The sequence below is a fragment of the Phymastichus coffea genome, unplaced genomic scaffold (genome assembly GCF_024137745.1).
Source record: "Phymastichus coffea isolate CEN01 unplaced genomic scaffold, Cenicafe_Pcof_1.1 PCOF00219, whole genome shotgun sequence".
NCBI lineage: Eukaryota > Metazoa > Arthropoda > Insecta > Hymenoptera > Eulophidae > Phymastichus > Phymastichus coffea.
In genome coordinates this window covers 700-114,742 of record NW_026707030.1, presented here as the reverse complement: position 1 = coordinate 114,742, position 114,043 = coordinate 700, and the positions used below count along the sequence as shown (strand labels likewise).

Genomic DNA, 114,043 nt, shown 5'->3' with positions numbered 1-114,043 from the left:
TCGGCTTTTTAGGTTCCTTTTTTCGGTTTTTATCTCGCGGTCTCTTTCATGCTATTTACTCAGGAATTTTTAAATAATTTACGTACACTTTGTTTCTCGGTATTGATGGATTACGGGTGGTTGATCATTCAGTTTAACATCAATTAATTAAAACTTTTTCGCATACTTCTCAAAATTGTTCCTGGAATCAATTTGGAGTATATTTTTAATTGAAATGTTACATTAAATTGCTTGCCTTGTCCTTTGCATATAAAAGTTTATTCATTTTTATTTGAAAACCTATTGCGCTTGAAATTACATCCCTGTCTACAACACACTTGACACATCGAATATTTTTGGGTTTTATATTTTTACGTGAAAGACTGGCAAAGTAGAAAAAACATCATGAAAATATGAGTGAAATAAAAAACAAAGTTATACATCAGAGTTTAATAAAAAAATAAAAGAGTTAATTTGAAAATTGAAATCGTCAAATATTTCTATTTTATTCAAGTTCAGACATAAACCGCTTCACTTATCTACGTTACACCCTTATACATCATTTCTATATTTACTTGAAAAATATTTTTTAGTGCGATTTCACGACACACGCTATCAACATTTTTCTGTCATCGTGTACTATTCCGCTATATGAAATGTCGCCAACGCATATAAATATTATTAAAATGAAAAAGAAAAGAAATAGCCGACAAATAAAATAGACAGAGATTGCTATAGACACCACAGCACACAACATGATTCTTGACATGACATCATGCTCAATTAAAAGCACAACAATTTTTATTGAGCGCGATTTTCCGCAGAAAATTCTGAGTCTACGTAAGCGTCGCAAGAATACGGCTATCATTGAGAGATATCGCGATGCAAAATTGCCGCGCTATTCTCGCGGTTTTCAATTACTTGTCACGCATATGATGATCGTTAGCGGCTAGATTTTACGTATACGTGTATTGTTTACAACTAGTTTCGTCGATCATTTTATCGTGTTTGTATGTGTGTATGCGTATCTCCAAAAAATATATTGCATTGACAAGATCAAAGATCTAATAAATTGATGCGTATATGTATCTTCTTTATTTTTAGCGCAACGCAAACTAGCGATTGCATTTTTATAGGAGTAATACGCACTTTGGCAGTGCACTATCGAGATTATTGTTTATTCATAGCTAACAAGTGAAAATGATAGTCAAAGTGACGAAATCTTGAACAGAATATAATTTGTCTAATATCAGAAATAATAAACAAGACTCAGTCTATAGTCCGCAAACTTGTAATGCAATATGCGTATAATTGCTGGCAGTGTTGAAATCTTCATTTTTTTCGGAAGTTGATCGTGTAATTCATGAAAAAATGGCATGATACGATAAGGCTTCTCTATAAGTCATTACAGTAGAATATACTAAGCGATGAAATCATTTGGTTATACATGATTTCATTTCTCCGACTCACTTAAATCTGATGAAACAGTATTACTCCATTGAAAATTAACTTTCAATTGAATATAGTTCTGTTATTATTATTCAGAAAATTCTTGACTCTATATAATAAAAAAAGATCTGTTACAATAAAACTGTCCTAATTTTGCATTATCAAAGCGCGTAATATCCAGACACAAATTGAGATGATGGGAATCTCAATTTTTTGTAACAATCACTACTATAGTTTGATAAGCTGGCACCGTAAGTTATATCGCGAATATAATGACGTTACAAGATTAAAACTAAACGAATTAATCAGTATATAGCCGTTTCTAATTTGACCAAATTTTTAGGATATATATAGATATATAACGTTAGACTTAATACATTTTAGTATTGTCCCGCTTCTGGACCTTTTTCTAAGTTTCCAATAAATATTATTGACGCTTCGATTTAAAATCCATGATACAGAGAAGTGGCAAGAGATATTAAGAAGATTTTATTTTCCTTTCAATATAAGGTATATACATACGTAGAGATATTTGCCAATTAGTCTGATTTCAGCCATTATTTGAGAAAATGTTCCAACATGCAGCCTTAATTATAATTTCTTTTAATAAAATTTTGGTTTAGAAAAATAATAAATAATAAGCTAAATCTACTCAGCGTGGGCAAGTTTCAAGTTGAATTTTCTGAAAAATAATTTTTATGAAATTTATTATGAATCCGTACGATTTTGTTTCAAAATTGACATCATTCAGTAACTATACACAGACACATATGGATTCACATAGTCATGTCTATACTGTTTTGAAATATCGACAAAATACGATACTGATGAATTCTTTATTTTTTTGCTTTTAAAACTTAGATTTTTTAAATTAGAAAGGCTTCTTCCAAATTGTATTAATCAATATTATATAGAACATTGAATTTCAATACTCGTCACAAAAAAATTATCTGCTCTTCTCTGATTGGATTAGTACAGTAATATGCGGCTTCAAATCGCTGACGCGTCGTCAGCTGGGTCGAGTCTGTAATCAAGTTAAGATGTTGCCGTTGCCACGCGTATTATTTTCGAAACTCTACTGCATCTTCATTTTCGTCGTCCTAGCAGCAAGATGCAAGGCAGATGACATCCTTGGCTGTGGCGGCTTCATAAAAAGCCATGCCGATATTGACTTCAGTCAAATTACCGTGAAATTGTAAGCTCCAATTTATCCTAACCTCACTTGCATTAATGAGTTTTATGGATTGAATTTGATTGATTCTTTAATTTGTGAGTCATTAACGATCTCATTTAATAATGTTTAAAATTTTAATGATATTTTCTAAGACTAAATATTTTAATGTTATTTGAATAGTTTGAAAAGTAATGTTTACTCTGCACAGCAAACAAACAAGTACCATTTCATTTGACAATGGTTCCTAAGTTAAAGATTTTTCTTGTTAACAAATATAAATTTTTTTCAGATTAACTAAGAGTGGAAGTGTAAAAGATCACACTGAGTGCGCTCCAAACACAGGCTACTATTTTTTACCTGTGTATGACAAAGGAGAATATATCCTCAAACTAGAGCCACCAAGAGGTTGGAGTTTCGAGCCGAATGAAGTTGCTCTCAATATCGATGGTTCAAGCACAGATTCATGCAGTCAAGGAAAAGATATCAATTTTATATTCAAAGGATTTGGTATTACTGGCAAAGTTGTTTCTTCATCATCTAAAGCTTCAACTGGAGTCAAAGGAATATCCGTTTTACTTTATGATCAAAGTAACAAGACACGCCTTGGATCAACTGTCACTTCTGAAGGTGGCTCATTTTCATTCACTCCTGTTCAGCCTGGAAAATACATCCTTGTAACTAGTCATCCAACGTAAGATATTTTCTTTTAAGAATAAGTGTTAATGATTGGAGTGAATTACAATTTTTTTTCTTATTCTACAGATGGGTAATGGAAAAGCATTCAACTATTGTTACTGTTCGAGAAGGTAATACTGAACTGAAGGATGGAGAGCTCAGTGTGTTTGGTTTTGATGTCAATGGGCTTGTTACTACTACTGATAAAGAGCCAGTGGCAAATGTTACTTTGCTTTTGTATACTGTGAGTACAAAGAATTTCAACTTTATAGAGGCCAATGAATCTGCATTATTAAATCTGCATTATTTAATAATTTTTTTATTTATAATTTATAGGCTAACAATGGTAGAGCAAGAGGTTGCTCTCCACACCCAGTGGAAGGATTTGGTTTCAAAGCATTTGACCACATAGCAAAACCAATATGTTTTGTTATAACTGATAATAATGGAAGATTCTATTTCCCAGCACTATCTCCAGGAGAGTACATTGTTTATCCATTCTATGCTAGTTTAAAAACAACTTTTGAAGTCAGCCCTTCAGAATTGAAATTTACAGTTGGTCACAACAGTTTAATTCTGCAAGAATTTAAAGTAACTGGATTTACTATTAGTGGAAAAGTTATGGCATCTGTAGATCCTCCAATTCCTCTTGTAAAAGCTAAAGTATTTTTATCAAAAAACTTGATCGGTGTTACTGATGACAAAGGAACTTTCAAAACTAATGTTGAAACTAAACAGTATGTGCTGTATGCAGAAGCCAGTGAGTATTATAAAAAATACTTTCAAGTCATAGTAATTAATTTTAATGATTTTGCAAATTCATAATATTTTTATTTGTTTAGACGATGTAAAATTTGAGGAGAAAACTGTAAAAGTTTCTCCAAGTAATCCTGAATTACCAGTTTTGATGCCATCAGCCTACAAAATTTTTGGCAAAGTTTCATCATCAACCAAAGCAAGCTTAAAAAATCGAAAAGTTTTAATAAAAAATATATCTAGCAATGAAAATCTAGAAGTTGAAATAAATGCTAATACTGGAGAATGGGCTATATACTTAAAACCAGCTAAATATCAATTAAATGTGATTGTTAGTGATGAAGAGAAGGCAAAAGGCTTACAGTAAGTATTTTGATTCCTATATGATTCTATTTAATACTGGGATATTTATGAGAAAATTATTGATTTTAGATTCTTTCCACTCCAAAAAATCGTTGACGTTACTTACACGCCATTGAAGGATATTAACTTTTTACAGCTTAAAGCGACTTTAAAAGGTAACATTGTTTGTTTACCAGACAAAGATTCCAAGGGAGAATGCAGTCAAACTCAAGTAACTTTGAAAATGATTGATGGCGCTGTTGAAACTAAAACTGTTAAAACTAAAGGTAATTAATTTTTTTATTTAATTTAGCATTACAGAACATATTTATTTATTATTATTTCACAGATGGCGAATATACATTCGAAGACGTATTACCTGGGCAATACGAAGTCATCGTGGATACTGACATTTTTTGTTGGGATAGCTCAAGTTATCAAATAGTGATTGCATCTGAAAAACCACCCAATGTGCCAGCATTCAAACAGACAGGATTTTCCGTTACCTTTATTTCATCTCATGACACCATAGTCGAGTATTCATTACCTAATCAACCAAAAAAGAAATTATCGTTCCAACTTCATAAAGAAAGCACCAGACATTGCATTGCGATGTCGGGTAAATACGAATTCTATCCAAAAGGTTGCCATAAGTATTCCAAATCTTCATTTGCATGGAATACTCATGAAAGAACTCCTATCATTCTATCTTCAACTGAACATCTACAAAATGGTTACATTCTGAGTCCTGTAGCTGTAAATGATTTAACTGTTAGAATTCAAGGAGTTAGCGAAGGAAAATCACCTTTAGTGTAAGTATTTAGATTTTGATAAAGTTGATAAATAGTATTGTTGAAGTTCAGATTTTTATGTTTAAATTGATTGTTGCAGTCATAAAAACCTTAAAAATGTTAAAGACGGAGACAAACATAAATATGCATTTACATTTTATACCGTCACTGGGGAATCTTATACTATTTTTCCAACATCGGAAACATTATTGTTCAATCCATCTTCTCTAAAAGTTGTTGGACCAGATGACTGTAAAGATAACACTGCTGTTTTTCAGGCAGAACAAGGAAAAGTAAAATTTTTTATTTTTAATATATAGGCGATTCTTAATTATTTTATTGGGTCTAGAGACACTTATATAATTCTTCTAAATAATGAATATGTTTGTAACGTTTATTTTTTTAAATTGTAGGTTATCAGTGGTTCTATTAGTCCACCACTGGAAGGTATTACGGTGAAAATTTTTGGTTTGGACAAAGAGGATCCAATTCACACTCTAGTCACACAAAAGGATGGATTATTCAAAGTTGGACCTCTTGATGGGCGCATTGAATACAGGTTCGGCTATAACTTTTCAATAAATATATTTTAATGGACAAAATTTCTCTAAAACTCATTACAAATTAAATTTACAGTATTACCGCTGTGAAGGAAGGTTTTGTTCTGACGCAAGACACTAATGCAAAAGATTATAAGTTCCTTGCTCGAAAACTCGCTGAGATCAATGTCGAAGTCGTCGACACTGATGGATCTACTCTACAAGTATATATAATTATTATATAACTCAAATAACCAATCTAAAAAAATCTCTTCAACGAATAATTTTTCTAGGGAGTACTGTTATCACTTTCTGGCGGTGGTGGAGGACCAAACAGCTACCGCAAGAACATTATGACTGGTGAAGATGGCAAATTGACCTTCAATTCATTATCACCAAGCGAATACTACCTTCGACCAACGATGAAGGAATACCGTTTTGAGCCAGCCTCGAAAATGATCCGCGTGGAAGAAGGCAAAAGTGTCTCTGTTAAACTGGTTGGCAGACGAGTAGCTTTCAGCGCTTATGGCGTAGTCACTTGTTTAAACGGTGAACCTGAAAGTGGTCTGATGGTGGAAGCTAAGGGTCAGGGGGAATGTGCTCATTTACAGGAAGAAACTATTACTAAGGAAGATGGAACTTGGCGTATCCGAGGTCTAGAGCCTCAGGTAAAATTTGATAGAACATATGTTTAAGATATTTTTTTATTTCATTTTCCGTAGATTTATTTTATATCGTATATTCTCCGTCGTTAATCACTATATGACATTACTTGAAGAATATTTAATAATATAACCTTCATGTGATTCTTAAAGTTGTAATCTAATATAGTTTTAACTACAGTACTTACATTACATTATCGATATTTACGTAAATCTAAGAGCACGTTTTAAAGAGAAAACATATGATAAATCGTTATTATACTTAAAAAAATTTACAAACTTCATTTATTACGACAAAATAGTTAACCTATTATTTATTTTTAAATAATGTTTCAGTGCATGTACGCTATCAAACTGAAGCTGGATGAAAATGACCCAAACAGTCGTACATTACGGGCAATCCCCAGCTCCGTGGCGATTCAAGTTACGCAAGACGTTTTCGACATTAAACTAATGGCATTGCAACCAGTATCTCGCACTGACGTATCTGTCAAAGTGATTTCCAGCCAACCAGAGAACTATCGGACATTGAAAGTAATTAATTACGATTTCTAATTAAAATAAACAATAGAATAAGAAATCATTAGAATTTACATTTTTATGTACAGGTTAAACTTTGTCGAGAAGATTCACCGGACTCGCCAATTCATATAGCAAAAATCGACAGCCAGATCAACACAAAAATGAACAACGCCGGTTTCATCCTTCATTTCCCATCCCTTCAAGCCGACGGCAAGAAATATTTCATCCAGTTTGAAACGTCTCTATCTCGATCGACTCATGAGTACAAAATAACTCCTATATACTTCGAAGCAAATTCATCATTCAAGTATATCGAACTTCGTTTCGAGGCAGATCGCAAACACGAACATGGTGATGCTGGTCAAATCACTTTCGTACCTCTCCCATTTATTCTCCTCGTTATCTTTGCTTTCTTCAAACGCGAGTCACTATCAAGTTGGCTGAATACAACTATGGAGAGATGGTCGAGAAGATCATCAGGAAGTAGAAATTCCCAAGCAGCTGCACAAAATTTGATGGCGGTAACTGATCCTAGAGTCGACGATATAATCGTTGAACAAATAAAAAATATCAACAGCAAGAACGTTAAGAAGCTCAAGCCAAGGAAAGCATAGTGGTATGAGTTTTAGTGAGAGTAGATTAACTATACACAAGTGAATTTAAGGTGTTTAAGTAATATGAATCATATGGGATAGAGAACTATTTTGACGATGATTGGTATGCATATAATGTACTTTTGTTAAGTGTTTATACTTTTGGATGGATATATAATATTATGAGCAGTATACAGTAGCTTTTACATGATTTCTTTTCTATAAGAGCTTTTCTAAAATAACAAATATAATACTTATTTGACGAGATAATAAATGTCGTAAGGTTATTAATGATGACTACTTATTTTTTTTGTTAGTATACCGTGAAAGTCTGAGCAATCTTACCCTGAAAGACTGCAGGATATATATGACATATAACTGAAAGCGTTGTGATATAAATATTACATTTATACGTAGAATCGCTTTTATTAATTAAATTCGTGAATCGACGATTCGCGAAAAGTGACTATTGTAATATTCATAGAAATCAATCGCATTAAAGCTAAAATAAATAAAAATAAGTAATAAATAAATTGAAGCTAAACAAGTTGGCTTATGAAAGTCACTTGTTAGATTTCTTATAATTATAAATTTTATATGTGTTCAATCTATTTTACACGGTATGCACGTAAATGTGTAGACTTAAAATTAATTTCTAAAGTAACAATAATTTATAAAATATAATAGTATATTACAATTGTTGCTGTAAATAAAATGTAAAAATAAACTATCTCGTATTTCAAATTATTTATTCCCATTATCACTCATAATTAGAAAAATGAAATTATTTCTAGTCAGTTAATTTTCACGTCTTAAAGCTTATTTTTATAATTTTGAAATGGAAAATAAAATTCCCCAAAATCGCATCGTTTATTTATTCAGCTGACCATAACGCTCAGAGCATTATCACTACGAACGTTCGAGAAGTGGGGAGAGTTATTTATACATCCTTTATGATGGAGCCGGGGATTCCACAGTGCTTAACTAGATTTCGTTAGACGCAACTAACCTTAAGCATAACAAGTCGACTTGAACTAAATTTTTGTAATAAAATATATATTGGATAACATGTATCGTTTAAAGATAATTGTTGCGTTTGCGTTGTGGCTGACTGCTACGTGCAGTGGGAAAAATATCGTACTGATCATTACTGACGATCAAGATTCAGTGCTGAATGGAATGGTTATCTTTTGTTTATTTTTAAATGTTTTCATCGATCAGGAACTAATTAATTTTGATTTAGGAACCAATGCAGTTTACCCGAAAACTAATTGCAAACGAAGGTGTAGAGTTTAAGAAAGCCGTGAGTATAATTTAAATGTTTTCATCTGTTCGTTTTGGAATCCGGAAATATGTATATTTAAGAGGGAAATAGCTTATGCGCCCATATATATTATTCATTGATTTATAAAATTTTTTGAATAATTAACATGAAAGTAACCGAGGATTAGGGTACGATACGTTTCTCTTAACAATGAACGTTATTTTTTATCTCATAAATAATGTTCTATTGGCATATCTAATGTCCATATTCAAATAACGCACGAGAGTGTTAACTTGCGCTTCGTGTCTATTAATAATAGTTAAGAAAATGTTGTTTACAATGTTTCGCGTATTGTTGAAAGTCATTAATTCACGAATGATAAATTAATCTGCTTGATAATTATAATTATAGTTCGCTGCAGTGCCAATCTGCTGTCCAAATCGTGCATCAATCCTAACAGGCCGATATCAACACAACCATAGAACTTTCAACAATTCGATAGCAGGTGGTTGCAACAGCGATGAGTGGAGAAACATTCACGAGAAAAATACTTTTGCAGCAGTACTAAAACAACAAATGAGATACAATACATTCTACGCCGGAAAATACTTGAATGAGGTATGTTATCAATCGACATTATCATTACTTCTTGTAATCAAAATAAAATATTTTCTATAGTACGGTGAGAAAAGTACTGGTGGTGTAGCTCACATTCCACCAGGATGGGACAAGTGGTACGGATTAGTTGGTAATTCGAAATATTATAATTATACATTGTCAAACAATGGTCGCGAAGAGTGGCATGGAACACGTCAATCTGACTACTTGACGGATGTCATCGTCAGTATATATCATAAAAGCAATTTGTGTTCCCTCAACATTTCAATTTTTATTTCTATTGTTGTTTATCTTTTTTTAGTGGATGTATGCCAGCCAGTTCTTGAAAGGACAGAAAGCCGACAAACCTTTCTTGATGGTTTTGGCACCACCAGCACCGCACGAACCTTTCACCGCTCCGACTCGATATGTTGACAAGTACAAGGGCAAGATAAAAGTACCAAGGAATCCAAATTTTAATACTGATAACCCAAGAGTTCGTAACGACAGAAATTTATCTTTCGCTAAATAATCTTCGCAGATTTATCCATGTGTTTGCATTTATAGGACAAACACTGGCTCGTCAGAATGGGTATGTCACCTTTACCCGTGGATGTCACAACGCGTTTGGATGACATTTATAGAAAGCGATGGGAATCACTTTTGGCTGTCGATGAAATGGTTAACAATGTTTATACCACCTTGGCTGCGCAAAATTTGCTTAACGATACTTACATAATTTATACTTCAGATAATGGATTTCATATAGGTCAGTGTCAAGTCGAGTCAAAAGTTATTTAACTTTGGTTTCTGAAGTCAGTGAAAAAGTCATTGTTAAAAAATCATTGATTATTGTTACTTTTTATCAAAGAATAGTTTCATTTGTTTGCATTTGAATCCCCAGGTCAGTTTAGCATGCCATACGATAAAAGGCAGCCATACGAAACAGACATCCGAGTACCACTGATGATGCGTGGACCAGGTATCGTTCGTGGGACAGAAGTCAAGTCAGCGGTGAGCAGCGTTGATTTATTTGCTACTATTCTCGAAATCGCTGGAGTAGAACGTCCTTCTGACGGCGTGTCATTGCTGAATTACGAAGTATTGGATAGGACTGTATTAGTCGAGTATCATGGTGAGAAGTCTCATGGGAAATCAAATTCCGGATGTCCTACTGATGCTGATCTTAATCTTGCGGTAATCATGCATTTGATACTTCTTAAAGGAAACGAAATTCTATGTGGTTGTTTTATTTATAGTTGTGTCACAAAGATTTTGCCTGCAAGTGTCAAGACGCAGCCAACAATACTTATACTTGCGTGAGACGAGTTGCTGAACATTACAACAACGTTTTTTGTCTTTTTTACGACGACGAGGTTTGCGTTCATTTGCGATGTAATAATAATTTTTAAAAGTATATTTTATTCGTATAAATCTTTGCAGCACTTCGTTGAATACTATGATATGATAAATGATCAGTTTCAATTGACAAATTTAGGACCTCGAATGAACAGTGGACAACGTTACAGATTCAGAAAACGAGTGAAGAAAATGTCTATTTGCAAAGATGCAACCTGTATATTGACGAATCCTCCTTATAAAGCGCATGCGCATTGACATGATTTTAATCCCAATAAAGACTTAAAAAATGTGATCTTGTCACTTGTCAATTTTTTATGCATTATATAGAATTTTTTTAATACATGTATCGAATCTCAGGTAAAAATAAAAACATCAATATTTACAAAATGGCAGTAAAACCAAATGATTCCTTCAATTACAAGTAAAATTACCTCTCGAAACATAAATTCAATTGCAAATACGTAATATTTGCGATTTATATGTAGGCCTTTAATTAATAATAATGCAATATCTCAATAAAGGCGCATGACAAACTCCGTATTAAAATCCATATTGCCGTCATAAACATCAAACACTCATCTCCCCATGCGGATATGAAATTTGTCAGCGTAAAAGCAAAAACATGAAAATATTCGGATTCGCAAAACCTTTCTCGCGTTTTACAAAGCAGCAAATGAAACGTAAAGCAAGCAGCTGCCATTGTAAATAAATTGGAATAGTTCATCGAAACAAAATAGAAGCACACAGGAAACATTAGAAAATAAACACGGTGATAAAAGTTGACGTGCGCGTGCGGGGTATGGTTTTATCGAGCGAAAAAGCAGATCCGCTCGCGGGATATAAGAATAATGCTCTCGAAAACGAATTATAGGGCACATTATTCGAGGAGCGCTCATATAGCCGCAGTTCTCTCTCTCTCTCTCTCTCTCTCTCTCTCTCTCTCTCTCTCTCTCTCTCTCTCTCTCTCTCTATCGCTGTTTTCTTGGCAAATATTTTTATTCAGATCCCCGGCTGTGGCATTTGAATACATCTGAATAGCGGAGGAGGGGAGAAAATGAAGTTCGACTGCGATGCGCTCTTGTACATGAAATCGATGAGGGTCGAGTATAATAATCGATCGCTTGTAAATATATAATATTTAATACGAGTCAGCGAAACGGTTGATTTTTTCTCTATTAAACGTGTTCTTGCCATGGGATTTCAAGTTCTTTATTTAGGATTTTTAAATTTAATTGAGTTTTAATCACTTACTCCACTTTATAGTACGGATGTTTCAAGAATTACGTGACCTTATAAACATAACTTTGTTCAGAATGATGAGCAAGTTCATTTGATCTGTTTCTTTGTTCTTTTTAATGAGAAGAGGTCCATGTACACTCTATTGGACTAAAATAAATGTTCGATGTTTCGTTTTCTTCAGTAAAGAATGCTTTACCGCAGTATCAAGAATGTTTACCAAAAAATCTTTTCAAACTGGAATAAACTACAAAGCGTCGGATAATAAAGATATTCTCGACTGACTTTTTATGATTTTATCTCGGTTTAAGATGAGTTTGTGGTAAAAAAATTACTACCAAAGGGAATAAGCACACATACGATTATTTTGCGCATTAAGTGCTGAATGCATGTGTAAAATAATAATGTAATACGTAAACAACAACAACCCAATACCTATCCGATAGAACGAACTTATGTTTTACTCAATACAATAAATGCGATTGATTTTATTTTATTCCGTACGCTATATCTATAATCTGTTTCATCCTTAACAGCAAATGATATATGATACAACCTTTTAACGCAAAATATAATCATGCGTAAGATTCTAAAAAGAAGAAATACCGTCATCATCATCATCATCATCATCTTGTATGTAACGTCAACAAACCGAAAGTAGAACATTAAGCCCGGAAGAGCTTGAAGAATGGTTGGCCCCAGTGTAGAACTCTGCATCTGCGCAAACGATTAAACGGATCCTCGAGAGTTGTTCAGGCGCCGAGTTGTACAAACAGACTCTCTCTCTCTCTCTCTCTCTCTCTCACGGCAACTTGGTCCGGGAAAAAAGAATCGGCTACCGTGTAAAGAGCTTGTCTCGCGAGTTAAGGTCTCAGCAGCACACGCCTGTGCGTACGTGTTTGTACGCCATCAGACTATATTGTACATGCTTCTTATAGTTTGTTGACAAATTTTACGCTTGGCGGGCATAAGGCCCATAGATCCACATATTGCCGGATTGGGACGTTCTTTGTGGGATAGATGAAGAGAACACCAGTAATATTGTTTTATGGTTGGACAGTCGATTGCATTGTCTTATTATGGTTTCGATGTAAGATTTACAGTACAAGTATCAATTATTTGATACTTTTCCTTTAGTAACGAACTTCTTTTACTCCACAAGTGGATTCTCTATACTTGCACTTTTTTCATATACTTCATGTTTTTGTTGAAATAATAAATAAATAAATAAAAACAGTAAAATCGATAGAACCATCATAGCAGAAAAAAGATTCACATCCAAATAAATTTTATTTTATTAATCTATGCAGCTAAAAACATTGAAAAACTGCAACACGTTCAAAGAAACACGACGCTTTATATACAAATACCAAGAAGCAACTACCCACGCTGCCCACATCTACATCCCTAATACGGATATAGCTTGCGGTGAAAGCAACTGGCTACTTTCACACTAAGTAAAAAACACCTTTATCTGCATTTAGCCTTACGCGCGCACGGCCGAGATCACTCGTACAAGGCAAAAGAGAATAAGCCACAATGAGAAACAAATCGAGCAAAAACGCGCGGAGGGCCACACCGCGTACGGCAAGTCGAGTTGCCGCCGCGCGGACAGCAATCGTTATTGCCGCTCGATCGATCCCCGCGCGCTCGGTCGATTGTCAAGGGATTAACAAGTTTTTTTTCTTCTTTTTCTTCTTCGTTTTTTTTTTTTTTTTTTTTTTTTTCTCTCTTCTTGTCGAAAAAATTCACTCGAGCGCGTGATCGTCCTTAGGTACGCTGGTCTTTCTTGGGAACTCACGGACACTTATTTTTGTTGGGAAATCAGGCGCGGTTTTTCGGAGGAGACATGCAAAAATAAAGAGGGGCTTTGAGGATCTCACGCTCGATCGAGGCAATTATTCGGTTTTCATTTAGCTTTTTTCGCGATTCCGCTCTCGGGGGCTCCCTTATTCTTCTGCCGCAAACAGGTTGAACATACGCGCGCATTGTGTTCAGATGGCATTATTTGCATCTCGCGTTCTTTTTTTTCTCCCCTTGTGGCGAACGAAAATAAAGAGATCCGTTTCTTGGATATTGCCAATTAGGTTGCTTTGTTGCGGGAAAGTGTGGCCTCTGGTAAGACTTGTGGATGAACGTAAATGCACGAGAGAGATGTAGCTTCCGTTGATGTTTTTATAGCATATTTTTCTTGGATGAACTAGTTATCGTAGCCTGTGTAAATATATATCGGTACGCTGCTGTGCGAATCCAACGCCATATCGAACTTGAAAGTTATAGCGATGGAAATTTTCCTCGTGCTAATTTAGATATACGTCTATTATGTAGAGTGGTACAGCGTCAAGTCGTTCCGAGCATTATATGACAATCGCCAAACAGCTTCGCGTCACGCTCGAAAAAACAAAAGTCATCCGGCGTGAAAGTGATCGACTCCAATTAGAGTATCCGCCACGCAGCCGAGAAAAGTTTGCGTAGAATTCCAATATGAAACGGTGAATTTTGCAGGAGATACGCGCCATCTTCAAAGCTGCGAAATCCGTTGGGCGATCATCTCCCCCAGGCGAGCCAGCGCGACAGAGAAAACTCCTCCTACGAGCAAGGTAAAGGGAGGTGTCACTGCCTAGGCTACGACTCGCAATTTCTTATCCCCACTCCCCTCTTATTTCTTTGTCTCTTGTATAAGCGCGAATTCCCTGCGATTTAACGGCGAACGTTCTCGCGACGAGGAACAGTTCTTTTTGATTGAAACTCTCTTTTGACGGGAAAGAGTCCGAAGGCAATTAACGACGTCAAAGGAGGTGTAACGAGGCGAGTTTCAACGAGCGTGCTTAACTTGCGTGCCAAACGATTTTTAGATTTTATCCGATGTTACGGAATGACTGATTATTTGCACTTGATCGTTGTATTATCCATTGAGCTCTGACTGCGAAAGGTGATTTCGAAGGTACGCGCCAACGCGCGAAGAAAGTCCCGATGACGAGTCGTTCGAGGTTCTTCCTCACCGCGCGTCCACCCTCGAAGCTCGCGCGCTGCCTCGAGAACTCCCCATTGTTCGCCGGGCTTGTGCAAACGAGAGCGAGAGCGAGAGAAAAGCCGGGGAAAAGCGTGCGCGCACACACTAGACGGGCATTTAGGCACAATGCCAAACTATAATAGCTATGGGAACATGGCAGCGAGGAGTGACGGACACGCGAACGCTAATTTCTCGTATTACAAGACTTAAACACGACGAGCGGCGAACCGGGGGCCTAAAACAATATTGGCGCGACGGGAAAAATTTTTCGGACCGCTGTTGTATCGAGCCCGTGTATCCACGAATTTATATTTATTTTGAGCGCGCGAAATGTGGGGCGGCTCTATGTATAATGTTTGCCTAGCTTGGCGTGTAAAGATTGCTGTTTTGTTGTGGGATGAGATCGGTTCCTTGTTCTTGGTGAGTACGTGTCTGCTCAACTGTATACTTTCGGCATAATACGTAAATGGAAAGAAATATCTTGCAAACAGTTCGGTTTACACCGAAAAATAAGAATTAGAAAAGTCATGGATAAGACTGTAGTAACCCTTGGATCCCTTTTCGAGAAAAATCTTGCGTCGTATTATTCTTCAAAATCAGCTGTGAACGGTGAAAAAGCAAATCGGAATGACGACAGCGAAATTTCACCGTGGCGCGCGTAAGAGGGCGAGAAAAGGAAAAAAAGGAGCGGCGCGAGGGGGATTGGGGGGGGGGGGGGGATGATACGTCAGAGGGCTGCCGAAAAGCTCTCGGTAATATATTGTTGACCCAGTTAATAGCCTGGTGTTTGATTTGACTACTGTTGTTCCGCTGCTGCGGTCTGCTCTCGTCTGGTTCGCATATAATAGCGCGCGTAACTCGAGATATTTCTTGCCGCCGTGCCGGGCTTTGTGTCGTTCAATATCACTTTCTAATGCGTCCCAATGATTAATCAACGAGTTGAGTTACTTTGACTACGTGTTCGCTGGACATTTTCAATACTGAATGCGCGAAGCAAAAGACAACAATGTATCTGGACATTTCATCGATTCACTTTCTCTATCTATAATATCTGGTTCCTCGATCCAGATGATTGTTTAAGACAGTTGATATATCGAGTAAAGATATTTATGATAACAGTGTAGCACCAATGGCATAAGTTTTTTCAGTTAGATCACGTACAATAGTGGTGGCTACGATTGTTGTCCAAATAGGCAGTCTTTGCCACGTCATATTAAATATTAGTTACGACCTTTATTTCATTTCTCGTTCGCTTGCGATATCTATTTTCAGGAGCCAAGCGTTCGCAAGCTTGCAATTAGTTCTAGTCGATATAATAAGCCAATAGGATCTTGTCAATATGCTAAAAACGGCATTGAGGGTCAACCATTATTGAAAGTCAACAATTATTCGGCACAATTTTCACGTTTCACTGACTGATGCCTTCTCAACCTTCTCTGGAAACGAATTTCAAACGGCATTTTTTTGACTCTTAATTTTATCTGAAATTTATTTCCCGAGAAGGCTGAAAAGGCATCGAGAGAAACGCTGAAATAATGCCGAATAGTCGTTGGCTGTTTCACGAAGGGCTGACCATCGGCAACGTTTTCCATTACCTTACGATAGTATTCTATATTTTTTCACAATACTTTAGTACATCATTATTTTTATACGTATAATTAACTGAGCCAAAACAAAAAACGAGAGAAAAGTGGAAAGCAAGTCTTAACAAAAAGTACTATAGCAGTTGAAAGGGAAAGAAAGAAAACAAACGAAATGAGGAAAACGTAAGCACAAAGCTTTGCACGAGTGTGTCGCTTGCATTATAATTCAGTAGACTTCAAATACAGGCGCGGTGGTGGTATAATTTGCTTGCTTGGCACTGCTTTTTACATAGCAGTGGCAGCCACGGCGTTATATAGCGTCGCAGGGTGGGCTTTTCATTAAGAGGACGCAATTATAATGCGCCAAGGACCGCCAGGTTAATTAATTATTTCAGCGACAAATGCCAGCTCGTCGAGAGCACGGCACCAGCGTCGCGCTCAAACAACGGATCTGCCTCTCTTTCTCTGCTGACTCTCCCTCTCTCTCTCTCTCTGCTCATGGCTGGCGTTGCGCAACTATTGCGAAAGGGATGCGTGCGAAACGCTAAGCTTGGCGATTATAGCGGGAGGTAATTATCGGTGTATGGCACGCGGTATGCTTAGATTTTCGAGAAAAAAGAAATGAAAGAGCGAGGCGTTTTATGTGGGTCGTTTGCTGCCTAGCTTCTTTCTTGTTTTGTCCGCGACTGCGTAATGAGCGCGGAACGGAGGAGAGTGGCGAGTCGACGAATGAAATGGAGCTGCGTGTTTTAAGGATAAACTTTGTCATTTGAAAGACGATGGATTTTGGAGATTGTAATCCGGACCGATAATCGCCTCTTTTTCGTCTTTTTCAACTTTGAGAAACAAACTAGAACTCATTCGATACGTAAACGTTCGACTTCTCATTGTATCATCATTCTGTTATTCTTATCGTGAAAAATCCCTTAAATACGATAATCATGAAAATGCGGTTGACCACTTAGCATTGAAAAACAAACCCTCGGCAATTTATCGCTAAACTTGTTATTAGAAGCTCCGCGTTCATCTTGATTCCTCGCTGTCGTGCGCATCTCTAATCCTACACCAGCACTTTGTTTTTGAAAAAGCCCAGCGCAGATATACTTTAACGCGCATTACGAGCGCGCATCATACGGCAAAGCGAATCCTCTTAAAATATTTTCCTTTTCCGCGGTCTAGTGAGAGGTAGTGGGGGAAAAAAGGTGCATACATACGCGACTACTATTTTCATGCAAAACAGAATTAAAACGCCGAACCATTGGCAGATATTATTCCAACGAGCGTCCCGATTGCTAGGCACGCTTCACCCTCTCTGCGACGAAGTTGTGTCGTACATACACGCGGATCCCGTACACGCTGCGATGTATTAATTCGATGGAAATATATCTCTTTTTTTTTTTCCTTTATTTTGTCTGCAAATGTTGTTGCACGGATTCCGGAGGGGCAAATTCGAGTACTAATGTTGAGATTTTCGAACTCGAGAAGGGTGCAGCAGTGCTTGCTTTTTAAGCGTGACTTTTTTATTCCGAGGCTGGATGACGCCGAACGGACACTTGGCCGTCCCGTCCAGTGTCCCTCGGAAAATCGCGTGAAATTGCACGTCGAGAAGCAAATAATTAAACGAACAAATACAAGCAGTCCGAATATACGACACGCTCGGCCAAAATGAATCTTCCCACGCGTAGCGTCGGCGAAACTCCGCGCGCGTATAAGCATCGCATCTCAATTACCCACCGCGTAATCGCGAGCGACAGATAGAATTGTAGGATAAGGACGCGAGAATACGGCAGGGAAGCCGCGTTAAAACAACACGCCGTCCCCCTTTCTCCCCCAGGCTGGCGCTGCGCACGTCTCCCTCATGCGAAACAGAAAAAAAAAAAGACGAGTTCATCCACCCCGATTGCGCGGCCGAAATCTAAACACGTGTAAACTAATTAACCCAAGCACAACAGCGCGTCGTTCGCGACGAGGCATTTTAATGCAATGTGGTGTTTTGTCGGTTAATGGGACGACGAGTCGCGTACAAGTGCCTGACGTGCACCCAGACTTGCGCGCGATCCGCTTGGGGACGGAGATAGTTTTTCGTGGATCATCGTTGATTGCCCGATTACATACAAATATCTTCCTATTCTTGGCTACGTCATTGTTTAACTTACTCGAGTGACCGACAGACGCTGTCGTTGTTTTTTCTCTTTCGTATTGCAAACTTCCGGTCTCGCTTTCATAAATGCGATAGACTGCTTTTATCTTGGTGACTTAGTGTGCATGACGTAAAATTTCAGCACGTAGTTTTTCTGCATTTACAATATTTTCTAATCGTGCTACGAAAATCAGTCAATCAGTTACAAGAAATCGCAGAACATCTCAGTTCGAGCTTTCTCATCGATGCAAAAGTATTTCGCTTGGTATGTACAGTATGAATCGTGAAGGCGCGTCAAGTACGTAATATCGCCATCGTAAAATCAAATCGCCAATCCCGCAAAACGTCACCCTCCGCAGGGCGGCAGACAACGGAAAGCCAAAATGATAACCTGCGATCCGAATGGCAATAACACTCGCCTCGTCGCGCGAGGAAAGAGAGAAGCAAGAGCGCGCGTCACTTGGCGATCCCCGTCGGAAGATAATAAAAGCGATGCCGCGGCATAATAAGTCAAGGGCGCCTCCTCGAACATGGTCGCGCTAGAAGGGAGAGGCGCGCGCCAGATAATTGGCCTGTCAGCGACATACGCACGGACACATTATTCACGTGTCGTTGGGTAATCATTTCATGCGATAATGCTCGCCTTGTCAAAAGGCCAATTGAATAATTGACGCCGCGCGTCCGCGTCCACAGGCGTTCAAATGTAAAATCGTCGTCGGCGAAAGGATTTCTTTCTTTCTTTTTCTTTTTTTTTTCTTTTTTATTTCCGTTGCGATTGGCCCAATTCGAATGATTTTTGCGCGATCCATTGTGCATTAGCTTATTTATGCGTTGGAAAAGCCGAAAGAGGCTTTCATTGCGATATATGGGCAAATCGATTTTGAAGAATTTTTCTCAACGGCAAAAACGAAAATGCAAAATGTTTTTTATATACGAGGTAAATTGTCGAATGAACTCTAGAAGTTTTGGAAACACTAAAATTATGAATAACACGAACGCACATTATTTTTTAACGTATCTGCTTGGACCGTCAGATAGATTACTTTGTATCTCAAATAAAATTTCAATATAATCTGATTCATTGATCACGACGACGCCTCGTTACGAAGTCCAGCTGGAGATGCTGTGTCTATTTACACAGACTAACGTTTGATTTTATTGGATTTTACACCACAGCATTACATCGCGGGTCCGCGTACTTCCGACACTTCTCAGAAAGTCGGGCTTTATTGTTCTGACTTTGGCATAGTATTCGCAGGTTCACGAGCAAAGATTCCACGTTTCTGCTTATCATCAGCAATTCCATCATTTCCAAAAAGCGCGCGCGCAACATCCATCTCCGACTTATTGTAGCGACTTGTCTGCTTCGCCGTTAAATTGTAATTAGAGTCTCGGGGAGAGAGCGAGAGGCACTCTACTAAGCGAGAGGGAGAGAGAGAGAGAGAGCAAGCTTTTCGGAAATCATCCATCTGCGCGCTCGCCATCTCGCAACGCTTCACTTTGAAAACTACGGGCGCAAAACCAATCCTCTACCTCGACATTTGCACGCGCACGGGCAGAGGTCGTTACTTTAATTAGGCACGGCAGCGTGACCTCGGGCGGCGATTTACGGAAGCGTATACGCGCAGCAGAGCAGCTCACGCTCTCCCTTTGCGCGCGCCTGAGCGCAGATCAAACGCTGCGCACCACGACAACGACAACAACACCTGTCAGGTTAAAATATAATCGAGAAAATCAAAGGGGCGAGAGATTTCGCGCGACTAAAAGCCTCTCTTGTATTAAAAAAAGAGAGAGAGAGAGAGAGAGAGAGAGAGAGCGAGAGTGAGTAATCACACGGAGAGTGCGACGACGACGCGTCTTTAACCAATTCTCCGCTAGAGTAATTAATTGTATAATAGCATTGAGACGACGAGATTTTTTTTACCGAGCAGAGAGCTGCCCCGATCGCTTGGATATTCTTTCTCGATAAGGGTGGATTATTCCTTGAGGAACGTCATTTTCGCGAACGGAACGTCCCGTCAATTTTTTTTCTTTATTCTCTGGTATACGCAAACCCGCAAAGGTGTTTCAGATTTTTCTACTCGTAATCGTCGTTCGCTGCCAATCCTTTGCGAATACGAGGATTCGCAACGAAAACATTCGGGTGCGTAACTGGTTGAACATCGAGTATAACCAAACAAAGTTAAATGTTGAATATCTTCGACGTCGCTGTATATCGACGCGGAAAAAGCTTCGAAGAGAGGCGACAAAAGAAATATTCAGATTTAGTTCCACTCGAGTCGGGGTGCTGTGCGAGCATATCGTTGCATTACGCAAAGTGACAGCCTGAGCATCGGCTATGTATATATAGGGTGTTACCAGGCGCCAACGAAGCCACTGCGTCGCTCGCGCTTTGATTAAAAGACTACTCTTTTTTTTTCGTTCAAATGCTTCTCTCTCTCTCTCTCTCTCCGCGAGCTGATGTTATCAGTTGCGTTGGAAATGAAAAAATCGATGGGTGTTAATGTTGATGCAAGTTTTTTTCTTCTTTCTATCGACAGATTATTTTGATCGTTAATAAATTTCGAATGAGACTTTCAGCGCTGTACGAGCCAAGCAATTTTCATACACAATTCATCGATAGCTGGCCGTGTTTGGCAACCAAAAATCATTAAGTGGAACAAAGATACTTAAAAGAAACTTTTATCGAATTTTCTTTATATATTAGCGTTTCGTATTAGAATAAGTTAATACATCGCACTGAGATTAACGTGAAATGTTACTCATTGCTGAATCATTCAAACACACCGCACTTATAAAAATCGGAAAAACACGAAGAAATGCTGCCCAACCTCAAACATAACCACCCCCTCCCAAAAAAAAAGTCATATTCTTAGTCTTCTCAGCGCGCAAACAACAAGCCTTTATCTCGCAGTAATATTCCGTAGAAGCGATATACATCACGGTCGACAAAAAATGAAGAGGAGAAAAAGAAGAAGAATCCTCGCTCGCAGCTCGCACTAGGAAAGAGGAGAGAGAGAGAGAGGCGCTTGCACATCCCTACCACTCTTTAAACAAGGGGCGCGAATCAAACGATTGGTCGGCGCGGTACAACGGAGGCGTGTCGTGTTTATATCTTTCCTCCCTCCTCTTTCCGCGGCACGATTCCAACCCCCTCTGCGCAGTCAGCGCTACTGCTTGCGGCACAACGCTCGACTCGGAGAATCTCCCTGAATTTTTATAATCGCGCTATTATTATTTACGCCTCGACGTCGACTAGCCTGTCGCGCGGGCGGATGTAATTAGGCGGCACGCGGCCCGTCGATGAATCGACCTCTCGAGTGCGCGCGATCCCACCGTGGAGCGACCATTATCCCCTCGCGTACACTTGATACGAGGCTCGCCCTCTCCTCTCTATCGCGCTCGCTCGCCGCGACGCCGGGAGGCGAACGGGCGCGTTTTAGCGATGGATAATCGCCTCGCACATTAATGCCGCGCTCATGCGCTATTCACTCCTACTTTGATGATATTATACTTATATCGCCTCGGCGAATTTTCGCCGACGCTTCCAGATCGAAATTATTGCGCGCGCGCGCGTTGCTGCGATCGCGAACGCCAATTTTATATTTATCGGGTGCGCGGGCTCGGCCACACAAAAATAAAGCGCGCGATTTTTTATTCTTTCTTTCTGTTTTTTTTTTTTTTTTTTCTCGAACGTTCAAGTGGTGGACTCACCGAATGCACGCATTCTACCGAGTGTAATCTACCCGAAAAACGGTCTGACATATCGCTCAGCGTTCTCGTGATACCTCTTTTTGCCGAAGGAAGCGCTGACATCGATCGAGACAAAAACGCTGTTATTCGTGATTTCTTTTTACGCGATTTTGTTGAAAGTTAATAAAAGAACAAAGAATCTACATTGAAATTCAAATTTTACGAGTCGAAATACGTCGAGACCTATAATTTGGTCCTGTCTTCTGCTCGAAATAGAGCTTTCTAAATTAAAATTTCGCCTCAGCGTGTGTGAATTTCACAGTTTCACTCGGGACTTGTTTATGCGATACCACAATTTTCAAAGCTCTGCCGATATTGCCAATAAGAAATCTGACGTTTTCGAAAAGTCGTCCCGAATCGAAGGATTCGTTTTCTTTTTCCGTGGAACTGCTTGTCTAACAGGTGTACATTATACAAGTGCAGCGATGTAATCTCCAGCGTCGTAAATCACGGACTCGAAAAGCTGCGCAGGTCGAATGGTTTGTTTTAAGGCCTGCGCCGTGTCGTAAAAAGCGAAAAGCTGTGAATGGATGAGCACACACGGGTCGCCGCGAGTTTATCGCACCGTGGGTCCTTTGATATCGGCCGCGAGCGGCGCACAATGGGCAAACATGCGTATACGCGTGTTTGCTCGAGGGATGAATTTAGGAAAAGATCGGTCGGGATTAATATTGTACCGGGCGGATGATGGGAAGAAAGCGCTTTGACGATGATGTAGATGAGTATATATTGTTTGAGAATTGTTTGAGCTAAAGATTGCGGCTTTTAAAAGTTCTCCAAAACTTTTATTGCGCAAGGTTTCGCTCGAGTTGTTACTTCCCCAGCCGGCCTGCGCGATAAAAACGAGCCTGGCGCTTTCGAAGGGATTGTCAGATAATAATTTTACAACTCGCAAGATAGCGGCATCCGTGCCCGGCAGCTGGCGCACCGCTCGTCACTTTTCTCCCTTTTCCGAGAGTCACAAGGACAACACACCGTTCCAATTGATTTCCATTTTAGCGAGAGCTCGCCCGTAACACTTCGTCGAATACCTTTCGATACCTTTCGATATCTTTCGCGACGCGTCACGGCGAGCGCGCAGCGATGAAAATTGCGCGCAAAGTCAGAGGGCAAAGAGAGAACGGGAGCGTGAAAGTGAAGATCGGCCATCTTTAGGCGAGCACAAAAGGCGTGTAATGCGAGAACACCTTATATCTCCCCCGCGCGTAAGGTACTCGACGACGTGCGGCTGACGGCTCAATTATCCTCTCGGGTCACGAGAGGCTGCACGTTATATAGTGTTTAGTATGGCGCTGAGCAAAGTGGAGAGAGTGGCGGATGCGAGTAAATAGGGTTAAATGGGAAATTAGAGGTTGACGTCGGTATGAGCTTCGAGGTATAATGAAGGATTGAAGCAATTTTCGTGATAAAAAAAAATAGAAACACTTCGCCTTACTTACGAAGGTATCGGAAAAAAGAAAAAGAAGAACAAACTATTCTAGTGATCGTTGTAAGTTTCCGTAAACTGGTGACGTAATATACTCGCTCGGTTTATTGACGCTCGAATTTTCGAGTTTCGCTACGCTAGCGCGACGAATAAAATAGTCGAGCGTATACGTGCGACAGTTTCAAATTTTATTTCTCCGTGAACAAATGGAAAATTGAATTGCAACATGCACACCGCTCTCTGTATAACTTTTGAAAACTCGATTGCACACCACCTGCGCATAGTTGAGGCGCGCATTTCGGCAGTCGGTCATTAATGCCAAACTGTGGCGGCAAAGTCCGTTGTCTATTGTTTCGACACCTTATAGAGAGCTTATCCCCCTGAGCCCGAGAGACCAACGCTCCGCCGCGTACGCCATGATTCGACCTACGTACAAACTTGCCGGCAACTTAGCGCCGCCGCCGTGCAGCTTATTCGGCGCTTGTTTGAGTTTTAGCGGCTTTGTAGCCATCGGCCCAATATCTATTTCCAAGTTTCAGATCTTGATACGTATGGCAAGTTTGACGCGATTGTAAATTAATCGAGCGTTGTTATGCACGTTAAAGCAAAATTGGATTTTATTGAACGACTCTGGGCGTAAAAAGAAATGTAAAAATAATGTGGCTGCTGGTGACAATTTTAAAGGATATAAAGAGAAATTAATGATTTGCTTTAAAAAGGTATTCTCATTTTTTCGATATCAGTCATCTCGCCAACGTTGAACGGTGGTTCGTCGTCTTTCACCATCCAAACGTCACCTCCGTTTCCTTTTTCCAGAATTTCAATTGTAGCCGCTGCCACGTTGCTTGGACTGCAATTAAACCGTCACTCATCATTTTTCTATTCATGCGCTTCGCACTACATAAAAACATTCTAAACCCACTCTTGAAGCTTTTGCTTTACGTGATTGTCCACCATTTCAAATGGTATAAAATCGTATACTAGAAGGTCGCGATCACCAGTCGTTGTCATGTCCGTATGCGTCAAACCTGGACAGATACACATGATGCGCATTCCGATCGTCTTGTTATGCTCCTAAAAATCATCACACTTTAATGACATATTAATTTATCATCGTTTATTGTTTTGCTTTGAGAATACCTTCATCGATCTAACAAACGAGACTACGGCGTGTTTGGTTGCATTGTAAACTGGGATTAGAGGTATATTTATCAGTCCGTATATGGAGCCCACGTTAATCACAGTACCACCTTTGTGACCCTTGTGCGTTGCCATACGATCGACCGCAGCCATTGTGCACTTTACAACTGCTGTCTAAAAATTAATTAAATGATTTGATTTGTACGTTAACTATATATTTAAAAACTTACAAAATTGATATTGATCATCATTTCCGGCTTCTTTTCAGCGCAAATACCAGCATTATTAATAAGAATGTCAACGTACGATTTCATCTTTGAAATCTCTTCGTATCGAGCTATAAATAAAAATTACTATACCATAAAATTTTTCCCGAACATTATATTATTTCTTTACGAAATACTTACAAATAAATTCTTTTATGTTGGCAACATCACACGTATAATATCCAAACTTATCAGAGTTGAATTCTTGCTCCAATTTCGTCATGCCGTCGATAACAACTTTACTGTCGAATTTGTGCAAATCGAAAATTGCCACGTACTGAATGAATACGAACTGTAATAAGTACCCAATAAATTTTTTTTTTCTTTTTTTGTAGAACACTCACCGCAGCTCCTTTACGCAACAAATGTTGAACGGTCACAAAACCAATCCCTCTAATCCCACCCGTCACGATAGCAACCTTTTGGTGAACGTACATTGTTAGTCTGATTGCATTCGCCTCAGAACTGACTATGAGAAAATAACACGATCGGCTGAGTTTCGACGAGATAAACGCATCCTTATCATCAAGCAATGTTTTTCTGTCGATCAAGGGTTTCAGTGATAAAAACCGAAAGGAGCGGTCAGCGAGCGATGACCTCGCGCATGTGATTTTCACGATCGATGTATCTATACGCGAAAGGTATACGTGGAAGGAATGGAAAAAAACGATTTTTTTTTATTTTATCGAATTGCTATTTATTTACTGAGGATTTATATAACTAGTAAAAATGGAATACGCATTTTTTTCTACGTCAACGTCTTCCCCAACAGCCTACGGTAGTTCGTCTTTATATAAATATACACTTTCCGATCTAAAATGAAAAAAGAGATCAGTGTTTTTCTCAAGAAATATTTTATAAACGAATCAATTCGCAACCTCTGTTGATAATAATCCAACATATTATTGAGGAAAGACTCGTCAACGAAATCGAACAATTTCTTGCGCCATTCCTCGTCGGTGCTTTTTATAATACGGGTACTAGTGTCATACAAGCGCGTTTCGCGTGCTCATCTCTCGTTCGTATTAATATTGAATTTTATGGAATTTCATGCTTGAATCAAATAAAAATTATTATGAAATACATCGCACATTTAAAACAATTCTATGCTTTAACATGCTTAACATCAGTAAAAATTAATTGACGAATAAAGATCCAGTTACGTTGATATTTACAAATTTAATTATAATTTCAAACCTAATAACGTAGCAAATCTTTAGATGTTAGCTACTTAGCTATAGATAATGGGCAGTGTATCAAGCTCATTTTTCCTTTCTTTCTGAAGAAATCGTACTGTCAGATGTAGCTGACAATTTAATTTTCTTTACTTTTTAATATATTTATCTGCGATTTAAAACTTTTTTTAGGATATCATTATATCAAGAGATGTTTTCTCTTTTCTTTATTTTGACAAAAATAATGGAAACTGGAACTCTGTTTCGGGTTTCGGCTCTTTTGAAGTACTTTTCGCAAACTCTATTTCTACATTTTTTTATAGTATTACATTATATTATATAGGGTGGAAATAGGTGACTGGCAGGTAATCACTTTTTTATATAGGAATTCGTGTTTGTACGTCCTGGACATAAACAAACAATTCGGATGCCAAAGGTTTGATTATGTTTCTTGACTGAGCTTATGATCACGACTGCATGCTCCATAGCACTGTCAAGCGATATTGGTGCTGGGATGTTAATGAAGCCCAGATTTGAGCCGATATTGATTATCACACCACCTATATGTTTATTCAGACGTTGTATGGTTGATATTGTATTGCCGACTATGGTTAACTGAAATTTTAGGAAGCATGCTTTATGATGGTCAATTGACAAAGAAATAATAAATATTTACAAAATTTAGGACTATTGTAGAGTCGATATCCTTATTATTAATCATGGCAGCGTTGTTAATTGGAATATCAACGTTATTTGTCTTTTTAATTACTGGTTATGTCTGGTGCGTCTTACGCGCTTATTTTTTCTGCCTTTTTTCGCATTCATTTTAATGCACTAAAACATAGATCAATACTTTTATTGATGAAATTGAGAATTCAAAAATTCAATAGGCATTAAATATTCTTGTGATTTGATATGAGATATATAGCTAACGATATTCTTTGTTGGTAAATACATACATGTTAATACTCAATCGTGATTTAAAACCGTTACCAATGCAGTTTTAAGTTTGTATCATCCGCAGTTCTGTGGTGGACAAACATGAAAAAGTTTTAAAGACACGATAAATAATATAATATAAATTCGAAATTTATCATAATTTTCTATAATCATATTTTTCACGATATAAAAACTTTGGTAAGACGTTCACAGTTGTAATTAGAGCATTTTTTTTAATTTTCCAATATTTTAGTAGCTGGACAAAGTCGTAATCACTGTACAATACTTTATCATAATACTCTATCAATTTATATCTTTTACTACCTACTTTGTTAATTCGAAGCTAAAATTTCGCATAGAATAATATTTAATGAATTTCTCTATCGAGGTGTCAGTCGGTTTTTATTTTCAAGTTAGTCTGAATAAATCAATCGGTTCATATTATTGATATTATTATTTTCATGTCAACTATATTGATACGCTTTTCGAAAGTTTAATCATCTACAAAAATCTACAGTCATTTTTCATGAGCGTACATAAAACATATATACTATTACGTAACAATGATCACGTGACTATATTTGGGCCAATCAGATCATGAATAAACAGGCTTTACTTTGTTAGATTCTCTTTTTATAAAGAGAATTTACAGAGGATATTCGTATAGCAGCCTTCATACATATTTTTAAATTCTGTAAGGGTTTCCACTTGTATTTATTTTTCGTCAATTCTCGTTTAAATTTATTCAAATGTTTCAAGACAACGTGACTATCGAGCATAGCTATTAATCTATAATACCGACAAACTGACAGGAAAACTTGCGTTAAATAAAAATTCCGATAAATAAAATGAATCGATAGGTCCTCAGAAATATTAATTCACTTTGACTCGATACTTGAGCACAACAGTTGTTGTTATTGTTGTGCTTTCTCTTACGCAAATCAGTGAAGCGCGAAAAAAAAAAAACACGATAACGAGTATTTGATATCAAGAATCAGGCGAATTTTCTACGAAGGTCTTTGAAGTCAAGAAACAATTTATGCGTGAGAAATCGAACAAGAAGAAAAATTGATTTTTATTTCAGCGACATTACAAAATCAATTACGAAGAGATCCGCATCTTTTCCAGATCCGTCTCCATCGCCACTGGATAAGCAGGCTGATCGTTTTGCGCCAGCCAGACATCCCCTTCTTTACCTTTCTTTATGATTTCCACGATCGCCTTTGCCACATTGTCTGGCCTGCAAGCAATTGAAATTCAACTTAAGAGTTATTAAAAAAAAAAAGAATAAAACACTCAAATCCGAACAGAAATACATACGACTGCAAGTAGACGTCCAATGCTTCCTGGATCGTGTCCGAGTAAACGAAGTCAAACATGTCTCTCCGAAATATATCATACCCGATCAAACCTGTCTTGGTCATACCCGGGCAGATACATACGATTCGCACGCCGAGAGTTTCATTGTGTTCCTGAAAATATGTATTTATAATTGGTTTTGCCGTTGTCATTTGATTTGACGTTCTCGAAAATTGTACCTTCATTGATCTGACGAACGAAACAACGGCATGCTTGGTGGCGTTATAAACCGGGGCCAATGGTTTATCGACTAATCCCAAGAAAGAGGCTATGTTCACGATTACACCACCTTTGTGGCCTTTACTTTTGCGCATACGTTCGACAGCCATCATCGTGCCGTGAACTACTGCTCTCTGTAATCCATAGCGGTGGTAGTCGTTGACGTAGTGGAACAGTATTCTCGAGGAAATGAAATACTTACAAAGTTCACGTCGATCGACAAATCAATGTCTTTGTCGTTGACAACAGCTGCATTGTTCACGAGAATGTCGACGTATTTTTCTGCTTCAATACCTTGTCGTAAACGGCTTGAACATCCAACACAGCGTTAAAATGCATTTTCGACACTCCGTGCGCAAAGTGCGTCTTTCTCGCACGCTCGGCAGAAAACGTGCGTTGAAAATCGCACTTTCCACACGTCGTATCAAAAAATACGGTACGGCACATGTTCGGGAAAGAGTTTCTCGTCTCGTGTACCCTTCCACCCTCGCTTCGCTCGGGCGTAAAAGCCACACGAGACAAGAATCTACTTTCCCGCACTTGTATCGTAATGTACTATTACTTTATAATTGGTTCAATCGCACCATTTACCTTGAAATTCTTTGGTATTCGTTACATTGCAATTGTAGTACTCGAATTTGTCCTTCTTGAATTCAGTCTCCAATTTCTTTAAGCCTTCAACGACCCGTTGATTCCCAATTTCAAATATATCGAGCATGGCAACGAACTAAAAATCGTACAACTTCTAGGGAAATGTGATAGGGCTGGCGCACGTTTGTTCGATGGAAACGTACCTCGGCTCCATTTCTCAACAGATGCTGTACGGTAGAAAAACCAATACCACCAAGGCCGCCAGTGACAATTGCAACTTTACCCGTGGTCTCCATGTTGAAGTGAAGCGCGCCGAAAACTGCTGCGTGCAACTCGTGCGAGATTCCGCTGGGATGTGGCGAAGGAAAGTGGCGCGGACGGCGACCGCTCGGTACACATATTCACAATTAATCGAGGTTGTGCACGCGATAAGCCAATATCGGCAAAAGTTTCGAAAGCGACGGGGCCCGGTGCAACACGCGCAAAGCCATTTTATCTCGGATACAAAAATAGCAGAAAATAGCAGCCGCGTTCTCCCAAGTATCTCTCGCTTGTCAATTAATTACGCTGAAAATGTACGCATCAAGTATTCGGCAGTAATGTAACTCTTAAGAAACATCCCGAGCAAGACAGGAGAGCCGCTCCCGTAACGAGGGAAGAAAGAAAAGCAAAGTCTGAGCAGAGAGAAGATATCGATCGGTAATAATTAGCTGCTCGATTAAGTTGGAGGAGCAGATGAACGGAGCGCGACCTGTCGAGTTAAAAAACTCCTCTGCAGTCTCGCCAGCTCTCGTCGGCGGTGCTAATCAATTCGCCGACGGCGAATGCTCTTTTTGATAATACGCTCAGTTATTAATCGCGCGGATTTTTTATTTTCTTTTTATTAATTTGCGATCGTTCGTTATCGGACGTGGCTCGGCGAACGAGAAGCATCTCTCGGCCGAAAGTCCGAAGCGGTAATTTCCTGCCGCTAAGCGCACGGCGGGGGAACAGTTGACAAGCCAATAAGTGTTAGCTGCACCTTCCGAAGCTTCAAATCCGCGTAAAAGTCCGAGTTGAAGGCGCAATATGCCGTCAAGAGGCGCGTGGCAACCCTTTCTTTCTTCGCTCTCTCCGCGGGGAGGCGTATCCGGGATTAAAGCGTAAAATATTGTTCAAACTCGCCCCGTAGCGTTGTGACGGGATAGCCGAAGGGCCCTTTGCGCTTTCACTTAGCATAACAAATATCGTCTTCGACGCCGGACGTGGATTTCGAATAAGTATCGGGCAACGGATGATGGGTTGATTGTTGAACGGGTAGCAGTTTCGAGCAACCATTTCCCTTTTGAAGCTATTCCGGAAAAAGAAACATTTGAGGCTTATTACATCCGTTTCAACTTGACTGAGATTTCAGACTGGGCCCGTTCAAACTTTCTTTAGTCTCGCTGGCGGAAGTTGCAGAATGACTGAGAGTCATCGATCGAGCACTTGACGTATCATTTATAAACGATGATAAAAAACGGATTGCTTCTCTTATGTTCTTTTCGTATACCGTACATCGAAAAACAATCATAATTTGCGCGAAAAAAAATCTTGAAAATTCTATTGGCACATCGTAATGCAAACCTCGTAAAACGCGCTCGGCACAGCCGTAGCGCCGTTATGCGCGTTACATGCACTATAGTATTTCGCCAAGCAAATATTCGAGCCTCCCTGCGATTTTTTCTATATCTCGTTCCACGTGCAGTAGCATCGGAAGTGAAAGAGAGAGACAGAGGTAGAACAAAGGTAGGCGTGTACGCGCGCGCACCTACAAGTGTATAAGCGGAGACGCGCGTTGCGAAAAAAGGGGGTGTGTGCGCGCGTGTCTGACGGAGGGAGAGGGGGGAGTGGAAAAGAGAGCGATGTATGAAAAGCGTTTGTAGCTCCACTGGAAAATAAAAACCCTTTGAATCCCACTCACTCACTCTCTTTTCCAGGCGTGCGCGCGTTTTTGTTCATTTCACGCGCAAATGATTTCGACCTATGCTTCGCCGGAAGGCGCCAAAGCATAGACAAAGAAAATTCAATTCAAATTCAAGAGAGGAGAGAAAAAAAAAGCGCCTAGAGTCTCTCTTTCCCTCGCGCGCGCGTCTGCAATTTCGCGCAAGAGCTGCAACCCCCCCCCCCGCCCCGGTTTTTTTGGCTTTTTTCGAAGCGTGTGCGCGAATGCGCATTTTTCTGGAATGTTATATACAAGTATAAAGCGCGCCTAGCGCGAAAATTACACTTTTTCAATTGTTTCCGTAGACTCGCGCGCGCGCGGGCATAAAAATATTTGATACTTTTGAAATTGAAACGAAACTTGGAAGCTCCAGCATTAATCCCGGAGGGTTTGCGCATTTTAATATTTACGTTTTATGAAAATATATCGCTATTAGCGCCCCGTCGGTGATAGCAAAATCCGATGTGTTTGTTGTTTTTCTCCTATTTCGCTTCGCTTGGAGAAGGATGCCACGGTAATACTGAAAAAGAATGAAATTGTACCGCGTAGGAACGCATTGTCGGTACATTTGCGAAGTATGGAATGGTCGAATGGTGAAAGTAACGTACGTGCGAGCGAGGGTGGTATCCTTCTTTTCAATCAATTTGTTGGGAATCCGCATGGGATCGACGTGATTCTCTTCCCTTTCTGAGAATGCATATTTCTGTCCTGCAAAATGCGTTGCAATATTACATACGCGTTCCGTATGCTCGGAATCCTTAGAACATTTAGTGTCATCTTTCAATTTCTCTACGAGAGAGCGAGCGAACAGTGGTTCCATTCGACTGATATTGCGTAATCGGTTTGTGCTCGTGTGTTATTACGTAATGCACTCTGTAACGTATGTGTATCTATATGTTTATGACATTTCAATAACGCCATACATCATGGCCGTGGAAAAGGACGTGATATGTCGTAAGAACTACACGCGCAGGAATCCTCCTCATATAAAAATGTGATGGATGCCGTGTTGAAGCCTTTTATTCGTGATCTAATTGGCTGACATATTGACACGTGATACGCTATTGTCCGGCGGCAAATAAACATGTAGATGTGGTTTCGACTTGGCAATTTAACAATAAAAATTCAATTTATCATAATTGATACGGATAATTTTGAAGATAATCAAAGTAAAAAAAGTAGATTACAGCGTTTAGTGTTTTTACACTCATTTTATGAAACTAGCAGCAAATAAATCATTTTGTAAAAATAAAAGGTTAAAATTTTGATAAATATTTTCTATTAATAATTGATAATCTGGTTTTTAAACGTAAAAGATTGGAATAAAGATTGTAATGTAGCAATCTTTATTCAAAAAGTTAATAAAAGTTTAATAATTAGCCATTATTACTTATTCCAGTTTTCGATATGATATATCATAAATTTGACAACGTGTCTCATCACTAATACACATTTTTCCGCTGTGATACGTGATTTGTAAAAATATTGAAAAGTCCACCTTCCACAAAAATAATTTATGTTAAATACATTAATTAACCCATTAACGCTCACAGGACGGTTTTTCGAGACCTGAGTTTGAACTATTCTCATGTCATGAATTCTCGTGGAAAAAATTCAGGAACCATTGTTTCTTATGTTTTCGAGTGTCCTCTTTCCAATGATGCTGGTTAAAATTGTCGCTGAAAAACTTTTACGGTCCAAAAATCAAAAATAAATAAAAAAAACATGATTTTCTGATTTAATTTTTTTTTTAAATCGACTTTTCGTTCCCTAAGCATTTTTTTTAATGCCTAAAACCCTTATAGATCGCGGCCCGAGGTTTTAACTACAAGTTACTATGGTTCTCCGGATATGAAAATTTTTCGTATAAACAAAATGGCGGCCGAAGTGAAAATATTTATCTAAAACTTTACAAATTTTTTTCTCGAATACTATAGATTTTCATGAAAATTTTTAAAGAACAAAAATGTCTTAGCATTAGTTATAAAATACTCTCAAATTTTTTCAGAATCATCCGAGAAAATTTTGGGATTTCGGAAAAGTCTCTGAATTGAAAATTTAAAAATTATGTCGGAAAATTTTGAAATAATTTGAGAGCGTTCTTTGTTTGTTTTTAAGACATTTCTATTCTCAGAAAAATGTTCCTAAAGAGTATACTTTTCGAGAAAAAAAATGTTAAAGTTTGCTAAACAAATATTTTGTTTACCAAAAACCATGCACTTTACGAAAGTTTTTCTGAGAATAGAAATGTCTTAAAAACAAACAAAGAACGCTCTCAAATTATTTCAAAATTTTCCGACATAATTTTTAAATTTTCAATTCAGAGACTTTTCCGAAATCCCAAAATTTTCTCGGATGATTCTGAAAAAATTTGAGAGTATTTTATAACTAATTCTAAGACATTTTTGTTCTTTAAAAATTTTCATGAAAATCTATAGTATTCGAGAAAAAAATTTGTAAAGTTTTAGATAAATATTTTCACTTCGGCCGCCATTTTGTTTATACGAAAAATTTTCATATCCGGAGAACCATAGTAACTTGTAGTTAAAACCTCGAGGCCGCGATCTATAAGGGTTTTAGGCATTAAAAAAAATGCTTAGGGAACGAAAAGTCGATTTAAAAAAAAAATTAAATCAGAAAATCATGTTTTTTTTATTTATTTTTGATTTTTGGACCGTAAAAGTTTTTCAGCGACAATTTTAACCAGCATCATTGGAAAGAGGACACTCGAAAACATAAGAAACAATGGTTCCTGAATTTTTTCCACGAGAATTCATGACATGAGAATAGTTCAAACTCAGGTCTCGAAAAACCGTCCTGTGAGCGTTAATGGGTTAATATAACAATAAGAAATGAAAAAAAAAAGATAAGAACGCGCAAAGTGCATCTGATCCTATATATTTTTATTTTCCTATATGAAAAAGTGATGCTGAGTGAAGTAATTTTATTCGTTATTTGATTGACTGAATGTAGTCATCTGGATTACAGTTATGAGTAAATTGTTAATAACAATAGATCGAGGTGTTTTACATTTATTAATACAAATAAGAATAATAAATTGTAGGCATTAAAAAATTAATAACTCCTACATTCTCTCAATGGCTTAACCTTAAAAAATATGACAAAGTGATCTTAATGCACTCCCAATTACATTTATTCATCGGATAATCAAATTTATTATCTGAACTGTAAAGTTTAGCTTCGAATCCATATCATCAACAATGAATAGAATTGCAAATAGATATTCCATATGAAATTATGTGAATTAATTTCAGTGCATTCGGCACCGTTAATTTAATTTTTTTTTTAATTAGAATTTAATTTATAAATGTGAATAAATTCTCGAAATAGTTTCGGATGAACAATTGAAAAAACAGTTGAAAAACAGTTACATTAAAATAATATATCTGTTGATATGGAGAGATCCTACATAAAGATTGATATCATGAATTAATCTGTTAAAAAATAAATTTAAATTAAATTGTTTGGCGCAGCTGACGGTTCTATCCTAACTCTTTTTCGTATCCTTCTTTCCTTCGTTATATATTTCTTAAAAATTATGAGTCACCAAAATCAGCGTTGTGATTGTTTGATGCTATAAAAGAGCGCGAAATTGTGAATTTTCGTATATTTTGAAATATTTTTGTTATATATTTAGATATATAACAAATATTATTATATATTTCAAGAGTAAATTCAATTTATGAATAATTAACATGGATAATAATCTACAAGAATTAAAATATGCTGTTAATAATTTGTTCATCGTTTGAAACCCTGTGATACTGAAATCAATATTATCGTATAAAAATTTGCTAGAAAGTGAAAAAAAAATAAAATAGAGGAGAATACAGTTTTATCTTTTGTACATTATAAGTTAAAACGTATGAGAGCAACGGAAACTGATCATTAAAAATTAATCCCGTTAAGTTTGAAGAATATTACTCGGTGTTTTCGTTGACGCAACTAGAAGCTATGTTTTAGTATAAAGTCAAATATTCCAAGAGACTTACGATTTTGAAAAGTAGGTGGCCACAATGGATTATGGGGTTTGCACTATTTAATTGCAAGACGGAGTATTGATAAACACAGAATATATCCAAGTTTATTTATGATATTTTGTTGAGCTTTTTGCATAAAATATGGTTGTTCAGTTATTCGCGGTTGCACATTAAAAATATTCTTATTACTTAAATATCTTAAATTAATCTGAAGATTATTCGATGCATGTTCCTAGTTGCATAGGTTTTCATTCGAAACTCCGGAAGAAATTACAAGTGCAATAATTTTTTTCATCACGTCATACTTACCGATAATCAACATAGAGAGACATTACGATTGAAAATGTACATATTCAATATGATTAGATTCTCAATGCATACAAAAATTGAACGTCTAAGCCGTCATTTTAAAAAATTTGGCGATTCGCATTGTCTATAACCGCCACGTGTCTTATAAGCATAGCGAGTGAAATAATTTTTTGCAGGCGAATCAACGTGCTAATCAAAAAGCAGCGCGAAACTGATGCGTTTGCGTCGGAACAATATCCAAGCAACATATCAACGCACGGTGCGCTCTCAAATCCTAGCAATGCACAAGCACAAAGCCGCAGCGACGAACGAGAGCTGCGGCAAGCAAATCGAAGCCGGAGAATAGAAATCGAAAAGCGATGGGGTCGCTATGGTAGTGGTAGTAGGAGGGTCTCCGTTATATAGCCGCGGGTTATATCCCCGGAATCAGCTGCCAGATTATTCTATTACCGCGTATCAACATGGGGCCTGTTTGGTCTGAAAACACACGCCAACTCACTCACATTGTTTCAACGCTCAGATAAAGAATTTAACGTTCGGGATAATTAAAAGGCTGCCGCGAACGCGCAAGTCAAGTGTTGTTCTTGCTACTGCGCGAGTACGCAAAAATCTACCACGCCGTCGTAGCCTGAGTGAGCAAAAGTTTGCTCTGTTGGAAAGACCGAGAGGCTTCAAGTGCCGGCCACACGATCACAAAGTATTTATTTTGAGAACGTGAAAGGATGAATTATTAATTTCGTCAGTTTCTGTCTTTAATAGTTTAGATTGAGTTGTGGCTTAAAAAATTTTTGTTTCTAGTAAATGTTTATTGGATGGTATAAAAAGTATGAAAATATTTTTTATTACTGAATGAACATAGAATTCTCATTTCTATATGATTTCTGAAATATCATAAGGTTAATTGTTAAATGGTATACCATTTATTTCAAAGGTCAAAATTAAAATAATATATTCAAATAATTTAATACAAATGGTCATATCTATAATTCTCGTCATCGTACACGATTGTCTAAGCGTTTTATACCTGCACTGAAGAAAAATGAATAGATTTAAAAAATAGACGATAAAGTTAAATTGAATAATATTATGCACTCGCATGCCTGATATTATTAACGAATAGAATCCAGTCTTTAGAATTTTTTTCGATCAGATTAAAGGCAGTAAAATAAATTTATAACGTTATTTTTTAAACTAATATTTCGTATGCGTTGATCAATGATATGGTAAAGATTGATCGAGAGATAAATGATGATATGTCGAAAACAATAAACAGAAGTCGATTTATAATGTTTACATGGGTACCATATTGATCCGTTTATTTGTATATTCGATTCTTCTTAATTTTCATGCTACACCTATCAACGATCGCTGCCTATATGCAACTTTGTCGGTTTAAATGTAAAGATCTAAACAAGCATATTTTTTATATTGAACAGAGTGATAAAAAATCATTCAAAATATATTTGGCAATATGTCTATATATATGGCATACATGTATTAATTTGTTGTTAATTTGATTATCAATCAATGCGTATATTATCGAGGCACGGATTAAAGTTCATTAATTTATATAAATAACAATAGCAATTTTAAAAGTAACCCCTATATAAATCCCCCTGTAACGAAAAAAAGATCTTTCAAATAATCCTCCTATATAAAAAAAGAGGATGGACTGGAAAGTGTCACATTTTATTCGTGATGTAATTAGCTGAAAGGTGGTCACGTGTGATAAATCGTGAAGTTCAAATATATGAAATAGAAATGTTTTGTAAATAAACTAACTTTCCAATTGCAAACTGTAACTGACTAACGACGTAAATATATATATTAACATTAAGCCAAATATCAAGTAATTATTTAAATAATTATTTTGTACGAAAATGATAAATTAATTTGGATTTTTTAACTCGAAAATCTTAGCAAACAATCAATTTTAAGTAGGTTTATTCATTTCTTCTTAACCGTAAAAGGATAACTAAAGTTTGCTGTATATAATATTAAGTTATGAATAAGATTACACATCAATAAATATCTTAGGAAGTAATATTATTTATTTAATATTAAAAGTTAATAGCTGTAAAATTTTTAAATTGTGTAATCGTATATGTATTTCATCGTGTATTGGAGTATTTAAGTTCACTAAACTGTTGGTTTATAAACAGCCTGTAAGTTGACATGAAAAAATGAAAAAGACGTGTCTAGTAATATTAATATTAAAGCAAAATGATAAAAGGTGTACAACCAACTGAGAAAAAAAATTAAAAGCATTGAACAATGAACAAGTCATTAACCTGGCGTTGGCAAACATCGTTATATAGTTAAAATGAAAAGTAAATAAAAAGCGTGGTGAGCGCGCAGGTGACATATCGGGTCATCACATGAAATCATCGTTTTCCCTGCTCAGCCATATCTCCGTAGTAACAATAACAATGCTCGCCGCGTGACGAGGCAAAGCGGTAATTAAAAGAAAATTAATTGAATCGGGCTGCGCGGGCGCGCGAAGCAGAGTGAGAGCTCGTGTATTACAGCCCGAGGCGACGTCGGTTTTCTGCGTTGCCGCGCGCGCACAGCATGTAATACAACGATACACACGCGGTATGTTTACATTGCATACGCGAGAGCTGGCGCTTCGCGATTATTCATCGCGCGCTGTCGGATCTACCCGAAACCATAATATTTCAATCGGACAACCGATCAAAATCAAACTAATTAGATATGCGCTATGATTTCGAATTTCCACCGCCGCGAAATAATTTAAAGTTTTGCGCGCGCAAAACTATAAATTTCATTCTTTTTCGCTTTCATTCGAATAAACGACGATGATCAATGCTCAAATTAAAATTATGAAAATGAAGAAGAAGATCCAAATGCGAGCGGCCAGTTGGCAAATTACATGCAAAATGCAAACAAACGAAAATTAATTAAAACGCCAGAATGCGACGTATACAAGTCAACCAAATTGGCACAAAAAAGCGGAGTAATAATAATGAACGGCTTTTAATTAGTGTGTAGCTCTGACTTACGTCGCATTTTTCCAGAAACTCTGTTGCGCATTATACGCTGATGTAATTTGCATCGGCTTTTTTTGTTCTTTCATTCGCAACCGAACGAGTTACGCGCAAAAATGAGCGAACGCACGTTCAATCGCTCACTCTGGGCAAGCATTTGATTAAAGTTTTAAAATCTTTGTCCAAGGCACTTTCATTCGCTCCCTGTTCTTCTCGCTAAGCGATTCCAAACTTCACTTTTATTTTTATACGTCTTCGGTGCTCTGCACGTGCAAAAAATAGTAAAAAGGGAACTGCGTAATTTATCGCGACCCTCGCCAAATCCAATAATGACGCTGAAAGAAAACGTCGCGCGGACTAGCTTAAGGTTTCTGCAACGTAATTTTATAAACACTTTGGTGCTTCACTACGTACTCGGCTTCTGCGTGGAAAATAATTAGAAAATCACGCGGCGCAGGGAGCACCACCCCTACATCGAGAGAGAGAGAGAGAGAGAGAGAGAGAGAGAGAGAGAGAGAGAGAGAGAGAGAGAGAGAGAGAGAGAGAGAGAGAGAGAGAGAGAGAGAGAAAGAGCCCTTTTATGTTGCACAGCTTTAGTACAGAGAGTTTTAAACTTGAACGGTTTCACCAGAGACTGAGCTGATTTTTGTTTTTCTATTGTTAGCCGCGTAATTAGATTTCCCTGAGCACGGCTAAAGTTATTTATTTTGAGTTTTCTATTGCTACGGTTGTTCTTACCTTCGTTTTTTTTTCTTTTTTGCTTTCTCGTGATAACTAACCTCAACCTCCTTTCTCGAAATCGACAGTTAACCTTTCAGTAAATTGTAAACAAACAAAATTTTCAGTTTGGCAAATAACTCAAAATTAAAACTTTTCGAATTCGACCATTCAAAACATTCATCAAAATGAGCGGATCAGTAAAGTTGGCCAAATCAGTAACATTAAAATCCAAAAAATCGAAAAACAGTTGCGAGAAAACAAAATCTATCAAAGGCCTCAAACCAGACTGCCTAAGAGCAACGAAATCTGTTAAATCGGAGAAACTTATCGGTGTAACCGACATCGACGGTGAGAATGAAACGTGCGCGGTGCCCAAAATAACTCGTCCGTACAGGCCAAAATGGAATAAATGTGCGAATCAATCACAATGGGATTGCAAAAACGATTCTCTATGGCGGTCATACATGAAAACGTAATCTACAATGAACGAAGCAAGTACTATTTCGATGCTTATGCATTGTAATTCAACAGATTAACAGCCGACGCGAGTAAGCGTATCGCAGAACAGAGAGAAGCCAAATGCTTGTATCCCGATAGAAAGCGCAAGCAATTTGACGTTCCGTGCTTGCCATGCCCCCCCAAGTTATCGTTTCGTTACGAGCTGAATGCTCTGAACCAAGGAAGACGAATTATCGATGTTTTAGGACCAACTACCGCTGGTGTTTGGGATTCCTTACGTGATCCACGATCGGTTAGACAAGCAGCCGATTGAATATTCAATTTCTATTAGTCAGGCGATTGAATTTGATATTTCAATTCACAGTGCATTGATTCTTCAAGTGTCGCAAGCAGTGAATTCGACTGGCCACGACTCTACCCGTGCACAACTCGGGATATAGTTAAAGAACGAAAGATCCTCGCTAGAAGAGTGAAAATGAGGATGTTGGGCGCGTCGCCGTGCGAAGTCGACGAAATCGATTCACCAGGTTACAGATCCATCGCGAAAACCACTCGATCGACGAATAATCCGTCGGCTCGGTTTGTTTTTTCAGAATCAAGCGAGGACGAAATGCAACGAGAACTGGCACATCAAAAGGAGCTCGGCCTCGCTCGTATTCCATTCACCTATCGCAAAGACGACGATCCCCAGCTCGTCGATCGTGACATTGGCGATACGCCAGGTCTCGTCTACGGCGACTACGTGATTTTTCAATTAACCTCGCAAAAATGTGGCGACAGGACTTACGCCAACGTCTGCTTGAGAGGAACGACGGGCATGCATCTGGCTGAGTTGGGACGTGCTCGAGAGAAAACTTGGAAATTTTGCGTGTTCCAAGCTCTTGTCGCTTTACTCGCGAAGACTCAGCTTAGGTACAAATGCGACTCTACTTTTTTAGAGACAACGCTTTGACTTTCTCTTCTGTTGCTCAGGTATAAATACGTGTGGAGTGCTAATGTCGATTACATCTACAATCAGGCTTGGATGATTTTTCTGCACGTCGGCTATTTGACTCTGAGAGACACTCAGCGATTCGACGATGTGCTAGTTTACAATTACAAATATAGCGTGGAGCTGCAACTCGTGCACGAATTGAAAAAAGTGCGCATTGTGCAAGACGTAACTTTCGACTACTTTGAGAAAACGATGAAGAAAAAACGACAGTTGCGGAGGAAAGAGATGACGTTGACGAAAAGTAATTTCAGCACGGAAAAAACGCGCGACGAGTATGGTGCTACCGTGCACAGGGAAACTAGGAGGATTGAAAAGTGGTTTGATAATTTGGATGACGTATACTCGAATTGTATATTCAGGTAAAGATTTGTTAATCATTCGTGAACTTTTACTTCACGAAGATCAAATTATTCGTCAATGACAGAACGTCAAGATTCACACTGGCATTCTGGAAAGACGGTAGCTTCTGGTATCTTTACAACCCCTACCGTTGCGACGAATTTGGCTTCTGGAATGACGACGGTTTCGCATGTTTCGTGAAATTCTGCTCGCGCGACTCGCTCAAACGTCATCTAGTTATTCTAACGCTCCGAGCTTACGCATACGAATGCGAGGTGCAAAATACAGACGATTATTACTCGGAAAGTGTGACGACAAAGTCGTACGCGAGCTCAATGGGCAAGAGAAAGAGATTCACCTTACAGATTTATCAGTTGATCTATCATTCGTGTCACATTCATAATGTGAAGTTATTGTTGCGCGAACCTCGGAAACCAAAGCCACAGCTCATTGAGAAGAAGCAGAGCGAATTGTGTACCTTCGATCCACTAGAAGAGGTGAATCCTTGCGATGAGCCAAAGGACGATATAAGTGATGTAAGTTTTTTTTATCATTGCAAAAAAAACATACGCGTTTTTGGGCTTACGATAAATTGTCATTTTCAGATGGAAAAGTTTGAATGGCTAGAAGATGAGATCATCTGGGCGAGATACCCAACACCAGCGAAGCCACGCTGCGGTCCGGGAGCCGATAAGCTACCGAAATGGCATAATTACGAGATAGTCTCATCGAAGAGGCTTTACATTCTTTGGGGCACGAAGCATATCTTACAAAAGACTTTCCCCGAAGAGAATAGAGGCAAGCAAGCAGCTACTTGTTACGCTGTTTGCGCAGGCATGTGTTTGATTAACGCACCCGAGTTCTGGGACGCAGAGACGCTGGATGACATTGTTATTTGCGGCGACAAGTGAGTTTTTGGCGATAGATGATTGAGAAAGCGCGTTCGATGAAACCGTTGATTGCAGGTTTTACAGCGAGCGGTATGGAAAGTTGAAAGAAGTATGCGTTAAGATTATCAAAGGCAATCTACCGGTAGACGACTGGGACGAGCGACCGACTGATAAATTCCGAATCGGCAACATGACGTTTGACTTAGAAGCTAAATCGGCTATTCACGGCCGACTATACTTTAAGAGCAACCGGTGCCTCTGGCAGACTCTTCAGCGATTCTTCCAGAACAATACTTTTGGCGTACTCACGTGCGAAAGTGCTCAATTGGCAGTTTTCAAACACTACGGTGTTTATTTCATGCTGGACGTTGCGTCCTATGGTCCACCAATTTTCGAAAGAGGCGCGGCTATGGCGTACTTGATACGAGCTACTTGTTTCGTCGATTTCATGAAAAATTTAGTGCTGGTGATTGGCGCACCCGAGTGTTGCAAATTCACTTTGAGACCAATGGAGATCGTCGATACTGTGGATTTGAGTGACGTTGATGAGTGCGGCAGGATTAGGTGGGAAAAGTGCGAGGAAAAACCAGTTGAGCTTTTCAAGCCGATTTGTCCGACAGGTAACGATAAGAAAGGCAAGAAAACGGGCACTAAATTGGCGGGTGGCACGAAGACTTTTGATCAGACTGCTTGCGTGGAAAGAAGTTCCAAATCTACGTGCTCGGAAATAGTTTGATAAAGTTTATGCAATTTTGTAAAATTATAATTAATAAAAAAAAAAATTGGAAATGTGAACGTATCGATGTGATACATACAAAGTACTGTTGTTAGAGTAGTGAAATAAAAAACAGAAGATTTGTTGTCATACGTGCGAATATTAGCTGTTTGTTTCAATATCCAGTTATCGATTAATGATCTGAAGATACTCAAAGAAGTGCGTATCGTGTAATAGAATTGTGATTTTGAGTGAATCATCGTGCGATGAATTTTTCTAACTTGATCATAACGATGAAACGCTCATAGTTATTTTGACACTTTGCTCAGTGGCTCAATGAAATCATTAAACTCAAGATCGTGGCAATAAAAAATTTTTTTTGTCATTATTCGCACTCATCTCTAACCGTGAGCGTAAAAGGGCCACGATCAATTTCGCAGAGTAATATTGTATTTCTCAAAATAATCTACATTAAGCCGCCGAAGGTCGTGGGAGCGTCGCTACTTGTGAGTATCTAATTTTCAATATAGAACAGCTGCAAAACGTGAACAAGTCCGCAGCCTAACTATGAAAACCAAAAGAAAAAAAAAGAAAAAATATCCAATTCACAGCACAAGCCACTCGAGCCGTCGCACCTTCCTTCCGAAAGACGAAGCACGCGCGCGGCAGTGTGCAAGTCCATTCGAGAATATAAGCCGATTACAATCTGGAAGAACAACCAGCCGCGTAGAATGGAGCCAATTGAAAGAAGAACGAAAGAGAAAAGACGAAAGATAAAAGGAAGAAGAAGAGCGTCCGCGGAAGCATTGTCCCGATCATTAGCCGTCTTCGCAATCTACGTCACGATCTGTTCTTGGCTGAGAAAATTAGTAGATAGATGCTACCCCACTTGCCCGAGAAAGCCTCACCTCATTGAATCACAATGACTTCTGGCGGCAAACATAATCCACTTTATGCCACAGCAGCAATGTACTCCCTGCGGGCCTTTATTACAGACTTAGGCGCCCCAATCCTTTTGGCGAACTTCAGCCACTTCGCGGCCGCCACCGCCAGCGCCGCGAGGGACTTGACTATACACGACACTCGCCACGATGAATGGACTAGTTTCTCGAGTTGTGCTGCTGTGTGGGTTAAATGACAAGGCGCTTTTCAAGCTGATTTGACCCTTTTTCCGACAGGCTCAACGAAGCCAGTTAGTTGAAAAGTCTTTATGGTTCAAGGAATTTCTTCGCCAAGAATAGGTTATTTTTATTTCTTATTATAACCAATTTTTCTTCCCTTTCACCCGCGAGTGTTTGCATGAGAAGTTTCGAACGAAAGTAAAGTTTGGTATTGATTGACACAATGCAAAACTTTTATTCGAAAGACATTTAGTTACTATTTAAACCAAACCAAATAAATAAAATGCAGATAGTTAATATGTACGATTCATTTCAGTTTTATTACGTGCACAAATTTCTTTGAAAACATATCGAATATAAAAAGAAGCTCCCTATTTTCCTTTTGTAGTACGTACGTGTCTGTTGAATGACTTTCCATCGGTGGGAACGGAATGATAAAAAACAATAGTGAAAAATTCGCTGTCACTGGTAATTTGTTAATACTTCGTTCTATGACTTATAGCTCGCTATTATACACACTCAGCGCACAACCGTATTTACAAAACATCGCATTTATTTACATAGTTTCATTCTCTCACTCTCTCTCTCTCTCTCTCTCTCTCTCTAACTTACTAAACTTGTGTTATATATTTACACACTCAAAAATTCGATCGAGAGAATTGCACATAGATTAAAAATCGATTGGAAACTCGCCACATTGTAGTCAATTCTCGACGTGATACAAAAAAAGGATCCGCTTATATTTTTCTTTTTATTTTTTTTCTTTTTTGGTAGCACACATATCGCACGTGTATTTTTTTCTTTCTTCGTTTTCATTTGGCAATCGAAACGGAAAAAACGTAAGTTTCGAGCGCAATTGAGAACGCGTGTGCGCTATGCATGTAGGAAAACGTTTTCTTTTTTTTTTCTTTGTCGTGGAAATGACTGATTGTCGAATGTGTAATAGATTTTTTCTCTTTGATGTCAATGGTTCCTAAAAACACTTTGCTATAATAATTTTTCTCTAACTAGAAACAAGAGATCGCGATAAAAATCGATATATAACTTATGATTCGCAGTCCAAAATTCATTATATACAATTATATCAATTTCATCTCTCTGAACGCAGATTCTTTTTATTCAGTCTGGATGCTTGCCACTTATTTTCAGAGAGCTATAGTTTTGGCATTAAAAAAAAGTAAGATTGCTCTCTCGAAAGACAAAGCTTGTGTATTATATGTATATACGTCGCTGGGGAGCCCGAATGTTTTTTTTTTAACTTCAGGGTAGTAACGTGCCATAGCGTAGTACGGATCGAAAGAAAAAGGAATAATAATATAAATCACCGGAAGTTTAAATCTCTCATGATTTAGTATAATCAACAACCCCGAAAACAGGAAACGAATAACGCGGGGACACTGCGGTGAAGGGACAATGGATGAATGGAGTAGCATTGTTCGCAGACGACTACGCCACCTCGAGGTCCGAGCTATCGGTATCTTGTTCATTGTGCTGCTGTCGGCTGGTTACCAAATGACCCGCCGACACTCGTAGCGAATTGACACTAACGGGATCCGGGGTCGCCGAGCTATTGGCACGCGTACGCTGCTCCATTTGGAGTTTGCGCAGCCTCTCCTGCTCTTCGCGCTTCTGCTTGCGCCATTTTGCTCGTCTGTTCTTGAACCACACCTGCAGCAGATAACATAAATACCAAATTTTATACAAAACTTCCACGCTTACTCGTTGTTTCTCCGAGCATTTCTCATTTCAGTCGACGATTTTAACCATTTTTCATGGATTTTCGTATAATACTTCAGCGGGTAAGTTCGAAGAAAGGGAAATTCTGAATTCGAACGAGTATATTAGACTTTCCTACGTATGCTGTCAACGTTTCGTTGACATTTAAAGAAAGTGTGCATGCGATTCAGAAACATCCAAGTGCGCTTAATCTAATTTTCTTATCGACAGTTATTAAAATCATGCATAAATGCTAGAGGGATTTTTATGAGATTTCGCTTCGCGCAACCAGCTAAGGAGATAAAAGCTTGTTCGTTATTTACTTCATCATAGCTGCTATCGAGATCTTGCATTAAAATCTTGATAAAACAAATAAGATTTAAGAGATTCTAATTTTTTTGGTGCGAGTAATTTTTCGATCGCAGTAGCAGCTGATATTTTACAAGCAATGTTGAAACTGTAATTAAATAGTTACGAATAATGGAATTAGACGAACAATCGTCTCCCGCGAGAATTTATTGATCGTGATCCTCGGACATTCGCTCAATATTTGCGCAAATGTAAACACAAGCTGCACAAGCCTTCAGTATACAAAAAAAAAATACGAGGCACAGCGTAACTCATCAAAATCACAAAGCAGTCGTAATATCTGCTGCGTATCGCGGAGTGTCATCGTCAGCGAGCTTTCATCGAATCACACGCCGTGCGTGTGCACGATTAATGCTATGCGCCGAGGGGTCGTCGTCGCCGCCCTGAAATCGATTCGGACAGGCGTGAGGAGCGAAGCACCGTTTACAATTGCGTTTTGAATTTGCGCGCGTCTTCTTTATTCTATTTTTGGAGCCTCCTTGGTGTTTGCTTTTTACGTAAGATTCTTTGCTAGCGTGAGATTTTTGTTCTTCCTTTGGGTTTCGGCTTCGCGCGCGACAGACAAAGAGAGAGAGAGAGAGAGAGAGAGAGGCTTTTCTTTGTATTGCAAAAAGGGATCAGAAAGTTGAATGGTGTAGAATTAATTATCCAGTTAGGATTTGAATGCATTGTGCATGGTATTCTGCATCGAGATGCGTAGAATATTTAAATTGTAATAAAGCTCATCGAAATACATACTTTAGAAAATTATTTTTTTTTTTTGAAGATTAGCGATGACCCGTTCGAACCGGCATTTAAGGCAGAGAAATAAAACACGGAGAAAAAAAGAGCTAGAAAACCAATCGGCAGCGGATTGTGGCATTCGGTCGCACGATTTTCCGGCTCTTTCGCACTCAAGTTTGTATATCTCGGCAAGGCAAATACACGATTATGTTTATTCATAGAGAAGGAGATGCTTGCAAGCAGGGCGCTCTCCCTCTCGCTCTAACTGGATATTTACGAAGGCTTCTCTCACTCGGGTAAACAGCATCGCTCGGCATGGATACTGTGTTGATTTATTTATTTTTTTTTTCGTACCCTTGAACGTTGCCGCAGTTTTGTGATTTCTATATATTCCGATTCCGTGTGCTCGCGGTGTGAAAAGCATAATAAAATTATTTAAGAGAAAAAAAGCGAACGACGACAATGCTGGCACAGCAGCGCGCAAGAGATCGATGGCAGAACGTTAAATGAAGCATTAAGTTGAAATAAAAGAAAGAGTTGCTGTTGCTGCTTGCTATGAACATTACCACGGGATGTACATATACCACTGTTGACTCAACCTTCAACACCCGACAATTTCCCAAAAAAAGAAATATCTTAACAACTCCCACACTATATCTTAATCCAACACAAGACAGAGAAAAAATCCACCTGACTAAAGGCAGTAACTCAACCCTCGAGTCGTCTTATCTTTATTTCTCCCTTCGCTCTCCAAGTCGAGCGTCTTACTAATTCTTAGCAAACACTTTTACGGGGCAGGTGCGTATGTGTGCGTTGGGAAAGGGGGGATTTTTCCTTCTCGCTCCTATGTCGCTTACGCGTATACGTAAAATACACACGGGTGGTCCCCCGTAAGATTTTCCCTTTGCCGCGCGAACGATTATCTTCGTGTTGTCGGAGGTGTCGACGCCTCGATTCTTTATTTTCTCTCTCTCTTTTTATTCTTTTCTTATGCGTGATTGGATTTCTTTTGTGGGGAGATTGTCCTTTGTGCGTATCTTTTTCTCGGGAATTCGTGAATATGCGCGGCGAACGATCCGACGGCAAACGGAATAAGCGTCGAATCGAAGTTTCGCCGCGGCAAAGCGGCGACATTGTCGCGGATCGGTTTTGTCCGTTGTTTACCGCGACGCGCGACGGCGGCGGGAGAGCAGGCCGACGCGTAATCTACAACTGAATAATAAACGTAATCGGTTTTGCCCGAGCGAATTGCGCATTGCGCCGGTGAAAGCTTTTAATCTAGCGCCGGGGCGCGACGTAGGAAACAATAGCTCGAAAACAATGGCCGGGCTTCGTCGATAATTAATCGGCAGGCGAGAGGCCGCCTCGGCAAAGTCGGGCGGTGGAGAGTCGTCAATAGGAAAATTGGAGGAGCGCGAGCCAGAAATATTTAAAGGCAATCGAAGAGCAAACGCGCGGCGCGCTCGGAGTTCTTTCGGCCGGCTCTCACGAGGATGACAGAACAAACGACGGAGGCGAAGGCCGCCCGGGCGCAGACGACGCAAATTGCTTCCTCGCTCTATAAGAGTATTAGGTTTCGCTCGATCGTCACGCACAATTAAGTATGCACGCGTGTGTGCCTAGACGTCGTCGGCTTCAAATATTTGGCCTTTCCCTTGACTTTTTATCGTCGCGATGCGATTGCTTAGGACGAATCGACTTACCTCTATCCTCTCCTCTTTCAAGTCGACTTGCAGCGCCAATTGCTCTCGCAGCAGCACGTCGGGATAGTGGGTCTTGTCGAAAGTCGCCTCTAACTGCTCGAGCTGCTCCTCCGTGAATATGGTCCTGTGGCGTCGTTTGCGTTTTGCCATCGGCCCAACGCCCGGCCCGCCGTTCGGGCTCAATTGATAAGGGTGCGCGCCGTGATAGAAGCCCGGCTGGCTGTGCAAGCCCGCCGCTGCCATTGCGGCCACGTAACTGTTGGGATAGAGGCCGGGATACGCTGCGGCTGCAATCACAAGTCAACGCAGTCGTGCATTTTTAAGCCTCGTCCTGAGCACCGCCAAATCCAAGATATTCCGGCACGGCGAATAACGCTCGCACTCTCGTTTTCCCAACGAGCTCCCGAATGAAAAATAAATGCAAAGTACATTAAGCCCCGCGAAACGATTTAACAAGAGGACAAAGACAAAAGAGAGAGAGAGAGAAAGGACGAAGTAAGAGACGAGCGAGAGAATTCCCAGGCGCCGCTAATAGTAGCCAAGAGAGAGGGTGCGCCGTCGTCGGGAGGACAGTAGCAAAAGAAAAATATCGAGCGCGCATAGTCGCGCGACTACGACGACTATCCCCGGGGACGTGACACGAGAGAGAGAGAGAATGAATCATGAGGCTTGTACAAAGCTGCTTAAAATCGTAATGTTGCGTTCGCTACTCGAGCTCTCTCTTCGACACTCTTGCGGGGAACGAGATCGCAATTGAGAGTAATGCCAGGTCGCGGACGCGTGCGTGCTGACAACGCAACGAATAATAAAAGCATCGTGACCCCCGGGTGAACAACTTCGTTTTTGTTTTTTTCGTAAAAAGTGGTATTCACTCCGCCGCGAGAGAAGACGGAATCCCCGGGGATTTCCGCGGAAGCCTTCTTTTCTCGTGGCAACCCACTTCGAAAATGCCTTCGCTAGCTCTCGCGGCTTACGCTTGCGGAATCAAGGAATTTCGACGCGTCTTGTCGACAGCGAGCTGTTAACGGAGAGAGAGTGCTTTAAGGAGATTTTTTTTTCTTTCTCCTTTCCCCGAGGTGTAGAGATTCTCGCGGGAATTGTCGTTGGCGCGTGGCGATGCGTAAAAAGAAATCGCGATAGGCCGCCCCAGACGTCCTCCTTCGCTCCGGCCGAGTGTTCGGCGTCGAGCTTACGGAAAAGGGTGGCCGAGGATTACGCCGCGAGCATCTTCGCTCGGCCGACGGCGAGAGCCGCGAGCCAGAGTGGCGCCGGTGCCGAGCGCCGAATGTTCTCGAGTTATCGGACACGATCGTCGCGAGTAGAGCGCGATAGGATGACTCACCGAGGAAATCCGCAGACGTGAAAGCCAAGTGATGGAGCTGCTGCTGGAGCGGGTGCACACCGGCGGCGGCCGCCGCAGCGTTCCTCGCGTTCACGTTGACCTGAGCACTGGCCGCCGCCGCAGCAACGGATGCGGAATTGCTGCCGGCGCCGGCGTGATTATCGGCGCCCTGAAGCGCGGCCAAACTGGCAGCGGCGGCGGCGGCGGCCGCCGCGGCAGCGGCCGGGATATTTCCCATCGGCCGCGGCGCCAAAATACTGTCGATGGTAAACAGCGAGGTCGCCGAAGTGGACGCGCTGCTGCCGCTGCCGCTCACCCTCGACGAGCCGTTGTTCCCGCTGTTGGACGACAGTCTCAGCTGGTTGTGGTGAAGGCGATCGGGCGAGCGCGAGTACAGCAGTCGCGTGTTCGCCGTAGGATTGTAGGTGTGCTGTAGCGGCGACGGCGACGACTCGGTCATTGGCGATCTCGATGAGTCGCCACTGTAACCGCTCTCCACCATCCTCGACGACGGCGACGACGACGACGACGTCGACTGTTCGCGATGCGCACCGATCAGCTTTCGTTGGCTCCGTTGTCTTGCGCGAGCAACTAATGCGCTGTCATCGCAGAGTGCAGAAGGGAGATCGGCCGGCGATCGGTCCACGCGACAGACTGCATCCCCCGAACGAAGCGATTCTGCTGCTCGCGCGCTGCACTTTCGCTGCTTTGGAGGGTTGGCGCCACGGACACTCGCACGCGCGCTCACGCGCTCGCACAGATATCCGATAGAGCGGGGATATTATGGGCGGAGCTTGGGCTCATACTTTTCTCTCTCCCCCTCTCCACGCGCTGCGAGATGTGCGGATGTGAATTAACGAGCGTTTGATTGTTATTGCGTTTTTTTTTTTTTTTTCGTTTATTTTTGTTTGAGTTTGTTTCGATGCTGTCCAAGAGTGAAGCTTGGCTTATTAGAAGGTACCTTTTCTTGGATATTCTTTCAGCCGTGACACAATCTTTTTTGGAAGAAGTGGGTTTCTTTATATAATGTCAACTTTTGTATTCATCGTAATTGAAAGATACCGAATAAGAAAAGCGGTGAAGGAAATATATTTAGAAAAGCAAAGCCAAAATTATTTCTAGTCTTACGTAATCTTTTGGACTTATTAATATGTTGTACTTGGGAAATTATAGTTTATCTCCTCTACATTTGTTTGAATACAGTCACTGACTTATTCCAAATTAATCTAGTGTAAATTTTATTCATTATTGTAACATATTGTAATCGTTATGCATTGTTTAATGACGTTGTTAATATTGACAGTAGAATTTTGTTCTTGCTGTGACAGACAGTCATATATCATGTATTATTTAACGAATGTTTTTGTTTCGTAATTTTTTAATTCTTTAAATATTGTCTTGATAATCATGCAATTTCTTATGATTATAACTATTTTTATGTTGATCGAATAATGATTTGATGAGGCTGGAAACCACACCAGTGAAACGTTATCAATGAATACGAAGCTGTATTGATTTACTTAAAAAACTTTTTTGGGGATCACTCTTACAACCTTTGATGGTAAATAAAATTTTATATTATAAAAATATATTATTAAAGGTTGATACCCGCCCATACGAAATCGCGCACATCTAACATCGATGCTTGTATAATAAATGGTATTCGTAAGAGTTTTATTTGGTGTTGAGTTTACGAGAGACGTAGCATCAGATTATCAGTCATCAACTAACGAGGATTACAAGAATGTAACCTAACAAAAATTTCACTGACATATTATATTTATTCAACATATTCATACGATTTTATATCGATTAACTATGTACATACTAGAGTTCTTCAATAGTTCTTCAATTCATCGTTAATTCGCACACAAATCTTCAAGCGAAACGATTAATCGCATAAGGCAAATTCTCATTGCTGACGATAACCATATACCATGAAAATCTTGTTTATCTTGTAACATCAATTACAAGGCGAACGTAAAAAAAAATAGAATTTTAAATAGCATCCGCCTGTCACATCTCTCCATCTCCGCGTGAGTGAAATTGCCGCGCGCTTCGGTCTCCATGCTCGTCCGCTCGTAATTGCGAGGAGAATAAAAGAGAGGCGAGAACGCCTCGTAAGCGCATCATAAAGGACGCGCGCGAGCCAGGTAGGACAGATATCAGCTTGGCGCGGTGCTGAAAAAGGTAGAGGGGAGAGCGAAGAAGGGGCGTGGTAGCGACCACGCCTATGTAACAGCGCGACAAGGCATCTTCGCCGTTTGTCACTGGAAGAGTGGGAGAGAGAGGAGAGAGAGAGAGAAAGAGAGAGAGAGAGAGATACGCACGCGTATATTCTCGACGGAGACACGCGTCGAACGAGGGACGCAAGCCGGCAACTCGGGAAAGCTCCGACCTGCCGAGCGAGACGGACGAAAGGGTAATACTCGGCGGGCGAGCTCGACGGAGACATGGCTGCCTCTGCGATTGCCTCTGCCTGCTGATTATCGGATGTGCGAATGTACGCGAACGCGGCGAGGCGCCCTCGTTCGGGTCCGATTTCTCGCGTACGCGCGCGCACCGCCGATCGGGCACTAATTGGCCAGGCTGTTTTTGCTCATCGACGAGTCAACGCGACGCCGAAAGCCTATCCGTCGCGCTCCTCGATTATTCCAATAGCGCGCCGATAACGCGTCAAAGCCGCATTACGGGCAGAAGGCGGGGGGGGGCACGCGTGGAGAGCACGGGGTTGGAGGCAGAATGGACAGCGAGTGCGCGCGCGCGTGTATCGAGGTTACCAAGTTTACTCTTACTTAGTGGGTTCGACGTTCAGGCTCCTCGGATCCGTCTCGCGTGTGTGCTTTCTTAGCTCGCCGAGGAAGCGTCGCGCGCTGCTCCGCCGCCATGCGCCCCGTGTGTTTGCCCATCGCTGACGGGCTAATGGCACCCGCTTTCTCGGACGCGCGATTTCGGTCTGCTCACGCCGCGACCGGGGGACCGTCCTCGATATTGGATTTGCACGCGGCCAACGAGCTGCGGCGCGACGATCGAGCTCGCGGCGATATTTTCACGACGTCGATCGATGCCTCATTATTATACGGCGAACGAAACGCCTCTGTCGGCGTACGACAATCCGCGGCCAATCGCCGAGGCAGACCGAGTATATCTCACGCACAATAAACCTCAAACACGCGTACTTGCTCGCCAGCTGTACGCCACGTCCGCACGTCCATAATACATTAACCATCAGAACGTCCATTGTGGCAGCGCGTATACACAGCCCGCTCCTAACTCCATCATAACTATACCCGAGCGTATACACGTGAATGTGGATCTGTTACGGGCGCAGTGCTGGGATTTTTTCCTCTCCCTTAATCCTAATCCGCGCGCACGTTAATCGCAAAGCGCGCTTGGAGATCCCCCTCCCCCCTCCCCCCTGCGCCGGCCCCTCTTTTGCACAAAGCAATGGCGCGCGACTCAATGGCTCATGCTTTTTGTCGTCGCGTGTGCGCGCAGATGCTGCGCGCGCTCTTCTCATTACTATCTGCTGCCCGCTTATTAGCCAGCGCTATGAATGCGTAATGAGCCTAACTGAGAAACGAGTTTTCGCTTTAAGGTTTTTTCTCATTACCGGATTTAGTGCCTCGCTGCTAATCCGTTGTTGCTTCTGGCAGGCTGGAGTTTTACCTTTATTTTCCGTTCACGCTGACCGCGCGTATCGACGTTATCGGCGATTTCGCCGGGTGCAGTGTCAATTACATTTATATCGTTTCCATTCCATCGACTGCCGACAAATGATGAGAAGACACCGGTCATTTTACAATTTTTGCTGGAAACTCTTAAAAATCGCGCGAGTCATCGCCATGGACAACGTATTATTTTTCATGCACGCATACCCTGCAACAAAAATGCTCGTACTCCGATAGATTTAATCCGGAGATATATGCATTGGACGAGCAATACACACTCGCACGTTTATCCTATTCAACGTGCTTTCCGGTAAATTTGGCGTAGAGAAAGAAATCAAATAATCCTCAATCTGAATAACAAATTATACGTTCGCTCCATACAAATTACGCCGCCACAAAGGAAAGAAAGAGAGCAATGGATATCCAATAAGAAAAAAAAAGAGAAAGAGGAGAACGCAATACGCGGCGCTAATAATAAACGATACATAAAGGTATATATACCGGATACGTATATACGTGTGTGTCGCGGGCATTACGCGAACGCGAGTCTCTATCCCGAATCTGGATTATCCTCGGTGCAGGATTAAGGCTCCTGGCGTAGATGTGTGATGTTTATCTCTGTATACCATGGCCCTATGCGAGTGCCTATTTCGTTCGTTGATTATGTATTTGCGCGATGTGAGTTGTCGCGCGTCAAATTTGCCATGTTTTTTCTCAGTTAGCAATTTTGTTATATTTTGGACAACTATGATTTTTCGTTTGTCAAAAAAGTTTATAATACAGAAAATCTTAAATATATGCAGCGGACAAAAAATAGTACAAATTAGTTGTATCCATATTTATAAAAAAAATTGCAAAGAAACTGCTAAGAAATTTGGAATTTGTATTCATGTGGTAATTATTTGTTATAATTGTTTTTCTAAAGAGTCAAGACACGTTTAAATGTAGAGAATTAAAAAAAATATATTGTTATTATTGATGTTGTTATAGTTATTATTGTTTCAAGAACAATGTTCACGTGGAACGTAGATATATATATATGACTCTAACATATATAGAATTATTACGAGAAAGTTAGTAATCATTTTCATAGAATTTCAAAATTAATTTCTGCGTCATAATCATTTATAACGATCCTTCTATAGAGTAGAAAGTTGTGACCCAGGATACTAATTATAATTGAACAAAGCTTTAATAATATTGAACTTTGATAGTATTCCAATTAGATAAATAAATTTTTGCTCTTTATGGTACGAAACAGAATGATCAATTAACCAAATCAATAATCATTGTTTTTGCATGAAAAGTAAAAAAATAAAAAGTCGAATTAAAATCATTTCCCGTCAGTGCCCACTTTAATAATATCAGTATCCATTTGTGACAGAGATGGAGCCGCGTTGGTGCGACATCAAAGAGGCTATTCGCCATATATACGCACGTCAGTGCGAACATCAGATCCCGTCCCTTCGGAAATCGTAATCGAAATTATGAGCGTGCTCCGCTCAGTGATGCGAATTTCGTTGTCGTCGTCGTCTCTCTCTCTCTCTCTCTCTCTCTCTCTCTGCGACTGTCCGTCTGTAATATTACCTCGATGCAATCACGCGCTCGCTTTCAATTTAATGACCTGTTAATGTTGATTATTCAATTATCGCCGGCAAAGCCGTTTCCAGTGTGTAATGTCAAGTATATTTCCCATGCTCGAATCGAATGGATTTTTATTTGCAGTTTGAGATATCAACGCGACGCCATGATTTTCGGATACAGCATTTTTAATTGAGCATCATTGACCCGGTTGAATATTCGTATTTGTATATTGAATGATTCGATAGAGTCTCAAGCGATAATCGCAAATATTAAATGTTTGAACGACACGATCGAAGTCTGCAAATATAAAAATATCAAACGAACCCCTTTTTGCCTCGCGCCCGCAGATGAAAAAAAAAAGAAGAAAAAAGAGAGAGAGAGAGAGAGAGAGAGACAGACGGCTGCAGAAAAAGGCGGCGCGATATGCAACGTATGCACACGGGCGTTTGCGCGAAGTCAATTAATTTCCATAATTGGACGGGGGGGAAAACTCGCGCACGCGACGCCATGTCGGCGCGCTGTTTTTAAACTGAAAACCAATTAGCGACATAGGCTCACTTTTACTACGCGGAAATGTACATCGAACCAACGCATCGAAACTTCTATTTCTCTGTCTCTCTGTCTCTTTTTTTTCGCGGTTTCTCGTTGCCAAAGTGGACAGTCGAACCGGTGCGTTGCGAGCTCGTCAATTAACGTTTGATGTTTAGATTTGTTGCGAGAGAGGCTTGTTAGTTCGGCGAGTAATCAAAATATAGGCTCTTTTTATTTTTCAAGCGAATTTAAATACTTTAAATCAATGATTGTGCGGGTTTTGCGCTTGTACGAAAAAATACGCGAAATTCGGATTAAAGAAAAAGAAAAAGTTGATCAATATACGCGTTCAGGTGCAAAACTTGTCGCGGAGCGGCAAACGCGACCTCTCCTGGCGTCTTATTTACCCACCTCGCCCATGCGAAACCGAAGTTGCAGGGTTATTTATTAAATTATGGAATCAAACTCTGTTGAATTAACGATATTCGAGGATCGCGAGCGCATCGAAATAGCAGCTCCAGGCAAATCGAAAATGAACTCGTTTGATAATTTTGCGTAACAAAATTAATAATGTCAGGAAATTAATTGCATCCGTATCCCCTTACTCGTCCTCGCGTGCTTCGTTCGAACGCAATTACATATTGTTTAAACGATGCAATAAATTTTACGCGGAACGTATATTGCGCAATTAACGTTATTAAAATCCGCTAAAAATCCTTTCGCATAATTAATATCCGTTCTATCTGTCGCCCATTGCCCCGTAGGTACGCGTTACGTCCGAAGTTACGATTTGTGATTCGCAGTCGAAAAGACTCCGGTGTCGATCGTGGAAGGCAAATCATGGGGATATCGTCGTACGACGCGAAAGCCCGTGGAAGAGCGAGTCTCCGCCTCTCGCCCGGTCCTGCATGCGGACGCGCGCTCGATCGTCGATCCATCCCGTCAAAACATCACTCCTCTAAGCGACACACACGACTCAGCCGCGCGACAATAGACTTGCCCATTATATCTCCATGTCGGGGATCTTCGTTCGGCCAAACATCCGTCTTACGTCCCACAATAAATCCGCCCAGGTATATCGATTAACGAAAACACGGATACCGCGTAAGCCGCGCCTCCAAAGCTTTCCCGAGAGCGGGTTAATCTCTTTCGGGCTCGCGCACACACGAGCATCGGGAAAACTCTTGCACGCGCGCGCGTCTTTTTCTCTCTCGCGTCGTCGGCGTCGCTGTACGCGCGCTGGCGCGCTTTGTGGCGCGGTGAAGTGGCCTGCGACGCACGGGTTTTGGATTATCTTCTGGCTCATGCGGGGTTAACGGATTTTTTTTCTTACTCGCGGCCGAGGAGGATAAGATTTTACTTTTTGCTGATTACTGCTTTCTGATCAGATTTACTCTTCTTACTGGCCGAGCGAAGACGAACAAGTGGGATTGAATTTTTATTTTTCAAAAGAGTCAGTTGCTGCGACGAGTTGCCGAATCGATGCCTATCAGCTGTACTTATCATATTTATACGTTACGCGCGATGAGAATATTCAAGATACAATTTATCGGGACGTGCTTTTTGTCGCAAACTTTTACACATTCCATTGTAACAATTCATATTTTAATCAGTCACTGAAATAATAAATCCAACGAATAGCCGAAAAGCAGATCCTCCTGTCGTTTATCTTGCCACCAATTGCTTTTTGATTTCGTGAAAATAAAGCACCATCTTCCTAGCGTTGAATTATTCAACCGAGCGAAATATCCGGCCGACGTATCAAACTTATTCTAATGACGTTCTGTTGGAAATTCAAATGGAAAGATTTTTTATCCCAATCACATTTCATTCTACCAGGCTTATATCCCACCGACAATAACTCGCCGCGGTGCGTGCAGAAAAGAAGAATCCAACTCTCTAACGCAGGAGCATAAGTAAATATTTGCTCCGACGAATTATAATCCTCATATAGAATTCGGCGTCTTTTAACGATACACGTGCTACACGGATACGCGTCCGTGAAAACGAAAAAAGGGAAGAAGAAGAGCAAAACGGCGCGATGGGATAGCGGAGCACGCAGCTTAATTGAATTCGGAAATGGAAACTGCCGAGTGAGAAAGTTTTCTCTCTCTATCTATATTTTTTTTTTCAACCACTGTCGGACAAAGATCGATCGAGCCGTTGTATTTTACGAAATAAGTTTATATGGGTTTTCTAAAAATCAATGGTTGCTTCCGGTGACCACAACGGACAGGATTGGCTCACAAAAACCAGAAGCGTCGCGTTGTGGCCATCACTTCTGTTTGAGCTAACCCTTCATCTCGGGGATAATCTCGCGTTATACGACTCGCCTAACTGACCCCCTTCTCTTCTTCCGTAAAAGGGAAGCAAGATGCCCTGTCGCGCGATATACGCGCGGACAACAGTTCTCGAATTACTGCTGGTACGATTTATTAAGGTAAAACAGTTGGTGCGATAGCGAACTTTTCATATTATTGGAGAAGTTGTCATATTATTTACTAATTTTTTCAATTAATTCCAACTGGAAAGTCCTGATGCAATTGGTTACAAAAAAATATTTGACGGTGTTCAAGCTTACTTATAACATGCAGGATGAATCTTCATTTTCTCAAAAGCATTATTTTCGTTTTTATTTTAATTAACAGACTTGGCGTACCGCGCTTAGCGTTAAGGATCAGAAATACACGGAGTATTATTGTCACATAATTATTTTTACAAGTAAATCATCTGTCGATAAAGATTTTCAGTAATGGTAGGGTGATCTGGATAATTGGTCGGTCCGCAAAAGACGTTGTATGTAAAAAGAAAGCAACGAAACGCGCGATCTGAGACGATTGTTGCAACGGCAAATGCGACGTTTTTCCCAAAAGCGCCGCCTTCTCGTTACCGTCCGAATGATTTCGCAAGGTGCAAAGAAGGGGGATCCGAAAGCCCGTTGAACGTTCACAAAAGTATCGCGCGCAAATAAACACGCCCGAAAGCCATTATTTTTGGCTACATAACAACCCGAGCAGCTTGGCTTGGCCCTGCGATCCCTTTCCTTTCTTCAACGAGTCCACGGCGATCATTTTCTCTTTGCCTTCTGAGAGTTAAAAAGGCGCGCGCGGAGAGGACTCCGGTCAAGTGTGAAAGGTATATATGGCAGGCATTTTGCGCGTTATACGCGCGAAAACATCTGTATTGTCACGGCATTAACGGCGGCCCCGTGATGCGCCTGCCACTCAGTCCGTTCGAGGAAAAAAAAAAGCGCATTGTTCGAGCGCTTCCGACGAGCAGCATCGTTAAGTCGAGCGCCAAGTCCGTTAATTGCCGAGAAAATCTGAGCGCGACGCGCGCGCTAAGTTCGCAGCTATATACCTGGACGATCGTCGGTCAAAGACAGAGATCATCAGCCGCAATCGTGTAGGATAAATTAGCAGCACGGACATACAGATTTTAATCGGTCGTTACAGCAGCAGCACGTTAAAGAGGTCGAAACAAAGGGGGGGAGGGGCAGAGGCGCTTGCACTCGATGTTTGTACTGCGGGCTAGCCACGGCTATACAAACCAACGCAAAGGGATACGGTCGAGACAAAACCACCGCAGCGCCGTCGGTCGATTGCGCCTCGAGCGCGCAGATTATTCTATTACATCGAGTGTCAACACGCGCAGTGCGCGCGCGCCGACTGCACTCGTCCAAAAGACAAACAAATAAATACGGCGAAAATGCGAGGAGAGGCAGAAAAAAAGGAAAAAAAAAGAAAAAAAAAAAAAAAAAAAAATTTGCATCTGGAAATCTAGACACACGGCTCGCTGGCGCTGGAGTTAATCGGGAAAGCCCAAAGGCAATCGATCGCCGTCTGGAACTTTTTTCTTCTTTTTTCAACTTCCTTTCTTGCCGGATATCTTAGGGCCGACTATAACCCAGTGCCCGAGGCAACGATCGATGCTGATGTAATTATCCGAGCGCTGAATTTTTTATGAACCTACGCTACGGCTGCTGAACTGCTGCTGTTTGAAACAATAAGGTATTTTCAAACCAAACACAGGAGCGATAGCACAGCCTTATATAGCCCCCTCTTGCCGTAACTCTGGGTTTTCCGATTGCGGATGGGCTTTCTTTCCTTTCTTTTTCTTTCTTTTTCTTCCTTTTAAGGTCTTAATGCTCTTTTACTATTTGATGGTGTGTTTTTGGATTTCGCTTTCGTCGGGTTTTTCTTTGATTATTTTTTAACGAGTTGGTCGAAAGAAGTAAGCTTTGTTACTTATATTTGCATCGTCAGTAGTACAAACGCTTTCTGTACACTACCGAAATAGCAGTTATATTATTTACGTGACAAATTTAAATCATAAATATTGTTCTTATCATAGAAAAAGAATTTTATTCTTGATAGATGCTGTGAACGCCGGTATCCGTCTGGCATCATCTGCATCTATAAAGTAATCACAAGTAGAGAGTAAAGAAAATAATTTAACTTGTAATGTAACGTAGGCAAATAAAATTGTCACATAATATTGCAAGACTGTACGTATAATTAATCACGAGATATTTTACTTATACATCGTCGTTTCGATAACTTTCATATAATAAGACTCTCGACAATACCACACGTTTTATGCACATGTTATCATTGATTTAAAAAGACGTTTGACTAAGCTATAACTGCGTTTTCTATTTTGACTCTTTGCGTTCGTTGAAACGCAAATTTTCCAAATCTACTGGTGGATCAACGAACGGATTGTACATCTATTGCATTGAAAACTGAAGCCGAACATGAATACGAGAATAAATCAAATCATACTAAAGTTCGCGTGTTCCCTAAATCAACTGACAAAAAAACTATAGAGCGACCGAGACTTTAATCCTCAGCCCCGCTGCAGCAGGAACGCAAGTATTACAACGTGCCCCGGCGTGCGCGAGCAGGACAAATCTCAAATTGAAATTAAGTGGCGAATAGATCGCGATCGAGCCGTGCCGAAGCGATCGTCGTGCATCGGAAAGAAAGGAAAGGAAAAGAGATGAACAATCAAAGAATCGTATCACTTTCTGCGCGCCTCTCTTTCTCCGGCTCTCGGGACGTTAATCCTCCCCTTTTTCTGACATGTCTTTTCACAGCCCGCACGCACGCTAGACGAGAATCCGACGTTTCAAAGGCGAAAAACTGTTTCGCGGAACGATATATACAGCTTTTTCTTTTTTTTTTTTTTTTTAAGTCCTTGATCCGCGCCATACATCGTGTACGCCTGTGGTTCTCTTTCGTATATACCTTGCGTGAATGCCATGTATGCGGGTAAGGAGAAAAAAAGTGTGTAATCGCGGGATCGTCGGTGTACAGTGCTCCCTGCGTGAGAAAAGGATCCCATTTTTCTTTTTTTTCCTTCATCCGAATCGTTCAATTACGCGGGTATGTTATTTTTGGCACGCGAACGGATGCGCGCTATCCTGTTTTTTCCACGCTCGGTACGCGATGAATTTTAATACGCGCGCTGCTGCGACAGATAGCGCGCGGTGTCTCTCGCGTGAAATGGCTTTACAATCGAGTCCGGCAATTAAAATGCGACGCGACACGGATGACAGCGCCGGAATCGCTGATCGAAGGTGCACGTACCAGCGAATAAGCCATCCCCACCCCAACAACAATCGTCTTACGAGCTTTCTCGGTGTCAATTGGTTTGTATTGCCGATGCAGCTGTAGCATCAATGAGTAAACATGCTCAATTGACGGGAAATATATCCGCACGAAAGCGTCTCATCTGAAATGAAGAATGACGTTGTTAAAACTCAGTGTAGATAGAGGAGCATTGCTACGATGTATGCGATTAAAAAATACTTCGTTCTCGTTGATTGGGTAACGTCGAGTTTGCCTCGGAACTGTAAAACGAATAAACAATATAACACTGATTTTATTCGTTTACAATGAAGCAACGATTGGCCACTTTCGGGCCTCTGAAGTGAAGCAGCAAAGTGGCTATATCGAAAAAAAGTACGATGCATCTCGCGAAAAAAGTATGATACTGCAGACTAATACTAAGCAGATGACTGTTGCGGGCCGAACGAATGGAGGTTAATCAGAGTTGATTAACGCTATCTGGACACTGGCTTCTCGCAAAAACACTTATACTGCTGGCTCATCTGAAAACATTCCGTTTCCATCGCAGTCATAAAACATTTGTCCTTAACTCAACTCCAAGTTTGAGATGCGCCGTGGAAAGCTCGAAAGGCGTCTTATCCCTGACAACACGCTATACGCTCAGTGTGCACGCACAATGAGTTTTCCCTGCGTGTGAAAAGCGCAGAGCAGCTTTCGAGGACGCGATCGCGCGTGCAAACGCGTATCGACGAAGAAGTTTGTTCGAGTGCGCCAAAGCTCGTAATTCAGAAATACGAAAAACACATTGAAAAAGAAAATAAGTAGAGAGAACGAGCGTACCTACTCTTGATCCGACCTGTAGGCCAGCTGCTCAGCTTTTGATCGGATCCGTGAAAGATCTATCTCATCCTCTTCTTTACTTTCTTTAATTCGCCTCTCTCGTCTGTGTCTCTTTTCTTTGGGGGGGGGGGGGGGGGGGGGAGTGCGGTTTGATCTGCGCGGTAAATTGACACAAAACAGGAAAACTTCCTTTGAAAACTATCCAGTCAACCCTGGATGCAATGATAATTGTTAGGAAATATCAAAGAAGAATGTCAATTATTCAAAAATATACCCATTCAAATGAGCTCGACCTTTTGAAAGACTGGTCAACAATATTTCAGACACCCCGTCAAGGCGTGCAGACAATCGACGAGCGAAAGCTGCACCTTTTTTCCGTAGCCATCCAAAATAGCACAACATTGGAAAAGAAAAGAGTGTCGAAAAGCAAACGCGAGAGGGGGGAGGGGGAAGGGTCGAAAGACCTATACATTTTTTTATACGTGTGTTTGCCTTTTATTAAGAGGACGCTGGCTTCTCAATCGAATCGGTCACAACCGCCTTTCGCCCCCCTGAGGGCCTTCATGGAAGTCCTAAGCTCGCAGCCCTCTCTCGTTTTCGCTTCTGTGCGCCTGAAATGGACACCGTGTAATCATTACCCTCATTGTGTCCACGCGTGGATCAGCCGCCTTATTATGCGATTGTCTATAACCTGTCGATCAATTCAGACGAGCGTTCTTCATCGGGGAATGACAATATTTAACATTTTTAATTTTTGACAAAGGTAAACCGAAGATGGCGAATGAGAAAATTTGAAAAAGTTCAATGCCTCATATGTCGATGCATTTAGGAAGTGTGAAGAGATGTGATTTATTAAGAATAATTGAATTAGTATTACGCCCACGACGTCTGAATTATCAAAATTAATTAATTAACACATTTTACAATTATTTTATAATATAATAGCAATCAATAAGATTTTTGATTAATTACAAGGATTTCAACATTATATTAACAATTATTATTTCCTTCACGAAAAATCAAGGTAATTGATCAATGTCGAAGTGAATTAACTGAATTTCTTTATCTATTTTTTCTGAAGCAGTTTTCTTTTTCGTCTGTCGCAATATCTCACGATGAATTGCTTAATAAGCAATTGATTGAATAAAATCGTTGTATGTGCATTATTATAACAATATCAAGACTCACAACTATTAAAACTGCTAACCAAGAGATCGAAAAATGTGTCGAAAAGAAGTAATTTGTAAGGTCTATGCTCAATATAATTCACCTTTGGAAATGATACTGTTAACTACACAAAGGAAATTTTGATACTTCAACATTGATTTTTTTCTAACACTGTTATTTTCTTATTCATATATTCAAAGCGTTAGTGCATTATACTCGTCACTCACCCTCTAACCATCGTAGAATATAAACCACCAACGTTCCGACTGCGGTGGATATAATACTATCCTATACACAAGATTTTCCAGGCACTCGAGCAAACACAATAACTGAGATATGTGGAGCATACCATTCTGCACAGTGGTAGGTCAGCATCTAACAAAAATATTTGAATAGCGCATTCGAATGCAGCCACTTTTTAGACATTTCACGCGAAGAATATTTTTCACATGGGTGGAAGAGAGGAAATACATTTAAGTATATTGATGTAACCAATCGTGTCTTTATTTCCACTTTTTCATCAGACGATAATTAAAAATGTTCCTTAAGAGCTAAAAAAATGTACACGATTACGCTATCACACTAATTGCTTGATTTTCGCCATAATGCTAGAAGTCGCGTCCATTTTTTGTGTTGTCTTGTTGCGTATATATTTTGTTGCTCCAGAGAAATCATATATTTACAGTATGCGCAAATTATTCAACGCCGCAGCCACGAAAGTCAAGTGAGAAAATTACAAAAAACACATTGCGAGAAAAGTAAAAGTATACAATTGCGTCCATCGTCTCTGCTTCTCGTTTCCAGATAATGGCAACGAGTTTGTTAATTTTTCCTTTTTCCTTCAAAGATATGTATCGTTTTAGTTTCCTTATAGTTTTTACTGTTTTTTTTATTGCTGCTTAAAAAACTATGTGTGATCGTCATACCCGTACAATGTTTCATTTGAATTAACATAAAAGATGTTTAGTTTCTTTTTTGATTTGTTGATGCAAAAACGTTTCAAGTGCTTGCGTGAGATCATATATTCTCTTACAGCTTAGTTTTGTTTAACATCGTTTAGTAAATGGATACGTTTCTGTCGATCCTACGATTTGAATTAGTTTTTCAGTCGCTACAACTCTAAGAGTATACACCTATTTTTTTTCTTTTTTGTTCGATAAAAATTTGCTAGAACAGCGTTATTTGCGTTAATTGCTGACAGTTGTCTGGTCTATTTGCATATTAGTTCTTTACTTAACACGTTGTATGAGCGTTGATTGGTTTGTGCGAGAAGTTACATATAGCGACAAATAAATGATGTTGACTCTTAAGTAACTACTATTTTTTTATTTGTTCAAATTAAATTGTAATACGGCTACATAAACAAAATATTTTCAGACTCAACGCAAGTACATTTTTAAATATCATTTGATGATCCGTCACTAACATTGACATAATTATATTAATTATATTAAGTCAAGAAAATTAGTAAGTTATAAAAATCTCAATATTATAACATAATTGATGTCACATTTCAGCATTTCTTTTGTGTATAGAAATAATTTTAAAAATTTTATACTTCAATTATAAAAATATGATCAATGATTTTCTTGCCTTAAATGCAGTGGTGCAGCACCTGGCGGTATAGATACAAACTACTTGTATAAGTTCTGTATGAATGTCCGAGATGTTTGTAATGTTAAAAATTGTTATCTATTAATTGATATTGGAACACCAATTTTTTCCTCGATTGCTTCTAAACGATGCAATCTTGGAGACTACATGCGCATACATATTAAATCCTTTATAAATGACTTTTCCCAGAAAAGCACATACATTAAGCTGAAGAAATAGAAAAACATCGATTTTTTACGGTGTACACACGAATTCTATATATATTTTTCTTTTTAAGGAATCAGCGTGGTTATGGGAACGGGATCACATTCGCTTGATACTTTCTTCTTATTTGCCTTGCCTATCTACCTATAAACGATTTCACCGAGTATAATAGTTCATTTTTTATACAATTATTTTTTTTTATTAATTATTTATACAATTTTATTTCGTTGCACATTCACTGTTTTGTTAATCTCACTCGTGATTAGTTTTAAGTATTATAGCTGTTTTTGCAGTAGTACATTATTAATAGAAGTTAATTTTTTGAGGGAAAAATTCTGTCTGTGCATTGAAATATTGAAATTATGAAGATATCTAAATGTCTACAAAAGTGGCTATCGTGTTGAAACATTGTGCTTTTATTTACTTCCACAACACTGATGAAGATACATGAAAACATTTTTTTTATAAAATACTTTAATATATTTTCATTACATATTAAGATTATAAAAAATCATTTGAAGTAATCAGTCGTTTAAAAGTTTTTATTTGGTCAAAAATAAAATATAAAATATATCATTAAATCAAGGTATATGAGGCTTTGTTGAACAAGATTATTGGAAGACTTGTTAAATTGCACTCTTTAAAATACTACAGCATCTACGTTTTTAACATTTTATATCAGAAATTGTAAGAATATTTAAAACATTCATTTGATTTTTTTAAGAGTTTGATTCAATAAAAATATTAGTACAGATAATATTTCAGAAGTGGTTACATTTAAAATGCATCATTATTAGGAATGTGGTTTTGCTACAGACAGAAATTTCCTACTATGGAGTAAAAATAGTAATAATAAAAATATGTTGATGTAAATAATAATTATAAAATGCATAACGTAATATGTATTTTTAATTTAAAGTTTTATGTCAAATAAAAATAATATAAACCTTGTATAAACGTGACTATGATGTAGAAAGTATGGCATCGCGTGGACAGTGTAAATTATCTAAAAACAATGCAAAGTGTGATTTGGAATCGATATCTTTACATATACATAGATATAACAGACGCACGCACGCACGCACGCACGCACGCACACACACACACACAACAGTTATAAGTAATAAATATTATAGCAATACGAGAAACAAGTTGAACCGGCTAATTTTATTTACAATTTGTTTTAGTAATAATCTATGCAATAATTTCAGACATTTGCGCTGTCTGCATTCTTTTTATTGATCCATGCACGTCTCACACATATTCTTTCAAAACTATCACTTCAAAAACATTAGTTTGCTCAAAATATCTTAGTACTTATATGTGCCCGATACAGGATTTTGTAAGTGATTATATTTTGATGTTACAAGGTGAATTTTCAAATACCTTATCAATGATCTTCACGTGTAAGTAGAGCCTGTAAAAGTATTTTTAGAAACATTGGAAGGGCTAAAATTTAGGTTTACAAAAATACATTGGTGTAGGTGGTATGTTTGAATAATTTTCAATGCAAGATATGGTCGGATTGCTTTACAGATTGGTCACTCTAGGCCATATTTTTAAAATTTATTTTTCGTAACTCACATGCGAGGGTTGAAACGATTGCTACTACTCACTATGACTAGTATTATGTCGAAATTAAATGACAATTTATAATTTGTAAATTGTTTCGTAATCAATTTCAGAAAACCTTAGATAGCTTACATCACATCAGCGCTCGCACGGAGACTTTATTTTATCTTGCAAAACCAATTGTCACCATATGGCGTTAACACACTCAACAGACTTTTATCGTAAATTCACATGAAAATTTATATTTCGATGTAAGCATTCTTAAACTTATTTTTAATTGCTTGAGTGTATTCCTGTATTCTCAGTCATTTTTTATTCACATTTAATCGCACACATATTAAATTCAAAGATCCATAGTTTTATGCAACGCTCAAAGCAATAAATATACATTCAAAAACCTAAGTTTTTTTTTTTATAAAATTGAATATTTTTCTTATCATCATGAAATTAATCGTCGTCTCATTTTGTTGTTCGTTTTGGCAAAAGCAGTACGTAGAAAATAACATTTTATTCTTCATGAAAGCAACTACGACACAACTATTAACAGCACCAAGTATGTAATTTTTCATTAACTATAAAAACTGCTTTAATGGTTTCAAAAAACCAAATTGTTATCTAATACATACGATTGATTTACATTTAAATTTATTACTATTACATTCGCCTAGATAGCAAATCGATGTAAAGCTGAAAGCTTGAACAACTACTAACAAGTGTTTGTAATATCCCAACAAAACCTGCGACGTACAATAGTACGGCAACGTTATTTACTCAATATTTTGTATTTGTTTATTTATTTATTTATATGTGTGAGTGTGTATTATTTTGTTCGCTTTCAGTCACATCATGTGCCCCGTTGTCTTACGCGTAGATGAAAGCGTAGACACGAAACTATACATTTAATCAACGTAATTGGTGTTCATCCTTGTTTAATCAACAGTTCCGCTGTTGACTATTGAAAATGCATCTATCTACATAAAGCTAGATAAACAGGCATATTTTTTTGTAACTAATATGCCCTAAATCAACGTAAATAAAAAATTCCTTTTCTAATTTTTTCCTTTTTTTTCTCTCTCTATACACATTATACATACGTCGATGAAACAAATAAATACTTGTCTACGATGCCTAAGCAAATTTAGCTCTAATATTTATTTTTTCAGAGTACCATTACTCTGTTCCGATGCATTACACACGCTAAGCGGAATTAAAGCATAAAATAATTACGCCTCAAATTTTTAATTTTTTCAGACGACGGAAATTTCATTTTTACATCGCTACTTGTATTATTTTTTTGTATCTTGGTTACGCATTTACACAAGATATAACGATCATTTCGGCGTTTCGATCACCTTGTCATTTTCGTCTATTTATCACAACACAGGAAGTTCGATATTATATTGTAATTTTTTTGAAGTTTTGATTGTAAAGAATTATTATATGTTACAAACGCTTTGTCTACTTGAAATTGTGTACAAGGTATACAAATTACTTAACACCTCACGGAGGTTGCTTTTTTAAACAACTTGCTTATTCTCAAATTTCTTTGTACCATTTGAACGATACTCCGATCATCGATTCCCGAGAAAGCAAGAACTAATAATGGATAAATTTACGTTAATTCTGTGATTGAGGCTTCTTCCCGCCACGTGGTTTGATACTCTCTGAAATTTGCCACATCGCCTCTTCACATAGAAAATCACTAAAGTTGTTGAAGAATGCAATTATTCGCTCATTCTTTTTGAAATTATATGTACTGTAAATAAAAAAAACCATCAGAACGCATTTTAAATGTGTGAGGCATATTTTTTTACTTAAACATTTACCATTTCTTAAACCTCTTCATATTTTCTACAATATTAAATTGCTGCCATCGTTTTGAGAAGTTAATGCTACTGTCAGGTAACAAATCGCTATTTCCAATGTGTACGAAAGTCAAGTCTTGAAGAACAAGACCACTAAAAAAAGAGAAATCAAATTAACTATTAATTTCATTTTAACAACTTGAAACGAACTAAAATAATGATGACATACATATAAGGTATACATGGTGGCTGAGTCTCAGCTAAAGCTTGCCGATAAGCTCTGAAGCTGCTAGAGCTGTCGATTAATGCGCAATACTCTTTTAGTCCTTCCGTGATATGTTTCTGCCACTCTAATCTTCTAATCGGTGCACTGTCAAGTGCCGATAGTAATGCCAAGTAACTATTAAAGTTGTTGATCTTTCTTAAATGCTTCATTATTTTGATGAACTTTACAACCAATTTCTCTCTATCCTTTGCTTCATTTTCCATCCGGTGTTCTAGTATCCGTGAACGTGCCCAATATGACATTTTATTGAAATGCTCAGTAAATCGCGTAAGATTTGGACTTCGCTCTTCATTCTGCTCTTGTGCCCAAATAAGCACTTCAGGTATCTCAATCTTTATGAATAATTCAGCATCTAAAAGAGTCATTTGTTCTGCAATTTGCTCGCTTTTAAAATCTAACAGCGAGGCTTGCTTGGTTGAAACGCTGAGTGTAGAGAGTATTGGTTGAACTGTTTGCTGTTGCTTAGCTGTGTGTTTCTCCAAGATCTTGACTCGTAAGGCTTTGGCCATCGTTAAGTCGCCACTGCATACCAGCTGCTGGACGAACTCCATGAGGGTTTGCATCAGCATGTCATCAAGATCGGATATGCTACGATATCATACAAATGAAGTCAAGAAAATATAATTTTATTTATTGAATAGTTTTTGATTTATTTTTCAACTTACGTTAAGTCGCTAACAACTCTGACCAATAGAGAAAAAGCTTCTCTAGCAGCTCGTTGCTTAACCACATCGGGTGAACAAGAGAACCGTTGATGCCGCCTATGCAACTTTTTGATCAATTCTAAAGGCGACATGAACGTTCTATACGTCGTCAAGAATGCTTCTTGATACAGGAAATCTATAAATATTGAATAATCGTATTAATAAATATTCTGTAATTGAGTATGACGCAAATATGATAAACTACTCTATAATAACTAATCTACTAACCTGATTCTTTTTCATCTAATGCAGGTTGGAAAAGAAATGAAGAGTGAAGTTATTAATATGCGTGTGATATCTAGACTCTATCATGAATGCATGATGAATATGATTTTGGAAATTTGCATGAAATCTCTACTGATTATTAAAGTCGGTTTTTTCTATAAAAATTATGAAATAGTCGATCTAGTTTGTTATACAATCGACTATTCAATTAGCAATATATTTACAGAGCACGAAACAATTCAAATATCAACAAATAGTTTCGATATACAATAGTAATTAATAAACTACGATAAGAATTAATTTCCAATCTAAACAATCTCTCTAAATTAAAAATAAACGAATATCTAGGAATTTGTCAAACTATAAAAACTTCATGCAATATCCCAAATGTTTCTAGGAAGTATAATACATAATTATTCGTACCATGTTTATTTGCTTTCGTAGCATGAATAAGTAGAGCATCCGGATGTCCCCCTCTAATATCAGGTCCCTCCTCTTCTGGTTTCTTAATAACTAAATATTTGTTTATTTCTAATTCGTCTAACATGCTGCTATCCGGTTCGACATCACGCAATTCCAATGAACTGTCATCTATAGAGAGACTTGATGGAGCTTTACTAGATGGTCTTGACGATGTCTCTAGATTCAAATTGTTGTTCTATAAACAAATTGTGCACACATTATTTTAAGCAAAAATACTGCCAATCACTAATTTTACAACAAAGAAAATCTGAGCATTATTTTATTATTTAATATGATACTAACCAGTGTTACATTATTCGTAGGTATAATCTCCTTCTTCTCGATTATAACCGGCGTATGTACAAGTGACTCTTCGCTTTTTACAGGAGTCGAGGTAAGAACTGGATCTAAATGAACATTTTGTACACTAGTTGTCAAGGATTTTGGTGAAATTGGTGGCGGCGTAGCAGTTGGCTTCAATGTACGCGATTTTTTAGGCGGTAATGCTGGTGGTTGACTAGGCTCGTTTGCCAGTTCCCTTATTGTTGGTGCCATTGAAAACATGTGACTGAAAATCCAAAAACATAATATTCATTAAAAATTGCATATTTCTAAAAATAATGGGTAATATTTTAATAATTTACCCAGAGGTATCATGCAAACTTGCGTGCATCGAATGGCTCATAAAAGAGCAAGACTGTGTGGTAGTGAGTGCCATCTCATGCTGCTGCCACTCTGCCTGCATAGAATTATATGCAGCAACTGAGTGCCTGGTACCCAGACCCGAGATGAATTCGTTACTCGTGTGCGAGCAGTTGCCAAACATTTCCATATACGCCATTACTAAAAGAAACGAAATGAAATAATGTGAGTACAATTGATTAGCAAAAGCTTCAATAGGCACAATAAACTACTTTTGTGGTTTCTCTCTGGTGGTGTTGATATATTCAAAAGAAGCTAAATCATATAAATTGAAATAAAACATTAACTATATTAATTTAGTGGTTGACGTCAATATTATCTCGTATTGTTGTTGACTCGTGTTGGTGTAATTATCAAATGAAAACCAAAAAAGTGAAGATCGAAGTGATATATTTGTACTTATTGCAAATAATTGATGTAGTAATTGGTGAATAATCAGTTTTTTGCTGAACTGTGTTTTTAGATAACGATGAAGACTTCGTTTGAGATAAAATGTGCAAGAGAAAAATTGTTAGTACGTCGTACATTAATCAACAGGCTGTGATTTAAGCGAACAGACAATTTATTGTCTTCTTACATGTAAAAATGAGTAAAAACTTTAAACAAGTAAATTATAATAGTTTATTTACACGTCCACGAAGAGATCAATTTACTGATCCAAAATAAAATAAAAAATCCCAAAATTATACAATTTTCAGTCAAAAAATAAAAGAACTTAAATAAGCGCACACTTTTAAAACTGCGTCACACCTTTATCCACACACTGCTACACGCACACAGCAACGCGTGAAAACTTACTGGAATGCGACGTGCATCTTGAAGAAAAGCATCTTTGCAGCGGCACTAGAAGTTACACAAGAGCGAGCGAGGACGTACACAAAAAAAAAGACAGACGTTGCAACGCGCGGCTTCAGTACGAATGTACGAGCAATAACAATTAGGCAAGACGGAAAGGTCAATTTGATGATGAGATAATTACGTGTGTGTGATGTTTTTCGTGCTACATCGTGACGCCCTGATTCAATTATTTTATATTTTACACTTTTAGAATTAGTTTGTTTGGCTGACAGTGTAGAGTTAGATATTCAGAATGAATATCGATTACAAATGAAATGACGAATTTTTAAGTGCATTTTTATTTGTAAACTAAAAAAAATTGATTGGTTTGTGATTTAAAAAAAAAGTTATTTGGTAAGAAAACAAATATCAGTGTTATATTGTATAGAAAAGCATAAGCATTGGCTATAAAATATTGTCACATAATAAAGTGACCAAAACAGCGACGAAGTATAAAAATAGCAGTTGCACGATGTAAAAATTATGTGTAAGAAAAAATATTTGAAAAAATGTGAAAGCCAATACTATAATGAATGAATCCCAAAATCAAAATATCGATAATAACGAAACAGTAAAACATGCCATGTAAAAAGCTGATAATGTAAGAAAAAATAAACTAGAACAATATGAAAAAATGTTATGATCGTCGGAAATGCAACTTAGCGTGTGAGTATATTTGCCGAGGATTGGTAGAGTTTGTGTGGGCGAAAATCCCACTTACCAGAATATGCCACAGATTGGAACACTGGAGGACAACAAAACATTGCATCAGTTTCAAAATCATATTGCAGACAGAATTAAGGAAAAAGATAGTCAATATATATGAATATTATTATCATTGCCAGATTCGTTTTTTTTTTTTTTTCGTAAAAGCTGTTAATACTCGATCGACCAAAAAAGCAACATCCATGAAGAGAAGAAAAAAATACCCGAAAGAATTTTATTTTCTCTTTGTAACCAGTATTTGGCGATATCTCGTTCACTGATTTTATAAAAAATCATCGAACGAAATTCGATAATCGCAAGACATCATCACATCGAACCCGCAAAAAAATTTGCCGTCGAGTATATATAAAGACATTGGCATTTGCAAAGCGATTTTTTGGCATTAAACGAAGGAAGAACAAGAGGAATATCAAACTTACTGTGCCTCTTTTTCATTGGTAGCGGTGGTGGTCTGTTGTTGTCGATTGGACTATTGCCGTTACTAGTATGCAAACTGCAAGTCGATAAATGCTCATTCTCTGGCACGTTGTCGTATTGCGATGGCAGACGCTCTTTTCGTCGACGCGAGCGCTTTTCCGGCAGGGTTGGTGGAATTTCAGCATTGTCCGAGTTTGCCAATGCTTCGATTTCCTGCAAATAAAGATATAAATCAGTGTATTTATGTTTTCCATGGAAAACATGAATTATTATTATACGTGAGATACAAAACTCATGTTAAATGCTGGAAAAATTAATTATCGGTACAGTAAAGAGGTCATACAAAATTATCACGAAAATAACACACAATTTTAAAACCAATGAAATAGAAATAATAATTATTGACAGAAATCAAAAGTAAACAAAAAAGTTTTTAATTAAAAAGATTAATAATAAAAAGAAGTAAAATTAAAAACAGCAAAGCATGCAACACCCACATATACCAATTTTTCCATGAAGGACGGATCGCCACTCATATTGGTAGCACTATGAAGACTCCTAGAACTCGTCATCGTAGTAGTTTTGTGACTAACGACCGATCCATTACTCGTCATCGTTTCACCGGCCGAGAATCTTTGTTGGGACGATCGTTTAATCGTGGAAGTATAACTTTGCGATGACGATCGCTGCGAATGCATCGACACGAACCCCGATTCTTGTGTCTGCGTCGAGAGACGTTCCATCTTCGCCTCGATGCCTGGAACATTTAAAGCGTTGGTTAGGACTCTATTAAAAGATCTTTAAGTATATTAAATACTCGTCGTCGCGAAGGGTTGGAAAGTGGCAGCAGCGACCTACATTACGAAACCACGTTTGGTGAAAGGAAATCATATTATATTTTTGGGACGTGATTTGTGTGGAGCTGCTTGCCAGTATGATTGATGACGCTCTCTGTGTGTTATTTTCACTTGCTAAATTTTAATGCGCGTTTATCGGCATCGAATACTTTTTCTCCCGCTAATAATAGAACACTCATTTTCGTTGTAGTCATTTTTACGAATTAGACATTTAATATTTTAACTGGAATTCGCAAAGAAATTATTCGATCATGAACAAATTTGAATGATAATATGTTATTAAACAGCCTAGATCACAGTGTAATCTCAATAATATTCAATCACAACATTAGAAAAGTTAATCAATTAGAATATTGGAATGCAAAATTATAGAGGCATTAGCGAGCGGGTATCCATTAACTAATAAATCGCAGATAAATACAGTAAACATCTAATTTATGTAAGCATTGACACGCTTAAGTCATAGCTGCCAACAGCACACATAGAGCTTTTATCTTATATGAAAACTAACGTGCACTATTAGCAAGCTCAAGGCACATAAATCTCTTTGAATTTCTGGCGGAAGTTTTCGCGTTATTGCGTACGACTCACATAACCAAGCTTTGAAGCTGTCCCAGGGTGAGAGTGACTTCTTGGCCATAATGATAAGAAGTGTACGAAGCAGTGGCGACGCGTCGATTACTTATGCATGCGCGCGAACGACTGACTCCCATTCATGCGGCTGCTTAACTCTGGCGAGTCGCCCACGCGACTATATTTACACGTCGTTGCGTTGTGCAATGGTTCGAGAAGAAAAAAGCGTATGAGATGCACACTCTCTTTTTTGTGTGCGTATATATAGGCGAGTGACGATTGAGAAGCTGGTTAATCGACTGACAGAGAGAGCGCTTTAATCGAGACAAGACTGTAAATAGTGTTGGGTTTCATTTGAGTTGCAGCTGTAGTGAATGACGCGATTATACGCGCCATGGCTTTTAGATGTGTGTCGAGAATATATTTCTTTTTTTTCTAACTAAATCGAGTATGTGCGTTCCTTAAATTCGGTATTTTTATCCTTGAAAGAGTAATTTGTTTGTCATTTCAATATTTTAAGATTCAATGGGATAAGAAAATGTATATACGGGTATACTAAATGAAGAATCAAAAATTTGTTTATGAGGTGTTCTTAAAATGAAGTCATCAGAGATGTGGCCAACGAAAATAACAATAAAAAATAGTTGATGCAGTCTAAAAATAATTTGACAGTCGTATGAAAAAAAGTTTGAAATCAAAACGCATAAGAATTCACAATCACTTTTCCATATCCCGTACAAGAGATACATTTTCAAATTTTCCTTTTCAAGCAGCAACGAGCAGATTTTCCAAACGGCAATCAATCACCCGATCGAAAACAAGCTCGCTATTAAAATTTCCATCATATCCACGCGAAGAAGCAAACAAACGTCAAATCTGGCAAAGTGCGCGCGTACCGGTCAATGATCTGGATAATAACAAAATACAGGGAACAGTGCCAAGATTTCAAAGTTCAACGCTTTATCCAACTCTATGTACTTAATTTTTTCTTTTATCTAAATACCCACCGCTGTGTGCGAATGCGACACTCACCGGTAAACTGACCGAGCACTTCCTGAGAGCTCTGCTGACCCAGCATCATTGTACTTGGTAGACTACTCTCCGTACCGTCCCAACAGCCACAGTGTGAGCTTCCGTTAACTTGCATGCCTGACAAAAGAAACAAGACAATTTTATTTAGTACGCTGTCAGTGTTTTTCTTTACCGTGGAATACTGTTGAATAAAAGACGATATTCATTTAAATTTCGGATATATTATCTACGAGCTTATAATATATAAAATGCACTATTTTTAATTACTCATTACCAGTTATTGAACTTTACAGAAAAAAATATATCAATCTTACAATAAGATCATTAAAAAGGCAATAATTAAAAAAAAATGCCAAAATCACATTAAACCTTCAAACGTGCAGACAAATGTGTTCGATTTATTATACATATAAATTATTGTGCACAGTAAAATAGTGTAAAAATTTATATACGCTGATTCGTGCCATATTGTTGTGCAAAATAGTTTGTGTATACAAAAAACCGTGCATAATTATCTGCACACCAACTAGATAAATTCTATAAGTATGTCATAGCAAAATATTAGGCAATTTTGCACATTATTAATCAAATTTTTCAAGAAATAATACGTATGCATTATTATATATCGCATTTTAAAAAAGAAAACAATTCTTATCAAATTTGTAAGACAAACAAGATAATGCATTGAGCAACTACGCGAATGTCGAATATAAAGACAAATTAAATATTTTTCCTCCTTCAATATACCGAAATTACTTATAATTAATAATATATCATGATTTATTGCTTTTGATGTGTCGATTAATAAAGCAGCATTATGTAAATTGGTAAATTAATCAAAAAACATTTTTCAAAACAAGTAAATAGAATGAAAAACTATTCTTTCCCGGTTTTCCGAAAGAAACAGAAAATCAAAATACGTACGTTGATCGAACTTAAAGTGAAAGGGCTTGGTAAACTCAGAGAACCAAAAGCGTTGATCATCCATGATGCAGCTTGTTAATCTATCAAATGATCCAAGTAATAAAAAAACTGACAAGAGAACACAAAAAGAAATATGCGCGACGCAACCGTCACCAAGCAAAAGTACGACTCGACTAAAGAGAGAAAGATATTAGAACACAAGAAGCCAAGCTAGTAGCAGCGGCGGCGCTGAGTAACACTTATATACACACTATATATACTATGGACACACATATGGATGGGTTTTTGCGTAATCCCGCAAAAGAACACACATCGCCATAACGCGCGAGACGCCGGCTGATTAACGCACTAAGGACACTTATCCGGTTTTGCGGACATTCCTTATTCGACGTCTAACCACTCTTATACTTTGGGCACGATAAACAAAACAAGCAACTGCTTCTTTTCTATTTATCAATTTGTAAAATTTGTTGCTAGTAATACGATTGAGCTTTGATGACGCGAGAGTAATTTATTATAGATACATTCTTATTCATATTAAAGCAGAAGAATAATTTAAAACAATGTATGAATATACATTTGTTTGTAAAAATCGTTAAACAATAACCTCGTGTTATTTTATAATTAATTCCATTGAATACACCGAGAGTATGAATAGTTTTCTATGAATTATCTCTTCCGCACGTAGCGATGTGCAATATGCTAAGTGAAATCAAATATCTGAGAACCGTAGTGGACAAGACTCGTGAAACTGAATATCTTTTATACATTCCACGATCGCTGAAGAAATAAAAATATAACACGAATTAGCAATTACATGAATCAACAAAGCTCAAACATACACGTTCTGAATTCCAGTTTTGCCAGAAAAATGCCAGTCCAACAGTATTACCAAACTTAAATAAATGCAAGTAAATAATTAAAAAAGGAGTGAAAATCTATTCAACATTATCGCGGCAATATTCTTTTGACAAACTGTTATCTTATTTTACAATCGTCGTTCTACATATCGTTGATGATTATTACCGCGAATGGTGGCCATGAGGCTAAGATCCATGCTATCACTAAAAGACTCATCGTTGGGTCCCATTATGGCGCGTATCTCTTCCTCGTCGCGAGAATGATTTAACGCCGAGTCCAAACTTCCGGCCGAGGCGCTGAGTAGCGATGAGGAATCCTCGGGTGAACGACTTCGTAGCGATACTCTGTCGAGACTCGATGCCAAAACGCTTGCATCGCCTGCGAAATCACGCTCGTCCGACAGCAACTGTTGGGTTCGTATTCGACGTTTCGGTGGTAGAGGTGGTGGCGTGCCACCTGGTGAGCTGTTGTTGTCTCCCGAAAGGCATAATGTTCTGGAAGAAGGCAAGTTTTTTTAGCAGTGACAATTAATAAAGTAGAAAAGTAATTGACAGGTGGAGCACATTATTGATGATTTTGCCCGTTCCGAATTTATATTTATCTTATTATGAAATTATTTTGCTACGCATTACTTAAGTTTCTTATTTAAAGCTTGACGCCAACAAAAATGCTGAATGCTCATAATACCGTGCATTTCAATGTGAAAAAAATGAAATATTTTTATTCATGTTATATTATTAATTACATTGAAAATTGTATTGAAAACAACAATGTGTAATTATCGTCATTTTTAAAAGATGAACGTTAATTGCATTAACGAATAGTTACAAGGAAAATTCTATTCTCTTCGTGCTTTCAACTGATTTGAAACGTAGCTTAGTTCAAAATCTATCGAGCGTTAAAAGTGTTCATTTGTATATTGATGACTTTAAGAATAAAAAGTGGTCGCTCTTCTAATCCGCTTGAAAACTATTTGAAAAAAAAAAAAACAATATCATTACGTTACATAAGTGTCCTCTTAAACGAAAACTCAATTTGGCGAACACTTAACTCTAACTCAGTCGAATAAGTGAAAAATCAGTGACGCGGTATACCTATCAGGCAAGGGTGGCTTTGGCGGTGGGCTAGAGTCCCTAAGGATGGATTCTGAGCTGTGGGAGCTTCTGACCAGAGCACTCGAGGCGGCTGACTGTTCGAGGACCTCGCGTTCCCGTGGCGTGAGCGGTATGTCAGGCAACGAGTTGCGCTGGGGTGTCAACTCTGAACTGTAGCCCGATGTCCTGCAGGTAACGATTTTCATGTGATTCGTCGATCGAAAATTTAGATGAGAGATAAAGAATGCAAAAAAAAATCCCTCAGCTCAAACAGTCTAGAAAGGACGCGACAATTTATACAGGTGTAATCTCACAAGTCAAAGAGAGCATTAGTCTCGCTCATCATTAAGAAGTCTTACCTATTACTGGGAGTTTGCAAAGCCGGCTTCTGCTTGTTGGAAATCTTCTCTTGAGCAAGTTCCACGAGATTCTTTACGGCGTCCTCGACGAGACCTATGACGTGTGCCACGTTGGCTGTATCGAGAGACGATGACTGGTCTCCTTGTAGCAACACGTCGTCGCAGAGTTTCAATAGTTGCGCTAATGCTTGGTAAACTTGATTCGTCGCCGAGCCTAGTGTCGAACTGAAATTACAAGACCAAGTTTTTCGTGTTTTGCATTATTTTAAAGATAGATTACTGAAGTTCTTTCATTTTTCATTATTTATGTTCTGGTTTTCAAATATTTCAATTGTAGTATTCCTCTGGTGATATGAGCATTTCTCAGAAACCTTAAACCTGCTCGTGCATAAATTTCTTTTTTTTTTTTTTTTTTTTTTTCAAATTATTGAGTCTGAAATTTTGATCACACGTTCTATTAGCTCTCAGAGTATTATATCTAATGTGGTGCAACGTTTTAAAGCAACGCACCAAACGTTCTAAAAGTTTTTGGAATGTTATTTTTTGTTGTTGTAATTTTTGACATTTTCTTGAAACATACATACGAAAATCATAGAAACGTCAATAAATAACTAAATGAACAACGATAAACATCATAAAAGTATATATTTTTTTCAGAAAAATGTATACTATTGCATTGATACCGACACGTCGGGATAATCGTTTCAATGGTACTGCGGAAAAGAAGTTTCTAAATTCAAACTTTGAGCTTATACCGTATCTTTCTTGATATAATATTCTCTATTTTGTATGTTTTCAGTACATGTTGCCGTTTACAATAAAGTTTTACCCGAAAAGCACACCTAGCGCACGTAGTATTATTCTCATCGATAATTCTCATTTGCTTTCCGTGCCGTAACTTATTTAATAATCGCTAAAAAAAAAGCACGAGTGAACTACCATCCAACAATGTAGTAAACATTAGTGTACATTTGTATCTAACGAGAATTTCAACCAACAATCGATGTGCTATTGAAAAATGTCGTGCACACACTGATTTTTTATAAATTAGTACCTAATAGTCATTTAAGGTGCGCACCGCTTACTATACTCAATAAAACCCATGGATTCTAATAGTTTGAAAAAGTTGTGACACTGCTTACATTCACCACATTATTTCTACGCAACATTGATTCTACTATTCAAGTACTTTCAATCCATTACTGACTTGAATGTGTTTGATTACGCATCAAATTTTACAGTATGAAAAAAAGAGCAGAATGAGAAAGTGACATTCAAATACAACTTCAAACGTAAATTATCCTACTTTTTTTTACATTATGCGTATTTTCAACTCATAATCCAAAGCGGGGTCATTTTTTTCTGTATATACATAATCTACACAACATATACAATAAGATTTCTTATCTGCCATTCATAGAAAACAGTCCTCTAACAGAAATATCGCAGAGTGACACAAAAGTAAAAACTCTGAGAATTGCCCATATGTCAAATAATTTGGTTGCGTTGACAATTTATTTTTATTTATGTCTTTGTTTACTAGATCGAAAATACATAGACAGGTGAAATGAATAAAACAGCCGCACTGCCAGCTTGAAATTGCGTATAAAATACGTGTAAGCAGAATTGATTACGGAAAAACTCGCAAAACGTGGAAAATAATAAAAAATCGAGACAATTTCTCTCTGTACTTTTCCCATCAGAGTTTTATCAACGAAACGTTGTGGATATAGCAATAAAGCAAACAAATCTAGCTGCATCGACATCGAAGACAAAGTACGAACGACATGGAAATGTAAATCGGAAACAATAGAAAAAGACGCAAGAAACAACTCACCTATTTTCATACAGCAGATAAGACTTGAGCAGCGTGTGTATAGTCGTAACGGTGTCCAGTACAATTGTCCCATTGCCCGGTAGCATCTCCAGTTTATTCTTACTAACGACATCTCGTAAATGTAACAATGCCAATTGCACCTGCCTCACGTGTACATGAAGATCGCGCAGTGGACTCTTGTCGAGTGACTCTGAACCCATCGACGACGAGGTGGTCAATTGTTGTTGTTGCTGCTGCTGCTGCTGCTGCTGCTGCTGTTGGTGTTGCGTTGCAGCGGCTGGTGATGACGGCGACGAGGCTCTCGTACCCCCACCACCGCCGCCGCCTCCGCCACCGCCACCAGCCGCGCCACTGGCACCCGGCGAACGCATCTGCGACAGCTTCTCCAGGAAGTCTTCCTTGAAGGAGCGCGCTCGACGCGCTAGCTTGCCACCACGTGCCTTTCCCGCCGGTCGATCCTCGACCTCTGCAAATACACCCGTTCAAGCGCTCGTTAGATAGAGATATTTATTTTCATTTCATTTTATATTGTTCAATTTACTTTATTTCGTTCTTTTTCAGGTAGGAAATGGTTCGGGAGAGGTCAGCTTGCAGGCTCGCTATTTTTCGTCAAATTAGACTCGTGTTTTCTCAACAAAAAAACAAATAAATAAATAAAAGCCTTACTGTTTCCAAACCGAAAGTACTGAAACAAAACTACATGCGCGTTGATTGCATTTCCATTGAGAGTACGCGGTCGTTAGCGAAAATATTCAACAGGGGAAAAACAAAAATCCCGAGCGCGCGCTCTTTCCGAAAACACGAACAACGCCCCGTCGAGCGCAATTCGTTTTTTGAAATTTTCACGAAAACAGCTACGCTCGGCCGAAAATTGCATTGAATTCCGCAGCTGCTGCGGCAAGTGTCTAGAGAGTTGTCCTCTCTCCCTCTATCGCCAGCAGCAGCGAAATTACACGCACGACAGCAAAGCAAACAGTTTCAATTCGGAAAGAAAACAAAAGAAAAATACAATTGTCTCGTTACGACAGGCCACTGTACGGCAGCAACGTTGTGCACTTTCGAGCATGACGGGTCGCCCCGTCCACAGGCGCCATCGCCAAGTTAAAGTACCAAGGGACGCGACGCACTCATCACGTTTTATCGCGCCCTCGCTCTCGTACGATGTTCTTTAATTAGTCGTTTAAACTCGCGTATAAAAGGGCCAACAGCAGGCGAGGAGGGAGAAAAGTGCAGTTGTTGAGAGTTTACTTGCTGACTTCTCGACGCTCGAATTCTTTATTCTGAAGATTTATAATCGGTATGTGGAAAATAAATCTACAACCTTTTCGTGGTTAACGTATAAAAATCACCAAGTCATTCAGAAAACTCTAACGAGGTATGAACTAGTAAGATAATTCTGATTCCAGATAAAAATTTATCCATTACGTAATTAGCGTTACTATACGTGAAATCAATAAAATCGCCCAAAGCATATTCGTTGCACGTGAAATGTGTACGTATCAAACAGTATTTATGAGCCCCGGGAATACCACGCCACCGTAAAAAAATTGTCTCGTTAGTTGAAAATTCAAAATGACTCTGGCGATATCATACGATAATTCGTACACTCGCGGCTGGTGTTTATTCGTAGTTGTATTGTGATAGATAAAGCTGAATTCGATGAATGCTAAATTTTCATTAGTAGGCAAATAAGGCTGTATAATTTTATTACTGAAATTCAAAAGTGAGATACCAAGCAGAAATTTGACTGTAAATCCTATAATCATTGCAACAGCATCATTCACTAAAGGCAAGCAAGTATAAATAATAAGTATTTATTATGACAGCACAAACTTAAAATGATTTTCTCTCTTTCATTGACTATGCTGTAACACGAAATAATATTTTTTTTCAGTAAAGTTCATATTTTCATCAGGTTATGACTGGCAAGGCATTCATTCAATTTTTTAATTCATTTTATCTTGATAAATATACAGTCCTGCTTTACACTCACAAGTTTAAAACGCATTGTTTGGTCGGCTTAATTCTTGGCTGTTTTCATTGGTGGCGTAAGCCATGAAGGCTCTATCGGTCAATTTCCAACTAACTTTTCTAATTGCCTGTCTCGACGATAATGGAATTGTCAAAGAATAATTCAGCAATTTCGCTTAAGTCTTCGAGCAATTATTAGTTTTCATACCTACTTCTTTACCTTTGTTACCAGGTCGTAAACTTGGATTGCGCGAGCAAGTAGTTATGTTACCAGAAGAAAAAATTCTACTTTCACATAACATCGATGCATTTTCCGTATTAACAATTCCACTTAAAAAAATATTAATTTAACTCCGTTTCTCTCGAATGTTCAAATAGTGCTCTTACCAAATGCACTGGCTGCACGCACTTAATTTTTCAATATTATTATTCTATGAAGTGTGACCCGAAAGCATTTGACATATCGTAGCAAGATTAAGTTTCCAATTAACAAGAGTAGGAACCAAGATATTTATACACAGTATTTAAAGTGCGCTAACTTATTGAAGTTAATTTTTTTAAATCTTATATTACAGAAAAAAAGAATACACACCATGTTTAATCTAACAAATTAGACTTTATATTTAAAAAATTATATTGATCTGAAAATTCTACAGCTACATAGCATTATTCAGCGAAAAATCATAGAAAATTCACAAGTAAAAAACCGGTTATGTCAATGATTTTTTAGTGGATATTCGTTTCTAACATTTGTAAAGTAGGCTTACTACCATCGGATTCTACATAGAAAAATACATCGAAAGCATATAATAATTTTGCAATAATATAATCTTTGGTATCCCTTATTTATGTTGAACAAATAAAATCATATCGTGCGTCGGTCAATCAAAACGACTAATATAGCGTAGACATTGACTTATTTGAAATCCCAGATCCCAGGACAACTCAATATTATTTTTAAAATACGCTATACATTCTATATAGTGGCAGTTTAAAATCTTGTCTAAACTTATACAAGAAGCCGAGTAATACATGAATTTGAAAATTGTATTTTGTTTTACGTCAATGTTACAATATTCAATTTTCTTTATAATGGCCTAAATGATATAGTCATAGCTAAATAACAAGAGAAAACTTATTTCAAAGCAATAGGATTGAAAAAATGTTTTGCAATTCTGAAGTGCAACCGAAAAGTGCATTTGTTTGGGAAAATTTACTCGTACATGCAAGGTTGGAATATGACATTGCTCTTCAATGAATGACTATTTGAGATTGAAAAGAGTTAGAAGAGTGTACGAAACGAACGTGGAAATTCAAATCTATCGTAGCGGGTGAACTGAAAAAAGAGAATTGAAATCAAAAGTCTATAGAGAAAGTGAGCGGATAATGGGGGTCGTGTAATGTTAATTGTCTCGGAGGAGGAAAGTCGACTATTGAATTAATCTGACGCTTCTTTGTCCGTTCTTCGATGTAGACTTTTGTGCATGAATTTGTCGGGAGAGGTGAATGAGAGGTGAATGAAATTACATGAACAAACTAAAACGTATTCTAATTGTAAAATGGTTCGTATAAGAACAGTCCAATACCTTTGAGCTTTCGATGAAAAGACATTCAACTTGAACACTGATTCAGTTTGAATGCGCCTATAACTCAAACAGCAACGATTAATTTATAAATCCACTATTCGTTTAGCAATAGGTTCAGCACCGTGCGTTCTACTCCTAACGATCAATAGTTCCACGAAAATGAAACAACCAGCATAACATCGCCACAAATCAAAAATAACGAGTACAGATCCACCTACAACCTTTACATTACGCCTGTAAGCTATCGGCTGGGCGAACAATATGCAAATGCGTGGCGGCGTGTGCCGGGGTTGGCTTTAGCTATTAATTCCCACGTGCGGTAATTCTTAACAGCGCGTAATCATATACATTCAATGGAAATAAGAGGTTCGCAGGTGGGACGAACGGAACGGCGTACGAAATATTATTACATCGACACGCGAACGTGATGGATTGCCGATGACGATGCCTCGTACAATTGCCGCACGCGAAGCATACATTCTCCGTCGCTGAATCCCACTCGAACAAAAACTGCCGATCATTGACAGAGTGTGGGGCACGAGGCGGTAACCCGCTTGATTGTTTCACCAACGGATAAATCCTACCAGGATCGAGAATTTGCCTCGCAGTGCAGAGCATTCAACTGCACGATGGAGTTCGTTAAGGCATTCACACACAGACACACACACGCACACACATACATCGACGACGACGAAGTTTGGCCCCTGAATAAAAGAAAAATATATGTTCACCGTCGAGTGCAATTTGAATGGCTGTTTGATTGGTTTCTAGTTGACTTTACTAAGTTATGAAGTGAGTCTAGTTGTTTTTCGTTGTTTTAAGAGTTTTGACGATGTAATGAAATTGGGTCTTAATTACGAAGTATTATTATTGTTATTAGGCAGAAGGTATAGATTGCAGCAGAATTTTTTATGTTGTTTTTAATTAACAAAATCAGTTAAAGCTTGACCTGTCGATACGCGTTTCTTTTAAGAGGTTTTTTGTAACTAAAAGATTCACGCGTAGAAACTTAGTTCGAACGATGTGAAGACAATGTATTATTTAAAAATAGTTATATTAAAGTTAAAAAACTAACTTATAGAAATATAATTAATGCTGATGGCATTCAGTATTTAAAAGTTTCTCTGCATTAATTATTCATAACATAAATCGAAATGATGTTACTTTAATTTATTAAGAAATGTTTCTCCGTGCAAAATGATATATGTTATACATTGTTTATTCACAATAATGAAATCTAAAATCTCTACGCAATCTAGCGGTGAATCATACAAATATACTAACACAATAAAGAACATTTCAATTTCAAATATTGTGTTTTAAATTACAGTATATTTTTTTGTTACGAAACGTACAATTTGAAAAATCTCCTGCTGTAAAGGCAATTAACGCAGCCCTCTAGAATCATCAGGTGTAAAAACACACCTTCAAACCGCAGCCATGTCCCATTAATCTTGAAACCTCAAAGAGCTTAACACTCGCGAGCACAAAGCTTCATTGTGCAGGCGTTGATAGGCTGAAGATCAGCAGGCCGCTCTTCTAATCCGAAATCCATTAGTCCACGCATGCCTCGCCTGCATTAACGAAGCCGCGAACGCGCGCAAGGTAATCAATTTCGTCTGAAGACTAATTATCGGCTTTACCCGTGCAAAAAAATCCCCCCGCTTTTGTCAGCGCAATTAGCTTCCGCTGATCCTAAGCTTTTTATTGCTGCGCGAAGCTTTTATGGAGATTTTCGGAGGAGGAGGAGGGGATTTACGGCCGAAAGTTATTCTCTCGCGATAGTGGCGGCTATCTTTTCTTTTGCGCAGGGAGCCGAACAGTTTGAATGGGAATGTTTTGGCCGGGGAACTTTCATGGGGAATGCTGCAAGGTTTGCCTGCTGATACGAGTAGCGACTCCGCAAAAGTTTCGCTATTTTTCGGTAAAACTCAGTTATACATGTGTTCAGTTTCATGTATAACGGTTTTCGATTCGACTCGTGTAACACTTTTTTATAATTACAAATTACATAGTTATACTAAATTTCTATTTCCAGCTTGCGGATAAACATAGTATTCGGCATATATAAAAAAAAATAAAATTTATTATTGCCCCAGCATAACGATATCATTCTCCGAGATGGAAAAAATGTCATTTCGCGTTTTCCCTCCAATCACCAAACAAATACCACGTAGGATTAAAAATTCCATTATCAAACCCTAGGATCTTATCACGACAAAAGAGTCTTATCAAGCCCTCGTCCAATTTCTCATCCCTCCCGAGACAAGGACAAACAATCTCTCAGGAACTATCCAAAAAACCGACACATTTTCCCGTCCATTGGTGCGTGTAATAAGTTCCATACTTCTCGCCGCATCGTCATTTACTTTGTTGGAACTTGAAAATTTGGAAGAGGATGAAAAAGAAACGATAAAGATTGGTGTTTTTAACTACTTTTAGAATATTTCGATTCTTATATATGCGCGCCGCGAGCTTTTAAGTTTACTTATAATTTATAAAAATAATGTAGATTTGCTTTTCTCGTAATTTGCAATTTCGTAATTAATGTGTCATTTGATGACGATGTTGCGTACGGATAAAAAAATATTTTATATTGATTTTTAAAGACACATACGTTGGATCGAATACTAGCAAACTGAGATCAAATTCGCAACAATATCGTATCATTGAATCACCTGCCAAACGACGTTTAAAATTGCTATCAAACCGTCACTGTGGTTATAACTAAATTGCAAGCAAAAAAATATAAGGCGCGCGCCAACGAATATTACGTTACAGCGAAGAGACAGGCGAAAACTATATTATCACTTGGTTAACGAGGAGAATTGCATTAAAACTCGATACTCCCGAGAGTGTCGAGAGTTGAATAAAGACTACAGCGGTTTGCCTACGTAACTTCGTTCTTGTCACGAGAATGGTAAATTTGTGGTCTTGCTAGTTGCACTGTAATTCGACAATTGTACTTTACATTGGTTAGTTTCGTTAGTTAACCAAATCAAAATATGTATCTCTCCTTTTCTTTCAAATTTCTTGCTTAGCGATTAGGAAAAATGATCTAGACTTGATATAAAGTATTATATCTAATAAAGCTCCAATTGATCTTTAAAAGTGAGCAACATCGAACTTTTTCTTTGGTGGAGCATGAAAACTGTTCAAAAATATCGTGATAGAACTTCTTTCGCCTTTCTTAGAAGTTATCTAGAATAGGTTTCCATTTTATTAGCTATATTTTTCCAATTCTCAATACGCCCAATAAAACCACTTTTAAATGACTCATTTTCTTCATTAGAATCTATACTGTAAAATTAATGGGACATTTTTTTTAATAAACTTATTTTTTCATGTGTCGGAGCTATTTTTTGAATTTTGTAAACGATTTTTTTATGAAAAAAGTAATTTTGTAGCTAAATATCTTTCATTATTACAGTGATACAAATATGAGTACATGCACGGTGTTTATTTTGGGAGGACACTTGATTTTAAAACTTATAGCTAAGAAAATTTAAATTTATTCAGAGTGCTTTAAGGTGAAAAAAAAGTTTTATGATATCTTTATTAAAATTGCTTTCACAGGCCAACAAAGAAAACTTCCAATGTTCACTTTTGAATACCGACTGGCCCTGTTCATTCTGCAATAATGACATTTTCTTTTACTTCAAGGTAATAAGATGTACTTAATAATTCGCTATGTAAATCCGACCTCTAGACGACTCGTAAGAAAAAAGGTATAGTCATAGTAATATGCTTTTACCGAGAAGTTGTACAATAGTCGATAAAAAAATTAATCAAATTTTCCTTTCAAACATGGATATATATGATAGCTCCTACTTTATCTATAACAAAACGTTTTGTAAAATGCTTGGAATTTGGCCGTTTGACTGTAAAAAAAAGAAGTATCTGATCAGAATGTGGCCTTTCATTGCGATGATTCTATTTGTTATACCACACGTAAGTATTTTAAATTTTTTCTTGAATTTTACGTAGAGTACGTAATTTTAACTACCCGTGTATATAATAATGCATTTAACAATAAAGATAAGGCGATAATAAGAATTAAATTTATCGAATATAAAAGAAAAGATTTTTTTGTGAACGATAATTACGATTGGCACTATCAAAAAATTCAGTTTTTATTTTTTTACGTATTTACATTTTTTTTCAAACTATGAGATGATTCACATTTACAGTGACTTGGTTAAAAACTTTATTTTTAAAGACATGAATATATTGAAAGTGTTATTGATAATGATCATTGAAAAAATACTACGGCAGGGTGGTTATGTCAGTTTTTAATTTACTTTCTGATTAAATATAATTAAAACTATTGTTATATTTTTAGGCCATAGGTATGATGGTTCACCGATCGAATATTGATAGATTTATGGAACATGGATGTCTTGCTGTGTTCATCCTTGTAGTTTTATTAAAACTAATTACGGTGTTTATAACTGAAGAAAAAGTATGAAATTAGCGGTATTATCCTTCAATGTAAAAAGTTTTATTATTGCAAACAAATATAATTCTTTTAGATAAAATTAATGCTGAATGGTGTAGTTATCAATTGGCAATCAATACGCGACGAAGAAGAAATAAATATTTTAAAAAAGTATTCTGAAAGAGGTAGAAAACTTACGATTGGTTACTTCTGTAAGTCAAGTATTTTAATTTTCAAAAAAGAAGACGCGTTTTGAAAATGAATTTAAAAGAAAATTTAATTATTAAAAATTATCAAATTTTCAGTATACATGTTTGGTTGCACTATATTATTTGTATTTCTACCTTTGACACCAGTAGTCATAAATAAGCTGAGACCATCGGCAGAACCGTTACCCCTTTTACATTTAACGAATGCTGAATTTTTAGTAGACAGATCAGATCACTATTGGAAATGTTATTCCTGGGATCTTGCAACTACAGCTGTAACCGCTTTGATTGTCGTAGTGGTGGATACTTTATTTGCAGTTTGTGTAGAACATTGTGTGGGATTGTTTACTATTGTCAAGTAAGAATTTCACTTAATAATCAACTGTTTTAATTAAATAGCAATTAAGTTGGGTTCAATTTTGAACAAGAGATTTATAAATTTTCATTTAATGTTATTGAAAATAATATTAGAGATAAATTAGAATGTAGCTTATAATCTAATACATCGATATATTATTTTAGATATCTTTTATTAACCTTTTAAGGACGGGACTGGTCGATATATCGACCACCAATTTTGTCAGGCACTCCACGTGACATATTCTTTCATTTTATGCACAAATATTGTGCAAAAAAAAGTCAAATTTTAACGTAAAAATCCCCGTCCTTAAAAGGTTAAAACTCAATTCGAGTTTACTAATTTTTTATGTAAAATATATAGATTTCAAGACTTGTGATAATATAATTCAAATATGTATTTTATTTTTCGATGAGATCATTTTCATTTTAGATATCGCTTGCAACGTCCCAATGGTTTAAGTTGCGACGAGAATGGAGATGATGAGGTTTCCTATCACCTGATGGTAGAAACGATTAAATTATACCAAGTTAGCTTAAGGTATAGGAAACAATATTCTCGAATCAAGTCATAGATTTTACTGATATTAGTTACTTTATTTAAACAGATTTGCAATAACTTTAGAAACTGCGTATTCTTCCTGTTTTATTATAATAATGATATGTAATCTTATCATCATCCCTTTGATATGTATAATGGTAAGATAATTATATTATATCATGAATTTGTCAATATATGATATTTTTAACTCGTTTCATGTTACACCTTTTCCAGATAATCATGAATGCGAATGAGACTGTACAGTTGATTAGATGGGTAATGGTTTATCTGGGATTGGCAATGCATCTTTTCTATCTATGTTTAGCGGGACAAAAGATAATCGACTACAGTGCCGATCTTTTCTCAGATTCGTAAGAGAAAAAAAAGACTTGAATAACATTATAATTATTGCGAAAAATAATTTTGTTCTTATTTTAGTTACTATAACGAATGGTATAAAGGTTCCAGAAGAACCAAAATATTACTGAAATTTTTCATGCTTCGATGTACGCAACCTGCTATGTTAACAGCTGGCGGACTGATGACTATGGGCATGGAAACATACTTAGCGGTACCTCAAATATTCTATAAACCTTTTGATTTTTTTTTTAATTTTTAACAGAAAAGTTCAAATATTAACATTATTTACTTTTCATAGATTATGAAAACTGCTTTATCCTATATAACGGTGCTTTCATCTTTCCGATAGAAAAGGAAGGAGCTGAATCAAATCATGATGCTACGTATAATTTATACTTGCTAAAAATACTTAAACACTACGAAAACCTTACTCACATTTCGTTATCAAATTGATACATTGAGAGTCCAAACTGAATCAAGACATTCAATTTAGTATAACAACAATTGAAACTCAAAATTGAATTAAAAATTGAACTCTTTCGTAATCGTTCTAGAAATGAGTACAATTCTTTTCGATACTAATGCAAGAAGTTTACGCCCGAACAAAGCGAGGATGAAGAGGCCACATGAGGACAAAATTACTTTCTCGCGCACATGTATCCAACTTGATTATTCGATACAATATGTGCGAGACGTGGTTCGAAGCACACTTGCTTTCGAGTTCTCGTGCACGGATTGTCGAAATATTTTTTAATTAAAAAAACTAGACTTTTCTAATTATCATGATAAAATACGATTTTTTACACGTCTTTTAAGTAACCCAAATAAAAAGACATGTGGCTGTGTCAATTGAATAAATTATTTGAACTCTAGCTAAGTATTTAGATGCCATTTACTTTTTCAATTTTATTTCAAATTTTAAATGACATAAATGCACATATTATAACGAATGTTTCAATAGTATCTTTGATTGCATTAACACAAAAAAATTAGGCTAGTTGCTGAGATTCATCTTTCAAAAGTTGCTGTAATTGATAATATGATTTCTTAATTTTATTTGATGATGAAATGTTATTACTCAGTTTATTAAACTTTTTCGTGTATGGCACTTTTACATATAATATATCTTCACTATACTGTTAATGCAATATTATTTCTTGTAGTATTGAATATTGGTCAAATGAAGTTTAACGTAATTATTGAACTTTTTACATGCATTTGCCAACTACACTGTCTCTGCTCTTTTGGTGATGAGATTTATTTTCTTTAATAAAAGAAACTAATATAAATGTCATCGCTAAGAAAACTTTTGTAAACAATTGTAATGCATTTCATCCCTCTATGATCAAGCATGCGTAATTTCAATTAAAACTCTACAGCCTCTTAGAAAACGCATACATCCCCGAAAGCTGCCTGATAATCCAATCGTGTATCCCCTATTAGCCTTTAACAAAGATAGTACCGAACAGTTCTGTAATTACATTCGCTGTCCGAGTATGGGCAGTACGGCGGTGTCGTGTCTCTCTCAATCTCTTTCACTTGCAAAATAAGCGCTGATATCAATGCTTGATTTGGCCCATCACCTGCAGTATACCAGCAGGAAGAGTTGTATTAAATATAGCTGTGCTTTCTTTATAGACAGCTTTTGAGCTGATGTGCTCATGCCCATAATATTGTACTTCTGGAACCTTTTTTCGCTAAACCAAAATTTCTTTCATCAATTCATTTGTAGCAATGAAATTTATTTTATTTATTATATATTTTTCATTAAATCAGAAATCTGTTGCTATTTATTACATTGTAGTAGTCTATTGTCCAGAGTATTGTGACTTACTTCACAAGTTAAGGTAGTTCCTAATTTTCCAATAGAGGGTGAGTGCAGCTCTCAAACGAATCACCGATTAAAAATTAATATTTTTAAATTATATTATTGCATTAATCTAAGAGTTGTAGCAAGAATGATCTACTGTATCAAAATTTTTTAGTAAGGAGTAGTCTTCATTTCAAAAACATACAAAACAGATTTTCTTATATCTTCGAAATAACATATTGTGAAACTGGAATTTGGATGTCTGTGTATATGTACCAGTGTGAGAGAGTTGGATCGTTCTTGAGGAACAGAAAGAGTAGCGTGGAAAATTACAGCATCGTAGTAGAAAGTGACCGACAATGGAGTTACCATACCCGAATTCGGACCTTATGGCCCTTTTGCCGTCAATCCTTTAGGGAGACGCAGTTGTGTGACGATTCAGCAAAATCTTTTGTGCGTCTGAGCGCACCACAGCTTCAATTAGTACCTCATGGAACAATAAGTTGTCTGTTGTATTGTTAATCCTACTTGTACATTAATTGTGACTTTTGAGCATCAAATTCAAAAGCATGATAATTTTACTATTAAAAACGACGATGGAAATCGCGTTTTTGTTTCCTTATAAAGTTCAAGTTAACGTTTCAAATGTTAAATTCAAACAAAAATTTCTATGTTATCAAATACATGCATCAAGGAACTTAATTTGAAAACAGCCTCTCTAGACATATGTAACCGAAATTCATGGCAGATTTATCAAAAAGGTGCATAGGGATAATTCATATAATGCAGTATAATAAAATTTATACTGGCCATTTTGTTTTAGAAATTTTGTGAAATAAAAAAAACTAACGTTTAGCTAACAATGAAAAGTTCAGACAATTTAATCTTTATAGGCGCATGTTGGATAGAATGTATTTGCCTCTTTTAAAATGCCAGTTCATCATTTCGGGAAATATTGCAGGTAAGATTTTCCTTGTAGTTCTCTGAAAACTGTTTAATTAAATTAATGTTTTACATATTACTGTGGTATAAAAAGACATCATCCGATTGGAATTGTCTGTCTGGCTTATGGAGTTGAATAAATACATCTTCCAAGGTAATAAAAAGGTTGCATTTCATTTTTCTATGGAAAAAGTTTTTTATTGGAAAATAATATAATACGATTACTTGTTATGCGGAGATTACATATGTAAGTATAATTTTTAAATATTATAAATTAAGACTAAAAGCAATTTTTGATTAAAAAAAGAAGTTTCGGGAGTACAATATTGACGGGGCTCTCGCTGAATTATGTAGCGGGGGCAATTTCATTGGGTCGCTATATGTATATGCCGATTGACACATGGCCTCAGCAGCTTTGCTCTTCTCTCCTACATGGTGTACATCCGATATGCCAAATGCCATGCCAGAGTTTCAAATCAAAATCGCTATTCAATTACTAACCCCTATACCAGCGAACGCCCTGATTGGTGAGTTTGGCAGCATTGTAAAGCGATTTGAATTAAGTTTTCAACGAATGGATTGTGATTACGATTGATTGTCAATTTCTTTTTAGTTTTTATTAGCACGGTGTATTGCAAGAGTTAGAACAATTATAAATATTGATGATTTCAATGAAATAGCTATTTTTATACTAACCAAAATTTTCATTAATTGGATTTACTGAATAAAAATCCTATCGATAATAAACAATCAAAAGAACAATTTTAAAGATAGCAAAAATTTATTGGAATATAACAAAATTGTTGTTTAGATTGCTAGATTATAAGTTAAACAGCCGATCTCGTTATGATTTTTCGTGGATATGAGATATAATCCAACGAAGGGTTTAATAGTAAATGAGATATAATAATAATAATGATAATGATAATAATAATATAAACAAAGAGTGAAATCTATCTCATGGCAAAACTCAATCAACCCAAAAAAATAAGGCATACTTTTTCGCCAGAATATGGTTTACTTCATCGTAGCGAAGTCGAAAATGAAAACTGAGCGAGGCATTATTGTTGTCCAGCATCCAAGATCAACGGCCAAAAGTGCAGACGTGCAAGTGAAAAGCAGATTATTCCAGTATTCCGGGCGCGACGTTCACGAGAGAGAGAGAGAGAGAGAGAGAGTTAAATTTAGGCATAGCATTCGTATTCGCTCGACCGACAAGTGCCTGCCGCTAGCAAGCTCATAGCTTTCATTGGGATGATTCGAGCTGTACCGCTGCCGCTTCTGTTGCTGTTATGCGCATCTGATGTGAATTAAGCTTTGGATTGCCTGCTGTTGGCACTTTCGTAATGAAGTGGGCGGGGTCGCCTGACCTCATGGCATCTTGGTTTATTGTAACAGTGAGGAATCAGAGGGCATTCATAATCGCATTCTCCTCGAAGGGTCGACTTTGTTTTACTGAAATATTGATTTTGTGAATGCTATGACTTTTAGGCGCGTTGATCAATGTTAGCCATTTCACGTGGGATTTTCATCAATAGCGATACAATGTCTAATGCGAATCATGAGACGCAAATTCATTAACTAAGTAACGTACATTTGTTATCGTATAAGTTTAAATAATTTTTCCAAAGCTGAGAGATAATTTCCACAAACACTTATATAATCTTTACATGGATAACGTTTCGTTGATTTGGTCTGAAGAAACTGCAAGACTATTGCAGCATTATTCATATAATGATTATATTCGTTTGAGTTGACTCTTTCACGTTCCAAATGATTAGCAAATTTATAAAAACTGTTGTTTAATGACCATACAAAAGAAAAATATTCATTTACTTACAATCGTAAATACATATTTGGATAAAAAAACAGTACAATCTATTAGATATTATTATTTGACCGAATATACCATCACGTACTTATATGCTTTACCGATAAACTTTATATCACGTCTTCTTCATAAATTAAAAACAAAACGAATATCACTCGAACTACAATTTCAAACTGTTGTAACTAGACACGTAAAGCTCGGCTATATAGGAATTTCTCGTTTATACCATTTGCATCTAAATACGGTAGAAATGATACTCTATGCGCACACACAACTTCTTAGTAGCAACGAAACAAAGAGACCCCCTCCGCTCCCTCCGCTGGCTAGATGCTCGCACGAGCAAATGTTCAAACCAAAGCGAAATCGCGCTGCAATGCACGAGGACTATAAACTATCGGACACTTGGCATTGGAAGCCACGCATTCAATGCAATTACCTCCCCTGCCTTCCCCCAAACGCTAATGTCTCGAATGCCTTTTGGCCCAAACTATACACGCGTGCATGCACACGTTTGCATCGTTCGGGATTCTCTCGTGCCGTCGCGTGGAATGTGTCTGCGTATTTCGTCCGAAAGCTCGGGCATTTCTTTTCAAATCTATGCCTTTCTTTTTTTCTCTCATACTTCACGTTTAATTTACGCCTATCAAACGGAAAAAAAACCTTCGATCACGTTTTAACCCAACCCAACCCCAACCCACATTCGAGAACGAACTAGACATTAGATACTCTCGCTGCTGCAAACTCATACTCCGCCATTTCCTCCAATTTACAGCCAGCAATTTGTTGTACTTCCGAGATGCTCGCGAGCACGCGATGAGTAAACACAACGGGCGAGTTACTCCCTCGGCACTCCAATTTGTTGAATAAAATTTATACGAAGTTATCCTCGTAATAACGAAAGAGAGCCAATTACGCGAGTAGAAAAATCCCTTCGATTTTTGAATGGACGAAAAGCCTCTGCACGAGTACTCTATTTTTCTTTCATAACGTCGGGCTTCGAATGGAAGAGAGAGAGAGGGGGGGGGAGGGGGGGGAGAGCATCTGATACAAATTCGTTAAGTTTAGTTTCGGAGATTGCTATTAGGTCGTAAGGGACGGTCAGGACTTCAGCTTCAAGAAGAGAGAAATGTGAGGGTACATTTAATCCATTAACATTGACGTGCGAAAGATAAGTTAACTCAGCTAAATTGTTGCATTTCTGTGAATGTCAGACTGGGTTAGTGTTAATTTGAAGGGGCCCCGTGTATATATGTGTGTGTGTGTGTGTGTGTGTGTGTGTGTGTGTGTGTGTGTGTGTGTGTGTCTTGTTTTGATCTTAATCCCGTTTTGTGCTAAGCACTCATCTTACCGTTTGGTTTTAATTAACCTTCGGCATACATTATCCATTAAGATATCCTGCCTTTCGGTTGCAGACTGGAATCTCTCATCATTCAAGAGTGGTGGTAAATTTCGCCCTGTGTCTCTGGAATTGTACCAATCTTCGGTCATAGACCATTGATTGTCTGGAGGTTGACTTGGATCAGGAGCGAGACATGACCATTTAAGGTTTCTCGATGTAATAGTTGTTCCTTGATCGAGGCTTTGTTCCTTTTGTAACTGAAAGCCGGTCATAATCGCGCCACCCATCAATGCAGCCGAGAACGCAGACGGTGAAAAGCCTTGGACCTCTTTCGATGTCCATACACCCTGCTCTGTGGGCTTAGTCTTGATGATAGTCGTCGGTGCGCCGGAGTCAGTTAGATTGGAAAAATTTGTCTTCTCCATCCGGTACGTTTCCATTCTACCTAGTATATCCGATATCTGCTGGATATACTTAAAGTTGAAGCGTGTGTTGGCTTTCGTCTCATGGAACGTGGTCGATGCCTTGTCCCATCAGGAGTTGTTTGATTTCTATCCTTCGCGGGCCTATCGGGCCGAGATCGCCGCATAGATTTGGAGTGGTGATTGACCCTGCCGGTACACCAAAACCATGCACTGGAATGGGAGCGAGTTTGTCTGAGCATAAAGCCATGACGTAATCTCCCGCTACACCTAGTGATGGTATCTCCTCAAATGCGTTGTGCGTTTGGATAGTTATCGTGTCAGCGTGGTAGCTAGTTAAGCCGCGCCGCACTGTTATAGGTAGGGGTGGGATTGCGAGTTGTGTTATTTTCTTCATCTGGTCGGTATAGTTTCCGATTGATGATGATAGATAGAAGAACAGCGGTTGCGGCACATTGAATACCTCGTTGTCGGTAAATTTCAAGATGTCCTTTTCCTCATTTGTTAAGGCTTGATCCTTCTGCTTACGTTTTATATTGAGCAATCTTAGCCATAGAAGTGCTGTAGCATAATACGCTACTTCTTCTTTCACTATCACTTTCTCGAGTGAATGCGTGTCTGGTCTTAAATTGTCATAAATTTCGTGAGCTACTGCAGGAGTCTTTGCCAAAACGACAGAAAAATATCATTGTAGGTAAATTTTAAGTCTCTTTTGTTATTATGAATTTTTTTATTGAGTCAATAGTTTTTGAGTAAAAAATTAATCAATTTTATTCCTAGTATACATTTTTTTCAAATTGGTTTCACAAAATTTTAAAAAATTTCAAGTCTAACAATTATTTTTTTTTGCTACCCTCGCTAAAAGTCGATTTTTCTGATCGCGACGCGATAGGACTTTAAGCGAGAGAGTTAATTTTCGAATTCGTGGAAAATCGGAAAATCGAAATTTCCAAATTCGCTGTAAAAAAATCTGAAAAAATTTGAGAGTATTTCTTGACTAATTTTAAGACATTTTTGTTCTTAGAAATTTTTCACTAAACTTGATAGTTTTGGAGGAAAAAATTCGTCAAGTTTAAAAAAAAAATTTTCCTTTCGAACGCCATTTTGTGTTCGCCATTTTGAATTTCGGAAAAAATCCAACGGCATTTGAAAGAAAAGACATCTATAACACCGATAACAGTGTTTCCAATGGTGTGTGCAAACTTTTTCCATTTCAAAATATACTTTTTTTAGAAAAAAAAACGCGAAAAATTTGTGAATTTTCCGGAAAACCGGCCTATAACGTTTCTGGCTTACAATTTAGGTAAATTTTGTCAACGGCATTCGAAAGAGGAGGTCAAAATCTACAAGATATGATACTTGATAAATTTTTCATACGATTTTTTCATTAAAAGATATGAGGATGAAAGTTAAGAAAAAATTTGTGTTATTTGGGAGGAAAAGGGTTAAGTCGAGCGGAAGACACACGGAAGAGTTGGACCCAAACAAAGGAGTCATTATAGATTGAGTTGAGAATTTGCAACGACGCTACGCTGCTGTTAATTAATAAAAATACGAGTATGTAGATATAAAGTGAAGGTTATTAATAATTACCATTAGTGATCTTTTACAAATTGATATTTTGTGTTACCCTATTGAAGATTCGGCGACCTGTTATGCTTACCTGTAACAGAAAAAAAAATTCGTTAAATACGTTAAAATATTTGTTTGCAAAAAAATAATTTTCTTTTTCGTTGAAATGCAAATTTGTCGACGATACGCACGATCTCATGATTTTTTTACGAGTCTGCCAGAACGGAATGTCGAGATTTATCCATAAAATCTTGCTGGCGGAATTCGGTTTTCAAAAAGCTCACGTGTGGAAAAATCAAATTTTTATACGACATACATTGTTTTCCCGCGTACGGCCCCACTTCACAAAAAAAAAAGTCCAAAGCTACGCGCTGCCGTGCGTGAACTGCGAATGTAACATCGAATTATTGATTTTCAGACGGTCGTTGCGCATAGTGCTGTATTAGATTCTTACTGTAAATTTATATTCGTAAAATAATTTAACTGTCTTGAAGTCAAGGAAGGAAAAGTTATCTGGTTTACTTTTTTATGGATAAATGAAAATTTAGATATTTCAATAAAAAATTTGTGAACGCGTGTCATAATATATTGCAACGTAGTTCGATGAATGGCTGAATATGTCGAAACAAGATCAAATCCTTTTCTGTCGGTTTTTTGACAAGACAGTATGTAATATAAAAAGCCATGTAACAAGTATATATATGTATATATATTTATAAACATTAGTTATATAAACATATAACCTATTGAAATAATTATTATATTTTGTCGACACTCCAGTGCCGTAGACTCAACTTCAAATCTCGTTTAGCACACGTCGCATCAAAAAAATAAGTTAGATATATAACGTGTACGAGAAAGTGATTTGAGGCTCATGTGGATGTTTGAACGCTACCTGCTAGTATCGAAATACACTATTTATGAAAAAAATTATAAAACTACCAACGTCACACGCATTTACGTGATTATCTCTTATGTTCATATTAATATTCAGTTTGATGCTTGAACGAAATCAAAACTGCTACAGGCAAAATTAAATATTCTAAAATATACTATATACATAAAATATCTCTATGACTTTTAAAGCTTATATTAAGATCCAATTTTAAATAATAAGACATCTGAAAATTATCTCAAATAAAATAAAATGTGAAAATAAGACCCACATTACAGAACAGCCACAGTGTCAGAAAAGAATTAACTTGAATAATTCACATCTCGCGCGCATTCGTGGGGCGGTAGAGGCCATAAAACAAGAGCCCCGTGAAAATTATGCAAGGAGTAATCTCGCACGAGTCTTTGGTTCCGATAAGGATGGTAAAGTACAAGTATAGTCTAGGGGGAGGAGAGAGGGTGCAATCGTTAAATAGAAACAAGAGCAAGAGCTTCTCGCCCGTGTTGTTATTCGCTTAATATCTTTTATCCTCTCTGTTTCTCTCTCAACGCAACTTGACTGTTATCTCGTCGCAACCCGTCCACTGATCTCTTCTCTCTGCTAATGATACCCACACCTGCCAGTCCCGTTTTTTTTTCTTCAATTTTTGAAATGCCATACGCTTGTAGATGGTGAGTTTATTTTTAATTTATGTAAAATGAAAGGTAAGTGGCAAGATGTATGAGTTTCTGCAATTTCACTGAATTCGGATTGATTTTATGTAATCAAACCTGTATTTTAATACAATATTTACATCGTATCTCACAGTTCAACAAGAAAAGAAAAATCGATGTGAAATAAAAAGTACGGATATCGTCCGCGAAAACAAAAAGTAGCGAAATATAGCATAGCGCTGAACTTTTGTATGCGATTTATACTTGGCAACGTATATACGTCACCCCGAGCGAGCACCCAAAGCAACGGTGTCAAGTTTGATGCCTAACGAGGTAAGCGCGCGCTCGCGGGCCCATTAGGAGAGGAAAATGCACTCGCAAGCGAACGCCTCTTTTTTTTTTTCTTTCTTGGCACTCGCAGAGGCTTCACCAAAAGAAAGCACGCGGGGAAAAAAGAGAGCGACCAAGCTCTCTGAGTATTGTCCACGGCTGTAAGGCTTTTTTTTTAGTACGTGCAGATTGAGATTTTGATTTTATATCTGACTGTTGCGACTTGACTGACTCAAAACCTCTTTTTTTGTTCAGAAACGAAGCGATTATGAAGCGCGCATACTAGAAGTTTAAAAAAGAAAAAACTAGTGTCGATAAGCGCGCCTCCGGCGCCCATCTCTTGTTTGTATAGATGTTCAGTTTCATGTTTAATTCATATCAACATAAATATGAAACAATTCTATAATTTGAAACGCTTAACATCCGCCAATATTAATTAGGAAACAAAATTATACACTTCAAGTTTGGTAATGTACTATTTCAACAAGCCTTTCCTCCCTCGCTAAGGTTCGCTAAGGCGCAAAACACACGAAACTACTATCTACTTATCCGTACTAGTTAAGTAATGCACTTATACTATTTCAACGTAACGTATGGAAAGCGCCAATTAGAGAGCAGATGTTTCATCGATCGTGCGGAAAAGCCGTACTTCCCACACGATGTGTCGATAGGTCATCACTTTTTCCCGCGCGCTTGGCGAAAACCGAGCGTCAAAAATCATACTTTCCACACGTCGTGTCGAAAAATACGGTACAACACATGTTCGGGAAAGAGTTTCTCGTCTGGTGTGCTTTTTCACCCTCGCTCCACTCGGGCGTAAACGCCACACGAGATAAGAAGCTACTTTTCTGTACTTGTCTCGTAATGTACTATTTCGACGTGCCACGTGGAAAGTATGACTAGCCGCACCTTTGTCATTGACTCTTGCCATGCGTTATTTTGAAACATACCATACTTAACAGGTTTATCTCATGTGCATTTTCACCTTCGCTTCAATCGGACGTCAACCTCGCACGAGACGAGGATCTACTTTCCCGCACTAGTTAGGTAATGTACCGTTTTATGTAGGAAGATTGAAAGTCCAGTAATAAATATAGAGATCGTAATCGAAAGCATTGGTCGATTCCGTATGTAGTGCCATATGATGCGTGTGACAAATCAATGACCTTCATCGGACGAACAAGTCTTGGAATGTCAATGTCGAGGTCGCGAATGACAATATGGTTTGCTAACAGCTTTTCCCACTATTTACAGCGCGCCGACGATTTCGTACTCTATCAAACGCTGATTATTGAAACAGACTGTGAAACATTGATTGAGAAGTTGATCGGTGAGTATAAAAGTGGCAGAAAAACGATGTAATTTTGTGCTAAAATCCAAAGCTACAACTTTCAATTTCGAATTTTTGTTTTTGCCGCGAACACGAATTTTTGTTCCTTATCCTTGTTTCAGACTCTCGAGATCTGCTCGGAACGAGGTTTAGCTTACCAAACGTTCAATGTCACAGCGCGCGTGTGCAACGTGGCTCAAGCCGTTATCTTATTTACTGATTAATCGATCGAAATTTTCTGTCCGGCGCGCAAGCGGCAAGAGAACGTCTTTCCAAAAAGAGCAAATCGAGCGCACGCGGATAAGCACGTCGACGCGAGTGCCGGGCTTCCCTTTCGCGCAGCCACTTTATCGACGCCGAAAAATTTCCCCGTTTCATCGCGCGGCCCATCGATCCTCTCCGACGAAGACGCCTTTCTGCACCTCGCGAGCGATTTCGCTGCTTCTCTCTTTCGTCCGCTTCGCTGCGAAAGAGTCTTTCGGCGAGAGATCGATGCGGACGCGGCCGCGCGCGTGCGTATACGTCGTGCCGACGATTGACGAAACATGTGCTTCAGCGTGCAACTTTCGTTGGCGCCCTAAAAAAGACCCCTTATAGGCTGCTCTCGTGCGGCGCGCACTTTCCCTAAAATAAAAATCTATTTCCGGCACTGAATACAGCCTGTACGTGTGTGCGTCTGTGTGTTTGAGTGTGCGCGCTAGCCTAGTCGTGCATGCATCATTAGTTTTTCCGAGTTTTTCGGAGCGTGGAATATTTCGTTTTTTCTCTTTTGGCGCTGTACTTATCAAAGGATCAATCGTGACAGATTCTTAGAATACGATTTTTTTTTCTGAGCGCATTGAAACGCGGCTTACATCGGCACCTTAAGTGTATTATTTACATAGAAATAATAAAATTAAGTCTTTTCGTTAGACATTGCATATCTAAAAATTTTAGTAATGAACGAGTGTAACTTGTTTGTCGCCTATGCAAAGGCAAATGCCTATATAACAAGCGGTCATTCAATATACGCGCCAAACATTACATTACAAATATCGATTGTCGCACGACACAGATACGTTAATATCCACGAGCATAATGACGCCTCCCACGTCCACTCGCGACAAATTGACCCGCGCCAGCCGCAAATAGTTAGAGAGCGCGAAAGGCAGGAAAATGTTTATGTTTCTTAGGAAGAAAGTTACCATTAATCTTTCATCAGCCTTGACGCATCATCGATAAGGAACCATTCCTTCGAATCGTTCGAAGGAAAGGAAGGAAAAAAGAATCGTCCAGCCGCATCCACTTGAGCGCAAATTTGTGTCAACGTACGCTCGCCTGCGGAATGTGTCGATTGTGTTATGATAAAACTTTCATCACGGAATTCCCGATTCTGCATTCCGTTTCGGCGCAGCTTATAAGAAAGCCTAAGAAAGCCATTGTAATCTTTATGCCTCGCCGTAATGGGGTGAAAAATGCGAGGGCAGACGACGGAAGATGCGACGTGCGCCGAGAATTTCTCATAAGTGCAAGTGCACAACACAATTTTCTTTTTTTTTCTCTCTCTCCTTTTGGTGAGCGCGAATATACAGCAGTAGTTCGAGTGGATTTAAGATGTATATAAATAGAAGCTTCATTCCGGGGACATACCTGCTGCTGGCGGCGCGGTAAAAATATATACAATCGCGCTTGACATTGCATGCAGTTAAATCGTGTCGTATGTATATAATATCGTGTCGCGCTTCTCTGACTCACGTATTATTTCGCGCTGTTGTATACTATACCTCTCGTGAATCATGCGATGTATTGTATTGTTCGTGACTATATTTCGAACGTGAACAAAAACAGAAATGTACGAGTTACAATCACGGATGAATGTCAAGTGTTTTAAAGCATTTGAAGTGGAAATTACGGTGCTAATAGTGCCTGGTCAAATACTCCCACGAAGTCTCATGGCGAGATAAAACCACTGCAGATCGTGAGAAACGGGCGAGGCGTTAGATCGCCGCTAGACGTTGGCGATGGAAAGTGCCGTGCTCACGCGTCCCATTTTACTCGAATGCAACCTGGCGCACCTTGCGATTTTTATGTGCAAGCCACTGTAATTCAGTTCTCCCCGACGAACGACGGCCGCCCCGAACACAATCGTATCCTTGCCAAACTCGAAGCCGTACGTCACAAGCGTTGCATTTGCATGCGCGTCGCGCAGCAAGGAAGACGCAAAACGAGAAAGACGCTAAGCTAAGTCACGTATAGTCGCGTGATGCCCATCGACGATCACTTTTGCGGACTACGCCGAGGGAAACCTAATTAACTGGCTGTACAACGACGCCCTGCTCCTGTATATATATTGTGCTGTTTGTACAACTCACTTGGTATGATGCGTGCTTTACGACAAAACTTGCCTTGACTACCGATTCAATGTACGTTTTGTTATAGCTTGCCTTTTCAAGACCATAAATGTCGTTTTCTTGGCGGCGAGAGATGTGCGAGGTCATCTCGGTAAAGGTCAGTTTCGAGATGGCGAGATACTTTTATGGCTCCCCGCGGTTTTCTCAAATTTATATGGTTTGTGGGCGTAGAGCAACGCGCGCGCGCGCGTGTGTGAGAACACAGATGTATTGATTTCGGATACATATAGTATCGAATTTTTTTTTCTTCTAGAAGTTTTTTTGCTGTTACGTAGAGCTGGTTTCAAAGACTATCCGTTTTCACGAGAACCAAGAGAAAAAACAATTACCATCTGCGGATAAAAAAAAAAACAGAAAAAACAAGAAAACAGAACAACAATGAAACAAGCGAAAAGAAAATTAGCCGTCACCTCTGGAAGGCAACAACGGAGCACGCACCGTATAACCATTCATCATATGTATCTAGCATGGACGTCTGACCTCTTGAAGTTTATTAATTTCCACCGTCTCGGGACAAACTGCTCCCCATATTCACGCACAGATTAGATACAAGGACGCTCCTAAGGGAAAACTAATATAACTTTATCTACTGCTGTTCGAAGTTTAAACGACGAGATAACGCGTACAACTTATTCAAACAATGATCATAACAAGAAAATCAACATATACATAGATGCGGGCACGTGAACACACTCGACCTTTAAACCGTCCACTTATACATATGCTGCAGTAACCGAAAGAAGCTGATCTCATCCAGTATGCGAACATTTCCTTCGTGGTCGGTTTACCGTTTGCAAATGCTATTTTTAGTGACTCTCCTTTTTTTCTTATCTTTTGTTTTATTTATCGAGCGCGAAATTTGCATCTTTTTTGGTGGCCTGCAAGGCGACCAAAATCCTTCACGCTCGAAAGTAGTTATGTTTCGGTTTTTTCTTTTATTTGCGAAGTCGGTATTAGGACAGAGATCGCCAAAAGTTGACTTATTGAAAGTTAATTATGAAGATACCGATTGGTTTTGTGGAATATAACAAGTTAATTCATATTTAAATTTAAGTTAGGAATGTTACAGCTGATGCTAAGAAATGCATAACAATTATCTATTGAATAACTTGAGTTGTGTAAGGAAGAATGATAACTTATCGGTAAAAAAGTAAAAGATCGATTGCCATACGAAATTGTATAATATTTACAATTCTTAATTTGTTTCGAACCTGAATACGAAAAATAATAAAAATCACCCAATTATTTAAAACTTCTTTTTTTTACAAATATTTGCAACACAATGTTTCCAATAGATTTAAGATCTGATCTACGACGATTAAATGAAAAAAATATCAAGGTAAATGAATCGTCAAACTTTTTAGAAAACAAAACTAACCCTTAGCCATATTAACGTAAAATAAAGAGAGAGACACACAAGTGCCTGTTTGTCACGAAGACTAGCCAAAACGATGACTCATCCGACTTTTTGGCAAATAATAAAAAAAAGCTTGCAGCATTATTAAAAACTTTCAGTTATAAGAACCAGATATAGCATTTTTTCTGTTTGATTGGATTACACTACGATTTGATTGTATAATACCGTCGGTATGTTAGGTTGACAATTACGCTTGGAGCGTGAGAAGAACGTTTGACAAAAGTAACCGTGTGTTTTGTTTGTATCTTAACGTGTGGTTTTCTTTTCTTTCAGTTGATTGATAATTATTTGCTTGGTCAGTTGGAAGCTTGATTGAATTGAAACTGAGTGTTGTAATGTAAGCTTGTGTGTTTTTATACAAATAAAGAATTTTTGAGAACGAGCGACAATTATAATTAAATCCAGAAATAATACATTTTTCGTAAGTAGGTATAGTCATCCGCGAATACAATTTCATTTGAATAAATAAGTCTCTGAAATTCTTTCACAACCGAGCCAAACCATTTGTGTGCCAAAACAGAAACTCCTCTCGAATACCAAGTATCTCAAAAATTCCAAATTCAGTAAGAGAAGAACAATAAGACAGAAATACCTTTCTGGCAATGTTTAGGTAGTGGCGGCTTCTCCAAAATTGCGACTTTCACTTTGACCTTGACGAAAATCAATAAATGCTCTTTCTGTCTCTGTCTATAGAAATACTTCTAACTTCACTGACATAATCACAAAATGATGACGCACGAGAAACTGACGGACGCAGTAATGTGGCCGTACGATGTTCGCGCATCGACTGACTATGCGGCACGGAGATGATGGTGCAAGCGACCGGCACAACTTCGCCCACAGCGCCGCCTACTATTCTCGTCGACGCGCGCGCGCGCACACACGTATACAGAGCGTGTGATCTTGTTGCTCGTGATGCCTGAATGGCAACGGCTATATTTGAGAGCGAGGAGGAACCTTTGGAGGCAGCGCTAGATTGAGTGATTTGTTGCGATGTAATTAGCGCTGTGCCTTCGGGAATGTTTCTAACTTGAACGTGCATCGCGAAAGAGGAAAAGTTTAATAGTGAGGATCGCGATTGTCAATTTGCTTCGCGTTAATCAAGGCTCGATTGTTGATGTTCTCCCAAGAAGCTTCTGCATCGCTATTTTGTTAAGCAACATTCGTTTAATTACGTTTTTTTTGACGAGGTGTAAATAAGAAAAACTTATCCAACCAGAGTTTTTCACCAAAGAATGGTGGTTCCTTTGACAAGAATACTTTGAACGTATGTTACGTATTTAGGAAGACGGGTCGTCCCATGGAAAAACTCGACGTCACCTAGTCCCTCTTGCAACAGCGCCATGTACCCCTTTAAATATACATCGCTTTGATCTGACACTTGAATCAGCTGTGCTCTTTCTCCGCAGCTTTCAACAGATTTTCCGTAATGAGATTTCCTGTCTCTGCGGCACGCATACGCGCTTAATTCTACGACTTAGGGGGCGTATTTCGCACAGCGGTGCGCGGATTCGAGCGTGAAATCCGGAAAAAGGGAAAACTATTTTTAGCGCAACAGCCACCCGCATATTGGAATTTTCACGCACTTTTTCCATCGCTTCCAACGAACTCGACGCTTTTTTAACCACGCTGCTGCGATCTATCATCGTGCCACCCACGCGCGCGTGCTCTCTCTCTCTCTCTCTCTCTCTCTCTCTCTCTCTCTCTCGCTACGTGCCCCAGTCAATAGGACACATCCCGCAACGACGCGCGCCTATTTTTCCGCGTCGAACCGTCGTTTCTTCGTGGCGCTGCATTTTCATGACACGCACGCCCCGAGAGATGCTTTGGAGTGTTGACCGGCTGTTCGTGCCGTCGAAATAACGCGCAGACATCGATTCCAATTGTTAATTAAGCGTTGGCGCGTTCGACAATACTGACACCTTGGTAATCTATTTTTTCATGAAAGCGGCAAGAGACTTGTATTTAACCCTTTGACTGCTAAAAGCGTATATCTGCTCCCTCACAAATCCATCAATTTATACGAAAAGCTTATATATAAGCCCTCTATTTTTAATTTTTTTGCCATTATTTTTTAAACCCTAAGAATGGCATCAAATTTTCGGGTACTGTTTTGGTCACTGTCAGTGTCACTGGTCGCAGCGACTGACAAGCGAAAATCGCGCCGCCCATATAGATGGATTCATCCAACAGCGCGTCACAGTCAAAGGGTTAATTATTAATCGACAAAGATGTCGTAAAAAATAAATAATAAATAAAATAATTCAATCTATTAAACCAAATAATAATAATCTAAAAATTTGTTTACCATTGATCTTACAAAATATATTATTAAAATAAGGAAAATTGATAATATAATTAATATATATGAAAAAAAAATCTAAATGTAAATAAAAATAAAAATTATTATTCATACGTGTTTTCGCTTGATTAAGCTCGGCCAACGAATCGCCAGTTGTAAAGCTCTTGGCGCGCGTACGCGCGGCGTTTTATTGCGAACCCAGCGTATTTTGTTCGATCCATGTGTATCGCTGATTAAGATTCCTCATCTCCGTGCTTGGACGTCCTCATCGGAATGAAAAACGAAGATTACAGTTCTGTATCGGTCGGTAAGCGAGTCATACACAAAAGACGGAGAGAAAAAAACGGTGCAGCCGAAAAGAAAAGTTCAACGTACCTTGCTGCATTGGAAAGAGGCGTCGCGCATATGAAAATCACCATCTCCGTAATGAAAGCAACTAGCGATAGTGGAGATGGTAGCAAATAAAACTATTTTATGAATTACGTGCAATTCACGTAGCAAGCAACGACGTTGCCGCGGGATAATTTACATTTGCAATATTACGCGTTTTATATAGACACATGCGTGCCAAGGCGGAAACTTCAGTCGCCGGGGTAAACTTTTGACGTCGGGAAATTTCCGACTGCTGTTGCTTTGTATTGTGATTGTTACGTGTTGATAGATGGCGATAGGAATTCGTTAACATTCATTTGAATGCTAATTGAATCGTTCGTGATAATAAAACTTTTCTTAACAGTAGCTTTAAAAATAACAGACTAGAGCAAAAATTACATGAAAAGCGGATAGAGTGTATAAACGTTCACGTCCGCGCCCGTATTATTCCAATGCCATTTACCGGCAGTGAAGAGGAAGAAGAAGAAAAAAAAAGGGAGAAGGGAGAAGGAAGATTGATTACGTCGTTGTAAGATCATATAAAACGGAGATTCAATTACAAAACCGTTTCCCTCTCTTCTTCCTACTTCTCTGTCTCTCTCTCCCTCTATCCCTCTTTCCCTCTCTCTATCCCTCTCTCTTTCTCTCTTTCTATCTGTAGATAATTGGGTTAGATAATTAACCTTTTCAACGTCTAAAAGATATATATACAAAACGTTTTATTGTCAAGCATTTTTTTATATATTGTATTTTATTTGCTCAAAGTTTTTCAATTAAAAGTTCTGGGATCTCAAATGATTATTCTTAGTCTTGTCACGTGCTTCCAAAAAAATTCTTTGGTAGATGATGAGCTTATGAGCGTGCATGGCTGCGTACAAAGGGCAGTGAGGCTCCTAATTTTCTTTCTGTAGTTAAATGACATTTATCATTTGTCACACAACGACATGTTTAGTTTGTTTACTTTTTTTCCACAAAATTTCAAGAATTCCGAAAAGAGCCACCAATTGTCCAAAGAATCTGTTAGAAATTAAGAGAGCTATCAATAGCATTAACGAAAACTTTAGGCGATAAATTGAAGTAGAGAACTGAAATATTCGTTGACAGTGAAAGCTCCTATGAACGTAACAACAAGCTTGGGGTCCTCCCGCGCGTCTTGACTTATAACGACCGTATACTTAACGCGCTCTGTTGCCTCCTTTAGGCGTCTACTCAATGTTTCATAAAGCTCTGAAGTGAGAGTTATCAATTCTGCAAGTTTAGTATCAAGTATGCATTTACGGCGTTGGTAGGGATTTTCTCGAGGGACGGAAATTAGCTCGAAAGTTTTTGAAACTACTATTATTATCAAATTTTTATTTTATTTATACTCATTAGGAACCTGAACTGGACACTAACAGAAAATTGTCGACTTACCTGTAAAAGAGAGAAATAAAGGGGATTAATTGTATCAAAACTAATTGAATAAAACTTTGACAATTCTCGACCATTTGACTAATGAATCTCACACTTCAATTTCAGTGGCACACTCTCTTCTAATTAGCAAAACACCCAGCTCCAATCAAGCAAATTACTTAGTTCAAACAAACTTATCAGCCTTCTCTTCCTCCCTTGTGCAACACTAAAACTGCCATAAATGAAAAACTTTTTGCGTTGCAACTCCCGAGATTTGAGTTTCACCAAATGAAATTCGAGCACCAAAAAATTGACAGAACGCAGGTAGAGAGATAGTTACTCCCAACAAAAGCACTTCGCGGTCATTCGCTCGATACCCCGAAGCCTTTGTTTCTCTCTGTTCTTTTGCATGTCCGTGTCGTTTTGAAAGGTTTTCCATTAACAGAATTGCTCGGCTTAATATACATTTTTTTCCTTCTTTAACGCGACTGTTTTTTTTTCTCCTCAGAATGAATGTTCAAATGGATGCATCACCTTCTTGTCTTTTATAGCCTTATCTTCAAGCCTGAGATAAAGTTTGTTGTGTTTGCGTGACAGAAGCGAACTTCAGTTGAGTATTTTGTATACGTATTTTTGTGCGAGAATCGATAAAATTTTTAGTGACGAATATTTCAATTGTGAAGAAGTGAGCTAACACTGATTAATAAAAAACTACAATTTAGATAAGAAACCTCATAAAAAATAACAATTTTGGTGTCATGTGAGTGAATTGATTTACACGACGAATTGTGCGAAAATTCTTAGAAAAGGTTATGGGTCAAAAATTATCAACTAGCCACAGTTCGAGTGAAATTTCACTATCGAAAAAAGATTATAGGGACTCGAAACCAAAGAGTAAAAAATTTGTCAATTGGTCGAGAGAAAAAATAAACGCCGATGCTAAGCCAACCCGTAAGTTTGTAAATAACAATCGAAACGTTATAATATTTCTATGAGAATGTGATCAAAAGTTACCTATAATCCAGCAAAATAACCTCTCCATCGAATCAAACAGGCACAAAAATTCCACTTTCACAAATTTGCAGCTACATCCGCTGATGCGGAAAAACTTGACGACAACGACGATGACGACGAAGACACTCGAAAAAACGGAGAAGACGACGATACGAATTCGACGTTGGCGTATCCAAGCATCGCCGAGCTGAGCAATTTCACGGCTCTGAGTATGATGCGGAATTTAGAGGGCGTCTCCGTGAGTTAGATTTCTGTTTCGATATACCTATCGCCTTATCGCGATAAGATTAGATTTGCGCGCACGACAAGATAAAGACTCGAGAGCTCGAGCTTGATAATGTTTATTGTATGTGTTGAATGCAAAATCGCTATTGCAGCAATTGCGAAATCAGGTTAAGGAGGCAAATGAAAAATTAATAGATGACGAGAAATGTTTCAATACCATAAATTACGAGGACACTTCGATGATTCAGTTTGTCGAGAAGACGAGTTTGAGACGAGACTCGTCTACTTGCACTAATGAAATCAAGGAACTCAGTCGTGATAGTAGTTTGGAAGATGCGGATGACGCCGACGAAGAGAAACTTTCATGTAAGGTATACTTTTGCTTTTTCTCATATCTAACTGTTAACTTTATAAATTCGTTTTAACATTTTATTTCAAACTTTGATTGAACCCAAATTCCAATTTTCGATCGTACAGCGATTTCCAAATTAACCTCAGCCAATCCCAAAAGTAAAGAAAAAGAAACGTTTTTTTTTCCAAACATCCGTATCATACTAAAGTACATCGGATACAATTATATTCGCGTTCATCATTGGTAACCTCATCGCAAACTCAATCCATCAGCTTCAATATATACGCAGATATTTCGTATTCAATAAAAAAGACAAATCGTTTAATCCCAACTACAACGTAGAAAAATTCTATTTGATCGTGTCTCATGTACAGGATTCGGAGAGCAGTGTGATGATGGAAAAGTCGGAGGAAAAGAAGACATTAGAGGCCATGTTACAGCGAGTCAAGCGTGAGAGAGACGATGCGATGTCGAAGCTAAGGATAGTGAAAGTGAGGTGCGAAGCATACGAAGAAGAGTCCAAGTACCTTGAGGCTAGCATGGAGTCGATGGAGGAGAAACTTAGGTGCGTGTGCAGGATGTGTAGGCTGTAATGAGATTGACATGGTTGTCTGTACGATACGCAAAAATGACGCGTGAATGTCGTTATCGTCGAAGGGAGAAAAGGAAATATGAAGTTTGAAAAATGGTTACGGAAATGTGATGGAGGTAAAAGTGATTTTGTGCCTTTTTTACTTTTCGTGATCGAGCTTGGAGAAAAGATATGTTATTGAAAAAACAATTAATTATAAACTTTTAAAGTTTGAGGTTGGAAACAAGAAAAACATAAGAAAAAAAATAATCAAGTCGTCAAAGTCACGTATGCGTAAATATTTCAAATTAAACAGCAAAGAAAATGATATTTTTCCATTGTTACATTTACATAATTTTTTTAATTACATTTAAATAACTATTTTTCGTACTTTATATTCTTTTGAAGCAAACTTTACTTCATCTATCTACAGATGCAAGAACTACATCTATTTTTCAAAGCAGTAGCTCAACGTTTAAGTCGATCTTATAAGTCTCTTGAAAATTGGATATTTGAAATTATTCAGTAACCGATCTTATTCACAAAAAATAAACAGGAAATAGAAAGAAAAATTTTCTTTTCTCCTTTGTTAATACCTCTTCGTAGAAAATGGATCGCACTGATAAAACAACGCCATCGAGATAACAATATCATTAGCTAGAACTCCATGACTAAAAATATCCTTAAGATTGCAAAGATACCGAAGACTATAATTGTTCTCATTTAAAGCACTTTCCAAAAGGACAACGTTTCTAATTTAAACTTTGCGAATTTTGAAATTGGTGCTTGAGTTAACAATATCAGCCTGGATAAAAAAAAGATACAAATCATTTCAAGAATTCTACATAAACTTGTAAACTGAAATTGCAAAGCGCTACCGCGCGCCGAGCAAAACTTTCGGAGTTTATACGTATACTTCTCCGCAAGGCGAGGGACCCTTGTATATTTACAAAAAACTTTTATATCTGCGCGCGAGAGCGATATAATAGCGAGGTTCTTTTAAATTATATCTTGATGGATTGCTATCTGCTTCGTCACGTTTCGATTTATCGACGCGTTGATACTTTTTTTTATTTTGCCGTCAAGCACGTGGCAAACTTTCCCAACTACGTGAATAAATCTCAGACCGAAAAAAAAAATGTCGACTTTTCAGAACGATCGCAAGCGAGCTACGCAGCGAAGTAGCCAAGAGCAAACACAACTATCATCGAGCTGCCAAAGCTCGACGGTCGGCGATATAACGTGATGCGAAAAACTCGTCTGCCGAGCACCAGGCAGCAGCGTTGCACTCATGAATGTTTCAACGGGCAGGAGAAAAGTCATTTTCCCCAGATTATGCTGACGACGACGCTCGATTTCACCAATGCAATTTCGATGTAAATTCTTCTCTCTTTTTTAAGAATAAAAGAAAAAAAAACCGGAAAAAAGCGAGTTGTAAATTCAAATGTAGCCGCTCACAATTAATTTATCGACAAGTTGATCTCCGCGCCCTGTTACTTTTCTCCAACTCGCGCTTCTGTATTTTATTCTCACTCTATTATAATTAATCTCAATTCGTTCCTCTCTCTCTCTCTCTCTCTCTCTCTCTCTCTCCTCTCTCTCTCTCTCTCTCTCTCTCTCTCTCTCTCTCTCTCTCTCTCTCTCTCTCTCTCTCTCTCTCCTCTCTCTCTCTCCTCTCATCTCTCTCTCTCCTCTCTCTCTCTCTCTCTCTCTCCTCTCTCTCTCTCTCTCTGTCTGCATGTCTGTCTCTCTGTCTCTCTTTACCACCCGTTGCGAGCAGAGGCTTTCCACTTGTCGCTCATTGATTTGTGCTTTGTTCTCCTTGCACCGACAGACGCTCTGTGTGTTTTCTTGTTTGACGCTTTTATTCCATTTTAGTTGTTGGTCTATAATTCTTGTTAAACAGTCGAGAAAATACTTCGCCTCTTTACAAAGTTAACAAAGACATATTTTTTCACTCGAAAAAATTAATGAACTGCCATTCATCAGAAAATATTCATCCGTCTTCAACTTCCCTCGTGATCTACCCTCGTAGAACCTGTAGCTAATTAAGATTGCGTGACTACGCCCCCTCTCTCTAAAATTGTATCAATCCGAGTTGACTAATTAGAAATAGAAATGTTGCTTATATACAACGGGGAAGGGAAAAGTTTTATTGAAGAGAAGCCAAGTCGAGTCGCGCGCATTAAACTGTCTATTTCAAAAGCGATGCTGTTAATGCTGCACTTTGTGCGTGACACAAAGAAACGCCTTTGAATTGGGAAAGACAAATTACTACTGCTGCACTACTTCGCCGACGTTGTTGCTGCTGCTGCCGAAAGTGCGCATGTGAATCTTTGTTTTTTCGATCATTCAGCAAAATGTATTAGTAATTTTTGAGTTACTAGTTGACAGTTGCAATAAAATATACAAAACAAGCTAATATCATTTTAACTGGGAAAATTCATAGCCCTTATTAAATACCTACCCCTTATTTAAAAATCCACTATTACGAATTACAGACCTACAGCTGTAACTTCTGCTCTTTGCGAATTTGAAAGGAATGTTAAAATTAAGCTTAAATCGTGATTCGAGATACACAGTTTCCTTCCGTCCAAGCAAGCAGGATTACAAAGTCTGACGTTAAATACTCAAAAACATTCTTGAAACAGGTATTGACACCCTGAAGCAATATGTGTCGATTGTCTACTCCACACCTAATCATCATGAGCTGTTTGTGCACAGCTGTAATCATCTCATTTATCTCTGTTAACTTGTTACTAAAAAAATACCTGCAAAAATCTATGGATTCCTAGAATGAATTTTTAATGCTAACTGATACTTGTGTGATGCAACATGAATTTACGACAAACGGTAGTAATAGTACATTATGCTATTAGGGGGTACATTAGGCAGAGTGCGCACAGTGTGATGTTGCCGACCGAGTACAGCGATGTTTTATCTTCAGAGATGAGGAATTAATGTATAGTCTAAAATGTAAATATAAGATCTAATTACAATCTTATGTATATTATGTACACGTGTGCAATGGTAAATAAGTATATAAAA

At 38.3% G+C, this 114,043-nt stretch overlaps 8 protein-coding genes and 1 pseudogene across 9 annotated transcripts; 5 read left to right on the top strand and 4 right to left on the bottom strand.

The window, feature by feature from the left end:
• Nucleotides 1–2,460: 2,460 nt before the first annotated feature.
• Nucleotides 2,461–8,141, top strand: LOC131674198 (BOS complex subunit NOMO1). The gene is made up of 13 exons (XM_058952712.1): nucleotides 2,461–2,623; nucleotides 2,892–3,293; nucleotides 3,365–3,521; nucleotides 3,614–4,037; nucleotides 4,120–4,396; nucleotides 4,466–4,662; nucleotides 4,725–5,187; nucleotides 5,267–5,459; nucleotides 5,580–5,725; nucleotides 5,803–5,929; nucleotides 5,999–6,373; nucleotides 6,704–6,901; nucleotides 6,976–8,141. The coding sequence occupies exons 1-13, from the start codon at nucleotides 2,469–2,471 to the stop codon at nucleotides 7,501–7,503; spliced, it is 3,642 nt and encodes a 1,213-aa protein (XP_058808695.1). The 5' UTR covers nucleotides 2,461–2,468; the 3' UTR covers nucleotides 7,504–8,141.
• Nucleotides 8,142–8,454: 313 nt separating this feature from the next.
• LOC131674201 (N-acetylglucosamine-6-sulfatase-like) lies at nucleotides 8,455–11,090 on the top strand. Its single transcript, XM_058952716.1, has 9 exons — nucleotides 8,455–8,664; nucleotides 8,726–8,785; nucleotides 9,158–9,364; nucleotides 9,425–9,586; nucleotides 9,666–9,839; nucleotides 9,911–10,112; nucleotides 10,248–10,540; nucleotides 10,603–10,719; nucleotides 10,787–11,090. The coding sequence occupies exons 1-9, from the start codon at nucleotides 8,551–8,553 to the stop codon at nucleotides 10,958–10,960; spliced, it is 1,503 nt and encodes a 500-aa protein (XP_058808699.1). The 5' UTR covers nucleotides 8,455–8,550; the 3' UTR covers nucleotides 10,961–11,090.
• Nucleotides 11,091–24,567: 13,477 nt separating this feature from the next.
• LOC131674207 (15-hydroxyprostaglandin dehydrogenase [NAD(+)]-like) lies at nucleotides 24,568–25,699 on the bottom strand. The gene is made up of 6 exons (XM_058952722.1): nucleotides 25,607–25,699; nucleotides 25,404–25,554; nucleotides 25,227–25,333; nucleotides 24,997–25,170; nucleotides 24,779–24,930; nucleotides 24,568–24,706 (listed from the first exon to the last, which is right to left on the bottom strand). Exons 1-6 carry the CDS (start codon nucleotides 25,697–25,699, stop codon nucleotides 24,568–24,570), a joined length of 816 nt encoding a protein of 271 aa, XP_058808705.1.
• Nucleotides 25,700–28,477: 2,778 nt separating this feature from the next.
• Nucleotides 28,478–29,841, bottom strand: LOC131674206 (15-hydroxyprostaglandin dehydrogenase [NAD(+)]-like; annotated as a pseudogene).
• A 9,890-nt stretch (nucleotides 29,842–39,731) lies between these two features.
• On the top strand, nucleotides 39,732–42,964 carry LOC131674205 (uncharacterized). The gene is made up of 8 exons (XM_058952721.1): nucleotides 39,732–40,018; nucleotides 40,078–40,297; nucleotides 40,370–40,532; nucleotides 40,599–40,917; nucleotides 40,978–41,358; nucleotides 41,424–41,910; nucleotides 41,944–42,245; nucleotides 42,304–42,964. The coding sequence occupies exons 1-8, from the start codon at nucleotides 39,732–39,734 to the stop codon at nucleotides 42,962–42,964; spliced, it is 2,820 nt and encodes a 939-aa protein (XP_058808704.1).
• A 1,455-nt stretch (nucleotides 42,965–44,419) lies between these two features.
• Nucleotides 44,420–50,574, bottom strand: LOC131674202 (homeobox protein goosecoid-like). Its single transcript, XM_058952717.1, has 3 exons — nucleotides 49,918–50,574; nucleotides 48,576–48,862; nucleotides 44,420–45,732 (listed from the first exon to the last, which is right to left on the bottom strand). The coding sequence occupies exons 1-3, from the start codon at nucleotides 50,417–50,419 to the stop codon at nucleotides 45,511–45,513; spliced, it is 1,011 nt and encodes a 336-aa protein (XP_058808700.1). The 5' UTR covers nucleotides 50,420–50,574; the 3' UTR covers nucleotides 44,420–45,510.
• A 13,198-nt stretch (nucleotides 50,575–63,772) lies between these two features.
• LOC131674214 (guanine nucleotide-releasing factor 2) lies at nucleotides 63,773–105,542 on the bottom strand. Of its 2 annotated transcripts, XM_058952731.1 has the most exons (17): nucleotides 105,360–105,542; nucleotides 80,375–80,840; nucleotides 78,538–78,762; nucleotides 78,179–78,364; nucleotides 77,250–77,578; nucleotides 75,300–75,416; nucleotides 73,335–73,594; nucleotides 72,840–73,050; nucleotides 72,416–72,439; nucleotides 70,800–70,998; nucleotides 70,459–70,723; nucleotides 70,117–70,351; nucleotides 69,697–69,711; nucleotides 69,430–69,604; nucleotides 68,708–69,352; nucleotides 68,500–68,631; nucleotides 63,773–68,429 (listed from the first exon to the last, which is right to left on the bottom strand). In XM_058952731.1, the coding sequence occupies exons 2-17, from the start codon at nucleotides 80,743–80,745 to the stop codon at nucleotides 68,291–68,293; spliced, it is 3,528 nt and encodes a 1,175-aa protein (XP_058808714.1). In that variant the 5' UTR covers nucleotides 80,746–80,840; nucleotides 105,360–105,542; the 3' UTR covers nucleotides 63,773–68,290. The 2 variants fall into 2 exon arrangements, with proteins under 2 accessions (XP_058808714.1, XP_058808715.1); XM_058952732.1 differs by lacking the exon at nucleotides 69,697–69,711.
• On the top strand, nucleotides 87,739–90,333 carry LOC131674204 (uncharacterized). The gene is made up of 9 exons (XM_058952720.1): nucleotides 87,739–87,882; nucleotides 88,274–88,393; nucleotides 88,464–88,581; nucleotides 88,675–88,936; nucleotides 89,369–89,476; nucleotides 89,544–89,634; nucleotides 89,711–89,847; nucleotides 89,915–90,047; nucleotides 90,135–90,333. Exons 1-9 carry the CDS (start codon nucleotides 87,739–87,741, stop codon nucleotides 90,183–90,185), a joined length of 1,164 nt encoding a protein of 387 aa, XP_058808703.1. The 3' UTR covers nucleotides 90,186–90,333.
• Nucleotides 105,543–109,645: 4,103 nt separating the features above from the next.
• LOC131674203 (uncharacterized) lies at nucleotides 109,646–112,412 on the top strand. Its single transcript, XM_058952718.1, has 5 exons — nucleotides 109,646–109,784; nucleotides 109,919–110,085; nucleotides 110,201–110,443; nucleotides 110,799–110,989; nucleotides 112,149–112,412. Exons 1-5 carry the CDS (start codon nucleotides 109,646–109,648, stop codon nucleotides 112,234–112,236), a joined length of 828 nt encoding a protein of 275 aa, XP_058808701.1. The 3' UTR covers nucleotides 112,237–112,412.
• The last annotated feature ends 1,631 nt before the right edge of the window (nucleotides 112,413–114,043 follow it).

Bases quoted from the DNA above. Each gene is read 5' to 3' on its own strand.
- LOC131674198 (XM_058952712.1), top strand. From the start codon at position 2,469: ATGTTGCCGTTGCCACGCGTATTATTTTCGAAACTCTACTGCATCTTC. The intron at 3,522-3,613 runs GTGAGTACAAAG...TATAATTTATAG, and splicing joins TTACTTTGCTTTTGTATACT to GCTAACAATGGTAGAGCAAG. The intron at 5,460-5,579 runs GTAAAATTTTTT...TTTAAATTGTAG, and splicing joins TTCAGGCAGAACAAGGAAAA to GTTATCAGTGGTTCTATTAG.
- LOC131674201 (XM_058952716.1), top strand. From the start codon at position 8,551: ATGTATCGTTTAAAGATAATTGTTGCGTTTGCGTTGTGGCTGACTGCT. The intron at 9,365-9,424 runs GTATGTTATCAA...TATTTTCTATAG, and splicing joins CCGGAAAATACTTGAATGAG to TACGGTGAGAAAAGTACTGG. The intron at 10,113-10,247 runs GTCAGTGTCAAG...TTGAATCCCCAG, and splicing joins AGATAATGGATTTCATATAG to GTCAGTTTAGCATGCCATAC.
- LOC131674207 (XM_058952722.1), bottom strand. From the start codon at position 25,699: ATGTACGTTCACCAAAAGGTTGCTATCGTGACGGGTGGGATTAGAGGG. The intron at 24,931-24,996 runs GTATTCTCAAAG...GATGATTTTTAG, and splicing joins CGTTTGTTAGATCGATGAAG to GAGCATAACAAGACGATCGG. The intron at 24,707-24,778 runs GTGGGTTTAGAA...GTTTAATTGCAG, and splicing joins GTAAAGCAAAAGCTTCAAGA to TCCAAGCAACGTGGCAGCGG.
- LOC131674205 (XM_058952721.1), top strand. From the start codon at position 39,732: ATGAGCGGATCAGTAAAGTTGGCCAAATCAGTAACATTAAAATCCAAA. The intron at 40,298-40,369 runs GTTAGACAAGCA...TTCAATTCACAG, and splicing joins CCTTACGTGATCCACGATCG to TGCATTGATTCTTCAAGTGT. The intron at 42,246-42,303 runs GTGAGTTTTTGG...CGTTGATTGCAG, and splicing joins ATTGTTATTTGCGGCGACAA to GTTTTACAGCGAGCGGTATG.
- LOC131674202 (XM_058952717.1), bottom strand. From the start codon at position 50,419: ATGGTGGAGAGCGGTTACAGTGGCGACTCATCGAGATCGCCAATGACC. The intron at 48,863-49,917 runs GTGAGTCATCCT...TTGTGATTGCAG, and splicing joins CACGTCTGCGGATTTCCTCG to CCGCAGCGTATCCCGGCCTC. The intron at 45,733-48,575 runs GTAAGTCGATTC...TATCTGCTGCAG, and splicing joins TGAAAGAGGAGAGGATAGAG to GTGTGGTTCAAGAACAGACG.
- LOC131674214 (XM_058952731.1), bottom strand. From the start codon at position 80,745: ATGCGTTCGCCGGGTGCCAGTGGCGCGGCTGGTGGCGGTGGCGGAGGC. The intron at 70,999-72,415 runs GTAAGTGGGATT...CGTTTCTTTTAG, and splicing joins CCAATCTGTGGCATATTCTG to TAATGGCGTATATGGAAATG. The intron at 68,430-68,499 runs GTAAATGTTTAA...TTTTATTTACAG, and splicing joins ATGAAGAGGTTTAAGAAATG to TACATATAATTTCAAAAAGA.
- LOC131674204 (XM_058952720.1), top strand. From the start codon at position 87,739: ATGGATATATATGATAGCTCCTACTTTATCTATAACAAAACGTTTTGT. The intron at 89,848-89,914 runs GTAAGAGAAAAA...TTCTTATTTTAG, and splicing joins GCCGATCTTTTCTCAGATTC to TTACTATAACGAATGGTATA. The intron at 90,048-90,134 runs GTACCTCAAATA...TACTTTTCATAG, and splicing joins GCATGGAAACATACTTAGCG to ATTATGAAAACTGCTTTATC.
- LOC131674203 (XM_058952718.1), top strand. From the start codon at position 109,646: ATGGGTCAAAAATTATCAACTAGCCACAGTTCGAGTGAAATTTCACTA. The intron at 110,086-110,200 runs GTGAGTTAGATT...TTATTGTATGTG, and splicing joins GGAATTTAGAGGGCGTCTCC to TTGAATGCAAAATCGCTATT. The intron at 110,444-110,798 runs GTATACTTTTGC...TCTCATGTACAG, and splicing joins AAGAGAAACTTTCATGTAAG to GATTCGGAGAGCAGTGTGAT.